This window comes from Coregonus clupeaformis, chromosome 15, assembly GCF_020615455.1.
Source record: "Coregonus clupeaformis isolate EN_2021a chromosome 15, ASM2061545v1, whole genome shotgun sequence".
Taxonomy (NCBI): Eukaryota; Metazoa; Chordata; class Actinopteri; order Salmoniformes; family Salmonidae; genus Coregonus; species Coregonus clupeaformis.
In genome coordinates, this window is record NC_059206.1 from 31,383,774 (window position 1) to 31,514,192 (window position 130,419).

The following is a 130,419-nucleotide window of genomic DNA, read 5'->3' on the forward strand; positions in this document are numbered from 1 at the left end:
ACCTGCCAGGCCACCACCTTGGGTTATAATGATTTGTGCAACGTACCACAAACCCCAAAACCCTAAACTATAAGTACATCTATGCTTGTAAACTATAATGGTAGAGTACATATATGCTTCAAAACTATAACTGTATATAAAGTGCCTCTATGAAGAACAGCTTTGCCTGTAGGTTTTGTTAATCTTATGTAACTGTGATGGGCTCCAGTGATTCGCTAAGGGCTCTATATTGCCATAGATCAGTGATGCTGTAGGCCTACTATGGTGCTGGGATCTTTAGTTAGGCCCAAAATGTTCCTTCCCCATCCCATCTGCTTCCCATGGACACACACACACATGCAGCTGCATGATGACCTAGTCTCCCATTCATCACTCCTGTCACAGCCCCCGTGGGTAATGGTGCTTTCAAGACAACTGGGAACTCCGAAAAAACAATTTTCCCCAGTCAGAGCTTGTTTTTTCCCAGTTTTCCCAGTTTTCTTGAATGGACTGAAGTCGGAAGTCGGATATTCCGAGTTGTTATGAATGCCGCATAACTCCCAAGCCCCAAAGCCCCACTGGGTGTAACGACCACTTCTCACACTCTTCCTGCAGTTGCTACATCAATTTTTGGTTGTATGATATGTAGCCATTGATTCTTGAAATATATAACGTATAAATGCCTCATGAGCTTAGTTAATCTGTCGTACCCCATCAACACCCAAAATATAAGCTTGTTTTTCCCCATCCCTCAGCTTTTTACAGAAACAGGGGCGAGAAAACGTTTTGTTATTGTTTCAAGTGCTGATTGCCGCTTTAAATACTTATATATTTTTTTTTTATCAAACTCTTTGTAGCCCCTGAAGTTACCTGCCATCTGATTGTGCAGTTATCTGTGTATTTTATTCATTTTAACTCATGGAATTCTGACAGGTCTAACCAGATTGGATGAGTTTAAGAATTATATTAATCAATTTGACAAAAACAGACAAAGAAACATATTTATGCACAGACACTGAACATATGTTAGTCTTGGCAAAAGAGGCAGCCCCACTTTATATCTGAAGGCTCCAGAATAAAATGTATAAAAAGTTATCCTCGTTTTTGGTGGTCACACATAACCCAGAAAAGTTTAATTCCAAGTCATAAGGGAACGAGCTATTGCACATTTTGATTGAACCATGCTAAATATCTGTGCTGAGCGCCTTCTCAGAAGTTACAAGCAACCATGAAAAGTTTTTGCACATTGCCCTGTCTGCATCATTATTTTAAGTAAACATGCACAAGTGAAAATAACAAGTGTCCTTTGTGCTACATTTGCACCAAAACAACTGGGAACTTCTACATCTGCATTGCTTGCTGTTTGGGGTTTTAGGCTGGGTTTCTGTGTAGCATTTTGTGACATCTGGTGATGTCTCCGACTTCCGACTTCAGTGCGTTCAAAACAACTGGGAACTCTGAAAAAAACGAGCTCCGACTTGGGAAAATAGTTTTCAACGGTCATCCGACTCGGAATTCCAAGTCGGGAACTCGGGCCTCTTTCTAGAGCTCCGATTTTCCGACATGAAGATAATTGAAGTCATGATTTGACATCGTTTTTTTCCGAGTTCCCAGTTGTCTTGAAAGCACCATGTGTAACAAGGAGGAGCAGGCGCACCACACCCCTCTTTTGGCTTATAAAGGCAGACGGATCACGGCATCAAACACTCTCCAAATCTAGACGAAGCGGTTGGTTGAGAAAGTGTATCTCAAGTACAACGGCAATCACCAATGATCATGGCACCCGCTGGAGCTAAGAGGGTAAGTGGCGACTTAATATGAATGAACGTCATTATGGCTGTATCCTAATGCACGCAGTCTTTTGCATGACCATTGCAGATGTGCTATGTATTGCTTCAACTATAGAGAAGTTATTTGGTATAATGTGTAAGTTATTATAATGATACAAATTCACACAATGTGATTGATGGAACAATTGTGCGACTTCTACTTTAACTATATTCTGTAACTTTGTTTTAGATAAGAGTTTCCCAAACACGGCCCTGGGAGTTTTGGTGGATGAGTTGATTATTTGAATCAGTTATGTAGTGCGAGTTTGGGTAACACTGCCTAGTTTAAGGGTCCGTGCTATCCGGTATCCTTGGGAAGTCTCTATAATTATTATTATTATAAGTCCCTACCCCACTGAAGTTGAATCGTTCAAATTGATAAGAGTTGGGGTTTAGGATAGGGACGTCCCAAGCACTGACTAGAGTTTACAGATAGCTTATTTCATCCAGGGAGCTTTTATTCATGTATTAATTAAGCGTGCATATTTCACACTTGGAGAATGACCAACTAATTACGCGATGTTTGTGCAGAACATTCTGGAGCGCCTGGATGCAGGCGAGATTGTCATCGGGGATGGAGGCTTCGTCTTCGCGCTGGAGAAGAGGGGATACGTGAAGGCAGGTCCCTGGACTCCTGAGGCCGCCGCAGAGCATCCTGAGGCTGGTAAAATAAGCGCGTTTATCTAATTGCTAATATATAGCAGTTCGCGCAGCCTCGCGCCTCCAACTTGTCCACCAGACCGACGCATACTGAAAAATAATTAGTTCCGCTAACATTTTTGTGGAAATACGGTTATATTTTTAAGTTGTAAATAGTTAACTGTTTTGTCTTATGAACTTTATGTATTCTGAACTATAACGATTTAAGTTACTTGAACATTTGTTGTAGTGAACATGTAGTGTCCCTTCTACTTAAGGTACTAACCCTTTTACTTCTGTTTTTCGTGTAAGTAGTTCTGATTACTCATTTTCAGTGGTGTGTCTTAATGTTTAGACTAACATTGAAGACTTGTCACTTTAACCCCCTTTGCCAGGCAGTCTTGAGCACCGTGCTCATTTCTAGAACAGTAACTGGAGGTAGAGCTGTAAGCATTACAAGATGCTGCATTAGCCTCTGTTATGAAGAGTGGTGCACATTACCTTGTTGATGGTGGGAATGGGTTGTCTCATTGAATATACATTTTCCCAACGGTTTTGATATCGTTCATTATCATTGAAACTTCATAGCACAACAAACTGCTTAATACTATTTTAGAAACAACAATGTTGTATGCATATTGTGAAGTTAAAAAAAAAATGTTAATTACCCCAAACCTCCAAAAAACAGAGCCATGTGGCACTATATATTAATAACTTGCAGAAAAATTATAACTATCAGCACAACACAGAAATGTCATTGTTTTACTCAAATATCAATCTCTGACTACTTTATTTTAAGTAAAGATCAAATTACTTAATGTTGGACTGACTTTAAAATATTAAATAATCATAACTTGTGAACTCTACTTTAGATTAGCAGAACACAAGGAAATAGTTATATTTGCTCTAACCTAATATTTGTTAACAGTACTCAAACATTAAGTGATACATCTTATTGACATGAGTTGGTACCACTTTTATGCTTGGAGTTCTACTGACCGTTGGAGATGTTTGAGTAGCCACCACTCAATTTCTTCAATTAGTTACTTTTTACAGTGCAAGTTTTAACCAGACGAGGCTAAGGCATTAAGTCGAAGTTGTAAATACTTAGCCAAAAGCCGTTTGCTCTTCTCACTTCCAGTTCGACAGCTGCACCGTGAATTCCTGCGGGCGGGATCAAATGTCATGCAGACCTTCACCTTCTACGCCAGCGACGATAAGCTGGAGAACAGGGGTAATGCTCAGCGCTTCACAGTGAGTATCTGTCTGCTCTGTTTTTATTTAACCAGGTAAGCCAGTTGAGAACAAGTTCTCATTTACAACTGCAACCTGGCCAAGATCAAGCAAAGCAGTGCGGGAAAAAAACAACACAGAGTTACATATGGAATAAACAAAATGTACAGTCAATAACACAACAGAAAATATCTATATACAGTGTGTGCAAATGTAGTGAGTTATGGAGGTAAGGCAATAAATAGGCCATAGTGCAAAATAATTACAATTATAATTTAGTATTAACACTGGAGTGATAGATGTGCAGAAGATGATGTGCAAATAGAGATACTGGGGTGCAAATTAGCAAAATAAATTACATGGGGATGAGTTAGTTGGGTGGGCTAATTACAGAAGGGCTGTGTACAGGTGCAGTGATCGGTAAGCTGCTCTGACAACTGATGCTTAAAGATAGTGAGGGAGATAAGTGTCTCCAGCTTCAGAGATTTTTGCAGTTCGTTCCAGTCATTTGCAGCAGAGAACTGGAAGGAATGGCAACCAAAGGAGCTGTTGGCTTTGGGGATGACCAGTGAGATATACCTGCTGGAACGCATACTACGGGTGGGTGTTGCTATGGTGACCAATGAGCTAATATAAGGCGGGGATTTGTCTAGAAGGGATTTATAGATGACCTGGAGCCAGTGGGTTTGGCGACGAATATGTACTGAGGTCCAGCCAACGAGCGCGTACAGGTCACAATGGTGGGTAGTATATGGGGCTTTGGTGACAAAACGGATGGCACTGTGATAGACTACATCCAATTTGCTGAGTAGAGTGTTGGAAGCTAGTTTGTAAATGACATCGCCGAAGTCAAGGATCAGTAGTATAGTCAGTTTTACGAGGGCATGTTTAGCAGCATGAGTGAAGGAGGCTTTGTTTGCGAAATAGGAAGCCGATTCTAGATTTAACTTTGGATTGGAGATGCTTAATGTGAGTCTGGAAGGAGAGTTTACAGTCTAACCAGACACCTAGGTATTTGTAGTTGTCAACATATTCTAAGTCAGAGCCGCCGAGAGTAGTGATTCTAGTCAGGCAGGCGGGTGCAAGCAGCGTTCGCTTGAAGAGCATGCGTTTAAGAGCAGTTGGAGGCCACGGAAGGAGTGTTGTATGGCATTGAAGCTCGTTTGGAGGTTTGTTAACAGTGTCCAATGAAGGGCCTGATGTATACAAAATGGTGTCGTCTGCGTAGAGGTGGATCTGAGGGTCACCAGCAGCAAGCACAACATCATTCATATACACAGAGAATAGAGTCGGCCCGAGGTCCAGAGAACAGGCCCTCCAATTTGACACATTGAACTCTATCTGAGAAGTAGTTGGTGAGGCATTTGAGAAACCAAGGCTATTTAGTCTGCCAATAAGAATGCGGTGATTGACAGAGTCAAAAGCCTTGGCCAGGTCAATGAAGACGGCTGCACAGTACTGTCTTTTATCGATCGCGGTTATTATATCGTTTAGGACCTTGAGCGTGGCTGAGGTACACCCATGACCAGCTCGGAAACCAGATTGCATAGCGGAGAAGGTACGGTGGGATTCTAAATGGTCGGTGATCTGTTTGTTAACTTGGCTTTCAAATATTTTCGAAAGGCAGGACAGGATGGATATAGGTCTGTAACAGTTTGGACCTAGAGTGTCACCCCCTTTGAAGAGGGGGATGACCGCGGCAGCTTTCCAATCTCTGGGGATCTCAGACGATAAGAGAGATTGCGACAATTTCAGCGGCTAATTTTAGAAAGAAAGGGTCCAGATTGTCTAGCCCAGCTGGTTTGTAGGGGTCCAGATTTTTCAGCTCTTTCAGAACATCAGCTATCTGAATTTGGGTGAAGGAGAAGTGGGGGGGCATGGGCAAGTTGCAGCGGAGGGTGCAGAGCTAGTGGCCGGGGTAGGGGTAGCCAGGTAGAAAGCATGACCAGCCGTAGCAAAATGCTTGTTGAAATTTTCGATTATTGTAGATTTATCTGTGTTTCCTAGCCTGCTGGAAGGAGGTGCTCTTATTCTCCATGGACTTTAGTGTCCCAAAACTTTTTGGAGTTAGTGCTACAGGATGCACATTTATGTTTGAAAAAGTTAGCCTTTGCTTTCCTAACTGATTGTGTATATTGGTTCCTGACTTCCCTGAAAAGTTGCATATCGCGGGGGCTGTTCGACGCTAATGCTGTACGCCACAGGATGTTTTTGTGCTGGTCAAGGGCAGTCAAGTCTGAGGAGAACCAGGGGCTATATCTGTTCTTATTTCTGCATGTTTTGAATGGGGCATGCTTATTTAAGATGGAGAGGAAAGCACTTTTAAAGAACAACCAGGAATGAGGTCAATATCCATCCAGGATACCCAGGCCAGGTCAATTAGGAAGGCCTGCTTGCTGAAGTGTTTTAGGGAGCGTTTGACAGTGATGAGGGGTGGTCGTTTGACCGCGGACCCATTACGGACGCAGGCAATGAGGCAGTGATCGCTGAGATCCTGGTTGAAGACAGCAGAGGTGTATTTAGAGGGTCAATTAGTCAGGATGATATATATGAGGGTGCCCATGTTAACGGATTAATGTTGTACCTGGTAGGTTCCTTGATAATTTGTGAGATTGAGGGCATCTAGTTTAGATTGTAGGACGGCCGGGGTGTTAAGCATATCCCAGTTTAGGTCACCAAGCAATACGAACTCTGAGGATAGATGGGGGGCAATCAATTCACATATGGTGTTCAGGGCACAGCTGAGGGGGTTCTGTAGCAAGCGGCAACAGTGAGAGACTTATTTCTGGGAAGGTGAATTTTTAGAAGTAGAAGCTCAAAGTGTTTGGGCACAGACCTGGATAGTATGATAGAGCTCTGCAGGCTATCTCTACAGTAGATTGCAACTCCGCCCCCTTTGACAGTTCTATCTAGATGGAAAATGTTGTAGTTGGGAATGGAAATTTCAGAATCTTTGGTAGCCTTCCTAAGCCAGGATTCAGACACTGCTCGAACATCAGGGTTGGCTGAGTGTGCTAACGCAGTGAATAACTCAAACTTAGGGAGGAGGCTTCTGATGTTAACATGCAAGAAACCAAGGCTTTTGCGGTTACAGAAGTCAACAAATAATAGCGCCTGGGGAGCAGGAGTGCTACTGGGGGCTACAGGTCCTGGGTTAACCTCTACATCACCAGAGGAGGAGTAGAATAAGGCTAAAGGCATTAAGAACTGGTCTTCTAGTGCGTTGGGTACAGAGAAAACAAGGGGCCGATTTCCGGGCGTTGTAGAATAGATTCAGGGCATTATGTACAGACAAGGATATGGAAGGATATGAGTACAGTGGAGGTAAACCTAAGCGTTGGGTAAAGATGAAATTAATCTACCTGTAAATCTGTTTACTATACATTTCTCAACGCCTGTTCAGCTCCACTTTATTTCCCTACGTGGTGTTTAGCCTACTTGGCATGTTTCACAATGGTGATATACAAGCCATTGTACTGTACCTCAAACTACAGCAATAAGTTTGTACACTAATCAATGGCTGCTTTGACACCAGGGTGCGCAAATCAACGAGGCTGCCTGTGACCTGGCCAGAGAGGTGGCCAATGAGGGCGACGCGATGGTGGCAGGCGGGGTCTCCCAGACCCCCTCTTACCTGAGCTGCAAGAGTGAGGCCGAGGTCAAGGGTATCTTCAAGAGGCAGCTCAATGTCTTCGTCAAGAAGAACGTGGATTTCATGATTGCAGAGGTAGGAATGTGATGTTCTACACGCATATAGCACATTTTCTTACACACAGAACATACTGATACTGTACGTCTCATTTTGACCTGACCGTTTCTGTATTCAATGGATCCTCACTTGGACAATGAGATCCTGGTTGAAGACAGTTTCTGTGTTTTGGGCCTTCACATATTTACCCCATCTGTGTGTTTGTGCAGTACTTTGAGCATGTGGAGGAGGCAGAGTGGGCCGTGCAGGTGCTGAAAACCTCAGGGAAGCCAGTATGTGCCTCCCTGTGTATCGGCCCTGATGGAGACCTCAACGGCGTCAGCCCTGGGGATTGTGCTGTCAGGCTGGTCAAAGCTGGTATGGGACTTAATTTAACCATTTAGATGTGCACAAATGCATGTTTGTTTTACTATCCTTGTGGGGACCAAATAATTGGATGTTCAATTCCATTTCCCCAACCCTAATTGTAAGCCTAAAATAGCCTTTTCCTTGTGGGGACCTGCGGCATGTCCCTCCGTGTTTTACTATCCTTGTGAGGACTTCTTGTCCCCCACAAGGATAGTAAAACCAAAAATGGTGTCAATAGTGGTGTTATTGTCAAACTTTCAACTGTCCTCTCACTCTCTGCTTATAGGAGCCAATATTGTTGGCATCAACTGCCACTTTGACCCCATGACCTGTGTGAAGACTGTGAAGATGATGAAAGAGGGAGTGGAGAGGGCGGGGCTGAAGGCCCACTACATGGTGCAGCCTCTGGCCTACCACACGCCTGACTGCAACTGCCAGGGATTCATCGACCTGCCAGAATTCCCCTTCGGTCACACACACACACACACACACACACGATAACATCTCCATCGCAATCTCTCTCCTGCCCTCTAGTTGTGTCCTGTTTCTCTTTTTCTTCCTTTCTCACCTCCCTCCTTTCTCCCCCTTCAACTCTGTCTTTCTGACTACATTTCTCTCCCCCAGGTCTGGAGCCCAGGATTCTGACCAGGTGGGACATGCACAAGTACGCCAGAGAGGCCTTCAACGTTGGCATCCGTTTCATCGGGGGCTGCTGCGGCTTCGAGCCCTACCACATCAGGGCTGTGGCTGAGGAGCTGGCCACAGAGAGAGGCTACCTGCCCACTGCCTCCGACAAGCACGGCAACTGGGGCGCTGGCTTGGAGATGCACACCAAGCCCTGGGTTCGCGCCAGGTAAGGAGACCGTATATGCCACACGGGTACAAATTAGATACCAGGAACCACAAAGGAGTGCTAGTATGACTCCAGTTCAAAATCACAAGAGTACAATTATTTAAGTCTAATTGGTACAATAAAACACGAGGTTACGTAGTACTGTAACATTTTATTACCAGCTTATAAATACGTTTGGCGTATACATATGAACGTCCTTCTCTTCCCATAGGGCCCGCCGTGACTACTGGGAGAAGCTGAAGCCAGCATCCGGCCGTCCCAAGTGTCCCTCCATGTCCACCCCTGACAGCTGGGGTGTCACCAAGGGCCATGCCGACCTGATGCAGCACAAGGAGGCCACCAGCCAGGATGAGCTCAAGCCCCTGTTTGAGAAGGCAAAGGCCAGCCACTGAGCACTCCTCCTGGGCTAGGAGGGAGGTGGAGCCCCTGGAGGAAAAGCAGGCAGTAGGAAGCTGTTCTCTACTCGTGGGGGGTGTGGTGTGAGAAAGGCAGAGGGGAGAGCTCACACACATTCCAAGTTTACATACCAAAAATGATCAGATAAAGTCTTATTGTTCTCCTGATTTCTAGGACTATCTTTTTGTGAACCAAAAGTTATTTTTCTTATGTCGTTCAGATTCGCACCACCTGTACATAGTATAGCACCACCCTATTCTCTTCTGTAATAATTGTAAAGTGACATGTTATAGATTTCTCATTTCAAACTTGATATGTGCTTTACTCAGACAGAATGTTACAGGAGTCATCAAGCCAGTGATGCGTACTGTGAGTGAAACAAACTAAAAAGTTGCTCTTGTCCACACATGCCTCCAGAGAGTGCTGTTGATCTGATCTGGGGTGTATACATTACGCAGAGTCTGTTGCAAAACATTTAGCAACAAACTGTTTACGCCAAACAACATTTGGCAAGAAAACAAGTTTCTATTGGATAAATGCAGGTAGGTTTTGTTCTGCTTGTTTCATTATTATTATTTTTTTACTGTTTCCATTACAAGAACTAATGAATACACCCCTGGTGCTATCGAAACGCAAGCTTATAATGTGTTATCAAAACTGCTGTGACCACAATGTTAGCACTGGTGAAGAATGTAGCATAGCCTAGTTCTGAACACTAAATTTAGTGCCAAATATTGTCTTACCAAATGGAAGTATTGACTTCATAACTGTTTGATTCAATAAACTTCCACATGACCTTAATGTTTGACTTTTTTATTGTATTTCTTATCAAAACATTAGACATGCAAATGTTTTCTGAAGTAAGTGTTAACAAATACAGTAAATTGTGACCTCAAAATATAAATTATTCACTTGTATAATAAACAGCTTCAAAGCCCAATCCAAATGAGTACTAAAAAGCACAATCATTCTACCATTACAAAAAATGTCATGCAGAAATATTCAATAATCATAATCTCCCTGTCAACCTGAACTGTTTCTTTCACTGGATGCCCTCACCAACTGGCCATCTTGTCCATAGAGACTAATGTAATAAGCACTCTATGGTGCACACTGCATTAAGCGATCTCTGAACTGCACATAAAACAACTGTGCAATACTGCATTTGCACTCCGTTCATCTCTCTGCATTTAGATATATTGATACTGTACATTTGTACATCTACTGTAATATTTGTATATCCACTGCTCCTTCCTTTACGGCTCTGTTCACTACATATTTTGCATATAATGTATGTAAACTTCGTAAATTCCTGTCTGTATTTTAGTTTTAATGTCACAAGTACGGTGAAATGCCTTTCTCGCTAACCCCAACAATGCAGTAATCAATAACTATGTAACACTAAAAATAACAAGGTAGAACAAAAACACAGATCTAGAAACAAGAACACGATAAAGTACACAATATACAGGGTCAGTTCCAGTACCATATTTACAATGTGCAGGGATCGATAGATATGTATAGGGGTAAGGTGACACGCCATCAGGATATATGATAAACAGAGTAGCAGCAGAGTTTATGATTGTGTGTGTGTAGAGTCAGAATAAATGCAAATGGGTGTGTGAGAAAATGATGGAGTGAGTATGTGTGTTGGAGTATCAGTGTGTGTGTAGGGCCCTGTGAGTGTGCATAGAGACCGTGCAAAAATAAAATCCAAAGGTCAACTCGCATAGTCCGTGTAGCCATTTGGTTAGCTATTTAACGGTCTTATGGCATGGGGATAGAAGCTGTTCAGGAGCCTGTTGGTGTCACGCCCTGACTCTGGGGACTCTTGTTGAGTCAGGGTGTGATTTTCTATGTTGTATTTTCTATGTTTGTGATCTAGGTTTTGTAGTTCTATGTTTGGCCGGTTGTGTTTCCCAATCAGAGGCAGCTGTCGCTCGTTGTCTCTGATTGGGGAGCATACTTAGGCAGCCTATTGGCAATTAGGTGTTGTGGGATCTTGTTTGTTGTGTGTTACCTTTGGACGTCACGTTTTGTTGGTTTATTGTTTTGTCGTTGTTTATTAAGTTTAAAATAAACTTATGCATATCACGCTGCGCCTTGGTCTGACCCGTCCTTCAACGAAAGCTCAGCGATTCAAATCAGCAACCTTTTGGTTACTGGCCAAAGCTCTTAACCGCTAGGCTACCTGCCGCCCGTTCACAAAAGCAAACATTCGTCCAGGAAACGTATCTTTTAGTTTTCAGAATGCTTTATATATTTTTGTTATATGCAATTTTTACATGGTATACTATCTCTACCTAACTGTGCCATGTAGTGTGACTGCTTGGTTTAGAGTAGACTAAAGCAGTTTGGCTGCATACATTTTAAAGACAAAGTATGCCATCGAGTGGACAAAATGGAAACCACCTTGTAGTATCCTACTGTGTAATAAACTATCATCTGTAGGTGGCAGTGTTTTGCCATCTGGCCCACTATCATCCCCAGTAGACTACAATATCGTCATAACAAACATTGACCGTATCAAAGGCAAAAGCAGCAAGTAAAAACTAATTAATTCATGACTTACAAAATGTGTTGTAGCTTAATAGCCAAAGAAGAGGGGGCAAAAGTTTGTTTGTACCATGTTTTGTGCTGCTACCATGTTGTGCTGCTGCCATGTTCTGTTGCTACCATGTTGTTGTCATGGTGATGCTACCATGCTGTGTTGTCATGTGTTGCTGCCATGCAATGTTGTTGTCTTAGGTCTCTCTTTATGTAGTGTTGTGGTGTCTCTCTTGTGATGTGTGTTTTGTCCCATATATATATATATATTTGTAAATCCCCGCAGGAGGCCTTTTGCCTTTTGGTAGGCCCTCATTGAAAATAAGAATTTGTTCTTAACTGACTTGCCTAGTTGAATAAAGGTTAAAGAAAAAAGAAAGAAAAAAGACAAGTGGAAACGTCTCTCATTTAAACACCTCCCAAATAAACAAAACAGATGTTCAATGGTGAGTCCTCAAAACATCAACTGAGCTTAACCTAACCATTCAGGTTGATTCTGTCACTGGCAACAAATGGTCTGAAGTCAATGAAATATCTATCATTTGATTTTATTATCTAACAAATTGTCGCCGCCATGCTTGTTGCTATGACCCTTTTATGTCATGGTGCCTTTATTATTTTATGTATTTGTTCAATGTAGGCCTATATGCTATATTGATATAGAGTGAAAGTTGTATGAGCACAAATTACTTGCCAGGGCAACGGTTACTAATTATGTTATGCATGATTTATAACACATGAATAAAGGTTTCTATTAAAAGTGATTTGATAAAAAAAATATATATATAGGGATTTGTAGGCTACATTTGACTTTTTTTTCTGCGTCACCACGTCCACTGCGTGTCCCACGTGCAGATGTTTAGGTCCTCGTGCAGATCTACGTCACAGCACTTCGCAGTTGGAAGAAAAACGTTTGATAGAGGGAAAGATGTGACATCAAAACAACAACAATTTGTCGGACCGAACAAAGGGACAGCTCATGGACAATATCCCCCGGTTGTCTTTGGACTATTAACAATCCAGAAACAGTAGAAACAGTATTTTCGAAAATTTCAGAAAGGGGGTTTGTTCAGAAAAGCACTCGCCCGGGTTTGACAGCACTGCACGCAGCTCTCAACCGTTTCACAGCTTGTAAACAGATCCTCACACGTGACGCTGGGAACCATGGCTCTGCATTGTCTGTAGTCGCACAAAGGGAGCCAGCCAGCACACGTAGCAGGCGGGTGAAGAGTTGACAAGCATGCCAATTTACGATAATAAGACTCTGACGCTTTTTGTGTCTGTTTTGTTCTTATGGATGTAGGTGAGCTTTTTACGGAAATATTTTCTTCAACTTGATGTCTGATTTGAGGAAAATCTGCGCAACGTTCAGAGGGTAATCAACTCTCCAGGCTTGTAAACAAAGCTAGCTACGGCTTGTTTTCTGTAATATTTTTGGTTAGCTAGCTAGCTAGTCTTTTTAGCCTCAACGGCGAACTGTGAAAAGGGGTATTTGTGTGTGAGCTCGCTAGCTCCGTTTTTACTGGCTGGATGAGATGTCATTCATGATGGAGGATTCTGTAGAGTCGGACTGGGTGGCGGTTCGACCAAATGTTTTCGACGAAAAGGAAAGACACAAATTCATTTTCATCGTCGCATGGAACGAGATCGAGGGAAAGTTCGCCATAACCTGCCACAATAGAACAGTACAGAAACGGACTGCGTTTCGGGAGTCGCTATTGGAAGCTGTCGAGTGCGACCTCGTATCCCCGGTCACCGTCAAACTAGCCCCCGAGGCAGACAAACACAAAACTCCACTAAAAAGTCCAACCAAAAGGAAAGATGACATATCCGCATTGGTTAAAGTTAGATCTAACGTCAGCCCGAAAGGAAAAACCCCGACAAAGAGCCCCATACGAGAGAGAACGGCCGCGGTGGGTGGCTCGTCAAGGCCAGCCGAGAGTGTTATCAAAACACTGGGGTCGTGGGACATTGTGTCCTGCAAGGTGACCGACATTGAGGTCCTGGAACCAGCGGATGTCCCTGGTTTGCCTCGCTCCCCGAATGATGGCGACGGAGAGGAGTCAGACAGCAGCCGAGAGGGGTACAGCTGGGCCGGGCTATTCTCCTTCCAGGACGTCCGGGCAGCCCACGTTCAACTCTGCGCTGTCAACTCGGACCTGGAGCCCTGTCTGCCCCCCTTCCCTGAGGAGCCGGCGGGCATGTGGACGGTGATATTCGGGGCCCCCGAGCTGTCCGAACGGGAAACGGATGCCCTGTGTTACCAACTACAGGTGTACCTGGGCCATGCTCTGGACACCTGCGGCTGGAAGATCCTTGCCCAGGTGCTATTTACGGAGAGTGATGACACAGAAGAGTACTACGAGAGTTTGAGTGAGCTGAGACAGAAAGGATATGATGATGCTCTCCAGAGGGCCAAGAAACGTCTCCAAGAGGTAAATTAAACTACACTCCTGTGTCTCAGCACCCATGTTTTATTGCGGAATAGCTCAACGTTGTGAACAACCAGTCTCCAGATAAAAATAACAAGTGTAGCTAAATCAATCCTCAACTGTTTTGCATGACTAACACTAGAAAATTGGTGACATACATTTTGAATAATACGATAATTGATTTCATGCCATCATATCATCATCATTCTGAGTCTCACAATGAAGAGTAGTTAGTGTTTCACATGAAGGAGAATGCCTGGATAAATTCCTGACACTCTTTACTGTGTTTACAATTTTGTTAAGCTGACATTACTGTACAAGGAACATGTTGACCACTATGGTTCCAGGTCAGGCTTCAATGCACATGCAGGCCTATCATTTGAGCCCAGTCTCTCTCTCTCTCTCTCTTACACACACACACGCACACACTGTGTCCATGGGCTGATGAGGTCCAAAATGCATGTCAGGGGCACTCGACCACATGGTCGTCTCTCCACCTCTCTCTCAATTCAATTCAAAGGCCTTTATTGGCATGGGAAACATGTTTACATTGCCAAAGCAAGTGAAATGGATAATGAACAAAAGTGAAATAAACAGTCTCTCTCTCCACCTTTCCCTTTGTTTCTCTGTAAGCCTCCACAGTCCCAGGCCTGTAATAATTTCAGACCCGGCCTGGCCCCTGCCCTGACAATCCAGTTGGCTGGCTAGGGGAGGGGAGTCCATGGTTATAGTTTGATAATGGAGTAGGGGTCCACCACACTAGAGTCATGGAGTTCAGCAAACTTGGTTTGAATGTTAGAATTTGAATGGCTACCATGATGACAAGAAAGGACAATCAACATTCTAGTAACAAAGACCAGTGCATATGGGGGTGGATGGTAAAGCTCCTCCTTTAGGGCAGCTCCTACTATCACACTGTTATAATCATCATCGTTATTGTAAGTGTTAGGGCACACTTTATATAAAAATTATCCACTCCTGCTTTTCTCATTATCTCCCGCTCTATCTCTCGCTTTATCTCTCCATCCCCCTATGTCTGTCTTCTCAATCTCAGGGCAGGACTAACGGGTGCAAATAAGACTCACAGTTGTTACTCACAGTGTTATTTATAAAAACAATCAGGCTATCGCTTTGGCTTTACAGAGGGGTGTTTCTCTCTCACTCTTTATGAGGACTAGATTGTAGACTGTTATTGGGTAGGCTAATATGTTAATTATGTTATAACAAATGTATAAACATTTGGCTAAACCTGGACTGAATTGTACTGTGTGACGAGTACACTGCGCTTTATTTTTATGGAAAAACTTGGGTAAGAATGATGACAGGATGATGATGGCAATGGAGGTTATCACTGGAAAGATCTTGTGTATTCCCTATTGCCATGGTGACCTGGTTTGACTCCGTAAGGTGTTACTTCCTCATGTCTAGACTGAGAGAGAGAGAGAACACTGTGTTTTCATATTGTAGGTAAATAAAGCTCATAAAACAACTAGGGTAATGCCTCATCTAGTGTGTGTGTGTGGAGGTGGCTGAAAGTGACCTCACATCCTCTGCCACAAACATAATAAAACTAAACGTAATTGTGTCTATGGTTGCGTTTGCACAGGCAGCCCAATTCAGATATTTTTCCCCCACTAATTCTGACCAATCAGATCAGCTCTTTTGCCAATAATTGGGCAAAAGATCAGAATTGGGCTGCCTGTGTAAACGCAGCCTTCCGCATGCTTTGGTTTCGGCTGGCGCCTAGCCAAACTCGGCTAGGGAACCGAACGAGTGTGCTTGCATACTCCCTTAAAAGCAAGAAAAAAGCGGCAATAGTACTGAATGTCCATCTTGAGATGCAAGTATAAACACCATGGGACCACGCAGCCGTCATACCGCTCAGAAAGGAGACGCGTTATGTCTCCTAGAGATGAACGTACTTTGGTGCGAAAAGTGCAAATCAATCCCAGAACAACAGCAAAGGACCTTGTGAAGATGCTGGAGGAAACAGGTACAAAAGTATCTATACCCACAGTAAGACGAGTCCTATATCGACATAACCTGAAAGGCCACTCAGCAAGGAAGAAGCCACTGCTCCAAAACTCCCATAAAAAAGTCGGACTACGGTTTGCAACTGCACATGGGGACAAAGATCGTACTTTTTGGAGAAATGTCCTCTGGTCTGATGAAGCAAAAATAGAACTGTTTGGCCATAATGACCATCGTTATGTTTGGAGGAAAAAGGGGGTTGCTTGCAAGCTGAAGAACACCATCCCAACCGTGAAGCACGGGGGTGGCAGCATCATGCTATGGGGGTGCTTTGCTGCAGGAGGGACTGGTGCACTTCACAAAATAGATGGCATCATGAGGAAGGAAAATTATGTGGATATATTAAAGCAACATCTCAAGACATCAGTCAGGAAGTTAAAGCTTGGTTGCAAATGGGTCTTCCAAATGGACAATGACCCCAAGCATACTTCCAAAGTTGTGGCAAAATGGCTTAAGGACAACAAAGTCAAGGTATTGGAGTGGCCATCACAAAGCCCTGACCTCATTCCTATAGAACATTTGTGGGCAGAACTGAAAAAGTGTGTGCGAGCAAGGAGGCCTACAAACCTAACTCAGTTACACCAGCTCTGTCAGGAGGAATGGGCCAAAATTCACCCAACTTATTGTGGGAAGCTTGTGGAAGGCTACCCAAAACGTTTGACCCAAGTTAAACAATTTAAAGGCAATGCTACCAAAATACTAATTGAGTTTATGTAAACTTCTGACCCACTGGGAATGTGATGAAAGAAATACAAGCTGAAAGAAATCATTCTCTCTACTATTATTCTGACATTTCACATTCTTACAATAGAGTGGTGATCCTAACTGACCTAAGACAGGGAATTTTTACTCTGATTAAATGTCAGGATTTGTGAAAAACTGGGTTTAAATGTATTTGGCTAAGGTGTATGTAAACCTCCGACTTCAACTGTAACTAAGGTGTTTGACTCCCTACTGTTGACCAATCACTGACAAAGGGGCATAGACTTCGGCTACTGAACTTGGGCTTGCCTCAATAAATGTTTTTGTGTGCACAAACAGCTGAAGACCAAAACGAACCAAAACATCACAAAATGTCGTCATAATATATGCACGAACTGTTTCGAATGAGAAGCATGTTTTGTTTGCGGGAGGTTCCGTGAGTTTATTTTGCTTGAGCTATAAGCAGTGGTTCGTGACCTAAAATAATGTACCACCAGGGGTTACATAAAAAAATAAAGATAAAACGTGTTACAAATATCTTGTTGTGTTTTGTAACCGCAGATCTAAAATGCTTTTTATTGTAATTTGTGCTCGTCATCAGACTAATTGTGTTCTTCAGTTGCACTTCTTCACTCAGATGAGAATTCTCATACTGGCATTCTATCAGCAGACAGCTCACTGACTGATGTGGAGCTACTTTTCTCTGGTACTTTTCTCGGTGTAGCCTACTTTTCAAACAAAACATTAGGAAATGTCCTGGCTACTTTCTTTCTATGATAAATGTTACAAAATGATGGCCTTGCATAGTTTCTGCCAACAATACCTTGCTTTTTCATTGTAAGCTGTTTGCTTGTGTGGCTGCTAGCCAAATAGCGTTGCACTTCTGTTGTCATCTGATGAAAATGAAGCTACAGTATTTTCTGCCAAATGTGTTGCACTAATGTATTTTCTGTAAAGGAAAACTATAGTTGCACGCCCCTGATCACTCCATTGAAGCAAAAAAAAACACTGTTGACTTTAAAATGCAGATTTTTGAAGGTCTGCGTTTTGAAAATACAGATTTTTTTGCAGATAAATGCAGATAACGCGACCTCTGACCACACCTAACACTAGGGGTGTAACAGTACATATATTAGTACCAAAACGTTCGTTACAGGGACCTCCTTTTGGTCTGCACTGTGAACCCAAATGAATACATAAAAAAAAGCATTTTAACACTAGGCCTATAGGCTATGCCTATGCTGTGTTGTATGCCATTGCCTCTTGAGTAAATCTCAGCTGAAAAAACATTGTAGGCTATTCCGTTAAAACAACTAGAGCCTATGTGCACGTTGTAAAATACAAATTTGAATCATAACTGCCGCATTTCAAACTATCCTTTTGAGTCGCAGCCGGGAACTAGTTCTGTCCCACTGGGCACACATTTTTTGAATCGACGTTGTTTCCACGGCATTTCAATTAAGTGACGTTGAACCAACGTGGAATCGACGTTGAATTGACGTCTGTGCCCAGTGGGGGATGGCGAGTGGTGTGGTCGGTAAACCAGAATTGGAGGATCCTACATCATCGTTTAAATCTCCAGTTTGGGAACATTTTGGCTTCGGAGTAGATCACAATGGCGATGGACAGAGAGTTGTGGATAAAACGTTAACAGAATGTCGCCACTGCTCAACAAGAATAGCCTATGCAGCTGCCAACACCTATAACATGTTGACATATTTACGCCGACATCACCCCAGTATTCCTAACACCGGAGCAAGGCGGAAATGCAAAGAAACAGCACAACTTTGTCTCCCCTCTGTATTCAAGCAGGCCTTCGCAGCTGATTCTAATAGAGAGAAGAAATTGTATGCTGCTGACAAAGACAATATAGTATGCTTTTCATGAGGGTGGTGCGTAGCTTGTTGTTGTTGTCGGCCAATTGCAAGTCATCAAAGCGGCCCTACAGTCATAGAGCCTCCGTGTGTGGCAAAGCAAGTTAGGAGATTATCTAATAAATGTAGGACTGTCCCCGACCAAAAAAAATCTTGGTCGACCGAAAGCCGTCTGTTCTTTCGAACAATCAACATTTTAAAACATGTATTTTTCCCTATATACAGTGGGGAGAACAAGTATTTGATACACTGCCGATTATGCAGGTTTTCCTACTTACAAAGCATGTAGAGGTCTGTAATTTTTATCTAGGTACACTTCAACTGTGAGAGACGGAATCTAAAACAAAAATCCAGAAAATGAAATTGTATGATTTTTAAGTAATTAATTTGCATTTTATTGCATGACATAAGTATTTGATACATCAGAAAAGCAGAACTTAATATTTGGTACAGAAACCTTTGTTTGCAATTACAGAGATCATACGTTTCCTGTAGGTCTTGACCAGGTTTGCACACACTGCAGCAGGGATTTTGGCCCACTCCTCCATACAGACCTTCTCCAGATCCTTCAGGTTTCTGGGCTGTCGCTGGGCAATATGGACTTTCAGCTCCCTCCAAAGATTTTCTATTGGGTTCAGGTCTGGAGACTGCCTAGGCCACTCCAGGACCTTGAGATGCTTCTTACGGAGCCACTCCTTAGTTGCCCTGGCTGTGTGTTTTGGGTCGTTGTCATGCTGGAAGACCCAGCCACGACCCATCTTCAATGCTCTTACTGAGAGAAGGAGGTTGTTGGCCAAGATCTCGCGATACATGGCCCCATCCATCCTCCCCTCAATACGGTGCAGTCGTCCTGTCCCCTTTGCAGAAAAGCATCCCCAAAGAATGATGTTTCCACCTCCATGCTTCACGGTTGGGATGGTGTTCTTGGGGTTGTACTCTTCCTCCAAACACGGCGAGTGGAGTTTAGACCAAAAATATCTATTTTTGTCTCATCAGACCACATGACCTTCTCCCATTCTTCCTCTGGATCATCCAGATGGTCATTGGCAAACTTCAGACGGGCCTGGACATGCGCTGGCTTGAGCAGGGGGACCTTGCGTGTGCTGCAGGATTTTAATCCATGACGGCGTAGTGTGTTACTAATGGTTTTCTTTGAGACTGTGGTCCCAGCTCTCTTCAGGTCATTGACCAGGTCCTGCCGTGTAGTTCTGGGCTGATCCCTCACCTTCTGGAAGCACGGCCCCATCCTGCAAAGTGGCACAGAACACGTAGAGCACCCAAAGGAGGTTTCTACACATCTCCCACTCTTTGCCTTGCGTCCACTCCGGATGCACACCACACACCCTCTCTTGTGCCCTTCAAACTTCACCTGCTTTCAAATAATGAGTTACAACTCAGTCCACACACCCTGGTGCCACACTCTTGGCTCCCCTCTTCCTGCCACTGTAGCCATATCACGAAGTGAATGCACAAGCTGCATTTTGAATGCCTTCATGGACCAGCACCTGTGGTTTATGGGAAGGGGCCTTTGCAGGGTCCCCCACACAATGTACACATTTATGATGGCAATGTTTAGCATCCCCCAAAACACATATTTCCACAATTTTCTGCCTGTGTGTCCAACATTGTAATAGCTCCTGGTCAACCCCGCCCATTTTCTTGTTGTAATCCATTACAAGCTCTGGAACAGATATAAGTTCCTACCACTTTTAAAAACAACTCCAAAACCACTGCCACTGTCGCTTTTGGCCCAGGCTGTGTGGTACAACGTTGAATGGTGAGACTTCGGGCAGACATACTCCATGGAAATGTAGGCTCCCCTCTCGGGTGTGCTCTTCCTCTTCCACTCCCCGCTTCCTCCTCTCACTCTGCTTCTTCCACTCCCTTCTCCTCTCCATGTGCCTCTTCCTGATCCTCTTCCTCTCCATGTTCCTCTTCTCTCCTCTTCCTCTCCCTCTCTCTCCCTCTACTTTCCTCTCCCTTATTTTCACTCTCCTCTTCCTCTCTCCCTCCACTCTCCTCTTGCTCCATTCCTCCTGTCTCACTCCACATCTCTATCTCTCCAATCATCTCTAATTCCTCTGCCTCCCTGCCTTTTGCTGCTAAGCCTGACTCTCCACATCACTTCCCTCGCTTTCACTGACCTAGAGGAACAAAGTAACAGAGGGAGAGGAGAGGAGCAACAAATAGGATACAATTGTGGTCAGGAACATAATCTCTCTCCCTCTCACACTGTCTCTCTCTTTCTTCCTCGCTTTCGTTTTCTCAACCATACACATACTCTCTTCCTAATAATCACCTCTTAGGGGTTTCCATAATAAATTGTGTGATCGAGTTACATGCCTCTCATTCCACACTCTCTCTCCTGCTCTCGCTCTCTCGCCTCCAATCAACTCTCGCTTTCTTGCCTGACAGAACAACTACAGTTTTCGCCAATGTTAGCTGATTAGTTACGAAGCTGGGACAGTTTCCAAATGAATTGCATTGGTAGAAACAGGACAAAACAAGCAACTTGTTAGCTGGCTATGTAAACAAATATCCAACTCAATATCATATGAATTCCGCTGCGCGGGCATCTACCCTAACATGACAGCTAAGCTGTCAAATAATAGGAAAACAAGGCAATGTATAGCCTATGAATATCTGCACCTAGCAAACATGACAAACCATAACAAAGCCCAACAGATAAACACAAATTACTCTACTCATTTCGGTGGCTAGTTTGCTGGATGTCTGTATGGATAGCTAGTGAAAGTGACAGCTGAGGTTGACGATTCATGAGCGCAGCCCAAATTTACCGCTACACACAACTTTTCTTGCCTGACGGACTAACTAGCTAGCTAGCTATAGCAAGCAGCTTGGGCCGTTTCCATATGAATTACATCAGTAGAAACAAGACAAAACAACCAACTAGTTAGCTGACTATATAAAGCTAAACACTGCAACTATTTCCATGAGACATAGAGCAATCATTTGAGCTCCACCGCTGATGTGCTTGCCTGTACCAACTACATCTCCTGAGTGGCGCAGTGGTCTAAGGCACTGCATCGCAGTGCTAACTGTGCCACTAGAGATCCTGGTTCGAATCCAGGCTCTGTCGCAGCTGGCCGCGACCTGGAGACTCATGGGCGGCGCACAATTGGCCCAGCGTCGTCCAGGGTAGGGGAGGGAATGGCCGGCAGGGATGTAGCTCAGTTGATAGAGCATGGCGTTTGCAACACCAGGGTTGTGGGTTCGATTCCCATGGGGGGCCAGTATAAAAAAAAAATATATATATGTATTCACTAACTGTAAGTCGCTCTGGATAAGAGCGTCTGCTAAATGACTTAAATGTAAATGTAAGTAAGTGATCATGACAGGACTTGCTAATCCGAGAGCTGTTCCCAAAGTTTCACAGCATCAAACATTGAAAACACCAAACATATATCTGCTGTTTACTTATTTCACTCAACTCGACATCATCGCTTTTCAAAGTGCAAGGATGTGTTCGAATCCGTATCACCAACCAACATAAATGCAGCCTCTTTCACAGTAAAAAGTTGTGTCCTCTTCGGTGCCGTCATTTTGAGTAATGAAGTTGAAAAAAAGTCAAATGACAGCATACCCTTTTTCCGGTTTCTGGTTGACGATAACAGCCACACGAATACGACAACCGGTTGTTTGCAAGTACATTTTGTGATTATTGACACCGATATTATTGTTAGAAAAACAAGGCCATTTGCGGCCGGTATAGTAATTTAATGAAAGGCCGTCGACGGCCGCTATGGGTTCTAAAGAGCTAAGCTACAAAATTATTATGACCCCATCGCTGAAAGATAAGACTTTCAGGAACACGTATCCCACTGGGCAAAAACTGGTTGAATCAACTTTGTTTCCACGTCATTTCAACAAAGAAATTCAATGTGATGACTGAATCAACGTGGAAAACCGATTTGGATTTGCAAAAAGTCATCAATGTAAGGGAATGTCGATATATATATATATTTATTTTCTCCAACTAGATGTTGAACTGACGTCTGTGCCCAGTGTGATGTGTCTTCTGTTTCCCACTACAATGCCCACAATCTGCACAGGACTCAATAGAAAATAGTAGACAAGACCTGGCACTAAATCAGACTGGGGGAAAAAGAGCATAATCAATAATGATGTTATTTTCTACACAGAATATCATACAAAATTATTGCCTGATGATCTTCTGAACTTCCCAATACCATTCTGATGCATTTCAGTTACTTCAAACCATACTTCCTTCAGATTGAAATACTGTTAAAAGTACTGTCAGGCTGATTTGTAATAAAATGTCATAGCCCCAATTTGATTACATAACTTTTTTTAACATGGTGGGGTTGCAAACAAATGTTTGTATCAAAATGGAGTCGCGGGCCAAAAAAGTTTAGGAACCCCTGCAGTACACACACCACAAGGCCTCTCCTCCGCCTGCTAGATCGTCACATTGCTCTCCCTCCCGTTTTATCAGTTCTGGTTAATAAAGTAGCTTACAAATGGACTTTTCTGCTGGATCGGACCGGGTCTGGACGGAACTTGTCTAGTTGTTCCATTTGGAACAGGTCTCTATATAATTTTATTTATTTATGCATATCAGTACGGGTGGGAAAGCCCCAGGTCCATTTTGGAACGGGGTCCTACTTTTTTTGGGAGGCTCAACATAACAATCCCTGTCAAAACAGACAATGCCAGGAACATTGTGAATGCTGTCACAGAAGCTGGACTTGGGCCACAAATGGGGTGCTTTTTAGTTCTGTGTCTTTTGCCAAATTAACAAAAATTAGCTACAGTAACTGTTGGCATTTCATTTTCCTGCTGTACCAAAACCAAACCGTGACCCAAAAAACACAATACGTAAAGATCTGTGGGTTTGGTGAACCCTTACCCCTACCTAATACTAATTCACAACAGGCAAGCCAGACATCTCACAGAGTAGGACAGAGAGAACTCCTCTCTGAATACAGTGCAGTGAAAGAGAAGGAGGAGGAGACTGGGAGGGAGAAGAAGAGGCCATTATGTAGTGTGGGTTGGTGAAGGCCAGGGACAGAGAGGGAGAGCAGCAACTCAATGGACACACAATGGCTCCCTCTGACTGTTCAGTACAGTAGCCTGAGGCTGTGGGCGATGATGAGAATATCACAGCGGATTGAGTGGAATGTTCACATTCAGAAGCAGACCTCTCAGTCAGTCAGACTGTAGGTGATAATGTCATCGGGGGGAGACGGAGTGACAGACGTTTTGCAGGCCTCCATGCTGATAGTGAGAAGATCATAGGAACAGCTTGGACACCAGTCAGATAATTACTGGGTTAACGCACTCTGTCCTTATCACAACCTCTGCCCTGCCTGCCTGTTGGTCTGTGTCTGCCTCCCTGCACTCTGATAACAATGGCAAATATTCAAAAGGATTCAGTTGAGGGATGCACTGTTTGAGAAGAGAGAGCAGCACTGTCCTAAACATTTATAGAATATAATTGATTGAAATAGAATGAATAGAGCAATAGTCTTGTCTAAATAGCCTAAACAGAACCATCACTACATCAATATAACTTGTCAACAAGAACATCCAAAGTAGGCTACAACATGGAAAAGACAGAGTCAATAACACAAGGCATTTATAGTGTATTAGTTTATTACCATGGAGGTTATTATATAGGACACATCATTGCACTCTATACTCCTCTGTAAACTGGTCATCTCTGTATACCCGTTGCAAGACCCACTGGTTGATGCTTATTTACAAAACCCTCTTAGGCCTCACTACCCCCTATCTGAGATACCTACTGCTGCCCTCATCCTCCACATACAACACCCGTTCTGCCAGTCACATTCTGTTAAAGGTCCCCTAAGCACACACATCCCTGGGTCGCTCCTCTTTCTAGTTTACTGCAGCTAGCGACTGGAACGAGCTGCAAAAAACACTCAAACTGGACAGTTTTATCTCCATCTCTTCATTCAAAGACTCAATCATGGACAGTCTTACTGACTGGCTGCTTCGCGTGATGCATTGTTTTCTCTACCTTCTTGCCCTTTGTGCTGTTGTCTGTGCCCAATAATGTTTGTACCATGTCTTGTGCTGCTACCATGTTGTGCTGCTGCCATGTTGTGTTGCTACCATGTTGTTTTCATGTTGGGTTGCTACCTTGCTGTTTTGTCCTGTGTTGCTGCCATGCTATGTTGTCTTAGGTCTCTCTTTATGTAGTGTTGTCTTGTCTCTCTTGTTGTGATGTGTGTTTGGTCCTATATTTAAATGTATTTTTATTTTCTTAATCCCAGCCCACGTCGGAGGCTTTTTGTCTTTTGGTAGGCAGTCATTGTAAATAAGAATTTGTTCTTAACTGACTTGCCTAGTTAAATAAAAGTTAAATAAAATACAATAAAAATATTACCAGAGGTAATCTGTGCCAGAAAAATAAATAAATAGGCTACTTTCTCTGGGATCCAGGGTTTGATCAAAGAGTTTTGAGTCAAATAATACTGTTTATGTGTCAGAGAAAGGGTTAAAGGCCAGGTTTCACTTTAAAACCCCCCAAACAATAACGAGTAGTGCATATACAGTGCATTCGGAAAGTATTCAGACCCCTTCCCTTTTTCCACGTTTTATTACGTTACAGCCTTATTCTAAAATTGATTAAATACATTTTTTCCTCATCAATCTACACACAATACCCCATAATGGCAAAGCGAAAAAAGGTTTGTAGAAATTTTTGCAAATGTATTCAAAATACAAAAACAGACATACCTTATTACATAAGTATTCAGACCCTTTGCTATGAGACTCGAAATTGAGCTCGGGTGCATCCTGTTTCCAATTATCATCCTTGAGATGTTTCTACAACTTGGAGTCCACCTGTGGTAAACTCAATTGATTGGACATGATTTGGAAAGGCACGCACTGTCAACTCTGGGACCTTATATAGAGAGGTGTATGTCAGAGCAAAAAACAAGCCATGAGGTCAAAGGAATTGTCCGTAGAGCTCTGAGACAGGATTGTGTCGAGGCACAGATCTGGGGAAGGGTACCAAAAAATTTCTGCAGCATTGAAGGTCCCCAATAACACAGTGGCCTCCATCATTCTTAAATGGAAGAAGTTTGGAACCACCAAGACTCTTCCTAGAGCTGGCCGCCCGGCCAAACTGAGCAATCGAGGGAGAAGGGCCTTGGTCATGGAGGTGACCAAGAACCTGATGGTCACTCTGACAGAGCTCCAGAGTTCCTCTGTGGAGATGGGAGAACCTTCCAGAAGGACAACCATCTCTGCAGCACACCACCAAACAGGCCTTTATGGTAGAGTAGCCAGACGGAAGCCACTCCTCTGTAAAAGGCACATGACCGCCCGCTTGGAGTTTGCCAAAGGCACCTAAAGGACTCTCAGACCATGAGCAACAAGATTATCTGGTCTGATGAAACCAAGATTGAACTCTTTGGCCGGAATGCCAAGCGTCACGTCTGGAGGAATGGTGGTGGCAGCATCATGCTGTGGGGATGTTTTTCAGAGGCAGGGACTGGGAGACTAGTCAGGATCGAGGGAGAGATGAATGGAGCAAAGTACAGAGAGATCCTTGAAGAAAACCTGCTCCAGAGCGCTCAGGACCTCAGACTGGGGCGAAGGTTCACCTTCCAACAAACAGGACAACAACCCTAAGCACAGAGCCAAGACAATGCAGGAGTGGCTTCGGGACAAGTCTCAATGTCCTTTGAGTGTTCCAGCCAAAGCCCGGACTTGAACCCGATCTAACATCTCTGGAGAGACCTGAAAATAGTTGTGCAGCGACGCTCCCCATCCAACCTGACAGAGCTTGAGAGGATCTGCAGAGAAGAATGGAGAAACTTCCCAAATACATTTACATTTTAGTCATTTAGCAGACGCTCTTATCCAGAGCGACTTACATGAGCAATTAGGGTTAAGTGCCTTGCTTGCTTAAGGGCACATCGACAGATTTTTCACCTAGTCGGCTCGGGGATTAGAACCAGCGACCTTTCGGTTACTGGCACAACGCTCTTACCCACTAAGCTACCTGCCGCCCACAGGTGTGCCAAGCTTGTAGCATCATACCCAAGAAGCCTCGAGGCTGTAATCGATGCCAAAGGTTCTTCAACAAAATACTGAGTAAAGGGTCTGAATACTTATGTAAAATGATATTTCAGTTGTATTTTTTTTATAAATATGCAAATAAATCTAAAAACCAGTTTTTGTTTTGTCATTATGGGGTATTATGTGTAGATTGATGAGGGGGGGGGAAATAATTTAATCCATTTTAGAACAAGGCTGTAATGTAACAAAATCTGGAAAAAGTCAAGGGGTCTGAATAATTTCCGAATGCAGTCGTGGTCAAAAGTTTTGAGAATGACACAAGTATTGGTCTTCACAAAGTTTGCTGCTTCAGTGTTTTTAGATATTTTTGTCAGATGTTACTATGGTATACTGATGTATAATTACAAGCATTCCATAAGTCTCAAAGGCTTTTATTGACAATTACATTAAGTTTATGCAAAGAGTCAATATTTGCAGTGTTGACCCTTCTTTTTCAAGACCTCTGAAATCCGCCCTGGCATGCTGTCAATTAACTTCTGGGCCACATCCTGACTGATGGACCAAACTGTTCTTGGATGGTTGGGAGAAGTTGCTGTCGGAGGATGTGTTGGTACCATTCTTTATTCATGGCTGTGTTCTTAGGCAAAATTGTGAGTGAGCCCACTCCCTTGGCTGAGAAGCAACCCCACACATGAATGGTCTCAGGATGCTTTACTGTTGGCATGACACAGGACTGATGGTAGCGCTCACCTTGTCTTCTCCGGACAAGCTTTTTTCCAGATGCCCCAAACAATCGGAAAAGGGATTCATCAAAGAAAATGACTTTACCCCAGTCCTCAGCAGTCCAATCCCTGTACCTTTTGCAGAATATCAGTCTGTCCCTGATGTTTTTCCTGGAGAGAAGTGGCTTCCTCGCTGCCCTTCTTGACACCAGGCCATCCTCCAAAAGTCTTCGCCTCACTGTGCGTGCAGATGCACTCCCACCTGCCTGCTGCCATTCCTGAGCAAGCTCTACACTGGTGGTGCCCTGATCCCGCAGCTGAATCAACTTTAGGAGACGGTCCTTGCGCTTGCTGGACCTTCTTGGGCGCCCTGAAGCCTTCTTCACAACAATTGAACCTCTCTCCTTTAAGTTCTTGATGATCCGATAAATGGTTGATTTAAGTGCAATCTTACTAGCAGCCATATCCTTGCCTGTGAAGCCCTTTTTGTGCAAAGCAATGATGACGGCACGTGTTTCCTTGCAGGTAACCATGGTTAACCGAGGAAGAACAATGATTTCAAGAACCACCCTCCTTATAAAGCTTCCAGTCTGTTATTCTAAATCAATCAGCATGACAGAGTGATCTCCAGCCTTGTCCTCGTCAACACTCTCACCTGTTATAACGAGAGAATCACTGACATGATGTCAGCTGGTCCTTTTGTGGCAGGGCTGAAATGCAGTGGAAATGTTTTTGGGGGATTAAGTTCATTTTCATGGCAAAGAGGGACTTTGCAATTAATTGCAATTCATCTGATCACTCTTCATAACATTCTGGAGTATATGCAAATTGCCATCATAAAGACTGAGGCAGCAGACAAAATTCATATTTGTGTCATTCTCAAAACTTTTGACCACGACTGTATGTATGAATCTGATGTCACTTTTCATTTCAATTTGACTTTGTAAATGGGAGAGAATCAATTATATACCTCTGGGCAGCACGCGCTTCATAAAAATATGAAATAGAACGTTGTCCAGGCTTCAGGTGTACTTTTGGAACGCTGTGCCATTGACTGCCTGGCTGCACCAGATGGCAGTGAGAGAGTGGGTTTCTTTTGACAATGAATCACCGGACCTAACCTGGAAGAAGACCCATAGACGGGAATAGGCAAGAAGGAGTCGGCCGAGGTTGGCTAAAGTAATGTCTAGTTGGTCAGAAAAGTATGGTAAGTTACAGAGTGAGTGTCTTTGATAACTTCCTAGTTGGTTAGCTAGCTAGCTAGCTGCGTTTTACACTTATCTAGTTAGCTAGCTAGATAAATAACTAACTGCAATTATCATACACCATTATTATCTATCTAGCTACAGTAGCTAAATATCTGTCAGGTGTGAAGTAAGCAGGATCGGGGCAAGTGAGAAACAATGCATGTTTGCTAGCAATCTCAAGTTAGCTAGATCACTCTAGCTATAATGCCTATGGATGTAACTTGGAGGTGAAGCCTACTTTTTGAATTAAGCAATAGAGTTGATACTTCTAGAATTAATAGGGTTGTCATTTAACTAGCTAGCTACTTAGGCTAATCAATCTATTTGAAGCAGTTTGGCTGCAAAATTAGCCTGGCCTTAATCACAGGGTGCATCTGGCTAAGCTAGCAGCTAACTATAGTCAAATAAGGAGCATGTTGTCGTTGATGTCATGATGGAATAAGTTGAGGTAGCAATTGTTTGTGAAATGATACGTGGTGCCATAGTATAAATAGTAGCTTAGCTATACATTCACATGGATGCCATGTAATTTGTCGTAACCATTATCACAAAATGGCTTTCATATTAGTTACCACAACCACAAAGTAGAAATTGGTCAAATCTTAAAAATGCATAAAAACAAACTTCTGCTTTTTGATCTAAATTTAAGGTTAGGTATAAGGTTAGCAGTGTGATTAGGGTAGGCTTAGGTTTAAAATCAGATTTCAGAAGAGAAATTGTAGAAATAGGCCAGGCGTATGACTTTGTGGCTGTGGTAACTAGTGACGACCACTAGTGTAATTTACAGACATGATCATGAAGTAGGCAAACTGATACATGAATCCTAAATACAGGTACCAATTTCATTTTTTAATCTCCGCTGGTTTGTAATCAGATTTATTGGAGCCTGGTGGAGATAGATTATGGTTGCATCTAAGGCAGGAAAGTTCTCTGCATCCAGTTTGAGGCTTGCTGTCAGCAGGACCATGGAGCACTCTGTGCCAGTAAGTCATATTATATTTTCCTTTACATTGCATTATACCATTTCAAGAGCTAATACTACACTCATATAAGAAGTGGAGAAGCCTGCATCATAGATGCCATAGAACGGTCTAGGGCTCAAGGGCTCTCTCTTTCAAGCACACTCTATCTGTCTCTCTCTAGGTGCTACAGAGACAGACTGGTCCAAGGACCTCCAGAGCCTTCTGACCAGCTACCTGCAATCTCTCCAGAACACAGAGAAGCTCATAATAGTATACTTGATGTTAACCTCCTTCACTATGGCAGTCTGCTTGTGTGATGCTAGCGTATTATTCAGGGTTGGATTGGATTTCCTGTACTCACTCCAATTCATGCTTTTTACATAAAAATTTTTAGTCATTTAGCAGATGCTCTTATCCGGAGCGACTTACAGTAGTGAGTGCATACATTTTCATTTGTACTGGTCCCCCATGGGAATCGAACCCACAACCCTGGCGTTGCAAGTGCCATGCTCTACCAACTGAGCCACACAAGACCATGCTCTCTCCTCCCTGTAAAAGTCTCCCAGACATTTATCAAAAGTAACACGTGCCCATCCCCCTTTCCTCTAGGCGAGTCTGCTGGGCTATGGAACTCTAGAGTAGCACATCAAAAAATCCTGCCATCCTGTTGTCAGCTATTCGCAGACTTTCAATGGCCACATTTTGAGGATGACCAAATGCAATAAAGTTTTGTATAACATCTCATTTGAATTGTTTTAACTTTTTCATAGCATGTTTGTTATGTTGGTCTTTAAAATGTTACTAACTTCTGTGATAACTTAAACATCAAGACAAATGCACTTAGAGCTTATGAATTAAAAGGTCTAAAATAAATGCAAGTCTCATGTCCAGAGTGAATACATTTTATTAATGTATATCATACAGGTGTCTCAACTAAAATATATATCCCAGACTATTAAAGAATGGGACAAAGTGAATATAAGTCGGTACTTGCGTCCGTAGCAGTTTGTATAAATTTGAGTGGTTACATACAATACATGTTGACAGAATGACTGCGAGACAGAGAGACTGTTGCTGTACTCCCAGGTAAGGCCCTTGCTTCCGGAACCACTGAAGACCCCCAGTATTCAGTCAGGAAGCTTGAAGAAGATGTGTGTCACCATCAGGGCTGACCCCATTTAGTTGATTGGTCGATTGTTTGTTCGATAGGCTGTTGGTCGACCGAGATTTCTTAAGTCGAGCAGTTGCAATATTTTTATTTATTTTTTATGGTGCACAATACTCCTGTCTGATTCGCGAGCCTGTCTCAGTGGACTAATCCATTGCGCAGGCCACGGGAATGGCACAGTCCATCACTCTAAGACGTGATACTGAAATTGTATATGGCTATATTATGTAAAAATAATGGTGCAACACAAATAAATCTAATATTATTTTATAACAAAAGCGCTTTCTCCCGCGTTGTATACGGTCACTGTCCGCGGTTCTGAAACATAATCTCCAGTGCGCCGTAGAATTGGTGCCTTTCCCTATGTTGCTATGTGCATAATAGCAAAGTTAACCAGCATTTTGGGATTAGAACAATCAAATCAAATGTTATTTGCCACATGCGCCGAATACAACAGGTGTAGACATTACCGTGAAATGCTTACTTACAGCCCTTAACCAACAATGCATTTATTTCTTAATAAAAAAGTAAAATAAAACAACAAAAAAGTGTTGAGAAAAAAAGAACAGAAGTAAAATAAAATAACAGTAGCGAGGCTATATACAGGGGGGTACCGGTGCGGAGTCAATGTGCGGGGGCACCGGCTAGTTGAGGTAATATGTACATGTGGGTAGAGTTAAAGTGACTATGCATAAATAATTAACAGAGTAGCAGCAGCGTAAAAAGATGGGGTGGGGGTGCAAATAGTCCAGGTAGCCATGATTAGCTGTTCAGGAGTCTTATGGCTTGGGGGTAGAAGCTGTTGAGATGCCTTTTGGACCTAGACTTGGCGCTCCGGTACCGTTTGCCATGCGGTAGCAGAGAGAACAGTCTATGACTAGGGTGGCTGGAGTCTTTGACAATTTTGAGGGCCTTCCTCTGACACCGCCTGGTATAGAGGTCCTGGATGGCAGGAAGCTTGGCCCCAGTGATGTACTGGGCCGTACGCACTACCCTCTGTAGTGCCTTGCGGTCGGAGGCCGAGCAGTTGCCATACCAGGCGGTGATGCAACCAGTCAGGATGCTCTCGATGGTGCAGCTGTATAACTTTTTGAGGATCTGAGGACCCATGCCAAATATTTTCAGTCTCCTGAGGGGGAATAGGCAGGGAAAAAAGTATTTGATCCCCTTTGCTATAAAGCCCCTAAATAAGATCTGGTGCAACCAATTACTTTCAGAAGTCACATAATTAGTTAAATAAAGTCCACCTGTGTGCAATCTATGTGCCACATGATCTCAGTATATACAGTGAGGGAAAAAAGTATTTGATCCCCTGCTGATTTAGTACGTTTGCCCACTGACAAAGACATGATCAGTCTATAATTTTAATGGTAGGTTTATTTGAACATTGAGAGACAGAATAACAACCAAAAAATCCAGAAAAACACATTTCAAAAATGTTATAAATTGATTTGCATTTTAATGAGGGAAATAAGGATTTGACCCCTCTGCAAAACATGACTTAGTACTTGGTGGCAAAACCCTTGTTGGCAATCACAGAGGTCAGACGTTTCTTGTAGTTGGCCACCAGGTTTGCACACATCTCAGGAGGGATTTTGTTCCACTCCTCTTTGCAGATCTTCTCCAAGTCATTAAGGTTTCAAGGCTGACGTTTGGCAACTTGAACCTTCAGCTCCCTCCACAGCTTTTCTATGGGATTAAGGTCTGGAGACTGGCTAGGCCACTCCAGGACCTTAATGTGCTTCTTCTTGAGCCACTCCTTTGTTGCCTTGGCCGTGTGTTTTGGGTCATTGTCATGCTGGAATACCCATCCACAACCCATTTTCAATGCCCTGACTGAGGGAAGGAGGTTCTCACCCAAGATTTGACGGTACATGGCCCCGTCCATCGTCCCTTTGATGCGGTGAAATTGTCCTGTTCCCCTTAGCAGAAAAACACCCCCAAAGCATAATGTTTCCACCTCCATGTTTGACGGTGGGAATGGTGTTCTTGGGGTCATAGGCAGCATTCCTCCTCCTCCAAACACGGCGAGTTGAGTTGATGCCAAAGAGCTCGATTTTGGTCTCATCTGACCACAACACTTTCACCCAGTTCTCCTCTGAATCATTCAGATGTTCATTGGCAAACTTCAGACGGCCCTGTATATGTGCTTTCTTGAGCAGGGGGACCTTGCGGGCGCTGCAGGATTTCAGTCCTTCACAGCGTAGTGTGTTACCAATTGTTTTCTTGGTGACTATGGTCCCAGCTGCCTTGAGATCATTGACAAGATCCTCCCGTGTAGTTCTGGGCTGATTCCTCACTGTTCTCATGATCATTGCAACTCCACGAGGTGAGATCTTGCATGGAGCTCCAGGCCGAGGGAGATTGACAGTTCTTTTGTGTTTTTTCCATTTGCAAATAATCGCACCAACTGTTGTCACCTTCTCACCAAGCTGCTTGGTGATGGTCTTGTAGCCCATTCTAGCCTTGTGTAGGTCTACAATCTTGTCCCTAACATCCTTGGAGAGCTCTTTGGTCTTGGCCATGGTTGAGAGTTTGGAATCTGATTGATTGATTGCTTCTGTGGACAGGTGTCTTTTATACAGGTAACAAGCTGAGATTAGGAGCACTCCCTTTAATTGTGTGCTCCTAATCTCAGCTCGTTACCTGTATAAAAGACACCTGGGTGCCAGAAATCTTTCTGATTGAGAGGGGGTCAAATACTTATTTCCCTCATTAAAATTTAAATCAATTTATAACATTTTTGAAATGCGTTTTTCTGGATTTTTTTGTTGTTATTCTGTCGCTCACTGTTCAAATAAACCTACCATTAAAATTATAGACTGATCATTTATTTGTCAGTGGGCAAACGTACAAAATCAGCAGGGGATCAAATACTTTTTTCCCTCACTGTAGGTGTTCCTCTTGTCCAGGTGGGAAAGGGCAGTGTGGAGTGCAATAGAGATTGCATCATCTGTGGATCTGTTGGGGCGGTATGCAAATTGGAGTGGGTCTAGGGTTTCTGGGATAATGGTGTTGATGTGAGCCATGACCAGCCTTTCAAAGCAGTTCATGGCTACAGAAGTCAGTGCTACGGGTCGGTAGTCATTTAGGCAGGTTATCTTAGTGTCCTTGGGCACGGGGACTATGGTGGTCTGCTTGAAACATGATGGTATTACAGACTCAGTCAGGGACATGTTGAAAATGTCGGTGAAGACACTTGCCAGTTGGTCAGCACATGCTCGGAGTACACGTCCTGGTAATCCATCTGGCCCTTCGGCCTTGTGAATGTTGACCTGCTTAAAAGTCTTACTCACATCGGCTACGGAGAGCGTGATCACATAGTCATCCGGAACAGCTGGTGCTCTCATGCAACGCCTCGAAGCGAGCATAGAAGTGGTTTAGCTCGTCTGGTAGGCTTGTGTCACTGGGCAGCTCGCGGCTGTGCTTCCCTTTGTAGTCTGTAATAGTTTTCAAGCCCTGCCACATCCGACGAGCGTCAGAGCCAGTGTAGTACGATTCAATCTTAGTCCTGTATTGACTCTTTGCCTGTTTGATGGTTCGTCAGAGGGCATAGCGGTATTTCTTATAAGCGTCCGGGTTAGAGTCCCGCTCCTTGAAAGCGGCAGCTCTACCCTTTAGCTCAGTGCGGATGTTGCCTGTAATCCATGGCTTCTGGTTGGAGTATGTACGTACGGTCACTGTGGGGACGACGTCATCGAAGCACTTATTGATGAAGCCAGTGACTGATGTGGTGTACTCCTCAATGCTATCTGAAGAATCCCGGAACATGTTCCAGTCTGTGCTAGCAAAACAGTCCTGTAGCTTAGCATCTGCGTCATCAACAATGCGGCGGAGGCAGCAGCAGAGAGGAGGAAACAGCCCTTGCCTTAGCTTAATTGTCTATGAAAATTTAGGTCTATAATATATAGCCTAACTTTTAATGTGCCTGGCTTTATAAATCATCCATATATTTCTACAGAAATAAGACAGATGTTGCTTCTGTTGCCTGTTTGTGTTTAATAGCCTACTGATTCCGTGAGCACCAAGCTTCATGCAACGGCAAAATGTCGGACAAAGCAATTTCACAGATTCGGCTGTTTTTAATCTTTGCTATGTTGTGATAAAGGCTTTACCATTTTTTTTTTGTTAGAACAAACTGGTATTACTAATAATCTATTTAGTGTTGTTTACACTGTTCCAAACAGGCAGAAAAATAATATTGTAATCTAACAGCACCTGTTTGTCACACATAATATGCATGCAGCTCTCGCTCCTATACCCTCCTTTTTCTTGATTTCCTAATTGTTATTATTACAATTATTATTATGATCATCATTATAATAATAAATAATGTTGTTATCATTAGTAGGCTTTGTAAAGTGGCCTTGTATAACCACCATCGAGCTATAGGCCTAAAAGCACGTCCTGTTTAGTCTTAATACCGCAACATACTTAGGCCTGTGTTTCAATATATAGGCTACTGTATCAATCAATCATTCATGCTTTGAAATGCAATCAAGCATTTTAGTTTTAAAATTAAATAACAAAGGGATCTTTTAATAATTAGCCTAAACAATAAATACAATAAATAAATTCACGAATGCATACAACTGTTTTATCTTATTAAATTTTTTGGAACAGACTCTCTGGTACACTTATTTATTGAGTGTTTACACTGTTCCAAATGGTCAGAAATAATAATAATAATATTGTAATCTAACAGCTGTTTGGCACACAATACTCCTATACCCTCCTTTTTCTTGATCTCCAGTAGTTTCCACAACTAAGTCAAATGTTTTCCACAGATCTGACTTCCCCTTTCCCTCCTGAGCAACCAGTAAACATTCACCCGTTTCGAGTTTCTTTTTCACGTCCTCCACATCCATTTTGCTGTCGACATTACTGTTTCGGGAGGTTTTAATAACCAATTTATTGATATGATTACAATAGGCTTTAGGTCATGCCCTATTGGTCACATGCATGCGATGCTTACACGTTTCACGTAAAGAGAGCAAGGGTTGAGGGAATAGGGAATGTTTTTCGTAAACAAATTAGGGATTTAGAGAAACTAAATGGCTGAAATTATGTTGCAGCTTCAGCAAGGACAGTGCAATAAACACTTGCTGTGTTGTGGTGCCTTTTCGCTGCAGTAGGGAGGAGAGCCATTCGCACAGGCACTCGCTGTCATTTTTTAACACAGTGTGACCATCGGGCTCTTTCTTTAGTCATTTGTGTGTCTTAAGTATTTAATCAAATAGTATGTTTAAAGTATCAGACAAGCTCAGTGCATATGTAGTTGATTTTATTCAAACTCATAGGATGTGTCTGTCTGTATGTGGAAAAATAAGTTTAAACATTTCGACCAATCGATTGGTTGAAAGAACAGGACGACTCTCGGTCGACCAATATTTTTTTTAGTCAGGGACAGCCCTAGTCACCGTCCAAGCCATGTCACAGCATGCAGTGGCCTGATAGGGAGATGACAACAAATGCATGATGTACCTTTCATCAACAAAGCCATGTTCACTGCACAATTCAACCCTTTTTGTTAGTGTCATTGATATGAAAATTCACATACAAATATTTTGTTCATAAGCATCGACTGTAATACCTCTAGGATCCTGTGGTGAATGACTGCTGTGCAAGTTAATGGGCAACAGCTTTCTTCCCGGGCCTGTATTCACAAAGCGTCTTCAGAGTAGGAATAGTGATCTAAGACCAGCTCCCCCATGTCAATGTAATAATTAATTGTGATATAACCAGCTAAACTGATCCTAAAATCAGTACTCCTACTCTGTGAAGCTTTGGGAATATGGGTCCTGGTCTGTCTGCATGCTGCTTTCTAGTAATCAAACTCCCTCTGCATCTGAAATGCAACAACACCAAAAACATGAATAGAAATTAGGCTAGTCAGTCAGTAATTTAGTTAACTAATGAAACACTAATGTAAATGTGCACAAGCCTATTCAGCCCAATTATACCAAAACAACAACCTATTTGCAGTGAAATCAAGAGGGGGCATTTTTCTTGCCAACAAGTAATTTCACAAAAAGTGTTCACAAGAGCCAGTATTATAGCTAGCAGATATATAGTTAGTATTTTCTAGAAACCTAGCTACAGTCCACTTAGCTAGCTAAGGTGGGGAACTCAGACTGGTGGTAGGAGTTGGGTAACGTTAGCTAACTTTCCCCCAGCAGTTTCAATCTAGCTAGCTAGCTAATGGCATTTTTATCAGCTTTACCAATCAGATGCATGGAGCCCCAGGCCGAGGGAGATTGACAGTTATTTTGTGTTTCTTCCATTTGAGAATAATCGCACCAACTGATTTACGATCTGACAAGAAATGTCAACGAAAGTGCAAACCCTGTGCCACTGGTAGGTTATAATTCAATGTTATTTTTGTAAAAACATTTTACCATTTCACGTAACAAAAATGAAGAGGATTAACCCTGCATAGGAAAGACATCAATATAATTACATATGTCAATAGATAGTAGAGATGATAAGGGATGAGTGAGGAATAAGTCCAGTTAGCTAAAATAAACAAGGGAATGAAATGGGTGTATCAATCCCTGAGTCTAGGGTTAGAGGTAAACATTAAGAACTGCGCTTTCCATGACAGACACTGACCAGGTGAATCCAGGTGAAAGCCATGATCCCTTATTGATGTCACTTGTTAAATCCACTTCAAATCTGTGTTGATGAAGGGGAGGAGACAGGTTAAAGAAGGATTTTTAAGCCTTGAGACAATTGAGACATGGATTGTGTATGTGTGCCATTCAGAGGGTGGAATGGGCAAGACAAAAAATCTACAAATATACACGTTAACATTTTCATTTATGCTTGATAAGTCAATTCTGTGAGATATTTTGTTTCTTTTTTTGTGTGCAAATGTAACATCCATAACGCTGGAATTGCCCTAAAGTAAAATAAGTCAGAAGCCAGATGGCAATGCCAAGTTCATGCCTTTTACCAACAAAAATCATGTACACGCAGATCATATACTTCATGCCGAGGAGTAATAGCTGCTTGTTTGTAGAACCGGCGTCTTCACCAGATGTTGTCCCCAGTCAGCTCCAGAGTCTTCACCTGAACGAAAGTCACAGGCAAAATCACAGGCTGTGTCATGCACTTCAGGGGACGTTGCTTACTAGTGCACGTGCTTCACACATCTTTTTCTTTAGCAGCCCCCCCCCAAAAAAAATAGTTTTTAATTTTTTTGGGGTCATCTACACTAGGTGTATATTCTATTTATATTGGCAAATTTAACTGGCAACATGGCCTTTAACAGTCAGATAGAAACTCCCAGTCTGTAAAAGTCAACTATGCTCCTGTAATTAAGGCAGAGTTTTCCTCAGACCTCCCTTCCCTCAGTCCTACACACCCGATTGCGTCTGAGAAGTCTTTACATCTGCACAGCCCAAAATACAGCTTCAGTAGCTATCTATAGCCTTTCAACTTTTCTTCCCTGCACAGGATTTCAGTCTCTCTGTATGTACAATAGTAGGCTATATGAGAGCTTCTCTGTTGAGTGTTTCTGAGATGAGTGGCATGACTGTAAAGGGACAGCTCTGGTTGGTTGCCGTGGGTTTTAGCCCCCTGCCTAGCAGAGCCAGAGCAAGTCTGCCCTATATTTCTGAAGGGATTTAATAATTCCACAATGTCCTCTCTGGCGTGTGCGTGCGAGAGAGTTAGTCATGGGTAGTTAGCATGTCAGACACTGGGCGATAGACTCCCACTGCAGCCCTGATAGACTCCCACTGCAGCCCTGAGGATTAGTTCAAATTAGCCCACACACACACACACACGTCTCCCCCATCATTCAGGCCAGGGACACAGGCTTTGGGTCAAATGTCATTGGAGGTAGTGTGTGTGAGGGCCTGCGGAACTGCACATTTTCCGACCTGTAGCTAAGTTAAGCGGCTTTGATGTTGCTTCCTCCTAGACACTGATCTAAGGTCAGTTTTGCGTTCCTCACTCCCCCTTAATAGTTACATAAGGGTTGGGGGAGGGGAAACTGGTCCTTGGTCTGTGTCTACGGCCAACTCATACCCAAAGCAAAGTAAGCAAACTCACTTGGTAGGCTTGCTATGATACTAGCAGGTACAGTACCTGCCTGGTTTCAGTTGATGTGTGGATGATTGTATGCAAAGTTCTATGTGATCAAATACACACCCATTTACAGCTAATGAAGTGATGAATACAATGCATGTTGTTCGACCTAAATACACACACACAGTGGGAGGGATTGCAGACGTTTTCCATATGACTCATTTTGTAATGGCAGACTAATTTTCTGTAGCGCATAAATAGCTAACAGCTGACTAGTGTGAACTCTGAAGTGATGTGATCTTTCAAAGGAAGGACTGATGTTCACATCATAGGAAGGGTGCCTTGAGCAAGGCACTTAACCCTAATTGCCCCTGTAAGTCGCTCTTGATAAGAGCCTCTGCTAAATGACTAAAATTTAAAATTAAAAAATGTGTTTCCTGCCTGCCATGCCTACTGGTATTACACTATGAAGACCAGGCAGTTTTCACACTGACAGACAGACTGGAAGAGTTAGGCTTGATAACAGGCCTAGAGCGGATATGTCCCCGCTGGTGTACTGTTGTTATTAGTAGGATTCTAATTACCCTTTGTGTGTGTGTGTGTGATTCATAATTGCTCACTCATGTTCCCACTGCGCTGCTAAGTTTACCTTGTAATGGCAATGGTTGTCTGTACTTTGTGGACTCTCCACCAATCAGAAGTTTGTTGCTACTCTTTCCCAGCCAATCAGGGATGTTTGTTATCCCTGTGGTGATATGTGAGCTCTGACCAGAAATCAACTACCATACACACACACACGGTCATTCGTCAATCTGTGCTCCCAGGGCTATAACCACAGCTGGGTCAGAGGTCAATGAAATTATGTCACTCACCAGACAACATTTTCCATTCTTGCCCCGAAGGTTGCATTGTTCCCCCTACAGGATTTGTTAATTTGTGCCTATGGGCAGCTTGTACCTTCTCTGATTCAAAGGGGTTGGGTTAAATGCGGAAGACACATTTCAGTTGAATGCATTCAGTTGTACAAGTGATTAGGTATCCCCCTTTCCCTTTCCCACTGCAACAGTTCTGCTGCTACTGTAGCTCCCTCCCTCCCTCTCAGCCAGCCCTCTCTTAGCTAAGTGCAGGGCTGGCCTGTCTGTGGTTACCGTGGAGATGCCTGGCCAAGGTAAACAGTAGGAGCGGTGTTGCAGCTGAATCGACCAGTGTCTGTCTCTAGACCCTGATCCCTAAAGTGTGTGTGTGTGTGTGTGTGTGTGTGTGTGAGTGTGTGTGTGTGTGGCTGGCTGGCTATGGAAAGCCTGGCTAGGGTTAACAACATAAGAGCCCCTATTCATCCTATCCACAGCTCCTCCACTGTTTTCAAGCCACACCAGACAGACAGAGCAGAAGGGTACTGTTAGGCTATTCACTGCTTAGATTGGTGATGTTGGGCATGAGAGTTCAAGTGCACCTAGTATGTGTGGTCTCATTAAAATAGAGTAGGCTGCCTACATGGGCAGAGAATCACGTGGCAAGTAACTTGAATATGAAATTAACTTAAATATGATTAGACTGTAGTTTTACTACAGTGTCTGTAAATAAATATTGATAATGGAAAGAAGTGGAGGGCGCTCAACCAACGTGAGTCGAGGTGCAATCAAAAAATGTTTATCATCATTGAAAAGGAAAAGGCACAAAGCGAGCATACGTTAGGCTACTATGGTGAGCGAGCATTGCGCCTTTTCATTTTCAATAAGTATTAATTACCAATTTATTTATCTCTGCCTGCATACCAGCCTCCTAAAAGGTAGTCTACATTCTATATGCAAAACGTAGAAAGTGTTGCTGTCATCATTCTTGCTGATTCATGTTCAGTAGCCATACGTGCGAGATCAGGTGCGCGCGTGGTCTGAATTAGATAGAGTAGGCTATAGCCTATGCATAGGCGGAGAAGCACGGGGCAGTTATCTTTCCAAGGAAATGTACTTCCTAAATATGATTAGGCTATAGTTTACTACATTACCTAGAAATAAATATTGATCACCCATACTTCTCCTTCTGAAAATCTTCCCACTCCTAAAAGGTAGGCTATAAAAATAGGTCAAGAGAAAGGGCAAGTCTGTCCAACTATGCTCTCTTCAAACTACATCTAGTATATTGGCAGATATACAGTGGGGAGAACAAGTATTTGATACACTGCCAATTTTGCAGGTTTTCCTACTTACAAAGCATGTAGAGGTCTGTAATTTTTATCATAGGTGCACTTCAACTTTGAGAGACGGAATCTAAAACAAAAATCCAGAAAATCACATTGTATGATTTTTAAGTAATTATTTTGCATTTTATTGCATGACATGAGTATTTGATCACCTATCAACCACCTACCAACAGCTCTCACAGACCTGTTAGTTTTTCTTTAAGAAGCCCTCCTGTTCTCCACTCATTACTTGTATTAACTGAACCTGTTTGAACTCGTTACCTGTATAAAAGACACCTGTCCACACACTCAATCAAACAGACTCCAACCTCTCCACAATGGCCAAGACCAGAGAGCTGTGTAAGGACATCAGGGATACAATTGTAGACCTGCACAAGGCTGGGATGGGCTACAGGACAATAGGCAAGCAGCTTGGTGAGAAGGCAACAACTGTTGGCGCAATTATTAGAAAATGGAAGAAGTTCAAGATGACGGTCAATCACCCTCGGTCTGGGGCTCCATGCAAGATCTCACCTCGTGGGGCATCAATGATCACGAGGAAGGTGAGGGATCAGCCCAGAACTACACAGCAGGACCTGGTAAATGACCTGAAGAGAGCTGGGACCACAGTCTCAAAGAAAACCATTAGTAACACACTACGTCGTCATGGATTAAAATCCTGCAGCGCACGCAAGGTCCCCCTACTCAAGCCAGCGCATGTCCAGGCCAGTCTGAAGTTTGCCAATGACCATCTGGATGATCCAGAGGAGGAATGGGAGAAGGTCATGTGGTCTGATGAGACAAAAATAGAGCTTTTTGGTCTAAACTCCACTCGCCGTGTTTGGAGGAAGAAGAAGGATGAGTACAACCCCAAGAACACCATCCCAACTGTGAAGCATGGAGGTGGAAACATCATTCTTTGGGGATGCTTTTCTGCAAAGGGGACAGGACGACTGCACCGTATTGAGGGGAGGATGGATGGGGCCATGTATCGCGAGATCTTGGCCAACAACCTCCTTCTCTCAGTAAGAGCATTGAAGACGGGTCTTGGCTGGGTCTTCCAGCATGACAACGACCCCAAACACACAGCCAGGGCAACTAAGGAGTGGCTCCGTAAGAAGCATCTCAAGGTCCTGGAGTGGCCTAGCCAGTCTCCAGACCTGAACCCAATAGAAAATCTTTGGAGGGAGCTGAAAGTCCGTATTGCCCAGCGACAGCCCCGAAACCTGAAGGATCTGGAGAAGGTCTGTATGGAGGAGTGGGCCAAAATCCCTGCTGCAGTGTGTGCAAACCTAGTCAAGACCTACAGGAAACGTATGATCTCTGTAATTGCAAACAAACGTTTGTGTACCAAATATTAAGTTCTGCTTTTCTGATGTATCAAATACTTATGTCATGCAATAAAATGCAAATTAATTACTTAAAAATCATACAATGTGATTTTCTGGATTTTTGTTTTAGATTCCGTCTCTCACAGTTGAAGTGTACCTATGATAAAAATTACAGACCTCTACATGCTTTGTAAGTAGGAAAACCTGCAAAATCGGCAGTGTATCAAATACTTGTTCTCCCCACTGTAGCTCAGTAATACAGATAGCCTAATATAATGGGCCACGTGAGAATCTCTGGTAATTTAACCTATTTCTTAAGTTATTTTTGTGCATTTGATATTGCAAAATTGCTGGGACCATGGCTGGCAAGTGAGCAGCGTCACATACGCCTAAAATAACAATGCGGGACTGCAGTTGGGTTTGGTACAAAGTATTTCGGTAGCGGGTGGGAGTTGGTCAGAAAGCCAGCAGGTGCGGGCAGTGTGCAGTATGAAAAGCAGCGGGAGCGGGATGAAGAAATCAGTCCCTCGCAGACCCTTAGTTCCTAGGCTAGTACAGGATTGATTTGATGGTTATGTTGCGTGGACGATGGTTGTTTTGATAGTGTTATCAGGTTAACAATTGAGTTGTGTGGACATATGTTCTGCATCAGCAGTAGTTGTTGGTTTTCTCTCTGTAAGAGATTGAGAGAATGGATTTTTATGATGTGGCCACTAGGGTTGGGCATAGGGTTGAATGGCGGGAACCCGGTTACCGAGATTTACCGCCCAAAACCACTCCCTTTTCCTGGGATAAATAAAAGTGAGAAACCGGTAAATTATAATACATTATGTGAACAGCATGGTGTGAAATGGAAGTGTTAAATTATATGCAGTCTAAATCTGGCTTCTCTACAACATCTGCATGATGAATCATCAACGCTCAGGGTGGGGACAGACAGCCCATCTCAGTATGGAGTGCAGTTCACATTGCATGTAGACCTATCATCTCATCATGGTAACTTTTTTTCTTGTGACAGGTAGGCCTTCATTTGCTGCAGCATAGTCTATGCTACAGTAATATAAAGACTGTGTGCGTGTTTAATTTACCCATCTCCATCTGGCTTTCTGGGGTCACCATTTCTTAAATTCAGCTGCAGAGTTTTAAAACAGCCTATCACTCAAATAAGTGCACGCGCGAGCACTCTCTCGCAATCTTTCTCTCCATCAACTCCAATCAAATTGCATCCAAAATAGATAATCCTGTTTTAGATTTATATGTAGCTCTATATATAGATGTCCTGACCTACCTCTTTCAGGTAATACATTCATTGCAGTATTAGCCTTATATTTAGCTAATTAATGATAGGTTATGCATAATAAGCCTCTGTCTCTTGCGCAATACGCACGCACCTGTGCTCCGCTGGCCTCTTTCCTTAAAAAAACGCTCCTTAGCTCTTGGAGTCCCATTCAGGAAAAGCTAGACTAGAATAGCTTGCTGGACATAATTTTTTTAGCATTTCTTATACCAATAGACTATTCGAATAGGGACGCAAGCTCTTGTTTCCTGAATGTTAAATACAGCAGCCAATAGAACTCACGGGTAGTTTGAAAGAAGAGCGAACACTCAATGGCGGTAGGCTATAGCAGTTATTTATTCAGACCAATAACCATTCAAACTTCGTGAAAAGAAGAGAAAGCCTTCTGCATCTAATTCTAGTCCTATATTATTCAAGAATGTCATTAGAATGATGAAGATAAGGACAACTAAACTTTTTCATTTAACTGTTGAACGTGAGGAAGGAATGAAGCAACAATAGAGAGAGAAAGAGGAGGTAGACTAATAATATTATTAAAGGTAGGCCTATACAGTGCCTTCGGAAAGTATTCAGACCCCTTGACTTTTTCCACATTTTGTTAGGTTACAGTCTTATTCTAAACTTGATTAAATTGTTTTTTTCTCCCTCATCAATCAACACACCCCATAATGACAAAGCAAAAACAGTTTTTTTGAAATTGTTGCTAATTTATAAAAAATTAAAAACGGAAATATCACATTTACATAAGTATTCAGACTCTTTACTCAGTACTTTGTTGAAGCACCTTTGGCAGCGATTACAGCCTCATGTCTTCTTGGGTATGACGCTACAAGCTTGGCACCCCTGTATTTGGGGAGTTTCTCCCATTCTTCTCTGCAGATCCTCTCAAGCTCTGTCAGGTTGGATGAGGAGCATTGCTGCACAGCTATTTTCAGGTCTCTCCAGAGATGTTAGATCGGGTTCAAGTCTGGGCTCTGGCTGGGCCACTCAAGGATATTCACGGACTTGTCCTGAAGCCACTCCTGCGTTGTCTTGGCTGTGTGCTTAGGGTCGTTGTCCTGTTGGAAGGTGAGCAGATTTTCATTAAGGATCGCTCTGTACTTTGCTCCGTTCATCTTTACCTCGATCCTGGCTAGTCTCCCAGTCCCTGCCACTGAAAACCATCCCCACAGCATGATGCTGCCACCACCATGCTTCACTGTAGGGATGGTGCCAGGTATCTTCCAGACGTGACGCTTGGCATTCAAGCCAAGGAGTTCAATCTTCGTTTCATCAGACCAGAGCATTTTGTTTCTCATGGTCTGAGAGTCTTTAGGTGCCTTTTGGCAAACTCCAAGAGGGCTGTCATGTGCCTTTTACCGAGGAGTGTCTTCTGTCTGGCCACTCTACCATAAAGGCCTGATTGGTGGAATGCTGCAAAGATGATTGTCCTTCTGGAAGGTTCTCCCATCTCCACAGAGGAACTCTGGAGCTCTGTCAGAGTGACCATCGGGTTCTTGGTCACCTCCATGACCAAGGCCCTTCTCCCCCGATTGCTCAGTTTGGCAGGGCGGCCAGCTCTAGGAAGAGTCTTGGTGGTTCCAAACTTCTTCCATTTAAGAATGATGGAGGCCACTGTGTTCCTGGGGACCTTCAATGCTGCAGACATTTTTCGGTACCCTTCCCCAGATCTGTGCCTTGACACAATTCTGTCTCGGAGCTCTACAGACAATTCCTTTGACCTCATGGCTTGATTTCTGCTCTGATATGCACTGTCAACTGTGGGACCTTAAATAGACAGGTGTGTGCCTTTCCAAATCATGTCAAATCAATTCAATTTACCACAGGTGGACTCCAGTGAAGTTGTAGAAACATCTCAAGGATGATCAATGGATACAGGATGTCTCATAGCAAAGGGTCTGAATACTTATGTAAATAAGGTATTTCAGTTTTGTATTTTTAATACATTTGCAAAAATTTCAGAACCTGTTTTCGCTTTATGGGGTATTGTGTGTAGATTTCTAAGGATAATAAAAAATAAATCCAATTTAGAATAAGGCTGTAACGTAACAAAATGTGGAATAAGTCAAGGGGTCTGAATACTTTCCGGAGGCACTGTATATGCGTCAGACCACTAATTATACAAATAGGCCCTATTATATTTCGGCATTAAAATCAAATTCTTGTAACTTAGTAGGCCTCGTGCTGCACCAGAATTGCATGTTCTCTCCTGGCTTTGTTATGCTTTGAACGATTACAGTCCAATCACAGTCCAATTACAGTCCAATACAGTACAGTAATACAGTTCACACTCAAAAAGATTAGCCTACTAGAGCTAGTTTAATTTATTTACCCAAGAGAGCATATAGCTAGCTACATCTATGGGCTTTTATGTTTTTCTCTCGTGCGTAATGTGCAGTAGCCATATATGTATTGGATAACGGCACAATCATTTGGGCTTTTTTGGGCTTGGCCTCATTAAATGTCTTTAATGTGGGGCTCATAAAATGTATTTAATATATGGCTCATCATGCTGAAGTAGCATCAGGCTTGAATTTTATATCAAAGCTCTAATCAAATCTAGACATACAGTGAGGGAAAAAAGTATTTGATCCCCTGCTGATTTTGTACGTTTGCCCACTGACAAAGAAATTATCAGTCTATAATTTTAGTGGTAGGTTTATTTGAACAGTGAGACACAGAATAACAACAAAAAAATCAAGAAAAACGCATGTCAAAAATGTTATATATTGATTTGCATTTTAATGAGAAATAAGTATTTGACCCGTCTGCAAAACATGACTTAGTACTTGGTGGCAAAACCCTTGTTGGCAATCACAGAGGTAAGACGTTTCTTGTAGTTGGCCACCAGGTTTGCACACATCTCAGGAGGGATTTTGTTCCACTCCTCTTTGCAGATCTTCTCCAAGTCATTAAGGTTTCGAGGCTGACGTTTGGCAACTCGAACCTTCAGCTCCCTCCACAGATTTTCTATGGGATTAAGGTCTGGAGACTGGCTAGGCCACTCCAGGACCTTAATGTGCTTCTTCTTGAGCCATTCCTTTGTTGCCTTGGCCGTGTGTTTTGGGTCATTGTCATGCTGGAATACCCATCCACGACCCATTTTCAATGCCCTGGCTGAGGGAAGGAGGTTCTCACCCAAGATTTGACAGTACATGGCCCCGTCCATCGTCCCTTTGATGCGGTGAAGTTGTCCTGTTCCCTTAGCAGAAAAACACCCCCAAAGCATAATGTTTCCACTTCCATGTTTGACGGTGGGGATGGTGTTCTTGGGGTCATAGGCAGCATTCCTCCTCCTCCAAACACGGCGAGTTGAGTTGATGCCAAAGAGCTCGATTTTGGCCTCATCTGACCACAACACTTTCACCCAGTTCTCCTCTGAATCATTCAGATGTTCATTGGCAAACTTCAGACGGCCCTGTATATGTGCTTTCTTGAGCAGGGGGACCTTTCGGGCGCTGCAGGATTTCAGTCCTTCACGGCGTAGTGTGTTACCAATTGTTTTCTTGGTGACTATGGTCCCAGCTGCCTTGAGATCATTGACAAGATCCTCCCGTGTAGTTCTGGGCTGATTCCTCACCGTTCTCATGATCATTGCAACTCCACGAGGTGAGATCTTGCATGGAGCCCCAGGCCAAGGGAGATTGACAGTTATTTTCTGTTTCTTCCATTTGCGAATAATCGCACCAACTGTTGTCACCTTCTCACCAAGCTGCTTGGTGATGGTCTTGTAGCCCATTCCAGCCTTGTGTAGGTCTACAATCTTGTCCCTGACATCCTTGGAGAGCTCTTTGGTCTTGGCCATGGTGGAGATTTTGGAATCTGATTGATTGATTGATTGCTTCTGTGGACAGGTGTCATTTATACAGGTAACAAACTGAGATTAGGAGCACTCCCTTTAAGAGTGTGCTCCTAATCTCAGCTCGTTACCTGTATAAAAGACACCTGGGAGCCAGAAATCTTTCTGATTGAGAGGGGGTCAAATACTTATTTCCCTCATTAAAATTCAAATCAATTTATAACATTTTTGACATGCGTTTTTCTGGATTTTTTTGTTGTTATTCTGTCTCTCACTGTTCAAATAAACCTACCACTAAAATTATAGACTGATAATTTCTTTGTCAGTGGGCAAATGTAAAAAATCAGCAGGGGATCAAATACTTTTTTCCCTCACTGTAGGCATATCTATATGCTTTATTATGCTTTTGAATGACACTTCCGGTTTTGGCAGGAAATACCGGGTTACCTGGGAGAAAAGTGATTTATTCTCGGGATGGAATATTTTGTCAAATACCGGGAAAATATTCAACCCTAGTTGGGCCTATATATGATTAAATCGACTATCGTGATATTTAGGCTGTATCAGTATGTTGAAAATGAAGTCTAAATGAATTAACTAAGCCTTATTTTTTCCACCATACTAAGATTATTTAATGAGAATGTGACTATAATATCATAAATAAGGAAAATAATTGCACCGTCTGGAATGATCTAGTCATTAACGGAGCAAAATGATTATATCGGATATCGCAATATTTGGAGTAGCATATCATAGAAGAGATCTCCCCAAATATTGCCCAACCGTAATGGCGACACACACACAAACACTTACACATGCTCACACACATACGCATGCTTGTGCACTGCACACACGCTTAACCCTTCTCATTTTACCAGTACTGTAACTTTTGGTAAATACATGTTGTTGTTTTTCAGCTGGTGAAAGAGCTCTTTGTTTAGACAGCCATTGTGAAATGGTCTTGAGTCTGGACTGGGACTGGGGCTGAGACCACCACACACACTGAGCCAGTCACTCCTGTGAATCAGCACTACTACTAGTCTCAACACACGGTCTGAAATATGAGCTATTCCTGACCGTTGTTAGCGCCTTTCCTATAACACCTTATTCAGAGGCACAGAATAAACTTCTTCAAACCATGCCCCATCTTTTCCTGTTTCTCCTTCTAATCCTCCTAAACCAGTCTTTGGTTCCTTTTTATTTTTGATGTTTTTCTGAATTGCTAAATGATCTTCTTTGTGTGTGTAGCTGCTGGAGAGGCACCGGGCCATGGAGAGTATGGTGGAGCTGCTGCAGGTGTATCCAGAGGAGGACGAGGCCTATGGAGAGTTACTGGAGGCTACAACACAACTCTACCACTACCTACTACAGCCGTTCAGAGACATGAGAGAACTGGCCATGCTGCGCAGACAGCAGATCAAGGTAACACACACACACTAGGGCTGGGCGATATATCAAATTAATTTGATTAATTAGAATTTATGGGGCCTCCCAAGTGGCGCAGCTGTCTAAGGCACTGCATCGCAGTGCTAGAGGCATTACTACAGACCTGTGTTAATTCCTGGGCTGTGCCACAACCGCCCTGGCCTGTAGGTCCATAGGACGGCGCACAATTGGCCCAGTGTCGTCCGGGTTATGGGAGGGTTTGGCCGGTGGGGCTTTACTTGGCTCATCGCGCTCTAGCGACTCCTTGTGGCGGGTCGGGTGCCTGCAGGCTGACCCCGGTCGCCAGTTGAACAGTGTTTCCTCCGACACATTGGTGCGGCTGGCTTCCGGGTTAAGCTAGCGGGTGTTCAGGAGCGCGGTTAGGCGGGTCATGTTTCGGAGGACGCATGACTCCACCTTCGCCTCTCCCGAGTCCGTTGGGGAGTTGCAGCAATGATACAAGATCGAAAAAGGGGGTAAAAATAAAAATAATAAAACAAAAACCTTTTTATGAGTTTGTCTTTTTGGTCTTGTCTCTTTCGCTCCTTCTGTGCTGTGTGCACTGTGCACCTTCCCACTCGCACACAGACACCAAGCCCCTCCGTTATCCACTCACAACAACAAAGACGAAAGATCATCTTCTTCCTCTCTGATAACAAGCAGTTTCAACTCGCTATTTGCATTTAAGGTTTGGTCCAATGTAATCGGTCATATGGACACCGAAACACATTGAGACAGTATTTTACTGTAATAGAGGATAACTTAACGATACCCTTTTTATGACTCAACTGCCAAAATAGATAACAGAGCAGACCCTACTAAGACGGGCGTATCAATTAACATAATTGGGGGAAATTAATGGTCAGTTTCTGTCGCGTGCGGCATTGCGGTACCATGTACCGCTAGCAGCATTTTAGCCACAAACTGTTATTTTAGCTGTCTAGTCTGTGTTTTATAAATGTGCAATGAGCATAAAAATACGCATTTATATAAGGAATTGGCAACTCGTTCTCATTCTGAGTAATAAGCATATTATTATCCAGGTAGGCCACTTGATTTCATCATCTAAACAAAGTAAACAGGCTATGTTTTTCAAACAGTTGGAGACGGTTAAAATGTTATACCTTGTTAGCAAGCAAATAGATCCAAGTTGGCTAGACTTTAAATATAAAGGTTAGCTGGCTACTCACTAGCACGTGGGCTTGTACTTGAGAGATTGTTTATGAGACCTGTGTTAATTTTCTATAATGCCTGCTACCAGAAGTTGGTCATTATTAGTGGATGTGCATTGTGCATGGTTCTGGTTAAATTTGTAAACAAAAAGGGCAGTGATTATTGCAAAAAAAGTAGGTTAAACTATTAAGATAAAATAATACAATTATTAGTGGTTCTTATAGTTGAAGGCTTATATTTAGCCTAGGTATAAATGTACATGCCCTGATTCATTAGATTTTTCATTAATGTTTGAAATGCAGTGTATTGACCTTTAATTGTGCAACAAAGCTTATTTAGAGAAAAAAAATATATATAATATACAGTACCAGTCAAAAGTTTGGACACACCTACTCATACATTGTAGAATAATAGTGAAGACATCAAAACTATGAAATAACACATATGGAATCATGAAGTAACCAAAAAAGTGTTAACCAAATCAAAATATATTTGAGATTCTTCAAAGTAGCCACCCTTTGCCTTGATGATAGCTTTGCACACTATTGGCATTCTCTCAACAAGCTTCATGAGGTAGTCACCTGGAATGCATTTCAATTAACAGCTGTGCCTTGTTAAAAGTTAAGTTGTGGAATTTATTTCCTTCTTAATGCGTTTGAGCCAATCAGTTGTGTTGTGACAAGGTAGGGGGGTATACAGAAGATAGCCCTATTTGGTAAGTCCATATTATGGCAAGAACAGCTCAAATAAGCAAAGAGAAACAACAGTCATCATTACTTTAAGACATGAAGGTCAGTCAATACGGAACATTTCAAGAACTTTGAAAGTTTCTTCAAGTGCAGTCGCAAAAACCATCAAGTGCTATGATGAAACTGGCTCTCATGAGGACCACCACAGGAAAGGAAAACCCAGAGTTACCTCTGCTGCAGAGAATAAGTTCATTAGAGTTAACTGCACCTCAGATTGCAGCCCAAATAAATGCTTCACAGAGTTCATGTCACAGACACATCTCAACATCAACTGTTCAGAGGAGACTGCGTGAATCAGGCCTTCATGGTCGAATTGCTGCAATGAAACCACTACTAAAGGACACCAATAAGAAGAAGAGACTTGCTTGGGCCAAGAAACACGAGCAATGGATATTAGACCGGTGGAAATATGTCCTTTTGGTCTGATGAGTCAACATTTTAGATTTTTGGTTCCAACCGCCGTGTCTTTGTGAGATGCAGAGTAGGTGAACGGATGATATCCGCATGTGTGGTTTCCACCGTGAAGCATGGAGGAGGAGGTGTGATGCGTGGGGGTGCTTTGCTGGTGACACTGTCTGTGATTTATTTAGAATTCAAGGCACACTTAACCAGCATGGCTACCACAGCATTCTGCAGTGATACGCCGTCCCATCTGGTTTGCGCTTAGTGGGACTATCATTTGTTTTTCAACAGGACAATGACCCAAAACACCTCCAGGCTGTGTAAGGGCTATTTGACCAAGGAGAGTGATGGAGTGCTGCATCAGATGACCTGGCCTCCGCAATCCCCCCGACCTCAACCCAATTGAGATGGTTTGGGATGAGTTGGACCGCAGAGTGAAGGAAAAGCAGCCAACAATTGCTCAGCACATGTGGGAACTCCTTCAAGACTGTTGGAAAAGCATTCCTCATGAAGCTGATTGAGAGAATGCCAAGAGTGTGCAAAGGTTTCATCAAGGCAAAGGGTGGCAGCTTTGAAGAATCTAAAATCTAAAATATATTATGATTTGTTTAACACTTTTTTGGTTACTACATGATTCCATATGTGTTATTTCATAGTTTTGATGTCTTCACTATTATTCTACAACGTAAAAAAATAGTAAAAATAAAGAAAAACCCTTGAATGAGTAGGTGTGTCCAAACTTTTGACTGCTAGTGTATATGTTGTGAATTGCCCATAAATAAATACAATTTAGATGTTTTTTAGGCCAAATAGCCCAGCCCTAACAAACAAACCATGCACACACACACACACACACACACACACACACACACACACACGTTTTGTTCTCCTATCCTCGTGGGGACCTAAAATGGATTTCCATTCAAAATCCTTTTTTCCCTTACCCTAACCGTAACCTGTAACCCCTAGCCCTAACACCTATTCTAACCGTAATTGTAACCCTAACCCTAAACCTAACCCCTAAGCTTAAAATGGCCTTTGTCCTCATGGGGATGTGGGATACTTTTCCTTGTTTTACTATCCTTGTGGGGACTTTTGAGGATTTTAGGTCCCCACAACAATAGAAGAACCAACCAACCAACATGACACACACACACACACACACACACACACACACACACACACACAGAGAAGCATTAGCTGTCTCAGGCTGGCAGTCTGAGCTAAGGTCAAGGTATTTGGTATTTATTATGATCCCCATTAGCCGCTGCAAAAGCATCAGCTACTCTTCCTGGGGTCCACATGAAACATGACATATTACATAGTACAGAACATTATTAGTCAAGGACTGAAATACATACATTTAAAACGTCACACATAGCCTACATATCAGTACATACACACAAGAGTGTGATAGTGATGCAGTCAATCTCTCTTCAACGTTGAGCCAGGGGACCAATAGTGATGCAGTCAATCTCTCTTCAATGTTGAGCCAGGAGAGACTGACATGCATGTTACTGACACTTTCCCTCCATGTACATCTAAGTGCAATACGTGCTGCTTTGTTCTGGACCAACTGCAATGTACCTATTTCCTACTTTGCCGCACATGACCACACAGTTGGGCAGTAGTCCAGGTGCGACTTAACTAGGGCCTGAAGGACCTGTCTGGTCGACTGAGATGTCAAGAAGGCAGAGCAACACCCTATCATGGACAGACCTCTTCCCATTTTAGCAACCATTGAGTCTATGTTTTGACCATGACAGCTTGCTATCTAGGGTTACACCCAGCAGTTTAGTCTCCTCAACTTGCTCAATAGCCACATTATTCAATAATAGATCTAAACTAGGTTTAGCATTGAGCGAGTGATTTGTCCTAAAAATTATGCTTTTAGTTTTTTAGATATTTAGCACCAGCCTATTGCTAGTTACCCATTCTAAAACTGACTGGAGCTCTTTGTTAACTGTCTCTGTTATTTATTTTACTGTTGCAGCCGACATGTATATTGTTGAGTCGTCAATGTACACTACCGTTCAAAAGTTTGGGGTCACTTAGAAATGTCCTTGTTTTCGAAAGAAAAGCAATTTTCTTGTCCATTAAAATAACATCAAATTGATCAGAAATACAGTGTAGACATTGTTAATGTTGTAAATGGCTATTGTAGCTGGAAACGGCAATATTTTTATGTAATATCTACATAGGCGTACAGAGGCCCATTATCAGCAACCATCAGTCCTGTGGTCCAATGGCACATTGTGTTTGCTAATCCAAGTTTATCATTTTAAAAGGCTAATTGATCATTAGAAAACCCTTTTGCAATTATGTTAGCACAGCTGAAAACTGTTGTGCTGATTTAAAGAATCAATAAAACTGGCCTTCTTGAGACTAGACCCCAAACTTTTGAACGGTAGTGTACATAGACACACAGGCTTTATTCAAGGTCAGTGGAAGGTCATTTGTAAAAAGAGAAAACGATAATGGCCCTAGCCGGCTGTCCTGCGGTACACCACACTCATCTGAATTTGCATGAGAGAGGCTTCCATTAACGGAAACCTTCTGTGTTCTATTAGATAGGTAACTCTCATGCAAATTGGTCGGCTGTTTGAACCATTAAAAGGCGGGCCTAAAGCCCTTTGACAGACAGCAGCATACACGCTAATCCCCAAGTATTTCTTAAGTCCTATCTAATGACATTAGGGTTAGCTTCTGTGGCTAACTGGACTGACAAGTTTTTTGTTGTCCTACTCCACTGTAATGTTTAAGGCTAAGCTGATCCTAGATCTGTGGTTAACACTAACCTCTACCCGCAATATGATGGTGTGTGTGTGTGTGGGGGGGATCAGATCAGCTAGAGAGGCTTCACCCCCTCAGCCCGCCTGCCTCCCTGCCCAGAGCAGCTTAACCAACAGTAGAAGTATTAGTACTGCAGTCAGTACTCAGCCTCTAAACAAAACCAGCCTGGAATACTGCAATCTCAGCACACACATACACCTTTCCTCTCTTCTCTTCTTTTCGGCTGCTTATCATTCTGTTCGGTCTCCCCCCCGCTCTCTCCCCCTCTCTCTCTCTTTCAGTCTCTCCTTCCTTGCCCTCTCCCCTCTCTCTCTCTGAGGATGTTGTGTTAGTGAGGATTGTGTGTTATTTTAGTAATCTCTTGTGAGGGTTCAGCCTGTAGTCATGGAGGTTGGGGTGATTTCCCCCTGTTTGTCTTTGGCCACATCACATTCCTCACCCAGCATGGCTGTCTGTGGCGCTGCATGGGTCACACACATACGCGAACGCACGCAAACACACACACACTCACACACACACATACATATACGGCCATGTGTAAGGGGAGTTGCTTCAGAACACAATGCAGCATTATGAGCTCCGGGTAGAACCTGTTTCCCGGTAGGTACAGATCTAGGATCAGCTTACCCTCCTCAAATCCTAACACCAACCATTAGGAGGGGAAATGCTGAACTGACCTTGAATCAGCGTCTAGGGTAACGTAATCCTACTCTCATCATTCTTGCTTAGTAAGCCTGCCAACCCTGTGAGATATGCAGGAAGGATCTGGGCTCTGGGCTCGTTTGATAATCCTACCAGTGTGGTCAAAGCTGTTCTCTCTGCTACTGCACCGCAAGCGGTACCGGAGCGCCAAGTCTAGGTCCAAGAGGCTTCTAAACAGCTTCTACCCCCAAGCCATAAGACTCCTAATGAAATGGCTACCCAGACTATTTGCATTGCTCCCCCCCTTTACGCTGCTGCTACTCTCTGTTTATTATCTACGCATAGTCACTTTAATAACTCTACCTACATGTACATATTACCTCAATTACCAAGACTAACCGGTGCCCCCGCACATTGACTTGGTACCGGTACCCCCTGTATATAGCCTCGCTATTGTTGTTTTTACTGCTGCTCTTTACTTTTATTTCGTATTATTTTATATTGTATTTTTTGTGAATTTTTTGTATTCTTTCTTAAAACCTGCATTGTTGGTTAAGGGCTTGTAAGTAAGCATTTCACTGTAAGGTCTACACCTGTTGTATTCGGCGCAATTTGATTTGATTTGATTTGAAAGCTGCTCCACTGATCTGCCCTCCTCTAGTACGCCTGCCAGATGTCCAGAACCTGGAGCAATGATATGGCTCAGTAATCCTGCCTACCTACCAGGGTTTCCGTTAGCCGGTAGTAGCCGGCCTTTGTCCGGTAAAAAATGAAATGGCCGATAAATAAAATTGGCAAAAATCCCATGCGAAATAATGTTTTTTTTGCCTATTCATTAATGGAAATACCAGTCGATGGAAATAAAAAATCCCAATGCGAAATAATGATTTTTAGCCTATTCATTGATGGAAATACCAGTCGATGGAAATACATTTGACTGGTCATGCTTATCGGTCTATAGGTTCATTTGCATATTTTAGTGGAATTAAATTGGCACGTGTACAGTATATTCGTTATGTATCTTATTTATCACACTCGTACAGCATACAGATACAGAGCCTTTGAGTGGAAAATCTGTCAGACGGCGCAAGAGCTAGTGCTGCAGCATGTTGTGGTGCTTTCAAGACAACTTGGAACTCTGAATAATACGAGGTGAAATCGTGACGTTCCTGATCTTCAGGTTGGAAAGTCGGCGCTCTAGAAAGAGGTTGGGGGGGGTGGAACCGGTGCAGAGTCAATGTGCGGGGGCACCGGCTAGTTGAGGTAGTTGAAGTAATATGCGGGAGAGTTAAAGTGACTATGCATAAATAATTAACAGAGTAGCAGCAGCGTAAAAAGATGGGGTGGGGGGGGGCAGTGCAAATAGTCCGGGTAGCCATGATTAGCTGTTCAGGAGTCTTATGGCTTGGGGGTAGAAGCTGTTGAGAAGTCTTTTGGAGCTAGACTTGGCACTCCGGCACCGCTTGCCGTGCGGTAGCAGAGAGAACAGTCTATGACTAGGGTGGCTGGAGTCTTTGACAATTTTGAGGGCCTTCCTCTGACACCGCCTGGTATAGAGGACCTGGATGGCAGGAAGCTTGGCCCCAGTGATGTACTGGGCCGTACGCACTACCCTCTGTAGTGCCTTGCGGTCGGAGGCCAAGCAGTTGCCATACCAGGCGGTGATGCAACCAGTCAGGATGCTCTCGATGGTGCAGCTGTATAATTTTTTGAGGATCTGAGGACCCATGCCAAATCTTTTCAGTCTCCTGAGGGGGAATAGGCTTTGTCGTGCCCGCTTCACGACTGTCTTGGTGTGTTTGGACCATGATAGTTAGTTGGTGATGTGGACACCAAGGAACTTGAAGCTCTCAACCTGTTCCACTACAGCCCTGTCAATGAGAATGGGGGCGTGCTCAGTCCTCTTTTTTTTCCTGTAGTCCACAATCATCTCCTTTGTCTTGGTCACGTTGAGGGAGAGGCCAATAGAATAGCCTAAACTTTTCTACTATAGTAGATTGACATAGGCTAGTGATTTTGCTGTTTGTTACTTGTCTTGTTGGCTGAGGAAAAGTAAATGTGGACTGTAATTTTAACATGTTCAAAGAGCACATCACAATTCGGTAAGAAGGACCGCACATCGTTGCATTCTCTACTTGCCTGTTCTGTTAATATAAATTACCATATTCTAAATGTGATTTCTGTCATTCTGAGCACTGTGGATGTATGCCCTAATCAGGTTACGCACCCAATGCATATGGGTCCGGTAAATCTCTAAAATGTCTGGTAAATTAAAATGTTGCCGGGCAAATGTCCAGCGTCACATTTTCCTAACGGAAACCCTGCTGCCTACTGGGCTGCTGCAGACTGTAATACAGGAGAAAGTGCTTAGTGGGCTTGCTGGTAGCCTATTGTTAAACCCCCTAACAATATACTTATGTTGTGTTCTTTTGAAAAACGTTAGGTTTATAGGAGGAGCTGCAGTACTGTACATTCTATCCACCATAGAAATCCTGAACTGTTGGTTCATCTTATTTAATGTCTATGGTTTCCACAAACTAGTTCTTATTTGTGAGGACAAATACAAAATATTCCCAAATCCCTAAACTCTGCTATATCATGAGCTAAGTAGATCCGTCTGGGATAGTTAGTCAGAAGGACTATTTGATGCTTTAATGCTGATTCAGCCTCAGTCCAACCACCTGTTGCCCTCAGGGGAAACCAACGAACCAACGTCTGGAAACAAAGATGTATGCAAATGAACCCCAATACCAGACGGGACAGTCAGTTCTTGGTTGGTAGGATGTTGGATGTTTTGTTTTCTCCCAGACTGATGAGTCAGTAGAACGGCCCTGCTGTATACAGCTGGCTGTTTCATTAAAGGAGGAGTCAGTGTATCACTGAGAGGAAGGAAGAGATAGAGAACAGGGGGAGGGAGAGGAGAGACTGGGTGGGAGAGGACAAAGAGGGGAGGATAGGGTATTTGCATGTGTTTTGCATTGTGCTTGATGTTCAAATTGGTAAATGTTGCGAGTAATGTGAGGTGAGAAATGTAATGTGTAGAGATGAGGGTAGGTTAGGTAGTCTCTGTCTCAATAGACTACTATCAATGTCCCAAAGGAGAGATCTAGCCTACCTGCTAAAGTCACAGCCTCCTCTTACCTCCTCTGGGAGTGTGAATACAGACACATAGTGTCTGCGCTGACGCCTATTGGCCTAGTGGAAGGTGTAAATAAAGCCTGTCACCTCTAGAAAGGAAGAGGATGACAAGGCCAAGAGTTATATTTAGCTGGTTGAAGCTTTGCAGATGGGAATTAATACAATCGAGCAGACACATTATTTTATGATGAGGAGTTGCAATGGTCTGAACAAGGGCCTAAAATTAATATCCGCCACCCGCCAAATGCGGGTAGATTTTAGCGTTAGCGAAAATCAGGGCTTCGCAGTGCGAGCATTTCACTCGCATTTGTGAATAAAATAGTCAAGTATGATGACATTTACAGTGGCTTGCGAAAGTATTCACCCCCCTTGGCATTTTTCCTATTTTGTTGCCTAACAACCTGGAATTAAAAGGGATTTTTTGGGGGTTTGTATAATTTGATTTACACAACATGCCTACCACTTTGAAGATGCAAAATATCTTTACCACATATTCTCAATTGGATTGAGGTCTGGGCTTTGACTAGGCCATCCCAAGACATTTAAATGTTTCCTCTTAAACCACTTGAGTGTTGCTTTAGCAGTATGCTTAGGGTCATTGTCCAGCTGGAAGGTGAACCTCCGTCTCAAATCTCTGGAAGACAAACAGGTTTCCCTCAAGAATTTCCCTGTATTTAGCGCCATCCATCATTCCTTCAATTCTGACCAGTTTCCCAGTCCCTGCCGATGAAAAACATCCCCACAGCATGATGCTGCCACCACCATGCTTCACTGTGGGGATGGTGTTCTCGGGGTGATGAGAAGTGTTGGGTTTGCCCCAGACATAACGTTTTCCTTGATGGCCAAAAAGCTCAATTTTAGTCTCATCTGACCAGAGTACCTTCTTCCATATGTTTGGGGAGTCTCCCACATGCCTTTTGGCAAACACCAAACGTGTTTGCTTATTTTTTTCTTTAAGCAATGGCTTTTTTCTGTCCACTCTTCCGTAAAGCCCAGCTCTGTGGAGTGTACGGCTTAAAGTGGTCCTATGGACAGATACTCCAATCTCTGCTGTGGAGCTTTGCAGCTCCTTCAGGGTTGTCTTTGGTGTCTTTGTTGCCTCTCTGATTAATGCCCTCCTTGCCTGGTCCGTGAGTTTTGGTGGGCGGCCCTCTCTTGGCAGGTTTGTTGTGGTGCCATGTTCTTTCAATTTTTTAATAATGGATTTAATGGTGCTCCATGGGATGTTCAAAGTTTCTGATATTTTTTTATAACCCAACCCTGATCTGTACTTCTCCACAACCTTGTCCCTGACCTGTTTGGAGAGCTCCATGGTGCCGCTTGCTTGGTGGTGCCCCTTGCTTAGTGGTTTGCAGACTCTGGGGCCTTTCAGAACAGGTGTACAGTGGGGAGAACAAGTATTTGATACACTGCCGATTTTGCAGGTTTTCCTACTTACAAAGCATGTAGAGGTCTGTACATTTTATCATAGGTACACTTCAACTGTGAGAGTGAGACACTTCAACTGAAAATCCAGAAAATCACATTGTATGATTTTTAAGTAATTAATTTGCATTTTATTGCATGACATAAGTATTTGATACATCAGAAAAGCAGAACTTAATATTTGGTACAGAAACCTTTGTTTGCAATTACAGAGATCATACGTTTCCTGTAGGTCTTGACCAGGTTTGCACACACTGCAGCAGGGATTTTGGCCCACTCCTCCATACAGACCTTCTCCAGATCATTCAGGTTTCGGGGCTGTCGCTGGGCAATACAGACTTTCAGCTCCCTCCAAAGATTTTCTATTGGGTTCAGGTCTGGAGACTGGCTAGGCCACTCCAGGACCTTGAGATGCTTCTTACGGAGCCACTCCTTAGTTGCCCTGGCTGTGTGTTTCGGGTCGTTGTCATGCTGGAAGACCCAGCCACGACCCATCTTCAATGCTCTTACTGAGGGAAGGAGGTTGTTGGCCAAGATCTCTCGATACATGGCCCCATCCATCCTCCCCACAATGCGGTGCAGTCGTCCTGTCCCCTTTGCAGAAAAGCATCCCCAAAGAATGATGTTTCCACCTCCATGCTTCACGGTTGGGATGGTGTTCTTGGGGTTGTACTCATCCTTCTTCTTCCTCCAAACACGGCGAATGGAGTTTAGACCAAAAAGCTCTATTTTTGTCTCATCAGACCACATGACCTTCTCCCATTCCTCCTCTGGATCATCCAGATGGTCATTGACAAACTTCAGATGGGCCTGGACATGCGCTGGCTTGAGCAGGGGGACCTTGCGTGCGCTGCAGGATTTTAATCCATGACGGCGTAGTGTGTTACTAATGGTTTTCTTTGAGACTGTGGTCCCAGCTCTCTTCAGGTCATTGACCAGGTCCTGCCGTGTAGTCCTGGCTGATCCCTCACCTTCCTCATGATCATTGATGCCCCACGAGGTGAGATCTTGCATGGAGCCCCAGACCGAGGGTGATTGACCATCATCTTGAACTTCTTCCATTTTCTAATAATTGCGCCAACAGTTGTTGCCTTCTCACCAAGCTGCTTGCCTATTGTCCTGTAGCCCATCCCAGCCTTGTGCAGGTCTACAATTGTATCCCTGATGTCCTTACACATCTCTCTGGTCTTGGCCATTGTGGAGAGGTTGGAGTCTGTTTATTGAGTGTGTGGACAGGTGTCTTTTATACAGGTAACGAGTTCAAACAGGTGCAGTTAATACAGGTAATGAGTGGAGAACAGGAGGGCTTCTTAAAGAAAAACTAACAGGTCTGTGAGAGCCGGAATTCTTACTGGTTGGTAGGTGATCAAATACATATGTCATGCAATAAAATGCAAATTAATTACTTTAAAATCATACAATGTGATTTTCTGGATTTTTGTTTTAGATTCCGTCTCTCACAGTTGAAGTGTACCTATGATAAAAATTACAGACCTCTACATGCTTTGTAAGTAGGAAAACCTGCAAAATCGGCAGTGTATCAAATACTTGTTCTCCCCACTGTATATATACTGAGATCATGTGACAGATCATGTGACACTTAGATTGCACACAGGTGGGCTTTATTTAACTAATTATGTGACTTCTGAAGGTAATTGGTTGCACCAGATCTTATTTAGGGGCTTCATAGCAAAGGGGGTGAATACATATGCACGCACCTCTTTTCCGTTATTTAGAATTTTTTGAAACAAGTAATTTTTTTTATTTCACTTCACCAATTTGGACTATTTTGTGTATGTCCATTACATTAAATCCAAATAAAAATCTGTTTAAATTACAGGTTGTAATGCAACAAAATAGGAAAAACACCAAGGGTGATGAATACTTTTGCAAGGCACTGTATAGTAAAATAAATGCTGCAGTAGCAGTTTTCAAAGTATTTCTGATGTTTTGTTTCATAGCTGGTAACTTAATCGCACAAAGTCAAAGAACTTTGAATCCTATACAGCCTGTCCCACTTTGCGCTGCAACACTGCCTGGCGTGAAGAGCTGTGAAAGATTCATTTTTAGAAGCGCTGCGCACAGGCATAAAAGTTGGTCTAATTTACTTGAAACGAAAGTCTACTGAAGTGAGACTTTGTCCTTGTGTTTCTTGGCTATTTACATTGTTTTGTTCACAAGCTAGGTTGTTTTTCAATGTTTGAGTTTCAACTGTTAGGGAAGTGTCACGTGAATTTCTATCTCAAATTCAACCTAAGCTTGAATCATTACCAGAGGTTGTAAAGCTCTGGTTTTAATCATCAATGATTCAAGGTCCACAATCCACAAGTAATTATCGGTATATTTATTCATGGAGAGCTCTGGCGCTAAAAACACATACATACTGGTTTTATACTTCTTGACAAACAAAGGCACTATGCTCCTCCCACCTTTAGGTGGCTTTCTTAAACAGTTTCCGCCTTCCCCCTTGAATGGTTAGTACCGCCCCCTCTGTTAGTGGGTTGACACTACATGATAATTCTAACATTTATACTGTGTTTGGGGTGAAATCTTTTAGTCATTATTCTTAAAATCCAAATTAATCTAACAGGAAGAGAAGACAACGCAGCTAAAAGTCATACTCAATCTCACAGGCACAAACATGACCCAAGTCACATTACCACGGTAACCTCCCGCTCTTAAAGGAGCAGGTGAAAATGTGTCTGATCTGTGATATTTTGGTTAAAAGACTCAGGTCACAAAAAATGAAATTAAACAATATACCACATCACTTCTTACTAGTCATACATTTATTGTTTTAGAAACATTTGTATTGTTTTGTTGGTGTAATTTTAGAAAAACAATTTATTTTGGCTGGTAAGAAAACTGAGTGGCTGGTAGATTATTTTTTTTTTATCTACCTGCCACAGTGGCGGTGGACCAAAAAGTTAATTTTAGGCCCTGGTCTGAACTGACAATGGGTATCATTGGGCAGGCTTTTGTTCAAGCCCAGCAATAACTACAATTCAAGTAATCAAGTAATCATGGTCTTCAAATTCGCCAATTTTGATTACTGTGTTAGAGCTGGGTTGGAACAAAAGCCTGCACACACTGCAGTCTGTCAGCACTAGAGTTGCCCATCCCTGAACCTTAGCCCCTGTCAACATGCCAAGTGAAACAAATGAATGAGGGAACTGATGGATAGATGAATGAAGGGATGAAGTGAATGAGTGTCGAGAACAAAGGAGAGCAGGTATAGGATGAATGGTGCATTGTGGGAAGGCCATATCGCGTGTCAGAGTGATGCAGCGTGGGTATTCTGTTACAGACCGGGTCAGAGGGCATGCATTAATAAGTCATATAGCTTCTGTAAGCTACGGACCGGTGGCTATGTAGCATAGGTAGGAGGAAGAACATTAACGTTCTGGATGATGAAACTGTGTGTGTGTCTGTGCTCTCTGTGTGTGGTGTCGTTCCCCACTCCCAAAGTGATAGAAGGCAGTTTTAAGCATCTGTGATAAGGACCATGACACATGACACTGGTCTATTTGTTGTTATGTCAGCCTGTGGCCCTATGGCCCTGGGAACAGACCTGGCTGCTACTCCCATTGACACCAGCTGTCTGATGCGCAGATTACAGCAGTGGGCTGTAGAGAATGTGTGGAAAGATGGGTAGAAGAATGGAGGTACACTACCGTTCAAAAGTTTGGGGACACTTAGAAATGTCCTTGTTTTCGAAAGAAAAGCAATTTTTTTATCCATTAAAATAACATCAAATTGATCAGAAATACAGTGTAGACATTGCTAATGTTGTAAATGGCTATTGTAGCTGGAAACGGCAGATTTTTAATGGCATATCTACATAGGCGTACAGAGGCCCATTACCAGCAACCATCAGTCCTGTGTTCCAATGGCATGTTGTGTTTGCTAATCCAAGTTTATCATTTTAAAAGGCTAATTGATCATTAGAAAACCCTTTTGCAATTATGTTAGCACAGCTGAAAACTGTTGTACTGATTAAAGAAGCAATAAAACTGGCCTTCTTGAGACTAGTTGAGTATCTGGAGCATCAGCAATTGTGGGTTACAGGCTCAAAATGGCCAGAAACAAAGAACTTCCTTCTGAAACGCGTCAGTCTATTCTTGTTCTGAGAAATGAAGGCTATTACATGCGAGAAATTGCCAAGAAACTGAAGATCTCGTACAACGCTGTGTACTACTCCCTTCACAGAACCCTTCTCAGTTTCTTGGCAATTTCTCGCATGGAATAGCCTTCATTTCTCAGAACAAGAATAGACTGACGAGTTTCAGAAGAAAGTTATTTGTTTCTGGCCATTTTGAGCCTGTAATCGAACCTACAATTGCTGATGCTCCAGAGACTAGTTGAGTCTCAAGAAGGCCAGTTTTATTGCTTCTTTAATCAGTACAACAGTTTTCAGCTGTGCTAACATAATTGCAAAAGGGTTTTCTAATGATCAATTAGCCTTTTAAAATGATAAACTTGGATTAGCAAACACAACGTGCCATTGGAACACAGGACTGATGGTTGCTGATAATGGGCCTCTGTTCGCCTATGTAGATATGCCATTCAAAATCTGCAGTTTCCAGCTACAATAGCCATTTACAGCATTATCAATGTCTACACTGTATTTCTGATCAATTTGATGTTATTTTAATGCACAAAACAATTGTTTTTCTTTCGAAAACAAGGACATTTCTAAGTGACCCCAAACTTTTGAACGGTAGTGTATATTACATTTACATTTTAGTCATTTAGTAGACGCTCTTATCTAGAGCGACTTACAGTTAGTGAGTGCATACATTTTTCATACTGGCCCCCCGTGGGAATCGAACCCACAACCCTGGCGTTGCAAGCGCCATGCTCTACCAACTGAGCTAAAGGAGGACTATATTTTTGTAGTGTAGTTCTATTACTGTATGCAGAGAGGGGCAGTGTGTGTGTATTATTTAGTGGTGTGGGATTAGGTCCTGGATAGCCAGGGTGTCGTGTCTGAGATGAGACCCACACCACACGGTCCACACCACAACAACACAGCAGCCAGTAAGTGACAGCTGAGCGAGGGAGGGGCTTACTGGACCAGGTGGCAGACTGGCCAGAAAACAACATAAAGGCTCTCTGACATCATATCCACTATTCTATTCTTATCCCATTATTCCATTCTCATACTTCTATTCTAGTTATCCGGTACCTTAATCTATTCATATCTGTAGCCCTTTCACTACAGGAACACCTTATGTAACCAGAACCATGCCTAACCCGCCCAGGCATACACACACACAGACAGACAACAGTCAACAACAGTATCAGGGAGAACAATTGCATACTAGAAATTGTGTATTTTACATGGCGTCAATAGCCCCTGGAAAGAAAGTCTGCAGTGAAGTGACTAGCCAGTGTTTGCAGTAGGCCTATTTCTTTAAGATGGCATCCCCATTGTTAGGGTGTTTCCATAGTTCCATAGTTCCACAGCAGGATGTGTGACTTGTCTCCTGGGTAGGAGCTAGGCCCAGATGTTAGGCGAAGTCTATATCCCCTCTCTATTGGAGAATGGATACCTCAGCACTAAGGTCATGTCTAATTTTGTGGGACTGACTGAGTAGTCTCTCCCTTTATCTTGCCTTTTCTCCCTCGAACACACTCTCTCTCTCCGTCTCTCTCTTTCTCTCTCTAACTACTCTCTCCCTCCTCTCTATCTAACTCTTTCTCTCCCTCCGTCACACACACTCAGCATACCGTTTGTTGGCTGATGTAAACCACTCAGGTCCCTTGAGGCATGCTGTTGATTACTGTGTGTGTATGCTTGCCTGCGTGCATGCATGCGTGTGGCATGTGTGTGAGAGAGCGCCCATACAGACACATTGAGATATTAACATATGAGTGAGTGTATGTAGTCTTCCAGTAAGCAAAATTAAGTGAAAATACGTCTAAAAGATGTCTTTCCAGACGTTTAAATCGGGTTGATTTATTCATTTTCAGTTCTGAATGTTAAGAAGACTTAATTTACAGAAATTGAAAATACGTATTTTTTGGTCATTGATTCTATGGCTAAATATCAACTGCACATACATTCATACTGAAGTAAGCATTATATCACGATTTTTTAAATCCATTTAATATAGGGAAGTGGAGCAAACTGAAGATTGCAACATAGAATATTTGTTATTGCTCCCATCTGTCACATGCACTTATGTTAGCTTTCTTAAAAGCTTTAAAACTGTCTCGGACCCTTTTTTTCAATTTTCGCCTAAAAGGACATACCCAATTCTAACAGCCTGTAGCTCAGGACCTGAAGCAAGGATATGCATATTCTTGATACCATTTGAAAGGAAACACTTAGAAGTTTGTGGAAATGTGAAATGAATGTAGGATAATATAACACATTAGATCTGGTAAAAGATAATTCCATCATCTTTGAAATGTAAGAGAAAGGCCACAATATAATATAGCAGTTTAGAAGCAATTTAGATTTTGGCCACTAGATGGCAGCAGTGTGCGTGCAAAATTTCAGATTGAGCCAGTGAAGCATTACAATACGGGACTATTTTGTATCAAGTCGGCCCAAATGTGCCGAATTGGTCAATTGATACATTTTCAAGTACATAACTATAGAGAACATACAAAAATGATATGGTAATACAAAATGTAAGTTTACACACTCCCAGGAATGTCATACATGATGGCTCATTAGGTTATACACTAACTTTCACATATCTAGATGGCCGAGCGGGGTGGGTGTGGAGCCAGAGACAGCAGGGGTTCAAACTGTAGAACCCAGTTCCTACATTTGAATATAAAAATGTATTTTATCAAACAAAACTATGCTACATTTTATCTCTCGGACCCTTAAGATGACAAATTAGAGCAAGATTACTGAATGTAAGTACATGATTTTCCATCAGAGGTGAATGTATCAAACTAGTTGCCGTGATACGTTTTTTGTTGGTGTGCACTATCCTCAAACAATAGCATGGTATTTTTTCACTGTAATAGCTACTGTAAATTGGACAGTGCAGTTAGATTAACAAGAGTTAAAGCTTTCTGCCCATATAAGACATGTCTATGTCCTGGAAAGTTTGCTGTTACTTACAACAGTCATGCTAATCACATTAGCGCACGTTTGCTCAACCGTCCCATATACGGGACACCGATCCCGTAGAGGTTAAATCCTCAATTAATCACTATTTGTATGGTCTTAATTTCTCGATGTATCAATGTGCGATAGTTTGACTTTCATTTATTAATCCAATCCCTTTGTTTTATACTGCTGGACGGGCACACCATATTTCCCTCTGGGATAATATATGAATAAAAATGATTGATTTGACCTTTGCGTGACCCCTATTGACCTTTGTCCCCTCTGTCAGATCTCCTTGGCTACGGAGCGTCTGGGGCCTCGTCGTGTGGAGGGGCTGAGGAGGGAGGATGAGGAGTGGACGAGGAAGGCTCACGCTGCCGTCCTCTCCATACAGGACCTTACCGTCAAGTTCTTTGAGACTACCGCCAGGGCTCAGAAAGGTACACACGCACACACACACACACACTCACACACATAAAGCCTTTTCACACTGGCATTGTTTTAGCCCCGGGATATCTTAGCTCCAGGCTAGACTGGCCCTGGGCTAGCTTAGCCTGTGTTCACACAAGCATTTGTTAACCCTGGGCTAAGCTTTAGCCCTGGGCTAAGGATTCACACTTGAATTCCAAAGCCCTGGGCTAACGGACAAACACAACATGCGACCAACATCTCCGACACATGATCCAATATTATAAGCAATAAGTCATTTATTAACACAATATTTCCTGGTGCTTCTGGCCTAGCTTTTGATTTCCGACAATGATGGTTTGTATAAACATTGCTGTCTGCCTGTCCGACATCGGAAACAATGTTTCACTTTTTAAATTATATCTCGCCCCTGTACAGAGAATGCAGTGAACGAACGAGACATCAACTTTTCTGATCCAGGCGAAATCATGCAACAATATTATTATCATAGATATATGCAATTAAATGTCAATAGAAAAGCTATGAAAACAGAGGAAAATTTAGTGTTTGCTGCCCTTCTAGCTGTAGAGTTTGTAGCTTTAGTTGGCTAAGTGAGAAGACCTTAGCCAGCCTGCATAGCAACCATTTTTGTTAGGCAAAATGTTAGGATTAAATAGTATGAATTTACTTCTCATAATAACGTGCAGAACGTATTACAGGCCTCACGAGCAAATGTAAATTAAGTGGAAGTTTCGCTTTTGTGATTGGACAGTGATCATTCTAGGTGTTGTTCTTGACCTAGTTTCACACTTGCTAGTTTGGCACTGTTTTTCTGGGGCTAACCCCGAAAAGTCGATGCTAACCCTGCTCCGAAGCAGGACCAGCTAGCCCTGGGCTAAGGTTGGTGCTAGCCCACCTTAGAATGTGCAAGTGTGAACACTCGCTTAGCCCTGAGCTAAAATCTCCCTTAGCCCCTGGGCTAAGGTGTGAACGCGCCTATAGAGAAACACACAGAGAAACACATAAACACACACAAACTCTGTACAGACAAACTCCAGAGCCATGAATTATCCACATAGCAGATCAGCCCATTAACCAACACTCACTCAGTCAGACCATAATCTCCAGGCTTTAAACTGCTCTCCCAGAATCCCCAAACTAACCATAACCCAACTATCCACTGGCTCCACACTGACTACAAACTCTATAACTATCCCCCAAAATGTTTTTATCTCCAGTAAAAAAACTTCTAGCCATTGGCTGCTAACAGCTGAGAACTGCTAGCTAACTGGCAAGCGCAAAAACAACTTAGGCAGGACAAACCCCTAGAAATCGGAAGATCTCCCTCTAGTGGTGAAAGTAAGAACTGCCGGAAATGCACAGTCAGAAGAGAATAAGTATTCTGTCAAGGAAATGTTTAGTAAAAGAAAAATAATAGAGGCATACTAAGACAAAATAAATGTGACACGGTGTGTAAATGATAACACATTAGTGCAGGAAATGAAGAAATTGATAAAAAATGCTGGAAGTGAATGCTGGAATAAAACTATTAACTATGCAAATAAGCAAAAGCTGTGTGCACAAAGGAAATAGACGCCTGGCTCAAATAGATGCCAGTCTCTAATAAGCGCCTGTTGTGTTCTGTGATTTAAGCAAATAAACGCCCAAGCTATTCATTTAACATTTACATTTACATTTTAGTCATTTAGCAGACGCTCTTATCCAGAGCGACTTACAGGAGCAATTAGGGTTAAGTGCCTTGCTCAAGGGCACATCGACAGATTTTTCACCTAGTCGGCTCAGGGATTAGAACCAGCGACCTTTCGGTTACTGGCACAACGCTCTTAACCGCTAAGCTACCTGCCGCCCCCATTTAAGTTTTACAGTAATTGTTCTGTGGGTGTGTGTGTTGCAGCGGTGTACGAGCGGATGCGTGTGGACCAGAGGAAGTTTGGCAAGTCGACGTGGGCTGCAGCCGTGGACCGCATGGAGCGTCTGCAGTACGCTGTCTCCAAGGAAACGCTGCAGCTGATGAGGGCCAAGGAGATCTGCCTGGAGCAGAGAAAACACGGCCTGAAAGAGGAGGTATAACTACTTTATTACAGTACTACAACTAATACTATTACTATACTACTACTGTTATTATAGTAAAAAATTGTCAAATGATGAGGGCCAAGGAGATCTGCATGTAGCAGAGGAAACACTTCCTGAAAGGGGATGTACTGATAATGCTATATAGCATTTTTCAAGATGCTCAAAGCACATTGTATTGGGGAACCACGCCTCATCCACCACCAATGTGTATCACCTACCTGGATGATGCCACAGCAGCCATGTTACACCAGCTATCTTACCACACATCAGGTACACCAGGGATGGGCAACTGGCGGCGGCCCGCGGCTCCCCTTTTGAAGGGCCTCGGATCAATAAAACTAAAAAAACTCAGTCGGGTCTCAACTTACTGTTGCAGTTAGAATAGTAGAATAACCAAGGTGCAATTTCGAAATGTACGTGTGTACGCAGACCCGCTATCAACTGCGGCCGCTCATGATGAGTTCAGATATTTTGTGGCCCCCACCCCCATCAAAGTTGTCCATCCCTGAGGTACACAATACTCTGTCTCTCTGTCTGTCTTTCTGACCATCTATGTCTGTCTGTCTCAGATGCAGAGCCTGCAGGAGGGAGAGAATGCTATGCAGCGGTTGGACCAGATGGAGGCGCTGTACTATGAGCTCCAGCTGCAACTCTATGACATCCAGGCTGAGGTGCTGCGCTGTGAGGAACTGCTGCTCAACGCCCAGCTCACCAGCCTCCGCAGACAGATCACGGGTAATACTATACACTTTATACCTGTTACTGCTAAGGAACATTCAGACTAGGAACTGCTGCTCAATGCCCAGCTCACCAGCCTCCGCATACCTATCACTGGTCCATAATAGTACTATACATCTATACCTGTTACTGTTAATGAACCCTTAGACCTGTTCTAACTGCTCAGCTCCAGAGCCTCTGTAGAAACACTACTAGTGAGGTTTACTAACAGTGTAGCTCTCTGTGCCCTTCCCTCCCCAGAGCGGCAGGACGAGGTGGTGTACTATGATGCGTATGAGAGTCCTGATGCAATGCGGGGGGTAGAGGACCCCTCTGCCCCTCTTCCCCCACTCAGAGACAAGCTCAGCCAGCTGCAGCAGAGGACCAGACAGCTAGAGGCACGCAGGGGACGCATCACCGCCAAGAAGGCCTACCTTAAAAACAAAAAGGTAATAATCAACCAATCACACGCTTAGCTCTGGACTTAATAACAAATCAAAGCTAAGCAAGCCTACTTGACCAATCACACGCTAACCTCTGGACTTACTAACCAATCAAAGCCATGAAAGCCTACCTCGAGAACAAAAATATGTAGAAAAGTAAAACCAATACTTCAATCCTCCTGGAATGTGTTGGCTGTAATATGTCTTATTTATCTATAACCAGGAGATCTGTATCATCAACCACAACCAGAAGATACAGCAACGCCAAGGTAGTCAGGACGACCAGATCCATCAAGCACTGCAACAGGTACACTGATATGTTTCATTAGTGTTTTTGTTCATTCAGTGTTACGGGGATGACGGTGAATAGAGTTCCTCATCCTATCTGTGTTTCTCCATAGCGAGGGGAGGAGCAGGAGGAAGAGGAGGCGAGGAGTAATGCCAGAATGAGTCTGGATAGATCGAGAACTCTGGACAGACTACGCATTTTCAAACAGGTGAGAGAACACAGTTACCTCTGAATAACACACTCTAAATCTCTCATGTTGAGTACATCTTAGGTTGACGATGTGTTTAGACTCGGGCCATGTTGTAACTGTTGGTTCTCTGTCTGTTGCAGCGTTTCCCTGGTCAGGTGACTTTGAAGTCCAGCAGACTGCATATGTCCCACGGCCACTCCCGGAGGAAAACCACCTCTCCCCTCTCCCCAACGAGGAGGCCTGAGACCCTGGCTGCCAGTGTCCAGACAGACACCGTTGACCTCCCTGAGCTCTCTGTTCCACCCTCTGATGCCTGTGGTTACCAGAGTGTCTCTCTACCCCCGCTAGGGGGCGCCACTGGGCCTCGCTCTGCCGTCTCCTCTCTATCTCCCCTCTCGGCACTCCCCTCCTCTGCCCCTCCACCCCCTCCCCCTCCTCCTCCCCCACCCCCTCCTTCCTTAGAGGACCTCTCCAGTGAGGGAGGGGAGCGGGCTCACCCCACTAGCCCAGTCCGGCAGTCCAAGGCTGGGTCGGATTCAGAGCCTCTCCCCCTGGCTCCCTTCTCCCCACGGTTCTTTGACAGCAGTCAGCTGCAGACAGCCAGGAAGAAACTGAAGAAGACAGCCACGCTGGACTCCTCACAATGGAGGAGAGGTCAGACATGACAACATACTGTTACCTGTATTTTAAAGGAATATATCAAAATTATAACTTGACTAGATTTTTTACATTGTTCCATTCTCCCATCTCTCCAGCGAGTTCTCCCATGGACGAGGTCCTGAACTCCCTGAAGAGAGGCAGCTTCCACCTGCGTAAGGCTGAGCTGAGAGTCCTAGCCCCCGACCCAGACGATGACGAGAGCAACAACATCCTGGCCCAAATCCGGCAGGGCGTCCGGCTGAAGAAGGTGCGGACGCGGCCGGACCAGCAGCGGCACACCAAGGGCTCGTTCCCCCACTCTGCCGACGCTCTGACCCGCTCCATCCACGAAGCCCTGAGACGTATCAAGGAGGCTTCGCCTGAGTCTGAGTCTGAGGACGAAGGCCTGCCCTGCACCGACTGGGAGAACTAGATACGAGATACACACACCTGGTCGGAGTCTGAGGACGAGGGCCTGCCCGGCACCGACTGGGACTCTGACCTTTGATCTCAGCCACTACCATCTACTATTTCTGGTTCCACATTGACAGACTGAAAGCTGAGTAGAGATGTTTCCTGAGTAGAGATGTTAGCTATTTCTTACTATTTTTTCTTGTCTTTGTAATGGACCACTAGCCTTTGCTCCTGGCTTTCTGTGTTGTGCTGACTCCTCACGCTCTAAATGAAGTCAAGCACTTTGAGAACCTAGTAATGAAAGTCACTATGTAAAAGCAATTCCTTCACTCGATTCCTTCTTTGTCCTGGACCAAGCGGGGGAGTAAGGCTCCTTGTCAGTGCACCGACTGGAGAGCTAGGGTTCTGGGATCCCTTATATAGAATGAACTATAAGAGGTTGGAGAGGTTAGGTTGCTGTGGCGAGTTTGTTTTCCGTTTGACAGGATTGAGTGTTTTCTTTAATGTTAATTCAAACCCCCATAGAATAAGGTGTTATTGTTTGGCTGGAACAAAAAGCCTTCACTCACACTGTCCAGCCATCTGCGGGTGAGCGTGGCAACCCCTGGTGTCGAGAAGTCATGATGATATTGTTCTCTGTAAAACCAGTGCCCTTTACAGCCAGCTGATCTGTTCAGCTCTACACAGACATGTGTCATTCATTCCATACTCATATTCCATCATGTAGTGTGTTGTTTCTGTTGATGGTTTTTAAAGTGTGCTTTTACATTATTTTTAAGGTCGTTTTTATTTAGGAGTGTTTATTTTCTTTTTTTTCACTGCTTTGTTTTCACTGATATAATTTTTCATATGAGTCCACTATTACAGTGGAGTCGCTTCACCTTTTTATCCAGACCTGATTGTTTTATCTGTGTTGTATCTAAGAGCTGTGTCAAAACTGAGACTTTTCCTATAGGAACAATCTCTATGTTTACTGTAATGAATCATGCACTGAGTATGAAGGACATGTTGAAGAGAGAATGATTAACTGAGTATGAAGGACATGTTGAAGAGAGAATGATGAACTGAAGGAGTGTACAACTGCTGTCCAAGTTGACGTTTGGCCAGGTCAAAGGTGGTAGTACTGTATTTTTCCGGTCTTGAAAAACGCTCAGAGATAGAAATGTATGGTGCAGAACTGAAATGATTGTCTGTCATGTAGAATAGGGATCTTGTCAGCTCTATTCATTATATTTCTATCTGTGCGTTTACCTCACTGAATCCACCAGTGGTGTGGTACTGGTAACTAACCACAGTGAGTCAGTGGGCTGAGCATATGGGGCTCATGCTTCATGTTGTGTCTTCATGGCAAGTGGTCAAAACACAATTGTGACTTTCTGCAGCGTCCGCATATCTCTGACTGCGTCTCTGTAGTCTGAAGTGGCTTCTTCTCCTTCATCTGCACTGATCTATAAACGATGGGTAGGTGACAGCAACACAGTGGAATGACTCAGAGGAATTAGCTTTCCACTGTACAGATTTTTTAGTGCAGATGAGGAGAAGTCTAGGATTGTAGAGGCAGCCATTTTAGGTATATTGAGATGCCCCCGTCCTAGTCCTGTCTCATGTTCTCTGTAGACATACACAGTACAAACCTGTCTGTTGGAAAATCACTTCAATTTTTCAGTCAGTTTTCTTCCTCATTGTATTTGGGGTCTTTGTATTTTGTTTATTTTATACCTATCTTTGTTATACATGATCTGTAAAATATTTTATGTATTATTCATTTCCATCTCTTCTTTATGTATTTATCTAACACTACAGTTTGACCTATAACCTTTTTGACTTGTATGACCTTATGCATGTGGCTGGCCTGGTCTGATTTGAAGATGAGTCCGTCACTAGATAAGTGCAATATTATATTGAACTGAAAAATGTAATGTATTATAATGTAATGAAGTGTACATCCTGAAAATACATCAGCATGCTTAAAAACATCCTAAGTATTTGAGTAAAAAACGTCATGATTTAAGAAATGGAGTAAGGATTTATAAAGCAATACCATAAAAAAAATTGTGCTTAAGATGGTTTTTTTTTCTCCATTTTACTCTGGTCTTTTACTGTCATTGCATTCCTAACTGCTTTATATATCCCAGTTATTTTTTCCCTTCAAAATAAAACCAAGTACCAAAATGTCTTCCTGTCCGGTTCTTTGACTTGGCATCACAGAGCCATTAGAACTCAGTGAACTCAACTCAGCCTTTGGCCAAACCAGATTTTTGTTGGGTCTAGCACATCTCATTTACGTCCACATGACGTCAACCACAAATAGTAATTCATAAAAATACAGCCAAACAATCTCCTTTTAGGCAGTGAGTGGATGTGATGTTATACAAGAAGCATCAGGACAGGATGGGAACTGAAGCATCAGGACAGGATGGGAACTGAAGCATCAGGACAGGATGGGAACTGAAGCATCAGGACAGGATGGGAACTGAACTGGGTCTCTACAGAGAAGGTACAGAGACAAAACGAGCAGCATTCAGATGATAGTGAAAAATGACAACCCTTCATTTTTGTTTTGTTTATTTTACTATAAACTCAATTACAATTGTTTAAGCATGTGGTATAATCAACATTTTAAATTATTACTCAAACGTTATTCCCTTTCAAATAGTACAGATCATAATTGAAACGCTATGATAAATCAACCAACCCAGAAACCCCATTCAGTCTCTCAAAGATACCAGAACCAACAAGCCCTTAAATAGTGTTCTTCAGGTATATAGTTTATTTATTTTTTATACATTATCACAGAGTTTTGGCAATAGTAAACCCCACAAAAGTACCGTAGTTAGCTACCATTGATGCATCTTTGTACCAAAGGCAATGTCAGCCAAATTCATAATCTGTACAGGAAAACATATTTGGCAAAAGGAAAGAAAGTCTCTCTGCAAACCACACCTGCTATGCACAAGGGTCTCTATAAATCCATTTCCTTTATAAATAGTTCAAAAATATTGCCAGTTTTTTCCCACAAAAACCTTGACACCCACATACCAGACATAAAAAGAGTAAGTGAAAATCATTAAGTTCAAACAAAAACCATTTGTTTCATACAATTATCATAATCTGTGGTTATAATATATCTGGAATAATAAATTAAGGGAAAACATAGGAACCAATCAATCATTGCACTTCAAGTCGCAACAGAAACATGGGGAGGGAAAATAAATAAAAATCATTCTGGATTCACCCAAACATTCAATTCCATTTTCACAAGTGCACTATAAATGTGTTATATTAGTATTTGTAATAAAAAAAGTTTATAGAAAGGAAATACTTTTGTAGTAACTGCTGATCCAAACCCCAGCTTCTGGCCTTGGGTTGGCGTTGTTTCCACCTTGTCTCGCCTTACATTTCCAAGAAGAGGAGGAAAATACCTGAAAGTGAGACTAAAATGTGTATTTTTATTCTTGACGCTCTTCTTTGTATTGCTCATTTAATATAGAAGGTTGTCCCAGATCGGTCCTCAATCTGGGACAAAATGCCACCTTCTTCTTTAATCTCCATGGAAACGTTGTGATAGGAGGGAGGACATTGGGAGCGTTTAATAACAAGGTCACTGGGAGGTCATCTGTCTGACCTCTGACCCTTAGTCCTAGCCCAGTGTTAGATGGGGCCTCAGAGCGAACGGCCGTAGAGTCCAGTGAAACGCTGTAAGGACCAGTGAGTACGACTGTCTACATCTCCATGACCACATCTAATCTGACTGTCCGTTTGGCTGACAATGATATCTCCATAGTAACCAGAGCAATAATAGTACTGTAGTAACAATAGACTAATAAACTGGTATATGTATAATAGTTAGAAACCAGACCTGAATGCATGGTGGACAACAGCGAAGATTAAACAAATAAACAAAACATCCACCAGCAACTCTGGATGACTGAACTGAACTTTGCACCAAATAAATATAGAAAATGAGGGCTTCCTTTTTCTGTTAGTGTCTGTAATGGAAGAAAAACCCAAAGAAAAATAACCCACCATATTCAACGTCCTCTCCTATGGAATGCTAGCCAGACTTGGCAAAAAAAGCAGAGAGAAAATAGATATTTGAGCAGCTTGTAGTCTGTAATGTGTAAAGAACATCCCACAGGGAGAGAGGAGAAGAGATGGAAGGCAGGGCCCAGGCAAAGCCTCGACAGGACCTCTGAAGTGTGTGTGTAAGGTGTGTGAGTACGTTCATATAGTATACAGGTGTACCAGCAATATGTAGTTAACATAAGCCAAAACTAGAGAATCCAAGTGAGCAAGTCTATCTATTTAGAATTGTGTTAAAGCATGTGGCATAATCAACACATGCTTGGTTATGTGGGTGTTAGTGAAGAATAATGACTGTGTATGTCCTAATAACAGTGTGTGAATATTTTCGTACAGTGCCCTCGTGCACTGACTAGCATTCATTCTCCCGTCACTGTGTTATTATGGTGGTGATGGTGCTCCACTTGGGGACTCTGTCGTAGCACTTCTCGTCTCCTCTAGCTGCTGCTGCCCTCGATGAGTCTGGCCAGGCTGTCTCGGAGCTCTGTCAGCTCAAAGATCTTCCCGTCCAGCAGTTCCAGCAGGGACCGCAGACTCTTCCTGAAGGCCTCGCTCTCCAGCTGACTGCCCTCCAGACGCAGCTCCAACTCCCCCAGCTGGGCCTCCAATGTCTGGTTCCTCTCCTCCGTCTCCTGGGGGTGGAGTAGAGGAGGGGGGAGGTTGTGTTAACGTGTGCACAGCAAAACACAAATACAGTGGCTTGCAAAAATATTAATACCCCTTGGATTTCTTCACATTTTATTGTGTTAAAAAGTGGGATTAAATTAGTCCTGTGTGGCTCAGTTGGTAGAGCATGGCACTTGCAACGCCATGGTTGTGGGTTTGATTCCCACGGGGGACCAGTACAAATGAAAATGCATCCACTCACTACTGTAAGTCGCTCTGGATAATGTACAAATTGTATATATATATATATATATATATATGAGTCTAAGACGCTGGGAGGGGGGGGATCCTAAACTGACATATGGAATTGTTTTAAGATGGTCAAACTATGGATCATTTAGCTATTTGATTTTGAATTTTAGGACCCCTTTAGGTATCAATTATTGGATAAAATATAGATTTTGGCCTTTACTAAAGCCCATAGAAATGCATTGAATAACACATTCATTAATGTCAAAAAGTACAATCAAAACATTAAATCATAACAAACAAGGTTTTAAAGTGTTTGTCCTAAATAAAAAATCTATACAGTACCACTCAAAAGTTTGGACACACCTAATCATTCAAGGGTTTTTCTTTATTTGTACTATTTTCTACATTGTAGAATAATAGTGAAGACATCAAAATGATGAAAGAACACATATGGAATCATGTAGTAACCAAAAAAGTTTTAAACAAATCTAAATGTCAGATTCTTCAAAGTAGCCACCCTTTGCCTTGATGACAGCTTTGCACACTATTGGCATTCTCTCAACCAGACCCTTTTCTATGAGACTCGAAATTGAGCTCAGGTGCATCCGGTTTCCATTGATCATCCTTGAGATGTTTCTACAACGTGATTAGAGTCTACCTGTGGTAAATTCAATTGATTGGAAATGATTTGGAAAGGCACACACCTGTCTATATAAGGTCCCACAGTTGACATTGCATGTCAGAGCATAAATCAAGCCTTGAGGTCGAAGGAATTGTCCGTAAAGCTCAGAGACCGGATTATGTCGAGGCACAGATCTGGGGAATGGTACCAAAACATTTCTGCAGCATTGAAGGTCCCCAAGAACATAGTGGCCTCCATCATTCTTAAATGGAAGAAGTTTGGAACCACCAAGACCCTTCCGAGAGCTGGCCGCCCAGCCAAACTGAGCAATCGGGGGAGAAGGGCCTTGGTCATGGAGGTGACCAAGAACCCGATGGTCACTCTGACAGAGCTCCAGAGTTCCTCTGTGGAGATGGGAGAACCTTCCAGAAGGACAACCATCTCTGCAGCACTCCACCAATCAGGCCTTTATGGTAGAGTTGCCAGACGGAAGCCACTCCTCAGTAAAAGGCACATGACAGCCCTCGGAGTTTGCACCTAAAGGACTCTAAGACCATGAGAAACAAGATTCTCTGGTCTGATGAAACCAAGATTGAACTCTTTGGCCTGAATGCCAAGCGCCACGTCTTGAGGAAAAGTGGCACCATCCCTACGGTGAAGCATGGTGGTGGCAGCATCATGCTGTCGGGATGTTTTTCAGCGGCAGGGACTGGGAGACTAGTCAGAATCGAGGGAAAGATGAACGGATCAAAGTACAGAGAGATCCTTGATGAAAACCGGCTCCAGAGCACTCAGGACCTCAGACTGGGGGCGAAGGTTCACGTTCCAACAGGACAATGACCCTAAGCACACAGCCAAGACAATGCAGGAGTGGCTTCGGGACAAGTCTCTGAACATCCTTGAGTGGCATAGCCAGAGCCCGGACTTAAACCTAACTTAAATCTAACATTTCTGGAGAGACCTGAAAATAGCTGTGCAGCGACGCTCCCCATCCAACCTGACAGAGCTTGAGAGGATCTGCAGAGAAGAATGGAAGAAACTCCCCAAATACTGGTGTGCCAAGCTTGTAGTGTCATACCCAAGGAGACTCAAAGCTGTAATCGCTGCCAAAGGTGCTTCAACAAAGTACTGAGTAAAGGGTCTGAATACTTATGTAAAATGTGATATTCCCGTTAGTTATTTTTACTAAATATGCAAAACTTAGATACAGGTCCCCTGTAGCTCAGTTGGTAGAGCATGGCACTTGCAACGCCAGGGTTGTGGGTTCGTTTGCCACGGGGGGCCAGTATGAAAATGTATGCATTCACTAACTGTAAATCGCTCTGGATAAGAGCGTCTGCTAAATGACTAAAATGTAAAAATGTATTCATCCCCCTTGGCGTTTTTCCTATTTTGTTGCATTACAACCTGTAATTTAAATTGATTTTTTATTTGGATTTCATGTAACGGACATACACAGAAATAGTCCAAATTGGTGAAGTGAAAAATATTACTTGTTTCAAAAAATGCAAAATAAATAAATAACGGAAGAGTGGTGCATGCATATGTATTCACCCCCTTTGCTATAAAGCCCCTAAATAAGATCTGGTGCAACCAATTACTTTCAGAAGTCACATAATTAGTTAAATAAAGTCCACCTGTGTGCAATCTAAGTGCCACATGATCTCAGTATATACAGTGAGGAAAAAAAGTATTTGATCCCCTGCTGATTTTGTACGTTTGCCCACTGACAAAGACATGATCAGTCTATAATTTTAATGGTAGGTTTATTTGAACAGTGAGAGACAGAATAACAAACAAAAAAATCCAGAAAGACGCATGTCAAACATTTTATAAATTGATTTGCATTTTAATGAGGGAAATAAGTATTTGACCCCTCTGCAAAACATGACTTAGTACTTGGTGGCAAAACCCTTGTTGGCAATCACAGAGGTCAGACATTTCTTGTAGTTGGCCACCAGGTTTGCACACATCTCAGGAGGGATTTTGTCCCACTCCTCTTTGCAGATCAAGTCATTTAGGTTTCGAGGCTGACGTTTGGCAACTCGAACCTTCAGCTCCCTCCACAGATTTTCTATGGGATTAAGGTCTGGAGACTGGCTAGACCACTCCAGGACCTTAATGTGCTTCTTCTTGAGCCACTCCTTTGTTGCCTTGGCCGTGTGTTTTGGGTCATTGTCATGCTGGAATACCCATCCACAACCTATTTTCAATGCCCTGGCTGAGGGAAGGAGGTTCTCACCCAAGATTTGACAGTACATGGCCCCGTCCATCGTCCCTTTGATGCGGTGAAGTTGTCCTGTCCCCTTAGCAGAAAAACACCCCCAAAGCATAATATTTCCACCTCCATGTTTGACGGTGGGGATGGTGTTCTTGGGGTCATAGGCAGCATTCCTCCTCCTCCAAACACGGCGTGTTGAGTTGATGCCAAAGAGCTCGATTTTGGTCTCATCTGACCACAACTCTTTCACCCAGTTCTCCTCTGAATCATTCAGATGTTCATTGGCAAACTTCAGACGGGCCTGTATATGTGCTTTCTTGAGCAGGGGGGACCTTGCGGGCGCTGCAGGATTTCAGTCCTTCACGGCGTAGTGTGTTACCAATTGTTTTCTTGGTGACTATGGTCCCAGCTGCCTTGAGATCATTGACAAGATCCTCCTGTGTAGTTCTGGGCTGATTCCTCACCGTTCTCATGATCATTGCAACTCCACGAGGTGAGATCTTGCATGGAGCCCCAGGCCGAGGGAGATTGACAGTTCTTTTGTGTTTCTTCCATTTGCGAATAATCACACCAACTGTTGTCACCTTCTCACCAAGCTGCTTGGCGATGGTCTTGTAGTCCATTCCAGCCTTGTGTAGGTCTACAATCTTGTCCCTGACATCCTTGGAAAGCTCTTTGGTCTTGGCCATGGTGGAGAGTTTGGAATCTGATTGATTGATTGCTTCTGTGGACAGGTGTCTTTTATACAGGTAACAAACTGAGATTAGGAGCACTCCCTTTAAGAGTGTGCTCCTAATCTCAGCTCGTTACCTGTATAAAAGACACCTGGGAGCCAGAAATCTTTCTGATTGAGAGGGGGTCAAATACTTATTTCCCTCATTAAAATGCAAATCAATTTATAACATTTTTGACATGCGTTTTTCTGGATTTTTGTTGTTGTTATTCTGTCTCTACCTGTTCAAATAAACCTACCATTAAAATTATAGACTGATCACTTCTTTGTCAGTGGGCAAACGTACAAAATCAGCAGCGGATAAAACAAAAACACTAAGCAAAGGGCACCACCAAGCAAGCGGCACCATGAAGACCAAGGAGCTCTCCAAACAGGTCAGGGACAAAGTTGTGAAGAAGTACAGATCAGGGTTGGGTTATAAAAAAATATCTGAAACTTTTAACATCCCATGGAGCACCATTAAATCCATTATTAAAAAATGGAAAGAATACAGCACAACAAAAAATCTGCCAAGAGAGGGCCGCCTACCAAAACTCACGGATCAGGCAAGGAGGGCATTAATCAGAGAGGCAACAGAGACCAAAGATAACCCTGAAGGAGCTGCAAAGCTCCACAGAGGAGATTGGAGTATCTGTCCATAGGACCACTTTAAGCCGTACACTCCACAGAGCTGGGCTTTACGGAAGAGTGGACAGAAAAAAGCCATTGCTTAAAGAAAAAAATAAGCAAACACATTTGGTGTTCGCCAAAAGGCATGTGGGAGACTCCCCAAACATATGGAAAAAGGTACTCTGGTCAGATGAGACTAAAATTGAGCTTTTTGGCCATCAAGGAAAACGCTACGTCTGGCGCAAACCCAACACCTCTCATCACCCAGAGAACACCATCCCCACAGTGAAGCATGGTGGTGGCAGCATCATGCTGTGGGGATGTTTTTCCATCGGCAGGGACTGGGAAACTGGTCAGAATTGAAGGAATGATAGATGTCGTTAAATACAGGGAAATTCTTGAGGGAAACCTGTTTCAGTCTTTCAGAGATTTGAGACTGGGACGGAGGTTCCAGCCCTAAGCATACTGCTAAAGCAACACTCGAGTGGTTTAAGGGGAAACATTTAAATGTTTTGGAATGGCCTAGTCAAAGCCCAGACCTCAATCCAATTGAGAATCTGTGGTATGACTTAAAGATTTCAGCTGGTGTACAGCACCCATCCAACTTGAAGGAGCTGGAGCAGTTTTGCCTTGAAGAATGGGCAAAAATCCCAGTGGCTAGATGTGCCAAGCTTATAGAGACATACCCCAAGAGATTTGCAGCTGTAATTGCTGCAAAAGGTGGCTCTACAAAGTATTGACTTTGGGGGGGTGAATAGTTATGCACGCTCAAGTTTTCAGTTTTTTTGTCTTATTTCTTGTTTTCACCCCAAAACATATTTTGCATCTTCAAAGTGGTAGGCATGTTGTGTAAATCAAATGATACAAACCCCCAAAAAATCTATTTTAATTCCAGGTTGTACGGTAACAAAATAGGAAAAATGCCAAGGGGGTTGAATACTTTCGCAAGCCACTGTATGAAGTGGAAAAACTATTTCATCAATTTTAGAATAAGGCTGTACCGTAACCAAATGTGGAAAAAGTCAAGGGGTCTGAATACTTACCGAATGCACTGTAAACTGACATTTTTATAGGGATTGTTTTATGTAACTTAGATTGACGTACCAGTGCGTCAATTGACTCTAGGGGGTTGTCACTTTTTTGTCAACAATCTACACAAAATACTATGTAAAGTCAAAGTGGAAGATTTTTTACTTATTATTTAGATTAATATAAACTAAATAACTAAAATCTCCCTGAGTCAATATATGTTATAAACACCTTTTGCACCTTTCCCGAGTGGCGCAGTGGTCTAAGGCACTGCATCGCAGTGCTAGCTGTGCCACTAGAGATCCTGGTTCGAATCCAGGCTCTGTCGTAGCCGGCCGCGACCGGGAGACCCATGGGGCGGCGCACAATTGGCCCAGCGTCGTCCTGGGTAGGGGAGGGAATGGCCGGCAGGGATGTAGCTCAGTTGGTAGAGCATGGCGTTTGCAACGCCAGGGTTGTGGGTTCGATTCCCACGGGGGGCCAGTATGACAAAAAAATATAAATAAAATGTATGCACTCACTAACTACATATACAGTGGGGAGAATAAGTATTTGATACACTGCCGATTTTGCAGGTTTTCCTACTTACAAAGCATGTAGTGGTCTGTAATTTTTATCATAGGTACACTTCAACTGTGAGAGATGGAATCTAAAACAAAAATCCAGAAAATCACATTGTATGATTTTTAAGTAATTAATTTGCATTTTATTGCATGACATAAGTATTTGATACATCAGAAAAGCAGAACTTAATATTTGGTACAGAAACCTTTGTTTGCAATTACAGAGATCATATGTTTCCTCTAGGTCTTGACCAGGTTTAAACACACTGCAGCAGGGATTTTGGCCCACTCCTCCATACAGACCTTCCCCAGATCCTTCAGGTTTCGGGGCTGTCGCTGGGCAATACGGACTTTCAGCTCCCTCCAAAGATTTTATATTGGGTTCAGGTCTGGAGACTGGCTAGGCCACTCCAGGATCTTGAGATGCTTCTTATGGAGCCACTCCTTAGTTGCCCTGGCTGTGTGTTTCGGGTCGTTGTCATGCTGGAAGACCCAGCCACGACCCATCTTCAATGCTCTTACTGAGGGAAGGAGGTTGTTAGCCAAGATCTCACCATACATGGCCCCATCCATCCTCCCTTCAATACAGTGCAGTCGTCCTGTCCCCTTTGCAGAAAAGCATCCCCAAAGAATGATGTTTCCACCTCCATGCTTCATGGTTGGGATGGTGTTCTTGGGGTTGTACTCATCCTTCTTCCTCCAAACACGGCGAGTGGAGTTTAGAACAAAAAGCTCTATTTTTGTCTCATCAGACCACATGACCTTCTCCCATTCCTCCTCTGGATCATCCAGATGGTCATTGGCAAACTTCAAACGGGCCTGGACATGCGCTGGCTTGAGCAGGGGGACCTTGCGTGCGCTGCAGGATTTTAATCCATGACGGCGAGTGTGTTACTAATGGTTTTCTTTGAGACTGTGGTCCCAGCTCTCTTCAGGTCATTGACCAGGTCCTGCCGGTAGTTCTGGGCTGATCCTCACCTTCCTCATGATCATTGATGCCCCACGAGGTGAGATCTTGCATGGAGCCCCAGACCGAGGGTGATTGACCGTCATCTTGAACTTCTTCCATTTTCTAATAATTCCGCCAACAGTTGTTGCCTTCTCACCAAGCTGCTTGCCTATTGTCCTGTAACCCATCCCAGCCTTGTGCAGGTCTACAATTTTATCCCTGATGTCCTTACACAGCTCTCTGGTCTTGGCCATTGTGGAGAGGTTGGAGTCTGTTTGATTGAGTGTGTGGACAGGCGTCTTTTATACAGGTAACGAGTTCAAACAGGTGCAGTTAATACAGGTAATTAGTGGAGAACAGGAGGGCTTCTTAAAGAAAAACTAACAGGTCTGTGAGAGCCGGAATTCTTACTGGTTGGTAGGTGATCAAATACTTATGTCATGCAATAAAATGCAAATTAATTACTTAAAAATCATACAATGTGATTTTCTGGATTTTTGTTTCCGTCTCTCACAGTTGAAGTGTACCTATGATAAAAATGACAGACCACTACATGCTTTGTAAGTAGGAAAACCTGCAAAATCGGCAGTGTATCAAATACTTGTTCTCGCCACACATTTACACATATATACATATATATATATATATATATATATATATATATATATATATATATATATATATATATATATATATATGCACTCACTAACTGTAAGTCGCTCTGGATAAGAGCGTCTGCTAAATGACTAAAATGTAAATGTAAATGTAACGCAGCTGTGTCAAGGTGTTGGGGATCATGGCTAGACAGCAATTTTCAAGTCTTGCCATAGATTTTCAAGCAGATTTAAGTCAAAACTGTAACCAGTCAGGAACATTCACTATCTTGTTGGTAACCAACTCCAGTGTAGATTTGGCCTTGGGTTGCAGGTTATTGTCCTCTAGGATTTTGCCTGTGCTTAGCTCCATCCCATTTATTTTTGTCCTGAAATACTCCACAGTATTTGCCAATGTCAAGCATACCCATACCATCCATGATGCAGCCACCACCATGCTTGAAAACAAGGAAGCAGTTACTCAGTGATGTGTGGTGTTGGATTTGCCCCAAACATAAGGCTTTGCATTTAGGCCAAAAAGTGTATTCCTTTGCCTTGTTTGTTTACTTGCAGTATTACTTTAGTGCCTTGTTTCACAAAAGATGCATGTTTAGAATTTTTTGTATTCTGTATATTTGTATTCTTCTTTTCACTGTCATTTAAGTCATTATTGTGGAGTCACTACAATGTTGTTGATCCATCCTCAGCTTTCTCCCATCACAGCCATTGAACTCTAACTGTTCTAAAATCACCATGTAACATCCCTGAGCAGTTTCATTCCTGTCCTGCAGCTCAGTTCAGAAGAACAACTGTATCTTTGATGTGTCTGGGTGGTTTAATACATAATCCACAGCATAATTATTAACTTGACCATGCTTAAAGGGATATTCAATGTCTGATTTGTTACCAATCACTGGCCTTCTTTAGGAGGCTTTGTAGTTGAATCTGTGCTTGAAATTCAAAACTTGACTGAGGGACCTTACAGATGTTGTATGTACTGTATGGGGGACAGATGTTGTATGTACTGTATGGGGGACAGATGTTGTATGTACTGTATGGGGGACAGATGTTGTATATACTGTATGGGGGACAGATGTTGTATGTACTGTATGGGGGACAGATGTTGTATGTACTGTATGGGGGACAGATGTTGTATATACTGTATGGGGGACAGATGTTGTATGTACTGTATGGGGGACAGATGTTGTATGTACTGTATGGGGGACAGATGTTGTATGTACTGTATGGGGGACAGATGTTGTATGTACTGTATGGGGGACAGATGTTGTATGTACTGTATGGGGGACAGATGTTGTATGTACTGTATGGGGGACAGATGAAAGGGTAGTCATTCAAAAATCATGTCAACCCCTATTATTTCACTCACAGTGAGTCCATGTAAGTTATTATGTGATTTGTTAAGCCAAATTTTACTCCTGAACTAATTTAGGCTTCACTAAACAAAGGGCTTGAATACTTATGCAACGACTATATTTAAGTTATCAAATTTGTATAAATCTTAAAAACATGACAATTCTTCTTCCACTTTGACATTAGAATAGTTTGAGTAGATTGTTGACCAAAAAATAACAATTAAATCCATTTTAATCCCACTTTGTAACACAAAATGTGAAGAAATCCAAGGGGTCTGAATACTTTTGCAAGGCACTGTATAGACAAACACACACAAAGACAAACACGCACAAACCAACAAACACAAACGCACACACACTGCAGTGAAAGCAGGTGTATGAGGCCCAGTGGTGTGCAGTGCAATACAGTAGTGTTGTTCATTGGTCTCACCTGTAGTTTCTGTGTTAGCGATTCCTTCTGAGTCTGGAACTCATTGGCACTCTCTACTTCCTCTTTCAACCTCTCTAGTTCCTGCAGGGAGAGAAAATATACAGTAACAGGGCTCTCATGTACGCTTTCTCCCTCATAAATACAGTTCACACACACACACACCTCCTCCTTGGCCTTTAATGCTGACTCCAGTTCTTCTATCGTCTGGTTGAGCTCAGTCTTCTGGGATTTGATGACTGTCGTCTGACCACTAACACACTCCAGCTCTGTCACCTGAGGACATACAGTGTTGGTAATCATACAGTTCTTATGTTCTTTGTGCAACCATTCTGATCCGTTTGCGTAGCCTCGCTCTAGTATCCCTTTATAAAGTCTGTTACCCGTTTGCGTAGCCTCGCTCTAGTATCCCTTTATAAAGTCTGTTACCCGTTTGCGTAGCCTCGCTCTAGTATCCCTTTATAAAGTCTGTTACCCGTTTGTGTAGCCTAACTAACTAGTTTGTGTAGTCTCTCTCTATAACCCTTTATAAAGTCAGTCAGTCTTACCGTTTTTATAATTATAAACAGTCAGTCACCCGGTGATCCTCTCTATAACTTTAAAAAGTCTTACCCGTTTGTGTAGTCTCTCTCTATAACCCTTTATAAAGTCAGTCAGTCTTACCCGTTTGTGAAGTCTCTCAGCCTCCTCCTGGTAAGCAGCCAGTTGTTGTTTCCACTGTTTGACATTGGCTGTGGACTCCAGCAGAGCTGCTGTCAGTTTGGCATTGTTTCCCTTCAGGGCTGCCAGCTCGGCCTCCCAGTGCTTGTTAATACTGGACGAACTAGAGACAGACAGACACTTCAGCAGAGTTTCGGGGACCATGAGCTGAGACCAAGACCCAGACATTGGTGCCAAGACCCAGACCCAGTGTATTGAGACCATGACAAGACCAACTGACCAAGACTGTTTTTTTGTGGTCACGACTGGTCTTAAGACTAAGACCACAAGATCAAGACTCCTTCTTTGATATAAACTCAATAGTTGTCTTCCTGAGTTGATTGCAAAAAAAGAACAATGCTGTCATTTGACTAGAAGACTATTTACCATTCCAGCACCAATGTACAAATACATATTCAACTTCATGTTCATCAGCATTACTGACCTCAGAGACTAGAGTGGACATAAGGGGAACCGTGTACGGTGAATACGGAGGGGTGGGGGAGTGAAATACATTCATAATTAAATCAGAGCTCCACAGTGTTTTAATATAATGCTTAACTGCTGTCCAGGGGGTCTGGGACCACATGAATAAGAGATGGATGAATGGACACATCCAGGGCCTGTCCGGGCAGACCACACAGTGCTGCTGCTCTGCTGCATTTTATACCAGAGGTCCCAGTGGACAGCTAAACCCCTCCATTACCAGACTGAACATGGGAGCATCGTGGAGTACTGTGGATGTTCAGCTTGTACAAGGGAAGATTATAGTTTTTGTATCAATTGGTATTATCTTAACATTTCCAAAGAGAACTGAATGTGCTCATTTATTCAGCCTTCACCCACTGACTGACCATGCCTTGGCCCACTGAGGTGCACACTCTTTGGGCTTGACATCCTACTCCAGCCCCTGGCTTCAGAGCCTGGTTCTTACCTGTGGGAGAAGGGCAGTTGGTTCTGAGAAGGCTCGGCACGGGGCTCAGGGGGGTGCTGCGGCGTTTCGGGGGTGGTGCCCCTCTCGTCATCAGTGCCGTTGATGCTCTCCGGGGTCAAAGGTGACTGCAGGTCACCGGTGGCCGACTCCTGACATGATGTAAACAATAAGGTTATTGTAACAGAAATACATATTAACTCTTTTTATATGTTCTCAGGTGCTGAGTAAAGAAAAGACTGATGTCATGTGGAGAGAATACCTGCACAATGAGTTACACTCCACAGAAAGTGATGTTTTTTGTTTCTCTCAAGTGAGTAGGCCTATGTGTTTTCAAGTGAGCTTGTTGTTTTCTCACTTGAAAAAAGAAACATCGCTTTATGGGAGCATATCTGACACTCGGAGATCAGAGTTAATCTGAGACTGAGAAGGGATTAATTAATCTATGTGTTAATCTGACATTAGGATGGGAGAGAGAGGGGTTGTTAATCCACAACGGAGGGCAGGGTTCTCCCCAAAGAGTGGAACAGTGCCATTCAACACCTCAATTCTAGGTTAAATATACAGTATGCTGTATAAACTGTATAATGGACAAAAGCAATTGTAATTTCTGTCCATTTTTCTAAGATACAGCAGTGACAACATTGTGGGGAGACCCCCTGAAGGGCTGGAGTGTGTTAGCCAGGGGTAGTTGGGGATATCAACACTGGACTGGGGTAAGAGGGTGAAGCAGGAGGGTTATCGGACACTGGGGTCAGATGACAATGATTTTGATTCCATTTTACCTTCTTTTTTACAGGTACTCTGAGAGGTACTTTGGGAGGTACTTTGGGAGGTACTGAGAGCACATTCTTTTTTAGTGCAGCGACCTGGGGAAGAGTTGCAGGGGAGAAGAGATGGGTTGAATGAGCCAATTGAAAGCTGGGGATGGTTAGGTGACCAGGTTGGGAGTTTAGCCAGGACACTGGCGTTAACACACTATAGTCTTGCCATGAGAGTAATGGCTTCAGACACTCCCATTAGGAATTAGTTTAACGTCTCATCCAAGAGTAGTGCTTTTGCAGGTAGTGTTTCCAATCACTTCCTGTGATACCTAAATCACCTGGGGTCCATTCACTCCCCTTGTTTTCTGGTAAAACATGTTAACGTTAGTGGTGGGTTATACAAAAACAACAAGTGCTTTGCAGTCTATACTGGTCCAAAGACTACATTTAATGTGAGGAAACATGTTTTTTTTAATCAATGTGAGTAAGTAGTGTCGGTGAACTATCCCATCTGAGGTAGGGGTGTGCATTGTTGGGATTACCTGAGAGGGGGTGCTGGTGAGTTCCATCTTCTCCTGGGATTTCTCCTTGGCTAACCGGGCCGCCTCCTTAAACTCTGCAAACTTCTCTGCAAACTGAGAAAGAACCACAATGACACAGACAACACTGACTAAATCAGTCTGTGTGTGTATGTATGTGGTGTGTTTGTGAGCTCAAGCGTGGCGATGTGTGTGTGTGTACCTTGAGCAGGTGGTTCTCTGAGGAGAAGCCCAGGCCGTAGACGGTGTTGGCTCGGCTGTCGGCCCACTGGCCAAACTTCTGGGAGGTCTTGGTGAAGGTCATGTTGGGGGTGATGGTGCTGTTGATGATTGCCTGGGGAAGGAGAGAGGAGTTGTATGAGTCACAAAAGCAATGCTGACCCATTTGCCTAAAAGATGAGCGGGCTTGTTGTTTTCTGGACGGTTGCCTTCAGCAATGACTAGATATGTGTTATCCATCTGTGTTTGTGTCAGACAAAAAGTGTGTGTGTGTGTGTTTATTGGTGTGTGAGTACGCGTGTGTGTGTGTGTGTGTGCGTGTTACATCCCCATTGATTGGTAAACAGGAAGCTATCAATGAGAGGAGAGGCCCCAGTGAGGCTGATTGACTCTACTGGCATCGACCACAGTGGGAGAGGGAGGGGTGAGGGAGAGAGGAAGGTGGGGTGAGGGAGGGTGGGCGAGGCACACTGTTAGCGCCATGTAAAGTTCTGTGTGTGTAAAGTTGTGTGTGTGTGTGTAAAGTTCTCTGTGTGTGTAAAGTTGTGTGTGTCTATGTAGTTACTTTGGGCTGTGTGGATGTTGATGACGAGTATATCCTAGAGTGACAGGGTAGCAGGCAGGCAGCACCCCACCACAGCACACCCTCTCCCTGCTATTTCCAGCACAGTAACCCCACAGTTGCGTTCACCCATTCGCTAGCCCTACAGCACCAAGGGTCACATACAAAGCAGTGGAGAGCGCAGTGGAGAGAGTGTGTGTTTGTGTGTGTGCGCGCGTCTGTGTGTGGAGAGCTTTACATAACGTTGTGGTGCTAAAATAGCTCCTCCTCCCCTGCACCCCTCTGAAGACTAAAATAATCGTTGTTACGACAGAACAGAAGAGGCCACAACGCCCCCATGCCACTACCAACCATGGGCTCTGTTGCTACTGCTGCTACCACTGGCCATGGAAACACACACGCAGGTGGGAAATGTAGTGTGTGTGTGTGTGTGTGTTGAGTGAGACTGCAACTTTCTTCAATCTTTGGTTGTGTCTGTGTCTGTGGGGACGGTCAAATGTTTAAAGTCTGCCTGTGAGGGAAAGAGAGGGAATACAGTACACAAGTACGTATGTGTGTACATCAATCCATGATTGATTCTAACGGATCTATAGTGCTGCGTGCCCAGAGCCTGAGGGTGCCACCTCTAATCCTCTGTAGCTCAGCTGGTAGAGCACGGCGCTTGTAACGCCAAGGTAGTGGGTTCGATCCCCGGGACCACCCATACACAAAAATGTATGCACGCATGACTGTAAGTCGCTTTGGATAAAAGCATCTGCTAAATGGCATATTATTATTATTATTATTATTATTATTATTATTAATCCCCTTGCTGAGGGGGGAACCATGCCTTCAGAAAGTATTCATACCCATTTGACTTCTTGCACATTTTGTTGTGTTACAGCCTGAATTCAAAATTGATTAAATTGATTTTTTCCCCTCTCACCCATCTACACACAATACCCTATAACAACAAAGTGAAAACATGTTTTTAGAAATATTTGCTAATATTTATTGAAAATGAAATACAGAAATATCTCATTTACATAAGTATTCACACCACTTTGGCAGCGATTACAGCTGTGAGTCTTTCTGGGTAAGTCTCGAAGAGCTTTCCACACCTGGATTGTGCAACATTTGCCCATTATTCTTTTCAAGATTCTTCATGCTCTGTCAAATTGGTTGTTGATCATTGCTAGACAACAATTTTCAGGCTTGCAAGATTTTCAAGTAGATTTAATTCAAAACTGTAACTCGGCCACTCAGGAACATTACCTGTCTTCTTGGTATGCAACTCCAGTGTAGATTTAGGGCAGCAGGTAGCCTAGCGGTTACGAGCATTGGGCCAGTAACTGAAAGTTTGCTGGAACAAATCCCTGAGCCAACTAGGAGAAAAATCAGTTGATGTGCCCTTGAGCAAGGACTCAACCCTAATTGCTCCTGTAAGTCGCTCTGGATAAGAGCATCTACTAAATGATTAGAATGTCCCCCCTAAAAAATTTGGTCTTGTTTTTGGTGAAATCCCTGAGTGGTTTCCTTCCTCTCTGGCAACTGAGTTAGGAAGGACGCCTGTATCTTTGTAGTGACTGAGTGTATTGACACACCATCCAAAGTGTAAGTAGTAACTTCACCATGCTCAAAGGGAAATTCAATATCTGCTTTTTTTTTTTGCCATCTACCAATAGGTGCCCTTCTTTGTGATGCATTGGAAAACCTCCCTGGTCTTTATGGTTGAATCTGTGTTTGAAATTCACTTCTCAACTGAGGGACCTTACCGATAATTGTATGTGTGGGGTACATAGATGAGGTAGTCATTTAAAAATCATGTTAAACACCATTATTGCACACAGAGTCCATGCAACATATTGTCTTGTTAAGCCACATTTTACTCCTGAACTTATTTAGGCTTGCCATAACAAAGGGGTTGAATACTTATTGACTCAATACATTTCAGCTTTTCATTTGTAATTAATTGGTAAACATTCTGAAAAACATAATTCCACTAGCATCATTTTTAATTCAGGCTGTAATACAACAAAACGTGGAAAATGTCAAGGGGTGTGAATACTTTCTGAAGACATTGTATATCTTCCTCTAATATCTTCCCTCTCCTTTTATACAACTTTGCTGCACACACACGCACACCAAAAGAAAACACACACACACACACACACACACCTTGGAGCCGTCCAGACTGATGATGCGGTAGACGTTGCGCGTGCTGTCGTAGAAGTAGGAGACTGTGACTGCGTGTTTACTGGTGGGAACCCAGTTCTTCTTGGTGGTGGGGTCGATCTGGAAGACATGGGCCCTCGTACTGAAGATAGGCTGCTCTCTGTAGGGGAGACAGGCAGAGAGAGGGGGGAGTCAGTATATACATAGGAATTAAACTCACCACCCTGTTGTTGGTTCGTACAGCTGCGCCATGGGAAACAAAAGTGCTGGGAGTGTGTGAGGGCTGAGGTAGGAGTGTGGAGTGTGTGTGGTAGGTGAGACACACACACACAGCCCCTCAGAGATCTCTACACACATCCTGCAGCGCACTGCACTGGCAATGACTGGGAGGGGAAAACACACACACCCACACACACTTCAGTTGCAGTATTTGTATGTTATCTCTTCAATCCAGATGGAGCTCCATTAACAATAACAAGGGGTTTTAATACCAGTACGAAAGAGAAACATTACTTAGCCACAGACAGAAATCGCTTACTAGAAATGAATGGATGTAATGTTGAGGTTAATCAAATTGACTGGCTGGGTACATTAAGGTACTAAAACAGGAGCAACAGGGATAAATGATTTTCTACTAGTCCATTAATTTAATTACAGTTAAAGTGCCTTTGCTAAGACAATAGAGAGGTTGTTCATTAAATATGATGCATCCCTAGCACAGTGCCTTTTAAACTGTTATGGCTGCCTAATAAATATAATAAAATATTTAAGTATAAGGAACTGGTTCTTCTGACACAAATGTATAGGTAGGTAGCATTAAAGTATCCAACCTATGGTCCTTGGGAGATAAGAGGAGAGTGGTGATATTAGTCTGACGACTCACTACATTTTTGTATTTCTTCCGCTGCTCTATCATTCGCTATATACTTTAGTCTGAGACAGCCATCACTGAAGTCGTTTCTGGTGACGAGGGGCACGAGGGGTGTTGTACAAAACAAAGTCATCAGCGATTGGATCGTCTCTAACCAATCAGTGTATAAAAGACAATGATGAATTTTCAAACCGCCACTTTACCCAACGTACTGTATGTTCTGGCTCTGGCCCAACCTATCAGTTTCTGGACCAAATCAGACGGCCCCGAATGTGTTCACATTCAGTGAAGGGTCGGGGAGGTACTCAGATCCAGACTCTTTGCGGGAAAGAAACTAACGTCTGTGGGCGTGGCATAGCGTTTGGCAGGAGCAAGGAGTCTGGGTAGCCAGGCAACGGCGATATAGGATTGAAAAAAGAAAATGGGATAAAAGAATGAGAGGAACTGATAAAATAAGGGCTGGAGGAGAGGATGGGAGAGAGCAAGAGCATGTGTGTGAGAGTGAGAGAGTGCAAGAGAATGAGCTGGATAAAAGTGAGTCTAACTTGAACCGTCCTGCCTGTGTGTGTGTGTGTGTGTGTGTGTGTGTGTGTGTGTGTGTGTTTTAAAGCTGCCATAGGAAGGACAGATATGCTAATTTCCCGCCACAGAGCTGAACAATGAGAGCCCACACACATCACTCCTCCATCACCACACCTCCCATTATATCACACACAGGAGTTAGGGGGAAATAGGAACAATAAGGTATGAAAGCTGCGCACTGATTCTGCAATAGTTAAAACGAAAGTGGAACTTTTACACAGGGAAAGGACACAATACAGAATACAGTCCGTTAACGGGTCTCCTATGGCAGTGTTAGCCCATGAGCTAAAGCCTAGGCATTAGGCCTGGGCGCTAATGCAAGTCCTCAGGACTCAGGCAAGGTTACTAATCATGCAAGCACGGTTTACCAAACCAACTATGTTACATCTCTCCCAAGCGAATTAGTGAACGTGGTTATACCAACAGTCCAGCAGGGGGCAGATGTCCATGAGAGTCAAGCTGCAGTATCAGTAACTATGCTGTGCTGTGATGTAATAGATGAGCCAAAGGTGACCTGGGAGTACCTGGGCTGGGCCCACATACACAGATCAGACAACTGGCCTGGCCCTGTGGCCCTGGTCAGCTTCCAAACATAACATAACTATGGAGGAAAGCAGCTCTCAGGTAAGGTCTTGGATTAAAGACATCGTATAGCAAGCTAATGGCATAGCAAGCTGCATATCTCTGGCTGGGACTGACTAGGCTAGAAGCCTCTTCACATAATCCACAGCAAGTGGTGGGTAGAAGTCTTCCAGTCGGGAATTTGCTAAGTCTCATATTTCCTAAATACAGTTGAAGTCGGAAGTTTACATACACTTAGGTTGGAGTCATTAAAACTCGTTTTTCAACCACTCCACAAATTTCTTGTTAACAAACTATCATTTTGGCAAGTCGGTTAGGACATCTACTTTGTGCATGACACAAGTAATTTTTCCAACAATTGTTTACAGACAGATTATTTCACTTATAATTCACTGTATCACAATTCCAGTGGGTCAGAAGTTTACATACACTAAATTGACTGTGCCTTTAAACAGCTTGGAAAATTCCAGAAAATGATGTCATGGCTTTAGAAGCTTCTGATAGGCTAATTGACATCATTTGAGTCAATTGGAGGTGTACCTGTGGATGTATTTCAAGGCCTACCTTCAAACTCAGTGCCTCTTTGCTTGACATCATGGGAAAATCAAAAGAAATCAGCCAAGACCTCAGAAAACAAATTGTAGACCTCCACAAGTCTGGTTCATCCTTGGGAGCAATTTCCAAACGCCTGAAGGTACCACGTTCATCTGTACAAACAATAGTACGCAAGTATAAACACCATGGGACCACACAGCCGTCATACCGCTCAGGAAGGAGACGCGTTCTGTCTCCTAGAGATTAACGTACTTTGTTGCGAAAAGTGCAAATCAATCCCAAAACAACAGCAAAGGACCTTGTGAAGATGCTGGAGGAAACAGGTACAAAAGTATCTATATCCACAGTAAAACAAGTCCTATATCGACATAACCTGAAAGACCGCTCAGCAAGGAAGAAGCCACTGCTCCAAAACCACCATAAAAAAGCCAGACTACAGTTTGCAACTGCACATAGGGACAAAGATCGTACTTTTTGGAGAAATGTCCTCTGGTTTGATGAAACAAAAATAGAACTGTTTGGCCATAATGACCATCGTTATGTTTGGAGGAAAAAGGGGGTCGCTTGCAAGCCGAAGAACACCATCCCAACCGTGAAGCACAGGGTTGGCAGCATCATGTTGTGGGGGTGCTTTGCTGCAGGAGGGACTGGTGCACTTCACAAAATAGATGGCATCATGAGGAAGGAAAATTATGTGGATATATTGAAGCAACATCTCAAGACATCAGTCAGGAAGTTAAAGCTTGGTCGCAAATGGGTCTTCCAAATGGACAATGACCCCAAGCATACTTCCAAAGTTGTGGCAAAATGGCTTAAGGACAACAAAGTCAAGGTATACGAGTGGCCATCACAAAGCCCTGACCTCAATCCTATAGAACATATGTGGGCAGAACTGAAAGAGCGTGTGCGAGCAAGGAGGCCTACAAACCTGACTCAGTTACACGAGCTCTGTCAGGAGGAATGGGCCAAAATTCACCCAACTTATTGTGGGAAGCTTGTGGAAGGCTACCCGAAACGTTTGACCCAAGTTATACAATTTAAAGGCAATGCTACCAAATACTAATTGAGTGTATGTAAACTTCTGACCCACTGGGAATGAAAGAAATAAAAGCTGAAATAAATCACTCTACTATTATTCTGACATTTCACATTCTTAAAATAAAGTGGTGATCCTAACTGACCTAAAACGGAATTTTTACTAGGATTAAATGTCAGGAATTGTGAGAAGAAAAAAAAACTTCCAACTTCAACTGTAAGTGTAGGCTTAATATATCAAGAGTGTGATGGAAAGAGAGTGAGAGAGGAGCACACACAGAGAGACAGAGACACAGAGCGAGAGAGGAGTGATAATTTATCTGTGAGTGACAGTGCCTCAGATAATGTGACCGTACTCTTCGAGACCCCTGTATAAAACTGAACTAGTAAAAAAAAGCTCTGGACATTAAAGAGCACATTGTTGTCATAACTGGTTCTGTTAGGAGACGTAGAGCGCTTACTTAGCTTTTTATGGATCACATTTTATAATGGCAGCAAATTGCCCCTCAATCACAAGCCATTTGAATGTATTCTCCCTGATAGCAGGGCAGTGAGGAGCAGGAGCCCCCATTCAGAAAGCATGGATTTAGTACCAATTACACACATTTCCATGTAAAAGGCCCATCCATAAGCACCAAACTGAAGTTCATAGGTGCATGTCAAATTGGTGTCAAACGAAAGCTAAGCGTGTATATATTTTCTTTATTAAGGCATTTATACATTTTTCATCCAAACAATTAGGAATAAGCAAAGGCTTTGATTTCTGGTCAAACAGATGGAAAAGGTGTCTTAGAAAACATCTACCAGAAAAAGTTTTACAAATCAAACACCAAAATGTTAAAATAAAGCCCCCTCCAGGGTTGGGTCAATTCCATTTCAATTCCAGTGAATTCTGGAAGTACAATGAAATTCCAACTCCAATCATCTTCTAATGCTTTTCTATGAAGATAAATTGCTACTTTCTAAACCGACTGGAATTTAAATGGAATTGACCCCAACCCTGCTTTCAACTAACACTTCTATTTAATTTTGGATAAATTATTTGCCTTCTGTAAGTTTAAGAAACATTGCATTGTGCTTTGAAATTCTGTTACCAAAAACCCACATATCTTTAAGATATTTTCAAATTTCTCTCCCACATAGTGTGTAGAATAATACCCAAATATGCAAAGGAGGATATTGCATATTTATACCTTTGTGTACATATTTAGGATACATCACCATGAAGAGAATGACTTTCATATCCATAATTATGAATTTCTGTGTAGTACAGATCAGGGACCCATGTTGAAATTCCATTACTGCAATTTCCCTTACCAGGTGTAAATCCACTTCACCTACTGTAGTTCAATAACCTAAATAGATTTTTTCAAAGTCACTGTGTCATGTCATAGCTGACACCATTCTTTCTGCAGACATCGTTGAATCTTAATTCAGAACAGATATTTAAGAGTTTTTGGAAAATGTGGACACACAAAAAAAAACTGAGGGAGATTTAACCAAAATACTGTTACCAAAATTTGCATCTGCACAGTTCTTCCAGTGAATGTGTTTTTGTAAAATCTTCAGTGTACATTTTTAAAAGTAGTCGTTGTGCATAGAGCTGTATGGTTTGTTAAACTTTGAAATTAAGGTTTTTGGTTTGGCATTCACTACCGTTCAAAAGTTTGGAGTCACTTAGAAATGTCCTTGTTTTCAAAAGAAAAGCAATTTTATTGTCCATTAAAATAACACCAAATTGATCAGAAATACAGTGTAGACATTGTTAATGTTGTAAATGGCTAATGTAGCTGGAAACTGCTGATTTTTAATGGAATATCTACATAGGCGTACAGAGGCCCATTACCAGCAACCATCAGTCCTGTGTTCCAATGGCATGTTGTGTTTGCTAATCCAAGTATATCATTTTAAAAGGCTAATTGATCATTAGAAAACCCTTTTGCAATTATGTTAGCACAGCTGAAAACTGTTGTGCTGATTAAAGAAGCAATAAAACTGGCCTTCTTGAAACTAGTTGAGTATCTGGAGCATCAGCAATTGTGGGTTCGATTACAGGATCAAAATGGCCAGAAACAAATAACTTTCTTCTGAAACTCGTCAGTCTATTCTTGTACTGAGAAATGAAGGCTATTCCATGCGAGAAATTGCCAAGAAACTGAAGATCTCGTACAACGCTGTGTACTACTCCCTTCATAGAATAGCGCAAACTGGCTCTAACCAGAATAGAAAGAGGAGTGGGAGGCCCCGGTGCACAACTGAGCAAGAGGACAAATACATTAGAGTGTCTAGTTTAAAAAAACAGACGCCTCACAGGTGCTCAACTGGCAGCTTCTTTAAATAGTACCCGCAAAACACCAGTCTCAACGTCAACAGTGAAGAGGCGACTCCGGCATGCTGACTGTCAAAGTTGCAAAGAAAAAGCCATATCTCAGACTGGCCAATAAAAATAAAATATTAAGATGGGCAAAAGAACACAGACACTGGACTTTTTCTTTGCAACTCTGCCTAGGTCAGCATCCCGGAGTCACCTCTTCACTGTTGACATTGAGACTGGTGTTTTGCGGGTACTATTTAATGAAGCTGCCAGTTGAGGACCTGTGAGGCGTCTGTTTGATGTCATGTCCCAGCATGCTTTGGTTACCATCTTTGATACCCGCTGATGATGATCCCAAAATGCAAAGCAGAATCATTTCCTCTTCCTGGTGGAGTAACTGACATCCCTACATCCTCAGCTCAACTCAAACCGTTTACCAAATCTGCCAGTCTTAACTGTAGGCTACTCAACACATTAGTCTGGACTGTAGCGTCAAAGCTATGATTCTTCTTCTTGGAGAGCCGCTGACATTAGACATAACACTTGAGAACTAACTCAATAGTGTCAGACAACAATCTGAGGGACTAGTGCAGGTCCACAGACCAGAGGTTGAAAAACACAAGAGGATGGGCTTGAGACATAGTTGGGCTGTGGTTTCCATTTCAACATCATTATCTTTTCCTTTATACTCCTATGTAATGGAAACTGCCAATAAAAAAATACTTGGCATTACAAAACCCTGGTTGGACTGGGTTGACTGAACCAGGAGTGAGAGGGCCCCTGGGGAGCAGCCCTGGCCTGGCCAGAGTGAGCGCTTCCTGGGCTCCCCTCCAGAACTCTCCCACAGATAAGCCTCACCGTCCAGCCAGTGGTCCCTCAAAGATAAACACTATTATAGCTCTGATTCTTCTGTCCTCAGCATTAAAAAGCCCATACCAGCAGCCTCCAGTATGGCAGCCAGGCGTTGTGTCTTTAAACGGGTCTCATTTCATGTAGATTCAGTCCCTAGATGACTATCTGCCGGGCTCGGAGAGGAATCCGCAAGGGAAAGCACAGTTAATTGTTTGCCGGTGGCGGCAGCTTGGAGCTGGTTTCATTTCATTCTTACGGCGTCCAAGGGTTCTTCTGTGAGAAAGCGTGCTACTGTGATTCCTCTTCAGCCCCTCCTGGTTTTAACCAGTTAATTAAGTTAGCATAGTGGAGTGGTGGGTCTGGGGCCTTGCTAGCTATTATTTAACACATACAATGAGGGTAAAAAAACATTATGAACACCTGCTCTTTCCATGACATAGACTGACTAGGTGAATCCAGTTGCAAGCTATGATCCCTTATTGATGCCACTTGATAAATCCACTTCAAATCAGCGTAGATGAAGGGGAGGAGACAGGTTAAAGAAGGATTTTTAAGCCACGAGACAATTGAGACATGGATTGTGTATGTGTGCCATTCAGAGGGTGAATGGGCAAGATAAAAGATTTAAGTGGGGGGGGTGAGCTGTAATGTAGAGCCAATGGAAATAATAGATGTATGTGCTATACAGTACACTACTAACCCATGTCCTTTCTTCTGGTTTTCCATCACCATGTCTCTTGCTATTCCTAATTTCACCTCACGGAACACTCTCCAAGTCCACTGCTTGTTGTGTTGAAATTAGGGTTTGTTTGTGTAGGGAGTCCCTCCCTGTAACATCACAGATCTCCAATCTATTAATCTGATTTTCATACAGACTAAATTTACTGGCATCAACTGCCATTACACCCACCTCCTCCTGAAGCAACATTTGCTTAATTAAAGCAAACTTTCTCTGTTATCTGTACATCAGTGGCCAGGTGTGTGTGTGTGTGTGTGTGTGTGTTTGTTAGCCTCTAATCCCTACCACAATGGACAGTTGTGTGGCATGCAGGGCTCAATGACGAGTGCTATGCCAGAGGAATCTGATCACAGATGTTATCAAATCAGCAGTTCTCCACTTATCACCACACATACACACACAGATGTGTTTGCATAGAGGTTGTCAAAGGCAGGTACTGTCTGTGGCCAATGGGGAAAGCACATTGGTGCAGTCTCCAATTACGGCCCTTTATTGGTGTGTGTGTGTGTATGGTCAGTAAACACTCATGTTCAAGTAGCCTCTCTCCAGGGCAGTGCTCCTCCTCTTATTCCTCTGCTTCCCAGACTAGAGGGGATAGGAGAGAGGCCCTTCAAGAGGAGCCACTTAACCTGTGCTTCGGTCCTTTTCATCCTCACCTGACCCGTCTGTCAGTCTGTCTGTGATCCCTTTCACAGTCAGTCTTCATAGAGATGAAGGCTAAGAACCATAATTCACTCACTGGCTTTTTTCTGAAGTTGCGTTCAAAAAGGTCTTACTATAACGTTTAAACGATTACTATATCATATTATTGTGGTTCCTGACACTTCTCCAGGCGTTGTGAGAGCTGATAATCTGCACTAGGCAGCGTGACTGTGTAAAAGACAGGTTGGAACTCCACCAGTCACTCTAAACTGCTTGCCTGCATTACAAACATAGCTGCTGCCTGGTTGCTAAGGCAACACCCATGTGACTCAGGGCCAGTCAGGATCTGTGAGCATCCTCCAACCCCCTCTCTCCCGCCCACAGGCTCTCTAAGCCAATCACAAGGCAGCGTGTCCCATACAGGTTAAACCTACTCACAGAGGGAGTGTGTGGGTCTTTGCTTGGCGCAGCATGAGGTTGAAAATACCCATATGATAGGCTAAGGCCTGGTTTGTGGTTACACACAGAGGCTGGGAGAATTGGTGCAACCACTGGCTTAAAATACCCATATGCTAGGACCTGGTTTGTGTTCTGGTGACACACATATGGAGGGTGGTTTGTGTGGACTCTTCTGATCTCTCTCGCTCAGATTTAAGCCAGCTTTATTAGCATTAATGACAAAGCCACTGTTGCTAAAGCAAAGTGAGATAATGACAACAATAACTGTAAAAAAATATATAATAGTAATGTGATTAGAGAAAGGCGAAATCTCTTGCTCTCTTCCCATAGCCTTCTCTCTCTCCCTTCCATTCTCTCCTCGTCTCTCTCCCTCTCTCACTCCTGTTGTTAACTCAGGATCCAGGGAAGTATTGACAGCTGGAGCCCAGTGAAAATATCTGGCTTTCACCCACTAACTGCACTGGCTGCAGCAGCCCACTCTCTCGCTCTTTCACACACACCCCCACTTCTTCCTCTCTCTTCCTGGCTCTCTGGATCTCACTGGGCTGGCTGTGGCCCACTCTCTCTACCTCTCCATATGCCCTTCTTTATTTCTCTTTCCCTCACTCTCTCCATCTCTCCCCATGCCCTTCTCGGTCTTGCTCACTCTCTGGCGACATCTCTCTCTCTCAGGTTTGGGGTTCTACTGGCTCCATCCACTCAGACTAGAGAGCAGGTGAGTAGGAGATCTAACCTCTCTCTCACACAGTTCTACTACTCATTGCTCTCGCTCTACCTCTCTCTACCTCTCTCTACCTCTCTCTACCTCTCTCTACCTCTACCTCTCTCTACCTCTCTCTACCTCACCTCTGGAGACACTGCCATGGGTAAATGTCAGGAGGGATCTATAGTCCCGTGTAGCTCAGTTGGTAGAGCGTGGTGTTTGCAACGCCAGGGTTGTGGGTTCGTTTCCCACGAGGGACCAGTATGAAAAATAAAATAAAAAAATACGAAAAATAAAAAAATGTATTCACTCACTAACTGTAAGTCGCTCTGGATAAGAGCGTATGCTAAATACTAAAACAAAACAAAACCAATCTGCTAGGAGATTTTCTTCTTAATACCTTCACACTGCAATCTTTTCATGTTTCGTCAATGAAACTGTACTTTATGTTTTAAAAGTGGGGCAATTCCACAGAGAATCATACAGAAATCAAAGCATTTACTTATCCCAAATTTTTGGGATGGAAAATGGTTGAAAAATGTATCATCTATGCCTTCATTTCTGAAAAACATAGACTCTTAGCTTTAATTTGACACCCAATTTGATATGCTCCTATGAACTTCACATGTTGGTGCTCACTGCTCATGGGTCCTTTTCGAAGGAAATGCCCAGTGCATAAGCTACCATTCTGCATTCTCAGCTTTCGCCATGGGTAAGATTGAAACAGGGCAGGAGCCAGGATGGGCCTTGAATAGGGCTACTGTGGCTCTGGTAAGTCAGAGTCTGGTTGTGATGTCTGGGTTTTGAGTAAGGACACAGCAGTGGTGCTTCCAAAACAAAGTGCTCCTGACTTTGACCATCCACTTAGTGTCTCACAGTAACTGCCCTGTCCAACACTGGCACCCTGTATGATTGTGATTATCATTTCTACGGAGTCTGAGGACAGGGAGGGAAGTTTTAAAGGTTGGTGCAGGACAGGCAGTCCATAAAGGGGAAATCTGCAGTTGCTCCATCCATTTTTGGACTTGTGAATTAATTATATGTACCCATTGGTTCTTGAAGAATATAACTTATAAATGCCTCATGAGCTTAGTTCAACTGTCGTACCCCATCAGAACTCAAAATATAAGACTGTTTTACTCCAATATTTGTAAACAAAGTAAATGTAAACAAACACTATATAGCCTCAAAACGTGGTTAAAACTATCATTTTGATATCATGGATGGTCAGTCCTTACATCCATAGCTCTGTTCATGAATTTGAGAGTGGTTACATTTCTCCAGCCCCATCCCTCAGCGTTTTACTGAAACAGGAGTGGGGATAACGCTTTATTGTTTTAACTACTGATTGCCGCTTTAAAACTGACATGTTTCAGCCCATATGAACTACATAATAGGCTAGTCAAGGTTTTGGTTAAAGTTGTTGAACCAGATAAGGGCAGGGCAGACAATGGGAGTTGGTTCAGTTGATGGGAGATTAATCATAGTTTGAGAAATCATTTGTGCAGCATTTAACCCTGAGAACAGTTTTAAAATTATGCCAAATACATTTTTTTTCTAATACACTCTTGACACCTCACTATTTCAATACACCTACACTAATGATTATTAGCCCAATATATCTGACTGTTTATGACACGTCCTGAGAGTACTGTAGGCTGCTGAGGTGCCAAGTTTCAGGCTGGTTTACATTAATTCATTATGCAGAACAGAAGCCTGCACTAAAACACCTTAACAGCCAACTCTCTGAGAGGCTTAATTTAAGATAAGGGCACACTTTGAAGAAAGACGCATTCTTCTAATTTTTGTCAGAGAAATCGAGTCCTAACTGGATCATAGACTAGGAACTGAAGGTTAGTGAGGCGCTGTATGGCTTAAAGGCACAGTTCACCACCAAAATAAAAGTTTTTCTAATTTAATCTAAGATCTAAGGTCTAAAATCAGGTTTAGTCCATATTCAACAACACAGTGAGTTTGTTGTGTAGCTATAGGTGTATGCCTATGCATCAGGTGAGACCCATCGGCTAGGGTTAGGGCTTGATTAGCCCCGACGTTCCTATGCTGTCCTTTGGACAACATAGTCACTTTCATTTGTATTGACAAAAACCTATAGGTCCCCTGTCTGTCGCGAATGTTTAATAAAATTCCATTTGAACTTATTCTACCTGTTGTCCTCTGATTTAGTCATTTTAGTCAATTTTAGACAAAACATCCACAGGGAAGTATTATTAAACAGACTTCAAAACGCATCTCTGTGTGTGGCTATCACGATTTGTTTGCTCACCACCTGAAGAATGTGCACAAGACAGAAGTACATGCACGCAATGTAAGCATACTAACCGAAGTCTGGCAGGTGTTTACATTGTTTTGTGCATGTGCCAGGTGATAGAAATCTCAACGGCAGTACCAGCATTTGGAAAAATCTGTTTAATAATACTTTCCTGTAGATATTTTTTCTCAAATGCATAACCACAAAACGACAAACCGCAGAGACTACAGGTAGAGTAAGTTTAAGTTAAATTGTATTCAACATTCTGGCTGTAACTTTCTGGCTTGAAATGTTCCTAACAAATGTATGGCACTAATCTCAGACTGTGTAACCAGAGGTATCACAGTCTGATTGCCAGGCAAAGGCTTGATAAGATAACAGGAGCCTCTGGGATGGGAGTTCCATATTTAGGTGCTTAGTCTGAACTGTAAATAAACTTAAATGACTTCTGGGTTTCTTTCTGGCGTCAGTATATATTCAGAAAGTATGACAGGCATATTATGCCTCAGTATGATCTACTTCTATGGTAGTTATTATAGCTTTTGTTTAGGCACTGGAACAAATCTTAAACAAATGTGTGAATTAATTTACACATTTTCATGTAGACATTGCAACTCCATCACAAGTCCATCCCTCCAGTACTGGATGAGATTATCATTTTCCAATGACACCACAGACTAAACCCATCTATCTGACATACCCTAATGTATTGAAATAAAACCGATAACATGCTTTATGTGGCCTATCTTAGAATACCAGAATAAGGGAGGAATAGCCTATTCACCAGTGTTTGATAAATTGTTCAGTGGGGATTTGGAAGCTATAATGGACTAATGGTGAGCCTGACATAGTAATGCAAGCCAACTTCAGGTAAACCATGTAGCCAGCCAGCGTACTGCTCTCAACCTTCTACCCACTCTTATCTATCTTGAAACAAACCAGGCTTCCTAGAAATCATTACACCTCCCATGAACACCACTCTTGTCAGGGAAGATTAGTACAGGCTAAAAATGGCACTACATTGCGCGATACGTACCCCATTTTGCTTGGTTGGTTAATCGAAGGGAAGGGATTCAGTCCGTGGTCGCCGAGGGCACCAACGCGGGAGTGAACAAGCTACTTTGTTTTTCCTCTCCAATAAGCGGTTCTTCACAGCGCTGTTGACGTCTTTTTGGCTTGACGGGAGATTCAAGATAGTCAGTGCGGTTCCCTTCACGCCGACATAGCTTGTTCGTCTGTTCTACGCTATGATTGGGTGTTGGTTGAAAGCTCACCCAAACAAACGTGTCGGTGCATGCATGATGATCGAAAACATCTGTGTTGACGTTAGATAAATGATATGCACTATTCAATCATGCTCAACGAGGATAGCAGCTAAGCTAACGTTGGCTACCAAGGACCACATACATGATTGACAGACTGTTTTTAATTCCAATGTAGCGCGAGCCTGATTTTACACTTAAAAGGCTGGAAAATAGGGACCGCTTGCATTAATATTGGCTGAACACAACCTTCTCTTGGCTGCTAAAATAGGCTTCAAATATCCACTTGGTTCTAGACGCACTTAGGTATTACAGCTCGGCGCTCCTTTCCGTTGCCTTGTATTTCGCTTCTATCCAAAGACGACACCGCTTTCAATGTGGCCAGCTGCCTGCACCGCATACAGTTATCCTCGGGCGAGAAAAATGCTGAACATTCATTCCTGCATCTCACTTTGCAAGGCCCGACTGTTCAAAATACCACAATTTACTCGTTGCCTCTTTCCCTGGCGTCGTAAGTGCCATCAAAATTCCTCCAGCAGCTATCCTACTACAGCTTATCAAACGCATCATTGCATGGCACTAACATCATAAATACATCTGCAGCAATAATAAACTCATTTTTTGCTACAGGAATTTTTTTTTAAAATGTCGAGTAGGCTTCATCTCCCATCTGTTTTCGCGGAAAGACTTTGGTGCATTCTCATGGCTCCACCATCTCCTCTAGGACCAGGTCAGACAAGCAGCTAGCATCATCTTCGATGCCAGGCGAATATGAAATGCTATAGTAAATTATGTTGAAATTAGAAAAATTGCCAATTGATTGATATTATTTATCAGACAGGGATCTCAAATGTCACATTACGACCTCTGTATTCGCTCCATCGAACGCCTCCCTTCTTCAGCCGTCTGTCTGTGTAGTCTCTGATTTCTCCTCTCATCCCATTCATCACCTCTCTTGCCGCGTTGAAAACAACTGGGAACTGGGAACTCGGAAATCTCCGACTTCAGTGCGTTCAAGACATCTGGGAACTCGGAAAAAATCGAACTCCGACTGGGAAAAATCGTTTTGAACGGTCTTCCAATTCGGATTTCCAAGTCGGAAACTCCGGCATCTTTCTAGAGCTCTGACTTTTCGACCTGAAGATCACTGACGTCATGATTTGACCCGTTTTTTCCGAGTTCCCAGTTGTCGTGAAAGCACCATCTATACCCATCCTCCTTTCTGTACAGAGCAAGCGTTAAATTGGCCTACGTCATCACGCCTCCCTCACACCGAAGTCACCGTATCCTTCGAAATCTGACGTAATGAGGAATAAATATGTCCATCACTTCCGGTTAGCAACTGAAAAATAGTGTAGCAACACCTACCAACCTGCAGTTTATTATGTAACCTATAATAAACCTGTAATAAACATGAAACGCAATATTCCATTCCGTGTAGCTCAGTTGGTAGAGCATGGCGCTTGCAACGCCAGGGTTGTGGGTTCGATTCCCACGGGGGGACAGTATGAAAATGTATGCACTCACTAACTGTAAGTCGCTCTGGATATGAGCGTCTGCTAAATGACTAAAATGTAAATGTGAAATGTAAGTCGCTCTAGATAAGAGTGTCTGCTAAATGACTAAAAATGTAAGTTATTTACTGTGGTATGTTTTGTGAAGATAGAGTGGATCGCATGAAAATACTGACATGAGATTTTCAAAAGAGTCCACTAATTCAGCCCACTGCACAGATCTATGATTCCTTAGAATTATACTGAACAAAAATATAAACGCATCATGTAAAGTGTTAGTCCCATGTTTCATAAACTGACATAAAAGATAGCTAGCTATATGCTATATAGCAGACGCTTTTATCCAAAGCAACTTACAGTTATGCGTGAATACATTTTTAAAAGCCTGCGTGGTCCCGGGAATCAAACCCACTATCCTAGCACTGCAAGAGCCATGCTCTAACAGCTGAGCTACAGAGATCCCATATGCACATGCCTGTTAGTGAGCATTTCACCTTTACCTAGATAACCCATCCACCTGACAGGTGTGGCATATCAAGAAGCTGATTAAACAGCATCATCATTACACAGGTGCACCTTGTGCTGGGGACAATAAAAGGCCACTCTGAAATGTGCAGTTTTGTCACACTACACAATGCCACAGATGTCTCAAGTTTTGAGGGAGAGTGCAATTGGCATGCTGAAAGCAGGAATGTCCACCAGAGCTGTTGCCAGAGAATTGAATGTTCATTTCTCTACCAACATCGTTTTAGAGAATTTGGCAGTACGTCCAACCGGCCTCACAACCGCAGACCACGTGTAACCACGCCAGCCCAGGACATCCACATCCAGCTTCTTCACCTGCGGGATCGTCTGAGACCAGCCACGCGGACAGCTGATGAAACTGAGGAGTATTTCTGTCTGTATTTAAGCCCTTTTGTGGGGAAAAACACATTCTGATTGGTTGGGCCTATCTCCACAGTGGGTGGGCCTGGCTCCCAAGTGGGTGGACCTATGCCCTCCCAGGACCACCCATGTCTGCACTCCTGCCCAGTCATGTGAAATCCATAGATTAGGGCCTAATGAATTTATTTCAATTGACTGATTTCCTTATATGAACTGTAACTCAGTAAAATCTTTGAAATTGTTGCATGTTGCATTTATATTTTTGTTCAGTATAGTATTCTGTAGAATTAGAATTATACATTTATGATTCACCCAGAGGTCCACTTTATGGATAGCTGCAATATTACTACACTATTACTACTCTACTACTGTGGGTTTTTTCTAATGGGAAATATTTAGTTACCTTCTAGAAATTAAAAGCATACACAGAATGGTAATGGATGTAGTGTACACATCATTGATTTGTTCTAGTTGGATTATTGTGCAACTGATGGTGGCCACCTTGTGGACATTGGATGACAGTACCAAATGTGGCCATTAATGGTATCTGCTGTTATCAAAATCATTTTCCCGCCCTCCAGCTAGTTTCTTTTAAACAAGACAACAGATACATATTGGCCTTTAGTTTTGATCAGGGCTCATATGTTAATGGATGGTTCTATGCTTGAGATAGACGTGTTATAAACTCAATAATGAGGGGGATATAATGTATACTATTTTGCAAGGAGGGGTTTGCCATTCTCTCTTTGGCGTCAAAGTGGATCCTTTTTACATGCACTCTAAAGTATCAGATGTGTTATCAGTGTTTTCAGATACTATCTACTTCAGAGGTATTCAACGCTGGTTTTCTGTTCTACCTGATAGTTACAGCAATTGCACCCACCTGGTGTCCCAGGTCTAAATCAGTCCCTGATTATAGGGGAACGATGAAAAAATGCAGTGGAACTGGCTTCGAGGTCCAGAGTTGAGTTTGAAGGCTCCACAGTGCATTCGGAAAGTATTCAGACTCCTTGACTTTTTCCACATTTTGTTACATTACAGCCTTATTCTAAAATTGATTAAATTGTTTTTCCCCCTCATCAATCTACACACAATAACCCATAATGACAAAGCAAAAACAGGTTTTTAGAAATGTTTCAAAATTATAAAAAATTTAAAAAAGTATTCAGACCCTTTACTCAGTACTTTGTTGAAGCACCGTTGGCAGCTATTACATCCTCCAGTCTTATTGGGTATGACGCTACAAGCTTGGCACACATGTATTTGGGGAGTTTTTCCCATTCTTCTCTGCAGATGCTCTCAAGCTCTGTCTGGTTGGATGGGGAGCGTCGCTGCACAGCTATTTTCAGGTCCCTCTAGAGATGTTCGATCGGGTTCAAGTCCGGGCTCTGGCTCCAGACGTGATGCTTGGCATTCAGGCCAAAGAGTTCAATCTTGGTTTCATCAGACCAGAGAATCTTGTTTCTCATGGTCAGAGTCCTTTAGGTGCCTTTTGGTAAACTCCAAGAGGGCTGTCATGTGCCTTTTACTGAGGAGTGGCTTCCATCTGGCCACTCCACCATAAAGGCCTGATTGGTGGAGTGCTGCAGAGACGGTTGTCCTTCTGGAATGTTCTCCCATCTCCACAGAGGAACTCTGGAGTTCTGGCAGAGTGACCATTGGGTTCTTGGTCACCTCGCTGACCAAGGCCCTTCTCCCCCGATTGCTCAGTTTGGCAGGGTGGCCAGCTCTAGGAAGAGTTGGTGGTTCCAAACTTCTTCCATTTAAGAATGATGGAGGCAACTGTGTTCTTGGGGACCTTCAATGCTGCAGAAATGTTTTGTTACTCTTCCAAAGATCTGTGTCTCGACACAATCCTGTCTCGGAGCTCTACGGACAATTCCTTCGACCTCATGGCTTGAATTTTGCTCTGAAATGTACTATCAACTGTGGGACTTTATATAGACAGGTGTGTGCCTTTCCAAATCATGTCCAATCAATTGAATTTACCACAGGTGGACTCCAATCAAGTTGTAGAAACATCTCAAGGATGATCAATGGATACAGGATGCACCTGTGCTCAATTTCGAGTCTCATAGCAAAGGTTCTGAATACTTATGTTTTTAATAAATTAGCAAAACATTTCTAAAAACCTATTTTTGTTTTGTAATTATGTGGTATTGTGTGTAGATTGATGAGGAAAAATTATTAGAATAAGGCTGTAAGGTAACAAAATGTGGAAAAAGGGAAGGGGTCTGAATACTTTCCGAATGCACTGCAGATCTTATATAATGCATTATATAATACATCTAATATAATACAGGTGGAGTGTTGACATGAGCTTTAAGGATAGCATGGCTATGGCATGACTGGCATAGTATCAAAAACACAACTCAGGCCAGTAGCTGAAACCTTAAATGGTTGAATCCGGACACTTTTGTGTTATTGCTAATTGTCAAACACTGTTATTAAATTGTCCTTGGCTGTTCATGGCTTCACATAAATCACAGATATTGGGGGTGCCCTTGTTCGAGTGGTATTTCACTGAAACATAACATCCTCCTGCACTGTCCCTTTAACCCTCACATCTGATTTACCACCCAAGAAGAGAGGGAGCTGGGAAAATTGATATACACTGAGTATACAAAACATTAAGAAGATCTTCCTAATATTGAGTTGCCCCGCCCACCACCTGGGTCATGGACTCTACAAGGTGTTGAAAGCGTTCGACAGGATTTAACAAGTTACATCAATAAGGGATCATAGCTTTCTCCTAGATTCACCTGGTCAGTCATTAGGTGTTCCTAATGTTTTGTACACTCATTAAGTGTAGAATTAGCACACAGCCAAGGTTGGACGGCGGGGACTTCACTACCATCAGCACAGTGGAGTCACAGAATCCCCACCCCCCTCATCTTCTCCTACTCCTCTCCTCCCCTCCTTTCCTATCCTTCCGCCCATCCTCTCCCCTTGATTATTCCACTGTTCCAAAGCATGTTGACAGCAGTATAGGGTTCTTCTGACTAGATAGATACTTCCTCTCCTCTCCTGTTTCCTCTCAGAAGAGTCAAAACTGATCTACTGTCACATTTCCAGAGAACGCTGTAGGACAGGCCAGAAGTACCTGTCTGTTTTTAGCCTCCAACACCACCACGCTTGTCTGATGTGTTCCACAGCATGTCACTTAATACACAACCGTCACCCCAGTTGGTGAAACCATCACAGAATGCTTCACACTCCCTGTGATCAGTGTTATTTCCTATTAGTTGCTGGTTGAAAATACAACCTACACAGGACCTTCAAATGAGCCTGTTTGCATGAGCGGGAGTTTCGGTTTCCCTGGTAATATCACCAGGCGGTAAATTGGTTAATAGACCAATAACAAAGAGAGTTCCAAAACTCTCTGCCAATAACAGATCGTTTTAAGTTTTCCCCTCCAAACTCAGACCACTCGCATATAGTCCAAGCAAAATGATTGCTTAAGAAATAGTGTTTTTTTTTGCAAAAAAAGCTATTTTGGTCAATTTTAATGGAAATATATTACAGTATGGTACTTAATTGTTACCCAGAAATTATTTGATATTGATATAAAAACGGCTGCATTGGGATTTCACAGATAGGATTTTAGAACAGTAATCTTATCCTAGATCTGTTTGTACATTGTTAAAGGGTTGTAGTAGGAGACTACACCTGAGTAAGAAACCCTGTCATGTGCGCCAACAGCAACCCCCACCCCTCTCCTTGAGTCTCGTATTCCCTGTCCAGTATCTGTTTCACATTGCGAAGTGATGGACATTAGCAGATGACACTTTGACATTCAAGTCTCACCAAGACCCGTGAGAGACCCTGTAAGCAGAAAGAGGATCCTGATTTTAATGTGAAATGTTTTGAATTTGATTGGCTTCTATGAGTACAGGCTCTCTCTACTCTGGCACACTGAGAAGAGAGAGAGAGAGAGAAAGAGATGCTCTGACAACTGGTGCTGTCCATGGTGCTGGACCTCTCACATTGAGAAAATTGATTATAATAAGCATGATGCTCCCTTGTTAATTATGCACCGCTAAATTACATTCTACATGAGTCCATTTCAATTACTCTTATCTACTCTTGTTGTAGCAGACTGGCAGACAGCACCGTGCCATTGGTAACAAGTATTATTTTTAGACATGGCAACAACAAAAAAAGAAAAAGAAGGGGGGCGTCTTTTCTGCTGATACTGCTGCAACTGTATATGATGTCTATAGGTAGCCTACACACCCTGGGTAAGGATACACTTTTCCCCCACGAAAAATAGTTTTACAGCTATAGTTATTGGTCTTATACGTCAACATTAGTGTCAACTGTCAAGGGGTGACAGATTTTGAAACCCTGGATGCCGTTCTTTCTATTTCAAGATTACGCTGAGCACAAAATCTCTGAGCACGTTCTCTAACTTGGAATGTCATCAACGTTGCTCTGCCGAGTGCGGATAGGAAGCCATTGAAAATAGATGAGAAGAACCTGCTACAATGGATACAATGGAAACGGTGGAATGTATCAGGATAGATCCAGATACTCTGACAATGCTAGAGGATGATGTGGACATCACTGAGGGAGTCTCCCAAATCAATGACGAGGTTGAGGATCTCCGCAACAGGTAGCAGCCTATATCCTACTTCATTTATGACATTCTGCACAGCCTACTAGAAGTGAAATTGGAGTCTTAATCCAAGGTACATTTGCAAAAAACCTTAGCCCCTCGTTCGTAGAGATCACATTAGTGTGGATGAATAGTTATGGAGAGAATTTAATTATTTGATAAATTATTGAAAATGATTGCACTGTCTGTGCATCCCACGTTGTCGAGATAAATCAGAGTTCAATTCATAGTAATCATGTCTTGTTATGAGTTCAGTAAAGTTTACTCTGTGCAAAAGGTCACATTCCCAGTGAGACAGACAGACAGACAGACAGACAGACAGACAGACAGACAGACAGACAGACAGATAGACAGACAGACAGAGGGGCAGGGGGAGAGGGATCTTCACATACATAAGGCCTTTATTTCAAGTAATTCTTTATTATAATTTCTTGATGTGCCTCGAAATGTGAAAATGAACATTTGCCCCAGTACCTCACCATGATTTCTGTATTATCACGTCTCTTCCAGTTTGCGATTGGCGGTCCAGGATGAGGCAGTGCGTCCCAAGATGCAGTGCTTAATAATGGACCCCTCCTTCTCCATGGTTACAGTGCAGGGCGAGGACAGCGGCATCCAATGGGAGACCAGCTCCAGCCGCTGCTCCACCCCCTGGGGTTCCGAAGCTGAACCCACCCCTACCGTCGCATCGGAATTCTGCTTTCCCATCAACGAAAGGTCAGTTTCACCTGGATTAGGATCTGGAATGGCAGGTAAAATAACCTTTGTCATGGATGAGGCGATGATGGTGAGGAGGCCAAGGATGAAAATAAGTAGTGGAGGAGGATGCAGGAGCCGGGCTGACAGACGGAGACGGATTCCTCTGCCCACAGGTGATGACTTAGGTGAGGTCACTGAAAGAAATGAGGTAATGTCTGCAACTCTGATATGCTCAAACTGTAATCTATTGAGACACATTTTGCATATTTTTCCATCCTCAGGTAAGTTGGTTGAGAAGCCAGAGCTAGTGGAGGTGTCCCTGCCCAACGTGAGGGCAAAGGGAGATGGGGAGGAGGAGGAAACGACAGATCCCAAAGAGGAGAAGAAGCAGAATTTGTTCCGCCTGGTGTCAGAAGGCTCAGAGATCCTGAACATTGTGGTTCCTCCCAGGCTGGTGAGCATAGACGAGGAGGAGAGCCAGGGCATGGTGGACAACCTGTCTTACCTGGAGGAATCCACCTTCACCAAACCCAGTAACGAAACCATAGATGAGGTGAGAAACACAATTGAATTAGATCTGTAGACCTTACTCTGTGTATCCATCCATCCATCCATTCAGTCATTAATTCATTTATTTGCTCATTCGCTTGTTTGTTTATTAATTAACTCATCCATTCATTCAGGTGTTTGAGGAGGACAACGCACCACCAGAGGAGGGTGGAGATCAAACGGTGGAACATACTGAGTCCTCCCATCTCACCAGACCTGATCAGACTGACCCTCCCGGGGCTCCTGTGGCAAAGCAGCCCAGACGAGGAGCCACCAGTGACATGGACTACTTTGAGACATTTACTCAGATGGATGAGCCTGCTCCAGGAGGCCCCACCATAATCGAAGAAGGACAGGAGGATGAGGAGGCAGACTGTGGAGAGGAAAACCAGCAGGCGAGTGAGGAGCCGGAACAGCCCCAAGATGCTGCACCTGTGACCAAAGACCTGGGAGGTTCCAACACAGGCGTTAGCGGAGAAGAAATCTCCAGTGACCATCTGGATGAGGTGTTCTACGGCGGTATGGACGATATGCCTTCTAAGAACTATCTGGAAGTAGAGGAGGACGCAGTAGACAAGTCACCCAAGTCCCCCCTGAAGGAGAGTGGATCGGCCCTCTTCGGCAGCGAGGAGACCGTCCTCACCCCCATCTTCCTCCCCTCAGGACCCCCCAAAATCATCAACCCCACTCTGCTAGAAGAGCCTACGGCCATGGCCTTCCTTTACACAGACCTGTATGAAGAGGCGGTGGGCAGCAGGGAAGGAGTGAAGGAGGAAGACACTGAGAGTATGACCTCTGAAAGGTCCTTCCACAGCAGACACTCAGACCGGGAGGCCAGGGGGTACCTGGAGAAGTTTGTCCTGAAGGACGAGACTCCAATGGTAGAGCTGGAAGGGGAACCAGCAGTAGAGGAAGGCTTCAGAACTTGGGCACAGGAATTGTACACGCTGAACAACTTTCTCTCACACCCTGACGATGCAGTGACAGAAGGGGAGATCCAGGAGGTTGAGCATGACATGACAGATTTTTTCCGGACTAACGCCAGTTCCTCTCCATCTGATGATCGGTACATCCCATCACTGGATAAAGAAAAGAACCATGCAGAACCTGTGAAGGAGGACAAACATGTTAAGGCAGACAATGTTTTAAAGACGGTGCAGGAAGCACCTCAGCCTCAAGCGGTTGATGAACAGAAAACCCCAGAGGAGGAGAACAAGACTCAGGGCGTTGTCACAGATTTAAATGATACGCCACTCTCTGACCCAGAGTCTTCCTCTGAGGGGGCTGGTGGAGGGAGTGTCACTGAGCCCCACACAGACCTAGACCTCTCATTCAAACATGATGCTCCCACAGTGGAACTACAAACACTCCCATCTCTGAGTGACAGTGGAACCAATCAGGAAGCTCCAAAGCCAGTAGCCCCGCCTAGAAGGAAGCCAGCTGCACTTCCCAAGAGCTCTCTGAAACTAGCGCCACTGGCTCGAGCCCAGACCCCAGTTAAGATCCTGGAGGAGGGAGTAGGGGATGGAGGGAAGGAAGAGAGGGAGGAGGAGAAAGAGAAGGCTTCACCAGCTGAGACTGCTGATGAGGGAGAGGGGGATGGAGAGACGGGACAGAGGGAGGAGGAGAAAGATATGACATCACCAGTTGACAGCTCATCCTCATTTTACCAATCCCAGATTGCGCTGGTCTCAAGTATAGCTACTGACCCAGCAAAAGAAGGAGGGAGCAAAAAGGCCTTAGAGACTGAACCAGTAAATGCAGAGGACAAAAAGACTGAATTGGCTGAAGGAAACACAGAACCACCTCAGGCTGAGGAGAGTGACAGCCCCAAGCCAGAGACTGACCCGGTATTGACAGGACAGGACAGTAAAACAGAACCAGCTAAAGGAGAGGCTGAACCAGCTGAGTCAGCTAAGCCAGAGGTTGAACCAGTGAAAGGAGGGGGCAGCAGTGAGACTGCATCAGCTACAACAGGACCTAGCCAGACCACTTCTTCCGCTCCTGCCCCAGTGACTGACCCAGCCAAAGATAGCGGCGGATGCATCATCCTTTAGCCTTATTTAGGGGGAAATTACTATATCCTTTTTAGTCTTATTGGCTTTATGCTGCAGCAGTTTGAAATTGAGAGGTCAAATTATGAATTGAAGAAAAAATGACAGAACTTCACCTTTTTTTCTCAACCTGGTCTCAGAGCATTTCGTATTATTTTGTATGTAAATCTGAGACACTCCATTTAATATGATATGTTACGGTTCGTAAGGTATGTATTAATTGTGTGTCATCATAATGTCCATCACCCATTTCGTATGATATGTTAAAAATTACAATTCGTATTATATTTTATGAATTAGCAAACGTACAATATGTTACGAATTTGCTAAATGTATGATATTTTATTAATTCTAGCTAGGTGGCTAGTGGCTAACATTAGCTAGCTGGCTAACATTAGGTAGGCTAGAGGTTAGGTTTAGGGGTTAGGGTTAAGTTTAGGAGTTAGGTTAAAGAGTTAAGGTTAGGGTTAGAGGAAGGATTAGCTAAAATGGTTAATGTTAGGGTTAGGGGAAGATTTAGCTAACATGCTAAGTAGTTGCAAAGTTTTTCTTTGACAAAATGTTTTAAAAAGGTATAATCTTTGTAAATGATGTCATCGGTAGGACTGGTGGAGTTATGTCGCACATGCAGCTAACAAAAACATATGGAAATGTCTGCTCTACCCAAAATTACAACCAAATAATTGCAGCCTTACCGCAAAAATGGAAGAGGAAAGTGGAAGGAGGAGAAAGTAAGGAACTTGTCTGTCGGCCTTGCATTAAAGAACATAATTGGTTAAGGAAAACTGTGATAAATAAAAAGGTATATCAGTTTAATTTAAGGACCAAAGGATTGACAGCCGTCCCATATAGATTGCAAAATAGTTGGGAAGAGATTTTTGACGTACCGATCCCATGGCATAGTGTTTATGAACTGATACGCAAAACGACACCGGATTCAAAACTTAGAGTCTTTCAATTTCAATTATTATATAAAATTATTGCTACCAATAGAATGTTATTTATATGGTGGATACAATCTTCCCAGCTCTGCAGATTTTGCTGCGAAGAGACAGAATCATTAGATCATTTGTTTTGGTACTGTCCATTTGTAGCTTGTTTTTGGACACATGTCCAGGAATGGCTAAAGGATTGCAATATTTACCTGGAGCTAACCCTGCAGATAGCACTACTGGGTGATCTGAAAAGTCATAGTCAATCGATCAATAACATCATAATACTATTAGCAAAAATGTTTATTTTCAATTCACAATCTGCAGAAACAATGAGAATAGAAAGGTTCAGAACTTTTGTAAGACATCACAGTACAGTTGAAATATATATGGCAAATAGAAATCCTATATGGATGGTGTTAAAAGATAGATGGGAGGTGTTGAATGGAATTGAAGGATGGGACTAATAACAACAAACAATAACAAGATAACTAATAATGTAGGCACGCTGTGTCCATAATAAGTGTATGGGTTGTAGGTTGGGAGCTTTTGTGAAGGAGCACAGTTAGAAAGATATGGCATATAGAAGCAAACCGGATGGACATCATGAAAATGATCGGAGAGGTTGAGAGTAGAAGAAGTTCAGGAGAAAGAACAAACAAAATGTAATTACTGTAAAATTGACTGTGTCCATAAAATGTAGATAGTGGGTATGGGCTGGAAGTAGAGGCCTAGGCGTTGTTGTTCACTAGTTTACTCCAAGTGGGGAAAGGGTGGAGGGGTTGGAAAGTAATAAAGGGGAATATATCTATTTTTTTTTAAGGATATGTATGTGTGTGTATGTATGTATGTATGTATGTATGTATGTGTGTATGTATGTATGTATATATGTATATATGTGTGTATATATATGTGTGTGTTATATATATATATATATATATATATATATATATATATATATATATATATATATATATATATATACAGTGGGGAAAAAACGTTTTTAGTCAGCCACCAATTGTGCAAGTTCTCCCACTTAAAAAGATGAGAGAGGCCTGTAATTTTCATCATAGGTACACGTCAACTATGACAGACAAAATGAGGAACAAATTCCAGAAAATCACATTGTAGGATTTTTTATGAATTTATTTGCAAATGATGGTGGAAAATAAGTATTTGGTCAATAACAAACAAGCAAGATTTCTGGCTCTCACAGACCTGTAATTTCTTCTTTAAGAGGCTCCTCTGTCCTCCACTCGTTACCTGTATTAATGGCGCCTGTTTGAACTTGTTATCAGTATAAAAGACACCTGTCCACAACCTCAAACAGTCACACTCCAAACTCCACTATGGCCAAGACCAGAGAGCTGTCAAAGGACACCAGAAACAAAATTGTAGACCTGCACCAGGCTGGGAAGACTGAATCTGCAATAGGTAAGCAGCTTGGTTTGAAGAAATCAACTGTGGGAGCAATTATTAGGAAATGGAAGACATACAAGACCACTGATAATCTCCCTCGATCTGGGGCTCCACGCAAGATCTCACCCCGTGGGGTCAAAATGATCACAAGAACGGTGAGCAAAAATCCCAGAACCACACGGGGGGACCTAGTGAATGACCTGCAGAGAGCTGGGACCAAAGTAACAAAGCCTACCATCAGTAACACACTACGCTGCCAGGGACTCAAATCTTGCAGTGCAAGACGTGTCCCCCTGCTTAAGCCAGTACATGTCCAGGCCCGTCTGAAGTTTGCTAGAGTGCATTTGGATGATCCAGAAGAGGATTGGGAGAATGTCATATGGTCAGATGAAACCAAAATAGAACCTTTTGGTAAAAACTCAACTCGTCGTGTTTGGAGGACAAAGAATGCTGAGTTGCATCCAAAGAACACCATACCTACTGTGAAGCATGGGGGTGGAAACATCATGCTTTGGGGCTGTTTTTCTGCAAAGGGACCAGGACGACTGATCCGTGTAAAGGAAATAATGAATGGGGCCATGTATCGTGAGATTTTGAGTGAAAACCTCCTTTCATCAGCAAGGGCATTGAAGATGAAACGTGGCTGGGTCTTTCAGCATGACAATGATCCCAAACACACCGCCCGGGCAACGAAGGAGTGGCTTCGTAAGAAGCATTTCAAGGTCCTGGAGTGGCCTAGCCAGTCTCCAGATCTCAACCCCATAGAAAATATTTGGAGGGAGTTGGAAGTCCGTGTTGCCCAGCGACAGCCCCAAAACATCACTGCTCTAGAGGAGATCTGCATGGAGGAATGGGCCAAAATACCAGCAACAGTGTGTGAAAACCTTGTGAAGACTTATAGAAAACGTTTGACCTGTGTCATTGCCAACAAAGGGTATATAACAAAGTCTTGAGAAACTTTTGTTATTGACCAAATACTTATTTTCCACCATAATTTGCAAATAAATTCATTAAATATCCTACAATGTGATTTTCTGGATTTTCTTTTCTCATTTTGTCTGTCATAGTTGACGTGTACCTATGATGAGAATTACAGGCCTCTCTCATCTTTTTAAGTGGGAGAACTTGCACAATTGGTGGCTGATTAAATACGTTTCCCCCCCACTGTACATATACATATATACACACATACATACGAATACATACGAATATGAAATCACAACCTTTGGGTTGCTAGACGTTCACGTTATATGCCCACCCACCACCCCAACTAACCACCCTACTTTCATTTTTGCCTTAAGTAACATCTCTCTTATGTAACGATACTAAACGTAACATATAGTATTACACTAATTTTAGTGTCCCGGATTTACATTTACTATGTTACGTCTAGTCTATGAGACCAGGTTGTTTTTCTGGGTATTTATTTGTATGCAATCATGTTTGTTTTACCATTTTAAAACAGTAGCACAGTAGAACTTTTTGGCCTGGTTTCCCACTTTTAATGGAGATTCTCCATTGAGCAGTCAGTCAGACTCATAGGTAATTGTTAGGTTATTACCATTTGACTATGTCATTTCTAAATAAATACCTGATCATTTCTGTACTGTAAAATAAAGTGCTACCCATTTTCCTCTCCTTTTGTACGTAAGAGAGAGGAGTGTACCGTATAGCCGCTGCTCCAGATCATCCAATCTCCTCTGTGTTGATGGATGGTGGCCAGTTGAAAAAAAGCTGTGTGTGTGTGTCTGTATGTGTATGTGTGTGTCTGTGTATGTGTGTGTGTGTTAGAAATAGGAGGTATGAATCACGGAGGCGGAGGGGGGAATTGGAGAGGTGGGGTTTGTCAATTGAGTAGCCTCTTGTACACATTGATTACCTTATAGGAAGGGAGTGTGTGTTATGGGGGGGGGGGGTGTTAAGTGCACCCCTTGCCTCCACTCACTGTAAAGGGTTATAAATAACCGTCCTTGGCCTTGAGCCTGACAACCCCCATCTTGACACTGAGTCTCTGTAACGCTGTTCTCTTCTCAGATTGGTCTAAAGTGATCCTCTGTAACCATCTTCTTGGATTGGCTCCAACTGCAGAGAACCTCACAGCCTTTACACATAGTGTGATATGTGCTGTATGTTCAGGATTCTTATTCCACGTGAAATATGGATGGAAATGAAATATATGTTTACATGTTTATCCAAGTGTTCCCTGTGTGTCAGCTTGTTGTTGTGGATGATCTAACTGAAGACTGAAGCAGCTGTCATCTCAATCTGTAGATCTGCATACCTGCTCCCTTTCTCATGTTCATACAGTGTTCCTCTTCATTCTCCTATTCATCATGTTTATGTTCCCCTGTGAAGAGTTTATGTGCTTTTCACTGGTTTTCAAAGGGCTTTGCATTGTATTGGGTCATATGGGGTTATAACAGAGATTTTGATAACTCATCACATCACCATCATTTAGTTTCAGGTGAGATTGTAACGTTTAGTTACATTTAGTTGAAAGGCTTTAGTGCCATCTTGTGGCCAAACGGAAAGTCGTACGGTCTTTCCCGCTCCAGAACGGCAGGACGCCGTTATGCACCAACTGTGCGGTTTACACTAGTTACCACAGCCACAAAGTCAAAATTGTCTATATAGTAAAATGATATGAGAAAAAAATAGATTTTCACTCTTAATTTAGGTTAGGGTTAGGCATAAGGTTAGCAGTGTGGTTACGTTTAAGGTTTAAATACACATTTTAAGAAAATAAATTATAGAAATAGGAGGGTCTTATGACTTTGTGTCTGTGGTAACTAGTGAAGACTCAACTGCAGTTTACAGTCAGGAAATTCCAAACACGGCAGCAACAATATCGTACGGCAGCAGCATTAAGACTTCCGGTTTTCGGATTTTGCCTTCAAAATAAAAGTCCACAGTAAAACGCTGTGCGTATGATACAATTTTGAAATGTAATGTTTAAGAAAAGTGTTACTGTATTTTTGTTGTATTGCACAAACAAATTGAACTGTATTGTTGATAGGCTATAGGCCTAATTGGGGTGATACTAACCTATAGCAGCATGATCTTACTCGGATACTGCTTCAAAAAATAATATGTTATTTGTCTAGCCAAAACGCTTGACCTGATGCATGTTTTGGCAGGTAAGGCTGGCCTTGGGCTGATTTAAATGTGTACAGTCTGCAGCCTGCTCATCATCATTAGGATAAATGTTTGTTTATTTGTCCAGCCAAAATGCTTGACCTGATGCATGTTTTGGCAGGTAAGGCTGGCCTTGGGCTGATCTAAATGTGTAAAGTCTGTATTGTCATTTAGACATAGAGTAGGTGCAGTAACCGAGCCCAGCCTGGTCTCATAGACTAGACGTAACATAGTAAACGTAAATCCGATACTCTAATAAATATGATATGTTATGTTTGGTATGGTTACATAAGACAGATGGTTACTTAGTATGGCAGTTGGTCGGGGTGGATGGGTGGTCTTATAACGCGAACATCTAGCAACCCAAAGGTTGGACAACTTTAGCTATTTAGCAACTTTTCAACTACTTACCTATTGCAACTACTTAGCATGTTAGCTAACCCTTCCCCTAACCTTAACCTTTTAACCTAACTTCTAAACTTAACCCTAAATCCTATAACATACATTTAGCAAATTCATAACATACAGTACGTTTTGCTCATTTGTAACATATTGTACGTTTAGCAAATTCGTAACATATAATACGAATTGTAATTTGTAACATATGTGACTTGTTCTATCATAATCAGTTACATTGACCCCAAAACACATTTGAAGTTTTATACAGTGCTGGAAAGAAGAGAATGTTAGCTTTCTAATGAGACCAACATGATCTCTCTACTGCAAATACCAAGCGAGTTATGTGCCATTACATGCTGAATCTCACCAAACCATGTTTTTGAGAAAAACGCTGTCAAAGTTTGCAGTTAATTTTAGACATTTATTCAAATAATTAATAACAACACACTCACTCACTCACAGACGCACACACACACACACAGGCTACATATAAATTACATCTTGCTCTAACTAGACAGTGTCTGCCTGCATCGTTGTTGCACACACACATGCACGTATATGCATATTGACTACATTTACTTATTTTCACACGTGCGCACGTGCGTGCATGCACATGTACACGTGCACATACATATATGTATGACAGAGAAATACACTCACGCTGCACATGTTCACTCCATGATATGTGCGAGGACTACATGCGGTGTGCACGCGTTTGTGCGTACTTGTACGTGCACCGACACGTGCACACAAACGCGTACACATCCCATGTAGTCCTCAAACATATCATGGTTGTGGCCCATAGTTTTTCCATGTTAGATTTGGAGATAAGGCTTGGGAGGATAAATAATGAATAAATGACCACGTTAAATGACATCTGTCAAAAATACATCACAGCGAATGTGTATAGATGTGCCCAAGCAACCCTCTCACAAACCCAGGACCTGCATTTTTATGACAGTCATACAGAGTAAACGACATCTGAAAAGAGCTAAAACAGGGAAGGGGATGGAGGTGGTGAGAGCTAATAAATGGTCAGAGTAAGCTCTGGTCTCTAAGCAGCAACTAAAATGAGAAACGTTAAAGAAAATCTGACCACACACACGTCACCAGAGACTAAGGACTGACAGTCTCTTTGGATCCGATTCGTGTGGGCTTTGGTTAGAGTCTTTGCCACTGGTCCACTGGCTTGAGCTGATGAACGTTTGATACAAATATAAGTATCAAGATTTAGGAAAACACTCACCATGATAACGCATCAACTTATTTGTACTTAGACTACACAGAGGACTTGGTCTCAAATGTCAGTAGCACCCAGGAGTCTACCCTCTTAAATCCAGGGATCTGTCCTGGGAGCGGAATTGGTGGACATCGGCGATAGTTGTTAACATAGTGGACGATTAGCTGAATGTTCTCGTAGGACAGCACCCGTTTGCTTGAGAGACAACCACCACACCTCTTCTTCCTTGGAACCACACCATGTTCCTTGTAGAACTTTATCACTGCAGTCAGCTTTTTGTAGAAATTCAGAAATCAGAAAATACATGATTTAAAACATGCCTTTAATATGTGCTGAAATGCACAATGTATTCTCAGCTCTTTTATTTATATTCATAATACAGCCTACTACTCATTCTTTCTTAAATACCTCATGAACATTTTAATACTGTTGCAGCACCAATAATAACAGAAAACATCATGTTGTAGTACTATTAGAAAAAATGAAAACTTACTCATTTAGGAACTTGAATGTTCCTCTGCAGATTTGCTTGCTATCAAGGAAATATGATCTCTGATGTTTCCTTTCTTTTTGTTTGCTCCTTTTGGAGCTGACAGTTTTCTTGGAGAGGTTAATGGAACCAGCGATCTGCCAATGAGCACTATATGTTTTTCATCTGAAAAATAAGACAAATAACAATATATAATTATTTAACATTCAATCACCATCATAATATTTTCTAGCCAATACATTTTCAAGTAATATCAACACACTTTCTATAACACACACAAACTACACATTACCTGCACTTATTGAAATGCATGAGTACAACACACACACACACACACACACAATACACACACACACTTTTACTAGGATTGTAAATGGGTCATGTTTGACATAACTTTATAGATGGTCAAGTTATGTGATAACTTTATTGATGGCCATTTCATGCATTTATATAACCTGTCTTTATGACAAATAGGACAAATATAACCCCATTCCCCACTTCTCTCTCTCGCTCTCTCTCTCTCTCATATGTGCCCACACACACTCACTCAATTACACACACAAACACACACGCACACACACACACAGGTCCCATAAGTTACTAGCTACATACAGTAGCTAGCTAGGTTACATGAGATACACATCCTCCACCTCTCTCTCTCTCTCTCTCTCGCCACACATTCACTCACTTACACACACACACACACACACACACACACACACACACACACACACACACACACACACACTTGGCTTTAATAAACTAGCTAGCTAGCTAGTCAGTCTACTTGTGCCTCATCAAACACACAAAAACACAGACACTGACAGATATCCAGACACATAAACACGCACACATTACACATTACTCACCCACATCCAACTAAACTTGACTAATAGTTGAATGGCAAGCACTTACCATTGATGAGAAAATTCATCTGGTCACGTCTCTTATCTCCTCGGGGGTAAAAAACAAATAGCAGGGCTCCCGTTTGTTGGACTTGCAAGTGCACCTGAACACGCAAGCCTTTTCAATTTCTTGCCCAGCATCACTGACATATTCCCCCTCGACCGACTGAAGCACCGTAATTGACGGATCCACCAGTAACGGGTGGTCTTCCTCGGTTGCCTCCTCAAGGGGCTCGGCCTCGACTTCGGTGAGCTTGTCTGAGTCGGTGTCTGTGCCGTTTGCGGAGTCACTGATGGCCACGCTCTCCGGCTCAGGTCAAAAGGTAGTCGCCAATAAGTTGACGCCATTGATCGTCTGAACCTGCTCCCAGCACAACATCATTACTATTTATAAATCTAGCAATTTCTCTCTCCTGGGAATCCATCGATGCAGTAGCTAGCTAAGGTGTAGTGACAGTCTGAAGGGTTTTTAAATGCTAGAGTGTAGCCTGAGGAACACTTTTTGTTTTTCCATGGATGATACACTACCGTACATTTACGTCATTTAGCAGACACTCTTATCCACAGCGAGTTACAGTAGTGAGTGGACACATTTTAATTTCTACTGGTCCCCCGTAGGAATCGAACCCTGGCGTTGTAAGTGCCATGCTTTACTATCTGAGCCACACAGGACCACAGTAACTTTGATTGGGTAAACAGGAAAATCATCTGATTTAATAGCCTATTTTAGCTTTATTCAATATATATATATATATATATATATAGCTAGCTAGTTTGTTATTAATTAATGATTTCGGGAATAGGGAAGGGTTTTAATAGTGCAGAAACTGTAAAATAGGGCAGCGAAAGCCCGACGTGATGTGTTACAAGCAAGCTAGCATCCACCGAACCGATGTGAAAGTGCTCTGTTGCTATGTTTCATCCTACGTTTATAAAATTAAAAACGATATTTATACTCAGAATTTGGCAATAATACATTCAGATTATGAAAGCAAAGACTGTTTTGTTAAAACCAGATGAAACCCCCAAAAAGCAAAAATAAATATTGGGGACTAAAGCACAGTTTATATGCAAATTAGCCATTGCGATTTCTGACAGATTATGATAGAGCGCGTCACATATCATACGAACTGGGTGATGGACATCCTCAAATGAATACATACCATACGAAGCGCAACATATACTAAATGGAGTATCTCAAATTTACGTACAGAATCATATGAAATGCTCTGAGACCAGGTTGCAGAGCTTTGCTGTTGTGGCCTTGGTGGACCTCATCCCTTTACTCGAAGGAAGAGGCTTGAAGAGAGGAATGGCTGTTTTGTATTCTAGGGACTCTAGTGAGTAGAGTGGACCGGACCCTGGTTTTATGGACACAAAATCGATTGTTTTTACCGTATAGTGTCCAATGGCTCCATTTTAAGTCGTTTGACATCATTTATTAGGCCAAGATGCATTTTTTGGCACAGGTTAAGGCTGGACTTGAGCTGATTCAAATGTGTAAAAGGCGCAACTGGCTCAACATCATTTGGTTAATCTAGGTTGTTAAGAGGTATGCCAGTCCATCATTGTTTACATTGTGTCTTAGAAGTACCTAATCACCTTTAAGCCTACAGTGTATTGCATTGCGGTGAATGGAGTGAGTGGAGTAGAAAGTGTTGCTGGGTATATAGACCTCAGTCCCCCATGAAGTAACACCATATCACAGGAGGTTGGTGGCACCTTAATTGGGAAGAACGGGCTCGTGGTAATGACTGGAGCGGAGTCAGGGGAATGGTATCAAATATATCAGACACATGGTTTCCAGGTGTTTGATGCCATTCCATTTGCTTCGTTCCGGCCATTGTTATGAGCCGTTCTCCCCTCAGCAGCCTCCACTGCACCATATGTAGATTCTACAGATCCTAGTGAGTAATCCCAACCCACCTTTGACTTCTGCACCTAGAATAGTTTTCTCTCTATAAGCCAATATGTAATTTATACAGTGGGGGAAAAAAGTATTTAGTCAGCCACCAATTGTGCAAGTTCTCCCGCTTAAAATGATGAGAGAGGCCTGTAATTTTCATCATAGGTACACATCAACTATGACAGGCAAATTGAGGGAAAAAAATCCAGAAAATCACATTGTAGGATTTTTTATGAATTTATTTGCAAATTATGGTGGAAAATAAGTATTTGGTCACCTACAAACAAGCAAGATTTCTGGCTCTCACAGACCTGTAACTTCTTCTTTAAGAGGCTCCTCTGTCCTCCACTCGTTATCTGTATTAATGGCACCTGTTTGAACTTGTTATCAGTATAAAAGACACCGGTCCACAACCTCAAACAGTCACACTCCAAACTCCACTATGGCCAAGACCAAAGAGCTGTCAAAGGACACCAGAAACAAAATTGTAGACCTGCACCAGGCTGGGAAGACTGAATCTGCAATAGGTAAGCAGCTTGGTTTGAAGAAATCAACTGTGGGATCAATTATTAGGAAATGGAAGACATACAAGACCACTGATAATCTCCCTCGATCTGGGGCTCCATGCAAGATCTCACCCCGTGGTGTCAAAATGATCACAAGAACGGTGAGCAAAAATCCCAGAATCACACAGGGGGACCTAGTGAATGACCTGCAGAGAGCTGGGACCAAAGTAACAAAGCCTACCATCAGTAACACACTACGCCGCCAGGGACTCAAATCCTGCAGTGCCAGACGTGTCCCCCTGCTTAAGCCAGTACATGTCCAGGCCCGTCTGAAGTTTGCTAGAGTGCATTTGGATGATCCAGAAGAGGATTGGGAGAATGTCATATGGTCAGATGAAACCAAAATAGAACTTTTTGGTAAAAACTCAACTCGTCGTGTTTGGAGGACAAAGAATGCTGAGTTGCATCCAAAGAACACCATACCTACTGTGAAGCATGGGGGTGGAAACATCATGCTTTGGGGCTGTTTTTCTGCAAAGGGACCAGGACGACTGATCCGTGTAAAGGAAAGAATGAATGGGGCCATGTATCGTGAGATTTTGAGTGAAAACCTCCTTCCATCAGAAAGGGCATTGAAGATGAAACGTGGCTGGGTCTTTCAGCATGACAATGATCCCAAACACACCGCCGGGCAACGAAGGAGTGGCTTCATAAGAAGCATTTCAAGGTCCTGGAGTGGCCTAGCCAGTCTCCAGATCTCAACCCCATAGAAAATCTTTGGAGGGAGTTGAAAGTCTGTGTTGCCCAGCGACAGCCCCAAAACATCACTGCTCTAGAGGAGATCTGCATGGAGGAATGGGCCAAAATACCAGCAACAGTGTGTGAAAACCTTGTGAAGACTTACAGAAAACATTTGACCTGTGTCATTGCCAACAAAGGGTATATAACAAAGTATTGAGAAACTTTTGTTATTGACAAAATACTTATTTTCCACCATAATTTGCAAATAAATTCATTAAAAATCCTACAATGTGATTTTCTGGAAAAAAATATTCTAATTTTGTCTGTCATAGTTGACGTGTACCTATGCTGAAAATTACAGGCCTCTCTCATCTTTTTAAGTGGGAGAACTTGCACAATTGGTGGCTGACTAAATACTTTTTTCCCCCACTGTATATATATATATACAGTGGGGAAAAAAAGTATTTAGTCAGCCACCAATTGTGCAAGTTCTCCCACTTAAAAAGATGAGAGAGGCCTGTAATTTTCATCATAGGTACACGTCAACTATAACAGACAAAATTAGAAAAAAAAATCCACAAAATCACATTGTAGGATTTTTAATGAATTTATTTGCAAATTATGGTGGAAAATAAGTATTTGGTCAACAACAAAAGTTTCTCAATACTTTGTTATATACCCTTTGTTGGCAATGACACAGGTCAAACGTTTTCTGTAAGTCTTCACAAGGTTTTCACACACTGTTGCTGGTATTTTGGCCCATTCTCCATGCAGATCTCCTCTAGAGCAGTGATGTTTTGGGGCTGTCGCTGGGCAACATAGACTTTCAACTCCTCCAAAGATTTTCTATGGGGTTGAGATCTGGAGACTGGCTAGGCCACCCAGGACCTTGAAATGCTTCTGCTAAGGCCACTCTCGTTGCCCGGGCGGTGTGTTTGGGATCATTGTCATGCTGAAAGACCCAGCCACGTTTCATCTTCAATGCCCTTGCTGATGGAAGGAGGTTTTCACTCAAAATCTCATGATACATGGCCCCATTCATTCTTTCCTTTACACGGATCAGTCATCCTGGTCCCTTTGCAGAAAAACAGCCCCAAAGCATGATGTTTCCACCCCCATGCTTCACAGTAGGTATGGTGTTCTTCGGATGCAACTCAGCATTCTTTGTCCTCCAAACACGACGAGTTGAGTTTTTACCAAAAAGTTATATTTTGGTTTCATCTGACCATATGACATTCTCCCAATCCTCTTCTGGATCATCCAAATGCACTCTAGCAAACTTCAGACGGGCCTGGCTTAAGCAGGGGGACACGTCTGGCACTGCAGGATTTGAGTCCCTGGCGGCGTAGGTGTTACTGATGGTAGGCTTTGTTACTTTGGTCCCAGCTCTCTGCAGGTCATTCACTAGGTCCCCCGTGTGGTTCTGGGATTTTTGCTCACCGTTCTTGTGATCATTTTGACCCCACGGGGTGAGACTTGCGTGGAGCCCCAGATCGAGGGAGATTATCAGTGGCCTTGTATGTCTTCCATTTCCTAATAATTGCTCCCACAGTTGATTTCTTCAAACCAAGCTGCTTACCTATTGCAGATTCAGTCTTCCCAGCCTAGTGCAGGTCTACAATTTTGTTTCTGGTGTCCTTTGACAGCTCTTTGGTCTTGGCCGTAGTGGAGTTTGGAGTATGACTGTTTGAGGTTGTGGACAGGTGTCTTTTATACTGATAACAAGTTCAAACAGGTGCCATTAATACAGGTAACGAGTGGAGGACCGATGATCCTCTTAAAGAAGAAGTTACAGGTCTGTGAGAGCCAGAAATCTTGCTTGTTTGTAGGTGACCAAATACTTATTTTCCACCATAATTTGCAAATAAATTCATTAAAAATCCTACAATGTGATTTTCTGGATTTTTTTTTCTCATTTTGTCTGTCATAGTTGACGTGTACCTATGATGAAAATTACAGGCCTCTCTCATCTTTTTAAGTGGGAGAACTTGCACAGTTGGTGGCTGACTAAATACTTTTTTTCCCCCACTGTATATATATATATATATACATATATATACAATGGCTTGCGAAAGTATTAACCCCCCTTGACATTTTTCCTATTTTGTTGCCTTACAACCTGGAATTAAAATTGATTTTTGGGGGGTTTGTATCATTTGATTTACACAACATGCCTACCACTTTGAATATGCAAAATATGTTTTATTGTGAAACAAACAAGAAATAAGACAAAAAACTGAAAACTTGAGCGTGCATTACAATTCACCCCCCCCAAAGTCAATACTTTGTAGAGCCACATTTTGCAGCAATTACAGCTGCAAGTCTCTTGGGGTATGTCTCTATGAACTTGGCACATCTAGCCACTGGGATTTTTGCCCATTCTTCAAGGCAAAACTGCTCCAGCTCCTTCAAGTTGGATGGGTTCCACTGGTGTACCTCAATCTTTAAGTCATACCACAGATTCTCAATTGGATTGAGGTCTGGGCTTTGACTAGGCCATTTCAAGACATTTAAATGTTTCCCCTTAAACCACTCAAGTGTTGCTTTAGCAGTATGCTTAGGGTCATTGTCCTGCTGGAAGGTGAACCTCCATCAAAGTCTCAAATCTCTGGAAGACTGAAACAGGTTTCCCTCAAGAATTTCCCTGTATTTAGCGCCATCCATCATTTCTTCAATTATGACCAGTTTCCCAGTCCCTGCTGATGAAAAACATCCCCACAGCATGATGCTGCCACCACCATGCTTCACTGTGGGGATGGTGTTCTCGGGGTGATGAGAGGTGTTGGGATTGCGCCAGACATAGCGTTTTCCTTGATGGACAAAAAGCTCAATTTTAGTCTCATCTGACCAGAGTACCTTCTTCCAAATGTTTGGGGAGTCTCCCACATGACTTTTGGCGAACACCAAATGTGTTTGCTTATTTTTTTCTTTAAGCAATGGCTTTTTTCTGTCCACTCTTCCATAAAGCCCAGCTCTGTGGAGTGTACGGCTTAAAGTGGTCCTATTTACAGATACTCCAATCTCCGCTGTGGAGCTTTGCAGCTCCTTCAGGGTTATCTTTGGTCTCTTTGTTGCCTCTCTGATTAATGCCCTCCTTGCCTGGTCCGTGAGTTTTGGTGGGCAGCCCTCTCTTGGCAGGTTTGTTGTGGTGCCATATTCTTTCCATATTTTAATAATGGATTTAATGGTGCTCCGTGGAATGTTCAAAGTTTCGGATATTGTTTTCTAACCCAACCCTGATCTGTACTTCTCCACAACTTTGTCCCTGACCTGTTTGGAGAGCTCCTTGGTCTTCATGGTGCCGTTGCTTGGTGGTGCCCCTTGCTTAGTGGTGTTGCAGACTCTGGGGCCTTTCAGAACAGGTGTATATACAGTGGGGAGAACAAGTATTTGATACACTGCCGATTTTGCAGGTTTTCCTACTTACAAAGCATGTAGAGGTCTGTAATTTTTATCATAGGTACAATTCAACTGTGAGAGACGGAATCTAAAACAAAAATCCAGAAAATGACATTGTATGATTTTTAAGTAATTAATTTGCATTTTATTGCATGACATAAGTATTTGATCACCTACCAACCAGTAAGAATTCTGGCTCTCACAGACCTGTTAGTTTTTCTTTAAGAAGCCCTCCTGTTCTCCACTCATTACCTGTATTAACTGCACCTGTTTGAACTCGTTACCTATATAAAAGACACCTGTCCACACACTCAATCAGACTCCAACCTCTCCACAATGGCCAAGACCAGAGAGCTGTGTAGGGACATCAGGGATACAATTGTAGACATGCACAAGGCTGGGATGGGCCACAGGACAATAGGCAAGCAGCTTGGTGAGAAGGCAACAACTGTTGGCGCAATTATTAGAAAATGGAAGAAGTTCAAGATGACGGTCAATCACCCTCGGTCTGGGGCTCCATGCAAGATCTCACCTCGTGGGGCATCAATGATCATGAGGAAGGTGAGGGATCAGCCCAGAACTACACGGCAGGACCTGGTCAATGACCTGAAGAGAGCTGGGACCACAGTCTCAAAGAAAACCATTAGTAACACACTACGCCGTCATGGATTAAAATCCTGCAGCGCACGCAAGGGCCCCCTGCTCAAGCCAGCGCATGTCCAGGCCCGTCTGAAGTTTGCCAATGACCATCTGGATGATCCAGAGGAGGAATGGGAGAAGGTCATGTGGTATGATGAGACAAAAATATAGCTTTTTGGTCTAAACTCCACTCGCTGTGTTTGGAGGAAGAAGAAGGATGAGTACAACC

At 42.9% G+C, this 130,419-nt stretch overlaps 4 protein-coding genes and 1 long non-coding RNA gene across 6 annotated transcripts; 3 read left to right on the forward strand and 2 right to left on the reverse strand.

The window, feature by feature from the left end:
- Positions 1-1,671: 1,671 nt before the first annotated feature.
- LOC121582649 (betaine--homocysteine S-methyltransferase 1-like) lies at positions 1,672-9,787 on the forward strand. The gene is made up of 8 exons (XM_041898619.2): positions 1,672-1,779; positions 2,340-2,472; positions 3,589-3,701; positions 7,216-7,407; positions 7,599-7,746; positions 8,024-8,206; positions 8,362-8,590; positions 8,802-9,787. Exons 1-8 carry the CDS (start codon positions 1,750-1,752, stop codon positions 8,980-8,982), a joined length of 1,209 nt encoding a protein of 402 aa, XP_041754553.1. The 5' UTR covers positions 1,672-1,749; the 3' UTR covers positions 8,983-9,787.
- A 2,607-nt stretch (positions 9,788-12,394) lies between these two features.
- Positions 12,395-73,543, forward strand: LOC121583508 (junction-mediating and -regulatory protein). Its single transcript, XM_045225106.1, has 10 exons — positions 12,395-13,968; positions 48,600-48,773; positions 66,463-66,613; positions 68,497-68,666; positions 69,245-69,410; positions 69,654-69,841; positions 70,059-70,142; positions 70,237-70,332; positions 70,455-70,968; positions 71,070-73,543. The coding sequence occupies exons 1-10, from the start codon at positions 13,069-13,071 to the stop codon at positions 71,384-71,386; spliced, it is 2,760 nt and encodes a 919-aa protein (XP_045081041.1). The 5' UTR covers positions 12,395-13,068; the 3' UTR covers positions 71,387-73,543.
- A 372-nt stretch (positions 73,544-73,915) lies between these two features.
- LOC121582650 (homer protein homolog 1) lies at positions 73,916-105,130 on the reverse strand. 2 transcript variants are annotated; one of them, XM_041898620.2, is made up of 10 exons: positions 103,935-105,130; positions 91,299-91,455; positions 88,563-88,694; positions 88,364-88,456; positions 87,843-87,926; positions 87,061-87,209; positions 86,091-86,250; positions 85,593-85,703; positions 85,431-85,511; positions 73,916-76,082 (listed from the first exon to the last, which is right to left on the reverse strand). In XM_041898620.2, the coding sequence occupies exons 1-10, from the start codon at positions 103,937-103,939 to the stop codon at positions 75,888-75,890; spliced, it is 1,167 nt and encodes a 388-aa protein (XP_041754554.1). In that variant the 5' UTR covers positions 103,940-105,130; the 3' UTR covers positions 73,916-75,887. The 2 variants fall into 2 exon arrangements, with proteins under 2 accessions (XP_041754554.1, XP_041754555.1); XM_041898621.2 differs by lacking the exon at positions 87,843-87,926 and having other exon boundaries at positions 103,935-105,128.
- Positions 105,131-110,755: 5,625 nt separating this feature from the next.
- On the forward strand, positions 110,756-114,668 carry si:ch1073-398f15.1 (cardiomyopathy-associated protein 5). Its single transcript, XM_041898622.1, has 4 exons — positions 110,756-111,174; positions 111,688-112,061; positions 112,158-112,429; positions 112,560-114,668. The coding sequence occupies exons 1-4, from the start codon at positions 111,047-111,049 to the stop codon at positions 114,480-114,482; spliced, it is 2,697 nt and encodes an 898-aa protein (XP_041754556.1). The 5' UTR covers positions 110,756-111,046; the 3' UTR covers positions 114,483-114,668.
- Positions 114,669-120,542: 5,874 nt separating this feature from the next.
- Positions 120,543-123,466, reverse strand: LOC121583357. Its single transcript, XR_006003507.1, has 3 exons — positions 123,010-123,466; positions 122,098-122,259; positions 120,543-121,876 (listed from the first exon to the last, which is right to left on the reverse strand). It is a non-coding gene; the product is annotated as an uncharacterized LOC121583357 (long non-coding RNA).
- Between the last annotated feature and the right edge of the window lie 6,953 nt (positions 123,467-130,419).

Excerpts from the sequence above, each read along its gene's own strand:
- LOC121582650 (XM_041898620.2), bottom strand. Across the intron at positions 85,512-85,592 it reads CATTAAAGGCCAAGGAGGAG|GAACTAGAGAGGTTGAAAGA; the intron begins GTGTGTGTGTGT and ends CTCTCCCTGCAG. Across the intron at positions 76,083-85,430 it reads CGCTAACACAGAAACTACAG|GAGACGGAGGAGAGGAACCA; the intron begins GTGAGACCAATG and ends CTCCACCCCCAG.
- si:ch1073-398f15.1 (XM_041898622.1), top strand. The coding sequence starts at position 111,047 with ATGGATACAATGGAAACGGTGGAATGTATCAGGATAGATCCAGATACT. Across the intron at positions 112,062-112,157 it reads GCCCACAGGTGATGACTTAG|GTAAGTTGGTTGAGAAGCCA; the intron begins GTGAGGTCACTG and ends TTCCATCCTCAG. Across the intron at positions 112,430-112,559 it reads GTAACGAAACCATAGATGAG|GTGTTTGAGGAGGACAACGC; the intron begins GTGAGAAACACA and ends CCATTCATTCAG.
- LOC121582649 (XM_041898619.2), top strand. The coding sequence starts at position 1,750 with ATGATCATGGCACCCGCTGGAGCTAAGAGG. Across the intron at positions 7,408-7,598 it reads TGGATTTCATGATTGCAGAG|TACTTTGAGCATGTGGAGGA; the intron begins GTAGGAATGTGA and ends GTGTTTGTGCAG. Across the intron at positions 8,591-8,801 it reads AAGCCCTGGGTTCGCGCCAG|GGCCCGCCGTGACTACTGGG; the intron begins GTAAGGAGACCG and ends CTCTTCCCATAG.
- LOC121583508 (XM_045225106.1), top strand. The coding sequence starts at position 13,069 with ATGTCATTCATGATGGAGGATTCTGTAGAGTCGGACTGGGTGGCGGTT. Across the intron at positions 68,667-69,244 it reads AACACGGCCTGAAAGAGGAG|ATGCAGAGCCTGCAGGAGGG; the intron begins GTATAACTACTT and ends TGTCTGTCTCAG. Across the intron at positions 69,842-70,058 it reads CCTACCTTAAAAACAAAAAG|GAGATCTGTATCATCAACCA; the intron begins GTAATAATCAAC and ends ATCTATAACCAG.